This window comes from Pleurodeles waltl, chromosome 11 (assembly GCF_031143425.1).
Source record: "Pleurodeles waltl isolate 20211129_DDA chromosome 11, aPleWal1.hap1.20221129, whole genome shotgun sequence".
NCBI classification, from domain to species: domain Eukaryota; kingdom Metazoa; phylum Chordata; class Amphibia; order Caudata; family Salamandridae; genus Pleurodeles; species Pleurodeles waltl.
In genome coordinates, this window is record NC_090450.1 from 184,318,302 (window position 1) to 184,462,480 (window position 144,179).

At 46.8% G+C, this 144,179-nt stretch overlaps 1 long non-coding RNA gene across 1 annotated transcript; it reads right to left on the reverse strand.

Moving 5' to 3' along the window:
- Positions 1–18,531: 18,531 nt before the first annotated feature.
- LOC138266594 (uncharacterized) lies at positions 18,532–79,326 on the reverse strand. The gene is made up of 3 exons (XR_011199566.1): positions 79,258–79,326; positions 78,604–78,667; positions 18,532–20,181 (listed from the first exon to the last, which is right to left on the reverse strand). It is a non-coding gene; the product is annotated as an uncharacterized lncRNA (long non-coding RNA).
- Positions 79,327–144,179: the final 64,853 nt, after the last annotated feature.

Sequence of the window (144,179 nt, forward strand, 5' to 3'; positions counted from 1 at the left end):
AGGACTCTTTTCTAGTATCTATGAACGTTATCCTGTGTTGTTCAGTGGTTAAGCCAAATCCATCTAAGAGTGCATCTTTCAAAGCTTTGTAGTTGTTGGCATCACTCTCACTGACAGTAAGGAGTCTGTCCCTACCTTTGCCAGTGAAAGATAGCCACAAGATATCAGCCCATGGTCTTTGAGGGACCAACTGTACCATACAGGCTCTCTCAAGTGCAGAAAAACACTTGTTTATGTCATCCCCTCATTGTAAGGGGGGACAATCTTATGCGGGTTTCTTGAATCTGTTTCCCAAACAGGATGACTATGAAGAATACTGCTGCTGGCACCATGGGGATCTAACCCCAACTTCTGTCTTTCCCTCTCTACATCTAGGGACTCCCTAAGGCCAACTGCTGCTGTCTCAGCTTCAGTCTGGCCTCTTCCAACCTCAGCTTTCTGAGTTCCTTGTCTAGGGTATTATCCTCAGGGTGGGAGGCTTGGGAATTCTCTGACACAGAGGTAATGTGGGAATGGGTAGAAGTAGACCTATCTCTAACTACCTTAACTCTAGTTACCTGGTCTTTTGGAGTGAAAGGTGCCCTACTAGTGTGGGACCCCCTCCCACTACCAGCTTCACTAGATGGCCTGTTAGTTGAAAGGTCTTTGTAATTACCCTCCCCAGAGTCCTCAGGGACCTCCACTGGAACTACCTGGGTACCCGCCTCCTCTACCTCCTGATCCTGGGTTTGACCAGTCTGGTTCAGGTCACTTTCAAGGAGAAGGCTAAGAAGGAGATCTTTGGTAGGTGTCTTACCAATCCCTAAACTCCTTTCTATACAGATACCCCTCAAACCTTTAATGTTTAAATTGTCATAAGTTTTCTGCACAACTTTGGGAATGGCCTTTACTACAGACATAGTTGAAAGAAAGAGTTTAGGGAAGAGAGAAAAAGTTTAGAAAACTTTTTAAAGAAAAGAGAAAAACTTTTTCAAACTTTTCTGAAACTTTTTAGAACATTTTTAGAAGGAAAGTAAGACTGTTTAGGTTAACTGTGTATATTTCTAAGCATTTATAGTATGATTTTCTTATGAAGAGCACCAATGACAAAGTGGTCAAGCAGTTACAAGTACTTATCCCACCGCTGCCATCAATGTAGGAGGCTGGCCTGGCTTATAATGGGTACCAATGGTATTTACACCTTGTGCAAGGTCCAGTTATCCCTTATTAGTAGATTAGTAGTGTTCTAGCTGCTTAGGCTGATAGAGGTAGCTATAGCAGAGAAGCTTAGGCTGAACTAGGAGACCTGCAAAGCTCCTATTATACCACTTATATCATATAGGTACTATATCATAAGAAAGACAATACTCAGAGTCACTAAAAACAAAGGTACTTTATTTTAGTGACAATGTGCCAAAAATATTTCAGAGGATATACTCCCTTAGACAGTAAGTAAAATACACAAAAAATACACATAAACCAAAATCAGGTAAGTAAAACAGTTAGAAAGTTGTGCAAACACTGCAGAATACAATAGGATGCAATAGGCCTAGGGGCAACACAAACCATATACTAAGAAAGTGGAATGCAAACCACGAATGGACCCCTAGGCTAGTGTAGTATGTGGAGGGTCGCTGGGAGTGTAAGAAAATGCTAAGGCTGTCCAAGATACCCCACCCCTAGACCCTGGAAAGTAGGAGTAAAGTACTACTATTTCCTCAGAAACACACTAAAGTTGTGATAGAGGATTTTGCGAAGACCACAACAGACTGCGAAGCACTGAAGACGGATTACTGGACCTGAGGACCTGCAAAGGAAGGGGACCAAGTCCAAAAGTTGCGAAAGTGTCCAGGGGGACAGGAGCCCACTAAACCCACGATGAAGGTGCAAAATGTCTGCCTCTGGCTGGTAGAAGCTGAAGATTCTGCAACAACGAAAGATGCTAGAAACTTCTCCTTTGTGTAGAAGATGTCCCATGGAGTGCTGGAGGATGCAGAGTTGTCTCCTTGGCAAAATACTACAAACAAGCCTTGCTAGCTGCAAGAGTTGTGGTTAAAGCAAAAGGGTGTTGCCTGGGCCCAGGAAGGAGCAGGATGTCGCCACTTGGGAGAAGAGACTGAGAGGGCCCTCAGCAACATAGAGAGACCATGCACAAGAAGGTTACACCTGCATAAGTCCTTGAACATGGGTTCAAGAAGTCTGAACATGGCAGTCATCTCAACACTGCAATTAGAGGGGCCCACGAAGCTGGAGATCAACTCAGGGAGCTGAGCATCACAGGACAGAGTCCTGGCGGCCTAGGCTTGGCTGTGCATTAAGGATTTTGTGGAAATGTGCACAGAAGCCTTTGTAACTGCAGTTCATGCAGTGCACAGGATTACTGTCTGGAGAGGGGAGGTAAAGACTTACCTCCTCCAATTTTGGACAGTTGGACCACTGGACAGTCTGGGTCACTTGTGTCCACGACCTGTGTTCCAGGGGCCATGCTCGTCAGGATGAGACGGGGCCCAGAGTACCGGTGACGCTGAAGTTTGGTACCTGCTGGAGCAGGGGAATATTCCATCATCCCACGCGATATTGCTTCATGGCTTCTAGTGCAGGATGAAGGCAGGCAGCCCCCAAAGCATGCACCACCAGGAAACAATCGAGAAAGCCGGCAGGATTAGGCACTACAATGTCACTGGTAGTCTTCTTGCTACTTTGTTGCAGTTTTGCAGGTGTTCTGGAGCTGTCAGCAGTCGATCCTTGGCAGAAGTTGAAGAGAGATGTGCAGAGGAACTCTCGTGAATTCTTGCAGGTCATTATCTGAGGAAAAGCCCACAGGAGAGACCCTAAATAGCCCTCAGAGGAAGATTTGCCACCTAGTCAGGTAAGCACCTATCAGGATGGGTATCTGACGTCACCTGCTTGCACTGGCCGATCAGAGGCCTCCAGATTGCCCTCACACCTCTGGATCCAAGATGGCAGAGGTCTGGGACACACTGGAGGAGCTCTGGGCACCACCCCTGGGGTGGTGATGGACAGGGGAGTGGTCACTCCTTTTTCCTTTGTTCCGCTTCATGCCAGAGCAGGGACTGGGGGTTCCCTGAACTGGTGCAAACTGGCTTATGCAAGGAGGGCACCATTTGTGCCCTTCAAAGATTTCCAGAGGCTGGGAGAGGCTACCCCTCCCCAGCCTTTAACACCTATTTCCAAAGGGAGAGGGTGTAACACCCTCTCTCAGAGGAAATTCTTTGTTCTGCTTTCCTGGGACTGGGCTGCCAAGACCCTAGGAGGGCATAACCCTGTCTGTGGGGTGGCAGCAGCGGTAGCTGCAGAGGAAACCCCAGAGAGCTGATTTGGCAGTACCCGGGGTCCATAGTGGAGCCCCGGGGATGCATGGAATGGGCACCCCAATACCAGATTTGGCATGGGGGACAACTCCATGATCTTAGACTTGTTACATTGCCATATTTGGAGTTACCATTGTGAAGCTACATATAGGTATTGACCGATATGTAGTGTACATGTGTAATGGTGTCCCCACACTCACAAAGTCTGGGGAAATGGCCCTGAACTATATGGGGGCACCTTTGCTAGTGCAAGGGTGCCCTCACACTTAGTAACTTTGCACCTAGCCTTCAGCAAGTGAATGTTTCACATATAGGTGACTTATAAGTTACTTAAGTGCAGTGAAATTGGCTGTAAAATAATGTGTGCGTTATTTCACTCAGGGTGCAGTGGAAGTCCTTTGTAAAGGTTTGTCAGAGCTCCCTATGGGTGGCAAAATAAATGCTGCAGCCCATAGGGATCTCCTGGAACCTCAATCCCCTGGGTTCTTACGTACCATATACTAGGGAATTATAAGGGTGTTCTAGTGTGTTAATTTAAATTGGTAAATATTGGACACTAGCATATAATGCCAAATTGAAAGGCAGGGAGAGCATAAGCACTGAGGTTCTGGTTAGCAGAGCCTCAGTGACACTGTTAGTCACTGCACAGATATACACATTCAGGCCACAAACTATGAGCACTGGGGCCCTGGCTAGCAGGATCCGAGTGAGGCAGGCAAAAACAAATTTACATAAATGTAAAAATGGGGGTAACATGCCAGGCAAGATGGTAGTTTCCTACATAGAGGCACTGAAAAGAATGCCTGTGACAAGTCCAGTACTGTGAACCATTCTAGTCTCATGGAATTTGGATTAGAATCACTGCTGGATTCGGTACTACTGGACAATATTTGACCACAATATCATTCATTTTTCTCAAATCCTGAACTATGCAAAATGTCCCGCTTGGTTTTCACAAACCCATAATAGGTGAACTACATGGGCTGCTCAGCACTTCTTTCAAAACTCCTTGTTCAACAAAATCAGCAATTACAGAAGTAACTCCTTCAATTACTTCTGATGCCATGTGATTTTGAGGAGTTTGCAGAAAAACTGCATTAGATCCACTGTGATTTTGACTGGTTCTGCTCCTTTAATTAGACCAATATCTTTTCCAGACATATCCCAAACCTTTGAAATAACTGTGGCCCTCATTACAACATTGGCGGTAAAAGCTGCTTACCGCCGTGCAGAAGACCGCCAACACACCGCTGCGGCTGCGGAATATCCGCCACAGCTATTATGACCCACATTTCGGAATCCGCCAAAATTCATACACCCACACAAGTCCGCCACACCAAAGGTCAGTGATAAACTGGCGAAAACAAAACCTCCACCGTCACGCCAACAGATATACACCCACACTATCACGACCCATGAATCCACGCGGCGGTCTTTCAAACGCAGTATTCCATTGGTGGTACACACCGCCGCACTCAAAATACACACACATTTACAAAACACTACCACATTGGACAATTCCAAATACACACACGTGATACACATACACACACCACTCCCACACACCCAATACAATATTAAACACACACCCACATCACCCACAAACCCCTACGACCAAAAATTCCGAAAGAAGGCCAGAGAGAGACAGCACCGGCAAGAACAGCAGCATCCACAGGCACACAACACCATCACCCACAGAACTTCCACACACCTCACACAACATCCACTACATATCAGCACACTTATCACCACACACTCCACCCCACACATCACCTACACCACCCCATGGCACGGCAAAGACACCCCAGATTCTCGGAGGAGGAGCTCAGGGTCATGGTGGAGGAAATTGTCCAGGTAGAGCCACAGCTATTCGGATCACAGGTGCAGCACACCTCAATTGCAAGGAAGATGGAGCTATGGCGAAGAATTGTGGACAGGGTAAACGCAGTGGGACAGCACCCAAGAAATTGGGCGGACATCAGGAAGAGGTGGAACGACCTACGGGGGAAGGTGCGTTCCGTGGTCTCAAGACACCACCTGGCAGTTCAGAGGACTGGCAGCGGACCCCCACCTCCTCACCCACAACTAACAGCATGGGAGGAGCAGGTCTTGGAGATTCTGCATCCTGAGGTCCTCGCAGGAGTAGGTGGAGGAATGGACTCTGGTAAGTCAAATCTGAACTATTACGTCCCCCACCCTACCTGCATGCCAGCACCCCCCCACCCTCACCCTCACCCCCAGCACTCCAACTCCTCACATATGTCCCAACATCACAAACCACCCATCCCAACACCAAGCTCTGCATGCAACAACAAAGCATGGACACCCATCACCAAAGCATGCCCACTGCACATACCCATACAACCCCGTAAACCATCATCACACAAGGTCACACACAGGAATGCAAGCACTGGGGTACACGGTCACCCACCTATTGCACACCATGGCACACACAGATGTAATAACCATCCTTTTATACCCCTGCAGGACCCCTACCCAACGTCACCAGACAGGAGGGTCCACACATGTCCACACCACCAACAGAAGAGGCCCACAGTGATGACAGCAACTCTGTCCAACTGGATCTAGATGACCAGCCCGGCCCATCGGGGACCTCGGGACAGTTGGTTCCCCTGACACAGTCACAGGCCACTACAGAGCTTCCCCCCTCTGGAAACACCAGCACAGCACCCACCCACCGGGCCCATACCTCCATCCCCAGGACACGTCAATCAGCTGTGTGTCCACCACTACAGGGAAGCCAGGCTAACCCACCACCCCAACATCCACAGGGACCTGGGGGCAGTGGCAGTGGGCACATGGTCCAGGGGACGGAGGCCCAGGAACACAGGGGAACTGGGAGGGCTGCTGTGAGACAGGGGGCTGACAGGACAAGGGAACCCACTCTCCACGAGGCCCTCTCCTCCATCATGGGAGCCTACCACCACTCCCAGGAGACGATGGCAACAGTACTGGACAAGTTTCAGGAGACCCAGCGCCTGCAGGAGGAACAGTACATGGGCTTCAGGGAGGAACTCAGAACCATCAGCTCCACCCTGGGCACCATCGTAGGGGTGCTGAAGGAACTCATGAACACCAGGAGGGACACTGTGGTACTGCAAGGGGCCCCTGACACTAGCATGGACGATGAACTGCCCGCCACCTCCGCTGGCGCTAGTGGACAGGACGCCCCACCACAGGACCACCTCACCAGCACCCCATCCCCTGCAGAGGGAGAACCACCCCACAAACGGTCCCTGAGATCCAGGACAAAGACAGAGTACGATGCCAAGACCCCCGCCAAGAAATGAGACCATCCTGATTGTCATCCTACTGTCGCACTTTGTCACCCTGTCCATACTTAAACTGCCCCAGCTCCACTTCCTATGCCCATATGGGCAATGCACCCGTGAGACTAATAGACTGGACTCTGCCATGGACATTCCTCCGCCATCACCCCTCACCATTTTACTACCCCCTCCAATATTGAGCACTTAAATAAACACACTTAAAGCACAAAACAATCTTCAGTCTGTCTGTGATTTCAAAATAGTGTATTGGCAATTACAGTGACAAAATGCTCTTACAATTGTAATGTCAACATACCTAAGTCACAGAGCTCTAGTCCATGAGGAATCTAAGCAGATGTCACACAGTGGGACCCACATCTGTGAAATCGTAAGGGAAAGTGACAACTCAGTGCCAACACACTGGGTGAAAACGACAGACAGTAGAGAGGTAGTAGTGTTAAAGTACATGTAGTAGGCAGGTCTGTACTCTTACCTGTGTCTCACTGGAAATATTGCTGGATCACTGAGTCCCTGTTGTTCATGTCTTCTTCCTCTGCTTCCTCATCTTCACTGTCCACAGGATCCACAGCTGCCACAACACCACCATCTGGACCATCCTCCTGCAGAAAAGGCACCTGTCGTCGCAAAGCCAAGTTGTGAAGCATACAGCAGGCCACGATGATCTGGCACACCTTCTTTGGTGAGTAGAATAGGGATCCACCTGTCATATGGAGGCACCAGAACCTGGCCTTCAGGAGGCCAAAGGTCTGCTCGATCACCCTCCTAGTTCGCCCATGGGCCTCATTGTAGCGTTCCTCTGCCCTTGTCCTGGGATTCCTCACTGCGGTCAGTAGCCATGACAGGTTGGGGTAACTAAAGTCACCTGCAATTGCCAAGGGATAACTGTTAGACACGCACTAACCTGTAGGGATATCCCCAGACCCACACAACCATTCCCACTGTTTGCTTCCAGGTTCTCACCTAATAGCCACACACGGTGCCTCTGGAGTTGCCCCATCACATAAGGGATGCTGCTATTCCGCAGGATGTAGGCGTCATGCACTGAGCCAGGGAACATGGCATTCACATGGGAGATGTACTGGTCGGCCAAACATACCATCTGTACATTCATTGAATGATAACTTTTCCGGTTTCTGTACACCTGTTCACTCCTGCAGGGGGGGGGGACCAAGGCCACGTGTGTCCCATCAATGACACCTATGATGTTGGGGATATGTCCCAGGGCATAGAAATCACGTTTCACCGTAGGCAAATCCTCCACTGAGGGAAAACGATGTAGCTCTGCATGTGTTTCAGAAGGGCAGACAACACTCTGGACAACACGTTGGAAAACATAGGCTGGGACATCCCTGATGCTATGCCCACTGTTGTTTGAAATGACCCACTTGCAAGGAAATGGAGCACTAACAGCACCTGCACTTGAGGGGGGATTCCTGTGGGATGGCGGATTGCTGACATCAGGTCTGGCTCCAACTGGGTACACAGTTCCTGGATTGTGGCACGGTCAAGCCTGTGGGTGATAATCACATGTCGCTCCTCCATTGTTGACAGGTCCACCAACGGTCGGTACACCGGAGGATGCCTCCATCTCCCCACATGTCCCAGCGGATGGTGCCTATGAAGGACAACAGCGAGCACAGAGTCAAACAACTCAGAGGTACGTACCCACAGTTTACACAGAACACCATCCATACACAAAACGTGGCCTGTATGTGTGTTGAGTCTAGTCCAAGGTATGTGTGACGCAGTTGAAAATTAAGCCATGTGGGCCCCTGAAATGGCGGCTGCCTGACCTGTAAAGTGGGACAATGGGATGTGAGGTAACTGCGCTGGTGTTGTACACCATTGCGGTAGGCGGTCGAAGACCGCGGCGCAATGCTGCATTGGTTAGCATTGGACCCTATGGGTCCCAGGAGCCAATGACGATGTACGCCGGCGGTGACAGTCCGCACCGCCGTGGACGTGACCGCCATTTTCTATCTGTTCAATCACTCGATATCTGATCTTCGACAGGAGAGGACCTACACTGCAAGTGCTGCTGTGACCTCGGTCTGGAAGTGACAATGGCTCGAGTGTCTGGGAAAAGGGCCCCTGCCTTCACATCTCAGGAGTTGGAGAAACTCATGGATGGGGTCCTCCCCCAGTACACGCTACTCTATGGTCCTCCAGACAAACAGGTAAGTACACTGGGAGCATGCTGGATGGGCTATGCCTGTGTGGAGAGGGCTGGATGTAAGAAGGAAGGGTGGAGAGTGTGGCGTGCATGAATGCATGTGCCACATGGCAAGGGTGGGGATGGGGGCCAATCACTTTGACGGTGCAGTTGGTAATAACTTACTCTTCCCCCTGTACATTTCATGTAGGACAGCGCCCACCAGAAAAAAAATATTTGGCGTGCCATCGCCAAGGACTTCCGGACCCTGGGGGTCTACCACAGATGGAGCACCCACTGCCGGAAAAGATGGGAGGACATTCGCCGCTGGAGCAAGAAGACGGCGGAGGCTCAGCTGGGGATGGCCTCCCAACGTGGGAGGGGTGCCCGTCGCACCATGACCCCTCTGATGTTCAGGATCCTGGCGGTGCCTACCCGGAATTGGATGGCGCTTGAGGGCATCACAGCAGCCACAAGGGGGTGAGTACACTCTCATTCTGCTGACGTTGCACGCAGTGGAGGGGTCTGGGTGGGGGAGGTGGGCTGTGGGTTTCCCTAGGCCAGGGTGAGTTCCGTAGGCAAGGCCCCTCCGTAAGGCAGGCCATGTGGCACCCCACCCCACCTCTGTAGAGTGCCAAGTACACCTAGTCATGCCCCTGTGTCATCTATGTGTGCAGATGTCATCCATAGCCTTGTAGGGCATTTCCCAGAAATTGAACAGTGGAGCCCAAGAGCGCGGCATAGTGCAGGGGGCTTCTCTGTCTGTCGTGTCCGCCAACGGTAGCGGTAATGCATGCACTCAACATGTCTTTCTTCTGTCGTTCCCCCCCCTTTTTGTGGTCTCCCTGTTCTTGTGTGCATTAGCATCATCAGGCGGAGGAGCAGTGGCACCGGAGCACCAGGGGGCTGCATCCTACATGGCCATGGAGGGCCACACTACGGACTCTGACTTCACCAGTGGGACGGAGGGCGAGGGAAGCTCCACGGCGGGACAGGAGCTGAGACCAGTGACTCGAACTCGTCCTCTGATGGGAGCTCCCTTGTGATGGTGGCAACATCTATGCCACCCCCATTTACAGGTACAGCTGCCACCCCCCCTTCCAGCACCACGCTCCCAGCAGCCCCTCAGCCTTTGCCCCGTGCCCGCTCACCCAGGAGGGTGGGCATCACCTTCGCCCCAGGCACCTCAGGCCCTGCCCCAGTCACCCCTGCGGCCCTCAGTGAGGAGGCCATTGACCTCCTCAGGTCCCTCACTGTTGGGCAGTCTACAATTTTGAATGCCATCCAGGGTGTAGAGAGGCAGTTGCAACAAAAAAATGCATTCCTGGAGGGCATTCATTCTGGTCAGGCGGCCCTTCAGCGAGCTTTTCAGACTCTGGCCTCAGCACTGATGGCAGCCATTGTCCCTGTGTCTAGCCTCCCCCCTCCAACTTCCTCCACCCCAACCCAATCCCCTGTACCTCAGCCTATCCCAAGCACACCTACAGACCAGAATGCACACACCTCAACACACAAGGGAAGCTCAGGCAAACATAAGCACCACACATCCCACAGGCACTCACACAAGCATCACACACATGCAGACACACCAACATCCACTGCCTCCACTGTGTCCCCCCCTTCTTGTCTCCCTCCTCACTCCCAGTCTCGTCTACACTCACACCTGCATGCACTACCTCTACAGCCACTACGTCCCTCTCCAGCACACCCACCACCACACCCCGCTCATGTGCAGTCACCACCCCTACTACCATTCACACGTCCCCTGTGTCCTCTCCCAGTGTGTCTGAGATGCACCCTCCGAAGATACACAAACGCAGGCACACACCCACCCAACAGCCATCCACCTCACGACAGCCTCCAGTGCATGCACCTTCACCCAAAGTCAGCAAACGAACACCTCCTACAACCACCACCTCTTCCTCCACTCCCAAACCCCCTCCAGCTACCCGTCCCAGTGTGTCAAAAAAACTTTTCCTGTCCAACCTTGACCTCTTTCCCACAGCTCCCCCACCCCGTCTGTCTCCTAGGTCCCGAACTAGCACCTCAGCCACAACATCTCCGGGACCAGTGGTGCTTGTAGTCACCGGAATCTGGAGTGCACCAGCCGCCAGGGCATTCAGTGTGGCACGGAGCCACAGCACAGACAGTCCCCCACCTGTGAAGCATCAGAAGTTGGCCAGTGCCCGGCAGGAGAGGGGGAAGACTCCAGCCACCAAAGCCGCTCCCAGGGGTCCCGGTGGGAGTGTGGAGTCAGCTGTGACACCTTCCAAGGTGGGGATGGGCCACAAGAAACCAGGAAAGTCTGGGAAGGGCAGCACGGCCGAGAAGACCGCCATAATCCCCGCTGCCCAGGAGGCCACCTCCAGCACCAGCCCAGCTGCCCAGGACAGGACTGCCAGCACAAGCCCAGCTGCCCAGGACAGGACCGCCAGCAACAGCCCAGCTGCCCAGGACAGGACCGCCAGCAACAGCCCAGCTGCCCAGGACAGTACCGCCAGCACAAGCCCACCTGGCCAGGACAGGACTGCCAGCACAAGCCCACCTGCCCAGGACAGGACCGCCATCTCAAGCACCGCTGAACAGTGCACCGGCGTCACAAGCACCGCTGAACAGGGCACCGCCGTCTCAAGCACCGCTGAACAGGGCACCGCCATCTCAAGCACCGCTGAACAGGGCACCGCCATCTCCAGAACCGCTGAACAGGGCACCGCCGTCTCAAGCACCTGTGGTCCATGAGCGGCAAGGGCACTGAGGCAACTGAGTCCGTCACGGGGTGAATGATGCACTCTGAGCACCACGCCCCCTCCAGAACCAGTGGAGATTGTCATCCACTACCTCAGTCCTTGGCAGGATGAAGCACTCTGGGCACAAAGCCCCCTCCAGAACCAGTGGAGAAAAGCATCCACTACCTCTGTCCTTAGCAGGATGATGCACTCTGGGCACAAAGCCCCCCCCAGAACCAGTGGAGACTGTCATCCACTACCTCTGTCCTTAGCAGGATGAAGCACTCTGGGCACCATGCACCCTCCAGAACCAGTGGAGAAAAGCATCCACTACCTCTGTTCTTGGCAGGATGAGGCACTCTGGGCACCACGCCCGCTCCAGAACCAGTGGAGACTGTCATCCACTACCTCTGTCCTTGGCAGGATGAAGCACTCTGGGCACAAAGCCCCCTCCAGAACCAGTGGAGACTGTCATCCACTTGAGAGACTGTGGCTTTACACTCCCCAGGATTGAACAGTGGGCAAACCACCCACTGTAGAGACTTGTGAGACTGTGGCTTTGCACTCCCCAGGATTGAACAGTGGGCAACCCACCCACTGTAGAGACTTGGGAGACTGTGGCTTTGCACTCCCCAGGATTGAACAGTGGGCAAATTACCCACTGTAGAGACTTGTGAGACTGTGGCTTTGCACTCCCCAGGATTGAACAGTGGGCAAACCACCCACTGTAGAGACTTGAGAGACTGTTGCTTTGCACTCCCCAGGATTGAACAGTGGGCAAACCACCCACTGTAGAGACTTGTGAGACTGTGGCTTTGCACTCCCCAGGATTGAACAGTGGGCATGTGGCCCCCTCGTGGATTTGGCGTTGTGCACTCAAGCGGCTGAGGTGCCCCCCTTTCCCTCCTCCTGTGGTGCCTGTTTAGCTTCTCTTTGATGCCCCTGGAGTGTTCTCCTCGTCATGGTCGGGGATCTTGTGTGGGCCTCGCCCATACTGTGTGGTCCCAGTGTTTCACGGACTTTATTAGAGCACTACCTGGACTACTATGCTTGGTATATATTTTGTACATGGTGTGTATATATATGTTTCTGCTTACTTGCTTTTAATATATTACAAGGGTTACTCTCATTTTCTATTGTCTTTGCATTCTTCCAGGGGGTTTGGGGGGTGTAACTGTGATATATTGATATTCATTAGTTGTGGTGGGTGAGGGTGGGAGTGTTGCGTGTTGCGTGTCCCTGTTTTTTGCCTCTCCCCTCCCCTGTGTCGTAGGTGCAGTACTCACCCTGGTCTTCGCTGCCGGAGTTCGTGCTCCTGGTAGAGGAGCAGGAAGACTATTGCAGGTAGAATTTGGAGTTCCGGATCCACGGCGTCCTCGTTCCTCATGGGGTGTGTAGAGGTGAGCGTTTTTCCTTCGGGATTCCTTTTTCCACCGTGTTTGTCTCCGCGGTGAATCCACCCCGGAAAAGGTGGTGGATTGGTAGGTTGTGATACTGTGGGCGTTACTTTGTCCTCCGCCTGTCTATTGGCGGTGACCGCCGCGCTGTTTGTTTGTACCGCCGTGGCGGTCGGAGTGTGAAAGTGGCTGTCTTTGTTGGCGGTTTCCGCCACGGTCGTAATTGCAATTTTTTTACCGCCGGCCTGTTGGCGGTCTTACTGCCGCTTCAACACCAACCGACAGGGTTGTAATGACCACCTGTATCTCATAACTCAACAGGCAAGTCCAATACTGCAAATGCAGGACAAAGAGCAATCAATGGAAGCTCTTTATTAATCAAATTACAATTTAGAACTGGGTAACAGGATTCCTGATCATCACTATTTGTTTGGATGGCCATTCCGTCATTTGTACTGGTAATCAAATATCTTGTTTTGTACAACACATCTCTACCTAATAAACATACTGGACTTGAGTCACAGACTACACATCTGTGCATACCTTCAAAATTACCAGTTTTAACAGGAATAAGCTCAGTAATCAGATTTGTCAAGTGCTGATTTGCTACTTCTACAACCTGCACTGCTTTTCCAGAAAGTGGCACATTAGGAACTTCTGCAGAGCTACAGTAGAGTGTGTAGCTCCTGTGTCAACCAATAATAAAAAACATCATGTCCCATTACCATTCCATTTATATAAGAACCACTCTGATCCACCTCTAATGAAGTTGCAAACACACATCTGAACTTTCATTCACAATTTCATCACTCGATTCATCCTCAATGTTTAGCGGTTACTATGTAATGCATGTTGACTGTTTTGACTCAACTTTTGACCCATGTTCTGCTGATAAACCACTATCTGCTGCTGTGCCATTGGAGCTTGCGGTATTTGCATATGTTATTGTGGCATCATTTGCATCTACTATTGCATTTGCTGTTGGGGTACCTGAAAACGTGGCACCTGCACCGGCTGTTGGGGAATTTGCATTTACTGCGGAATTTGCATTTGATTATTCATAATCTGGACATTTAAATTAGGACTCCAATTTCTTGGTCATCTCAAATGTGGAAATTGATTATGTTAATTCATCTGACAACACCTTCCTGTACCATCATTGGACACTGCTGTTTCTAATGCCTGAAACCCCCCGCAAGTGAGACAAGGTAACATCTTTCTCATTGTCTGCATCTCACCTGAATTAACATTAGTATTCAAATCAACACTGTTAGAAATTGGGTCTTTGGCTGGCAGTCAGGTTACCCTCTGTCCAAGCAAGGACCCTCACTCTAGTCAGGGTAAGTCACACACAATCCAAATTATCCTATGCCCACCCTCTGGTAGCTTGGCACTAACTCAGGCGGCGTAACTTAGAAGGCAATGTGTAAAGTATTTGTGCAATAAATCATACAATAACACAATATATCACCACAAAAATTCACCACACAGTGTTTATAAAAATATATAATATTTATCTGGATATTTGCAGGCCAAAACGATAAAAGGTGCAATAAGAAAATGTAAAGATATCACTGGAAAGTGATATAAAGGCCCGTATTTATACTTTTTTTAGCGCTGCATTTGCACCGCTTTTTGGCACAAAACGGCGCAAACCTACAAAATACGATGGCATTTTGCAAGTTTGCGTTGTTTTTGCGTCAAAAAACGACGCAAATGCGGCGCAAAAAAAGTATAAATACGGGCCAAAGTGTCTTAAGTCTTTAAAAAGCAAACAAAGTCTCTTTCAAGCACAAAGTACCTGGTTGGGGTGAAAAATCTCCGCAGAGGAGAGATGCATGGAAAATGGTGTGTGCGTCGGTTTTGCTTCTTCACACACGGACTTGCGTCTTTGTTTTCCACGCGGGGAAGACATTGCGTTGATTTCTGGCATGCGGACGGGTCTCCTCTTTGGGTCGCGGGGTTTTCAGATGCCCGGGGTCTGTGCGTGGAATCCTGGGCTTGTTGACCAGCTCTGCGTCGTTCCGGTGGGCGATGCGGGGAAATTTCTCCCTCATGGCAGGCGCAGAGTCGATTTCCCCTCTGGAAGTCGGGTGGCGTTGTGCAGGTGGGCCATACGTCGAAGTTCTGGTAGCACCACAGGCGCTGCGTCGATCTTTTCCTCTCGAAGTTGAGCGGCGGGGTTCCGGTTCGCCGAGCGTTGAATTTTTCACTGCAGCACAAGCTGTGCATCCAATTTTTCGCTGCACAAAGATTCCAGTTGCAAGAAAGAAGTCTTTTTGGTCCTGAGACTTCAGGGAACAAGAGGCAAGCTCTATCCAAGCCCTTGGAGAGCACTTCTGCAGCAAAGTAAGAGAGCAGCAAGACAACAGGGCAACAGTAAGGCAGCAGTCTTCTATAGAAAGCAGTCAGTTGAGTCCTTTAGGCAGCCAGGCAGTTATTCTTGTCAGGGTGCAGGTTCTGGTTCAGGTTTCTTCTCCAGGAAGTGTCTGAGGTGGTAGGGCAGAGGCCCTGTTTTATACCCAAATGTGCCTTTGAAGTGGGGGAGACTTCAAAGAGTGGCTTAGAAGTGCACCAGGTCCCCTTTCAGTTCAATCCTGTCTGCCAGGGTCCCAGTAGGGGTTGTGGCAGTCCTTTGTGTGAGGGCAGGCCCTCCACCCTCCCAGCCCAGGAAGACCCATTCAAAATGCAGATGTGTGCAAGTGAGGCTGAGTACCCTGTGTTTGGGGTGTGTCTGAGTGAATGCACAAGGAGCTGTCAACTAAACCCAGCCAGACATGGATTGTAAGGCACAGAAAGATTTAAGTGCAGAGAAATGCTCACTTTCTAAAAGTGGCATTTCTACAATAGTAATATTAAATCCAACTTCACCAGTCAGCAGAATTTTGTATTACCATTCTGGCCATAGTAAATATGACCTTCCTACTCCTTTCAGATCAGCAGTTACCACTTCAGCAATGTATGAGGGCAGCCCCAATGTTAGCCTATGAAGGGAGCAGGCCTCACAGTAGTTTAAAAACGAATTTAGGAGTTTCACACTACCAGGACATGTAAACTACACAGGTACATGACCTGCCTATTACCCACACAGCACCCTGCTCTAGGGGTTATCTAGGGCACACATTAGAGGTGACTTATATGTAGAAGAATTTGAGTTTTAGGCTTGGCAAGTACTTTTAAATGCCAAGTCGAGGTGACAGTGAAACTGCACACACAGGCCTTGCAATGGCAGGCCTGAGACAAGGTATAGGGGCTAGTAAAGTGGGTGCCACAACCAGTGCTGCAGGCCCACTAGTAGCATTTAATCTACATGCCCTAGGCACATGTAGTGCACTCTACTAGGGACTTACAAGTAAATCAAATAGTCCAATTTGGTGTGATCCAAGGTTACCATGTTTAAAGGGAGAGAGCATATGCACTTTAGCACTGGTTAGCAGTGGTAAAGTGCGCAGAGTCTAAAAACCAGCAAAAACAGTGTCCAAAAAGTGGAGGCAGGCAAAAAGTTAGGGGTGACCACCCTAAGGCTGTCAGGTCTAACAAACACCGACAACACGATTTCCGTTTCCATTTCCAAAACCATCACGTCCTCTGTTTTTCGCCAGTGTCTGACTCTGAACGATTTGCGTGTGTCTCTGTTGTTGTGGAATTCCCTGCATCCCTCATTGCGCTGCACTAATCTGCATCACCATTGCCTTTTTTTTCAATCACTTCTGCTTCATTTGTATCTCGTCACTGCAATATGTAGCAAACTGCAATACTTCATCAACTGGTTTTGCTTGCCATCAAATCAAATCAATCTTAAGCATGTTACTGATTTCAGGTCTCTGTACCACTGTAGTGTTTGAATGCCTGCAATAATCTTTCATAATGTGCATGTATTGGCTTGTTTGTTTCCTGATTCGTCCTATCAATTCTCTGCCAATCAACATTTTGTAGGAGAAATTCTCATTTTAAAAAATGCAATCACTTTGTAATAGCTTTTCATTACTTCAGGGTGTGGTGCACCTGTAACTGGATCTTGTGGAGGTTCTCTTGTTGGCCAGTCAACACTCCTTTGCATTCAATCCATTAATCAGCTGGGGCTACTATTTCTAGCAAGGTATTTAAATCCTCCCACAGGTATTTTTTGTTGGTTTCATAAAACTGTCTGTCTGCTGGTACCAATCCACTGGCTTCTCTCTCAATCTCAGGTAATTATTTGTAATTGTCAAAATATCACTCCTGCTCCAAGGGACATGAACATAATTTCCTCCAGGAATTTCTCTCATAGTTAATATTTTTACCGGGCTATCAGCCTGCTGTGTATCAGTGGAGTTCACATTTGCAGACTTTCTTTTCTTCTGATCTCTTTTCTTTACCCATCTACTTCCTCATTTATCTAATGCTCCCGTTGTTTGAATACTTTGGGTTAATTCTCTAATTTGAATTTTCATTCCAAGTGATCTCATGTTCTCAATGTCTTTTGAATTGAATTCTAATCTGTAACTCCTTTTTAATAGGATTGAAGTTTATTATCTACTTCATATTTTTCTGCAAGTTCTGATAATTTCTGATGTGACAGTCCGGCTCTCTTTGTAACATATTTACACATGGAGCTTAATTCATCTTCATTATACAAGTCAATTCTAGTTAATTCAAGTGTTACCTCAATCATATCATTTAATTCTAATTTTAATCTTGCTAAATGTAGTGCTAAATGTAGTTCCCCTCCAGCAAATGTTTTCATTGCTGATGTTCCACTCTTTTTCTCCAACCATTCTGTTATCTGTTGAGCTGTCAAACCTTGTTAAGAAACATTAATATTTAAATTGGGCACACATTGTGGAGTAATACATGGAGTATTAGTTGTCAACAGAATTTAATTCAAATTTAAATTTGATTTCTCCAAATTTTGAGAAGTCCTGGAATAAGTTAAATTTGTTAGCGGACCAGTTCTGTCAAAAGTCTGATTCCTTAAAGTGATAACACTTGCAGTAGCATTTATGGAGGTACTCCATTTCTGCATTTCAATTAAAATGATTCTGTATAACGCTCTCATTGTTACTCTGAGCATACAACTGGACCAGTTGTAACAGGAGCTGTTAATGCTTCTGGATTTGATGGAACATTCTGATTTCTTGAGTAAATTACTCTAGAACTCTGACCTGTAATTACTGAGGAACTCAATTGCATTACTGTTACTTGAGTATACCTTGGCGTTATCTGAGCTTGATTAACAACTTGCACAGGCAGCATCGAATTAGGTGTGGACTCCACTTGAACCCTTTTTGGTTTCTCGAAATCTGTGGTGCACCTGGTACTGTAGTACTCAATGCAGAACTTACAATAGGACCTGTAGAATATAGAATAGGCTGAGCTACAGTTTGAATCAAAGAAGTTTGAGTAACTGTAAAAGCCGGAACATTAGTTGCAACGTGTACTTGACTCTGTGTTTCCACAAATGAAGATGATACACTTGGACTAATAGTAGTACCTGGACTTGCCTCTTGTGTTGCATATGGAGGGGGGCGATTTCTCAATAATTGTGCTGTAAATTCATCAACACATGAGTCACTATCATAAGTTAATGATTTCCTAGCTTCATCTGACTTCGACTCATTTTCTTCAGGCTCCTTATTCTTTTTCTTTGTCTTTGATCTAACACTGCTCACTCTCTCTTGTGTGATTGTAGGATATATTCCAATATGAGGTAAAGTTTCTGTCCTCCGGAATTTCTGCTCATTTTCCCATCTGGCTTCTTGCAAAGATTCCTCAGCTTTTCTAATTCATCTGTCAAATTTTAATTTCTCTTGTTGTCTGGCCACTATATTCAAAATAGCTAAAGATTAAAATTGTGCTGGTCTCAGAGGGGGTTTTAATTCATAAAGTACTCTTCTCAAATTTTCCAAAATTCTTATATTAAAACTTCCATAAGCAGGAAACACTAAGCTCTCTTCCTTCTCTGTAATTTTGTACCACTGTTTTAACCAAATACATGCTGAAGTACCTTTCTCTGCTAATGCTAAACATGAAGAATAAAACAGTTGGTTTAAGTTAAACCATTAACCTTTCGGTAGATATTAATAATCATCTTTTGTCATACAAATAATTATGATTAAAGAAACTACATTTTGATTAGCATTTATTTAATTCATGTCGAACTTCATTGCGGCTAACACCAGGGCAATCACTTTTCAGAGCACACGTTTATTTTTCAAAAACACGTTCTTCAGTTAGGCCTTTTAATACATGTTATATCACACTATATTTTAGTGATACATTTTTATTAATAATGTTAGCTCTCTAACACCACTAGCGCATCTGCATCCTAGGAAAATCAACAATCAACACCACCCTGTCCCACAATATATAGATTTTTATCATGTCCATTTCTTTCCAGGATGAATGGAAACTTGCAGAAATCAACTCTCTCCTCAAGAAGCCCACAGCCGACTCAATCAACTGAGCAACTTCTGACCCACCTCCGTGTTACGCTATCCAGCCAAAGTGAATGAGAAGGCCATTAACAAGCAAATTACAACCCATCTCAAACTTCATTTTCTAGACAACACACAATCAGGATTTGGAAAGAACCACAGCACTGAAACAGCACTCATCTTGGCCACAGACATTTAAAACATCCTGGACTGAGTTGAAACAGTGACCATATCCTGCTCACCCTCTCTGTAGCATTTGGCGCTGTCTTCCACAGCACCCTCATCAGACTCCCCAAGGTTGGCATATAAGGATCCCGTCTCAAATGGATATGATCTTGCCTCACAGAAAAAAAACAAATGGTGAAGCTGTCACACATCACATCAGAGACCATGAAACTCATATGTGGTGTCCCACAGGGATTGTCCCTCAGCCCCACTCTTTTCAACATTTACACAACACCGCTCGCTAACATCATCAGGCTACAAGACATCATGGTCATCTCCAACGTTGATGACACCCAACTCATCCTCTCCCTGATGGACAAGACAAACACCAGCAGAACCAAACATTAACAAAATTGGTTGGGTTCACAAAACTATCCAAGTACAAATTGTATGATTCACTCTTTTTATTTGAGATTAAGATCTTTTACTGTTAGACTGTATTCTCTTCTCATTAGTAATTACATTAATACCAAAACACAATTTTCACACCAATAACTGCAACAGAATGAAATCTATTCCAAATTAAGGCACAACGTTAAGACAAAAAGTATAGCCAAACACTACACAATTTTTGATGTGTTAACCCACTTGACAGTTTTCAGCCAATACGTGTTTTGCGATAGGACAAGCCGCTTCTTCAGGGCTGTAAAAAGAGATGGCATGCTTATTACATGTACTGGTATTTATAGTATTTAAAATAATAAACTGAATTGAAATGTACATATATATCCACTTCATCACAGACACTTAAGAGCATTAGACAGTGTTACAGCTACTTTTCACAAATATCATAAACCTATAAAACAGTGTATATTCTACAATTTCATAGGTCATGTTCCTACCATCAATTCCTATTATATAACTGAAGTAAAATGATATTGCAGTAAGCATGACTCTTTCATGTCAATCCCTCTATCTGGCCTATTTCAGTGCCACACTCACCTAATTGTTTATGTCAGTATTGTTTCATACAACAACTGTTTCCCAAAGAACAGCTGTTCTAGTCTACAATGTCGTTATGGTAGATGTTTGAAAACATTTGAAAAGGGTCACCCAGGTTCTCTGTATTAATACAGCAACAAAGATTCTAATTAATTACATCACTTTAATTGTAACTAAAATAGGATTACCATGATGTTTGCGATTCCAAAGCTTACCTCTTTGAAGACAAGATTCGTGAGCATGGATCAGAATAACTTCTTAGTATATTGTCATGATAAAAACAGAGGGACTCATTTACAAGCTCCTTGCGCTTCCGTAGCGTCATTTATTTTTTTATGCTACGGCAGCGAAAAAAGTCTCCCACACATCACCACATATACAAACTGGTGCAAGGGGTCCATTGCACCAGTTTGTTAAACCCTTGCTCCACATTATACCTGCACCAGCTATAATGTATGCAAGGCAGGTGTTCTCCTGCTTGGAAGCCCACAAGAATGACACAGTGAAATCTGTAAGATTTCACTGCATCGTTCTAGAGTAATTTTTTAACTCCTGCTCAAGGGCAGACTTTGAAGTGAAACTAGACTGTTTTAAATAGACCTCCCAAAGCTTTGCTGGAGTAGCGTCAACATTTTTTACGCTAGTCCGGAATAGGTCCACAACTGTGCCAAGTGCCATGGCGCACCATATTGTAAATGTAACGCTACCATGGTGCTGTTAGGAGGCACAGGGCAGCGCAAACAAACTGGTGCATCGTGATCCATACGCCAGTTTGTTGTAAATGAGGCCCAGAAAGTTTTGAATGGAATCGTCGGAGCAACTCAATCTACAATAACAGGAAAGGATGAACATGAAGAAAATATTTATCTAATGAACGAATACACCTAAGGCTTCTTTACAACGATAAGGCTATTAAATGGCGAATGATAACAGAGGTAAACGGTTCCTCCCTGTAGTGAGCAATTATACTCGCACTATTAGCACAGTAGGAACAGGATTACGTAAACATAAATAATACGACATATCTCCTCTAAATTTAAACACAACATAAAATGAGGAAAAGGATATTGACAGTTACACTGAGCACGACGAAATTTAATTTGAGGGTTTATAACAAGGTCTAACATGGGTAGTCTTGTTGGTGTAGCTGTCGTAGTGTTTGAGACAGATGGAAAAAGATACTCGCGTTCACTGCTCAGATTCCTATACCATTAAAAAAAAGCATTTCAGTAGACTTAGAGGAAATTACTCTTACTAAACTAACTATTTCACTGTTTGGGCAGGTATAGAACCTTTCCAAGAGACTCGAAAACTAACAGAAAAAGACCCACACTGGCGAGCTTGGTAAAGTGTTTACTATTCATTTGCATTTCCTTGCTTACAATAAGTAATCTCAAATTCCAAACCACGATAGTTATTACTATATTCCGTGATACACAACGAAGTTTCTAGTTAGTTATGTATACAAGTATGACATAAAATTTCTCTAAATGTTTCAGTTATGTGTGATTTCTTCCGGTTACTGACTAAAGTCACTTCTCACCTCCTATAGCTCAATACTTCTTAATATTAATTCCTGTTAAGTAACACTTGTTTCTAACATAACATGAAATAACAACTCAATCTCTATTTTTAAATCTGAAGAACTACTGCAACTAAACAGTGCTAAGGTGTTGGCCTGAACTTTGAAATCACTCAATAACAGTCTAAGACCCAAATTGTAGAAAGGGCAGAGAGGTCCTCTGCACACCAACAAGAATCTAAAGTCTAAAAAAATAAAGTGTGTCAGAGGTTCAGCTACCATAAGTTAGTCCAATGCAGGACAAGTTCATCTTACTGCCTTAAAACCCACCAGCAGAACCAACTTCACCAACTGCTTGACCATGATAGTAGACTGGATGTGAACCAACTGCCTGAAGCTGAACTCTGACAAGAGAGAAACACTGGTCTTTGCAAACAAAACTGTCCTGTGGGATTCCACCTGATGGCTGCTGGAGCTAGGCCCAAAACCCACACACCCAGGCCATGCAACAAATCTAGGGATCATCCTAGATAACAAGCACAGTGTTGCTCCTTGTAGTACTTACGCGCGTGGTCTCGCGCATGGCCTCGCGTCTAGAACCCCAATGGTGAAGGGGCTGCTAGGTGCTCGAGGGCAGCTTGAGCACTACGGCAACGGAAACGGTTGGGAGACGGAGCGGCTAGCGGCTTTGTCCTGGGGGCGCCTGGAGACTTTTTAAAAGATGAAAATAAAAGCATTTTAACCCTACCGTGCTCCTCATTTTCTTCTGCTTCGCATACATCATTGTGGCGACGAGGATGGGATCCGATCTTCAGGCATTGTGATCCCACGCATCAGCTAACAATCAGCTCTCAACGAAGTCGCCCTCAGCGCCATTTTTGGTGCCAGCAAGTTTGTGAGGGGATCTTTTCCTACACAAAAGACGGCTGGGGTTTCCTGTCAGAAACCGGTTTACTCCACCTCGTGGTTGGGGTTTCCTGCTCCGGTGTTACTTCAACCAATCATAGAAAACATCTTTTGTGTTTTCTGATGTGGAGAGGTTACACAAGTAATGGTGAGACTTTGCTAAAGAAGAGCTTTGTTCAACAGCCCATCCGCTGAACATTAAAGTTATTATTTAAAATTTAAAAAGGAAAAAGAACACACAAAGGAGGCAATAAGGACTGGTTGGATTATTTATTTACCTTCAACTAACAAAAAAAGATATAACAAAGGTCGTTACGATTTTGTTTTGTCTCCAGGAATATTGTTACTTATTGTTTTTGGGGGCACCATGCAATCCGTTCTGCCTCCACCACCATTTCTGGAGAGCCCTGGTGAACCACATATAGGGGGTCATTCAAACCCTGGCGGTCGGTGTTAAAGCCGCGTCAAAACCGCTAACAGGCTGGCGGTAAAAAAAATGGAATTCCGAACCTGGCGGAAACCGCCAACATGGACCGCCACTTCAACACACCGCCCGCCACGGCGGAACAAACAAACAGCGCGGCGGTCACCGCCAACAGACAGGTGGGAGACAATGTACCGCCCACCCTATCAGAACCCACCAAACCGCCACCTTTTCCGGGGCGGTAGCCCCGCCGATAAAAACACGGCGGAAACAGCCATTGCAAACGGAAAACGCTCACCTCCATACACCCCACGAGGAATCTGGACAGCATGGAACCCGAACTCCACATCCTCCCAGCGATTGTCTTTCTGCTCCTCTACCAGGAGCACGAACGCCGGAGCAGAAGACAACGGTGAGTACTGCACCTACGACACAGGGGAGGGGGGAGGCAAAAAATTACGGGGACACACATATGCGACACACCCACCCTCACCCTCACCCACTACAACACACACATCAATGCATAGCAAGACATCACTGTTACCCCCCCAAACCCCCCAGAATAATGTAAAGACAAAAGGAAATTATTATAAAAATTGGAATATATTGTATGACTGGCTTTAAAATATATCACACATCTAAAACTTTTATATACATAAATTGTCCAGTCCGATATTTGTATCAGGCAATGTTCGTGGACCACTGGGCCCAAATCACATGGGCAAAGCCCACACAGGATACCTGACTCCAACGGAGAGAACACTGCAGGGGCATCAGATAACAAAACTACAGGCACCTCAGGGGGAAGGGAAGGGGGGCACCTCAGCCAGATGAGTCCACGACGCCAGATCCACGAGGGGCATCCATGGCCACTGTTCCATCCTGGGGAGTGCAAAGCCACAGTCTCTCAAGTCTCTACAGTGGGTGGCTTGCCCACTGTTCCATCCTGGGGCGTGCAAAGCCACAGTCTCTCAAGTCTCTACAGTGGGTGGCTTGCCCACTGTTCCATCCTGGGTAGTGCAAAGCCACAGTCTCTCAAGTCAATATCAGTCTCCACTGGTACTGGAGGGGGACTAGTGCCTAGAGTGCTTCGTGCAGCCCTGCCCGACACAGATGCGAGCCTGCCCCTTCCGCCAATGGGCCAGCGGTGCTTGAGACGGCGGTGCCCAGCACAGCGGTGCTTGAGACGGCGGTGCCCAGTTCAGCGGTGCTTGAGACAGCGGTGCCCAGTTCAGCGGTGCTTGAGATGAAGGGCCCAGTTCAGCGGTGCTTGAGATGAAGGGCCCAGCGCAGCAGTGCTTGAGATGAAGGGCCCAGTTCCTGCGGTGCTTGAGACGGCGGTGCCCAGTTCAGCGGTGCTTGAGACGGCGGTGCCCAGTTCAGCGGTGCTTGAGATGAAGGGCCCAGTTCAGCGGTGCTTGAGATGAAGGGCCCAGTTCAGCGGTGCTTGAGACGGCGGTGCCCAGCACAGCGGTGTTTGAGACGCAGTGCCCAGTTCAGCGGTGCTTGAGACGGCGGTGCCCAGTTCAGCAGTGCTTGAGATGAAGGGCCCAGCGCAGCGGTGCTTGAGATGAAGGGCCCAGTTCAGCGGTGCTTGAGATGAAGGGCCCAGTTCAGCGGTGCTTGAGATGAAGGGCCCAGTTCAGCGGTGCTTGAGACGGCGGTGCCCAGCGCAGCGGTGCTTGAGACGGCGGTGCCCAGTTCAGCGGTGCTTGAGACGGCGGTGCCCAGTTCAGCGGTGCTTGAGACGGCGGTGCCCAGTTCAGCTGTGCTTGAGATGAAGGGCCCATTGCAGCGGTGCTTGAGATGAAGGGCCCAGTTCAGCTGTGCTTGAGATGAAGGGCCCAGCGCAGCGGTGCTTGAGACGGCGGTGCCCAGCGCAGCGGTGCTTGAGACGGCGGTGCCCAGTTCAGCGGTGCTTCGTATGACTGCCCAGTTCAGTGGATCCGCCCATGGCGTGGAGGTCATTCGCCACCTGACCTGTGGCTGGCTGCGCCTTCCTGCCCACCTGGAATGGGGCTGGTGGGGCCCTCCTGGGCTGCAGTACCGGGCCTGTTGGTGCCCTCCTGCCCACCTGGGATGGGGCATGCGGGGCCCTCCTGCACAGCTGGGCTGCTGGCGGTCTTGTGCTGCCCTTCCCAGCCTTCCCTGTTTGCCTGTGGCCCTTCCCCACCTTTGGCGGTGTGTCAGCTGGCACCACACTCCCTGCCGGAGCCATGGTAGTGATTTTGGTCCCAGGTGTTTTAGGCCTCTCGCGCCGGGCACTGACAATCTTCGCATGTTTTTGCGGGGGTGGGCTGGCCGTGCCTTGGCTCCCTACTGAACTGGCTGACCTTGAGGGTGGGGGACTCCACAGTCCATGGCAGACTGTCTTCTCAGGGCCCGCTTTTGTGGTGGCTGAGGTGCTGACTGGAGTCCTATTAGATGGACGGGGTGGGGGAGTTGTTGGAAAGAGGTAAAGTTTTGATAGGAAAATAAGTTTAGGAAGAGAGGGACGGGTAGGTGTAGTAGGAATGGGAGTGGAGAAAGAGGTTGTGGTTGTAGGAGTTTGAGGTCTGCTGTCTTTGGGTGCAGGTGCTTGGGCTGGAGGCTGTGGTGAGGTGGATGGCTGTTGGGTGGGTGGCTGCCTGCGTTTGTGTAGCTTGGAAGAGGGGGTGACAGACACACTGGGAGAGGACACAGGGGACGTGTGAATGGTAGTGGAGGGGTGACTGCACGTGTGCGGGGGGTTCTAGTGTGTGCTGGTGATGGATGTAGTGGCTGAAGATGTTGTGCATGCAGGTGTGAGTGGAGACGTGACAGGGAGGGAGGAGGGAGACGAGGAGGAGGGTGACACAGTGGAGGCAGTGGGTGTTGGTATGTCTGCATGTGGATGTTGCTTGTGTGAATGCTTGTGTGATGTGTGGTGCTTATGTCTGTCTGAGCTTCCCTTGGGTGTTGAGGTGTGTGCAGGCTGGTCTGATGGTGTGTCTGGGATAGGCAGAGGTACAGGGGATTGGGTATGGGTGGAGGAAGTTGGAAGGGGGAGGATAGAGACAGGGACAATTGCTGCCATCAGTGCTGAGGCCAGAGTGTTGAACGATCGCTGATGGGCAGCCTGACCAGAATGAATGCCCTCCAGGTATGCATTACTCTGGTGCACCTCCCTTTCTACACCCTGGATGGCATTCAAAAGGGTAGACTGCCCAACAATGAGCGTCCTCAGGAGGTCAATGACCTCCACACTGAGGGCAGCAGGGGTGACTGGGGCAGGGCCTGAGGTGCCTGGGGCGAAGGAGATGCCCACCTTCCTGGGTGAGCGGGCATGGGGCAAACGCTGAGGGGCTGCTGGGAGGGTGGTGCTGGTGCGCTGGGTGGCGGCTGTACCTGTTGGTGCGGGGGGCATGGCTGTTGCCGCCACCACAAGGGAGCTCCCTTCAGAGGACGAGTCGCTGTCACTGACATCCGCACGAGTCCCCGCTGTGGAGCTCCCCTCGCCCTCCGTCTCACTGGTGAATTCCGATTCTGTTGCATGGCCCGCCATGGCCATGTGAGATGCAGCTCCCTCGTGCTCCGATGCCACTTCTCCTCCGCCTGATGATGCTAATGCACAAATGAACAGGAAGACAACAAAAAAGGGGGGTGGGGAAAAATAAAGAAATGTTGAGTGCATGCATTGGCGACACCGTTGGCGGACAGGATAGACACAGAAGCCCCCTGCACTACGCTGCGCACTTGGGGTCGACTACGCAATCAGTGGGACATGGTCTACAAGCCTATGGGCGACCGCTGCTCACATACATGACACAGGGCAATGAATAGCTGTACTTGGCACCCTACAGAGGTGGGGGGCGGGGGCACAGGGCCATGCCTTACGGAGGGGCCTAGCCTACAGATATCGCCCTGGCCTAGGGATACCCACAGCCCTCCTCCCCCACCCAGACACCTCCACTGCGCGCAAAGTCACCCGGATTTGAGTGTACTCACCCCCTTGTGTCTGCTGTGATGTCCTCACGCGTCCATCCAAATCGGGGTAGGCCACTGCCAGGATCCGAGACATCAGGGTGGGTCAAAGAACGACTGGCACCCCTCCCACGTTGGGAGGCCATCCCCAGCTGAGCCTCTGCCGTCTTCCTGCTCCAGCGTCGGATGTCCTCCCATCTCTTCCGGCAGTGGGTGCCCCGTCTCTGGTGGACCCCCAGGGTCCGGACGTCCTTGGCGATGGCACGCCAAATATCGATTTTCTGGTGGGCGCTGACCTATGTGACATGTGCAGGGAGAGAAGAATAATCATCACCTTATGCATGCTCGATGTGAGTGGCCCCCCCATCCCCACCCTTGCCATGTGGCACATGCTCTCATCTGTCGTTTGATGCATGACTCAATCGCTCCCCTCACCACCATCTTTCATCCACCCCACTCAACACAGGCAGTGGCCACAAAGCATGGTCCCAGTGTACTTACCTGTTGGTCTGGAGGACCGTAGAGTAGCGCATACTGGGTGAGGACCCCATCCACGAGTTTCTCCAACTCCTGAGCAGTGAAGGCAGGGGCCCTTTCCCCAGTCGGATGAGCCATTGTTTCTTCCAGACCATGGTCACAGCAGCACTTGCAGTGTAGGTCCTCTCCTGTCGAAGATCAGGTATCGAGTGATTAAGCAGATAGAAAATGGCGGTCACGCCCGCGGCGGTGCGTACCGCGGCGGTGCGTACCGCGACCGCCGGCGCACATCATCATTGGCTCCTGAGACCCATAGGGTTCAATGTTAACCAATGCTGCTTTGCGCCGCGGTCTTCGACCGCCTACCGCCACAGTGTGCCACGCCAGCGCATTGACCTCACATCCCATTGTCGCACTTCACAGGTCAGGCAGCCGCCATTTCAAGGGCCCACATGCCTTATTTTCTACTGCGTCACACATACCTAGGCCTTGCATCGACACTCATACAAGCCATTCAATGCATTGGGAATCGTGTTATGTGCAAGCTGTGGTGACGTACCTGTGGGTTGATTGACTCTGTGCTTGCTGTTGTCCTTCATAGGCACCGTCCGCTGGGACATGCGAGGAGATGGAGAAATCTTCCCGTGTACAGACCGCTGGTGGACCTGTTGACAATGGAGGAAAGACATGTCATACTGACATACAGGCTTGACCGAGACACTATACAGGAACTGTGTGCCCAGCTGGAGCCAGACCTGATGTCACCAATCCGCCAACCCACAGGGATCCCCCCTCTAGTGCAGGTGCTGTCAGTACTCCATTTCCTAGCAAGTAGGTCATTTCAAACAACAGTGGCCATATCATCAGGGATGTCCCAGCCCATGTTTTCCAAGGTGTTGTCCAGAGTGTTGTCTGCCCTGCTCAAACACATGCAGAGCTACATCGTCTGCCCTGAGGTGGGGGATTTGGCTACAGTGAAGGCTGATTTCTATGCCCTTGGACATTTACCCAACATCATTGGTGCCATTGATGGGACACATGTTGCTTTGGTCCCCCCCAGCAGGAGTGAACAGGTGTTAATGCCAAGTTCCCTGGGTCAGTGCATGACGCCTACATCATGCGGAATAGCAGCATCCCTTATATGATGGGTCAACTCCAGAGGCACCGTGTGTGGCTATTAGGAGACTCTGGTTACCCCAACCTGTCATGGCTACTGACCCCAGTGAGGAATCCCAGGACAAGGGCAGAGGAACGGTACAATGAGGCCCATGGGAGAACTAGGAGGGTGATCGAGCGGACCTTCGGCCTCCTGAAGGCCAGGTTTAGGTGCCTCCATATGACTGGTGGATCCCTAATGTACTCACCAAAGAAGGTGTGCCAGATCATCGTGGCCTGCTGTATGCTTCACAACCTGGCTTTGCGACGCCAGGTGCCTTTTCTGCAGGAGGATGGTCCAGATGGTGGTGTTGTAGCAGCTGTGGAGCCTGTGGAGAGTGAAGAGGAGGAAGGTGAAGAGGACGACATAGAGAACAGGAACACAGTAATACAGCAGTATTTTCAATGACACACAGGTAAGAATCCACACCAGCATATTACATATACTTAACCCCTACTACCTCTCTACTGTCTGACCTTTTCCCCCAGTGTATGGTAACTGAGTTGTGACTTTCCCTTCCGATTTCAGAGATGTGGGCCCTACTGCGTGACATCTGCTTTAATTCCCCATGGACCACAGCTGTGTGACATTGGTATGTTGGCATCATAATGTGAATATGCCATTTGGCACGGTTATGTCTAATACATTTGTACAAAATCACAGCCAGACTCCAGATTGTTTTATGCAATAAGTGTGTTTATTACAGTGCTCAAAATTGGTGGGTGGTTGCAAATCGTTGAAGTGTGATGGTGGAGGATTGTCCATGGCAGAGTCCAGACTATCAGGATCACAGGTGCCTTGTCCAGATGCCTATGGAAAGTAGAGCAGGGGCAGTGTAAGGTTGGACAGGGTGTCAATGTGGGACAGTGGGATGACAATCAGGGAGGTATCCTTTCCTGGCTGGGGTCATGGCATCTTACTCTGTCTTCTTCCTGGATCTCAGGGCCCGCTTGCGGGGTGGTTCTCCTTCTGCAGGGGGTGGGGTTCTGGTGGCCTGTTGGTCTTGTGTCGGGGCCTCCTGTCCACTAGCGCCGGTGGAGGTGGTAGGCAGTTCTTGGTCCATGCTAGTGTCAGGGGCCCTTTGTGGTGCAACAGTGTCCCGCAATGTGGTGACTACCTGATTCAGAGCCACTACGATGGTGCCCATGGCGGAACTGATGTTTCTTAGTTCTTCCCTGAACCCCATATACTGTTGCTCCTGCAGAAGCTGGATCTCCTGAAACCTGGCCAGGACCGTCGCCATCGTCTCCTGGGAGTGGTGGTATGCTCCCATGATGGAGGAGAGGGCCTCGTGGAGAGTGGGTTCCCTGGGCCTGTCTCCCCACTGTCGCACATCAGCCCTCCCAGTTCCCCTGTTTCCCTGGGCCTCTGTCCCCTGGACCTTGTGCCCACTACCACTGCCCCCAGGTCCCTGTTGTTGTTGGGGTGGTTGGTTATCCTGGGTTCCCTGTAGTGGTGGACACACCGCTGATTGACGTGTCCTGGGGACAGAGATATGGGCCTGCTGTGTGGGTGCTGTGCTGGTGTTCCCAGAGGGGGGAAGGTCTGCTGTGGCCTGTGGCTGTCTGAGGGGAACCGACTGTCCAGAGGTCCCTGATGGGCCGGGCTGGTCATCTAGATCCAGGTCGACAGAGGTGCTGTCATCACTGTGGGCCTCTTCTGGGGGTGGAGTGGAAATTTGTGGACCCTCCTGCGCGGTGACGTGGCGTTCGGGTCCTGCAGGGGTATAAAAGTATGATTATTGCTTCTGTGTGTGCCATAGCGTGCAATGGGTGGGTGCCCTTGTACCCCTGTGCTTGCATTCCTGTGTGGGGGCTTTTGTGACGGTGGTTTGGCGGGGGGATGGGGATGTGCAGTGGGCATGCTTAGGTGATGGGTGTCCATGCTTTGTGGTCGCATGCAGGGCTTGCGGTTGGGATGGGTGGGTTGTGAGGGTGAGACATTTGCAAGGAGTAGGTGTGATGGGGTGGGGGTGAGGGTGGGGGTATGAGTTGGCATGCTGGTGGGGTGGGGGGGATGAAGTTGTTAAGATTTGACTTACCAGAGTCCATTCCTCCACCTACTCCTGCGAGGCCCTCAGGATGCAGGATCGCCAAGAACTGCTCCTCCCATGTTGTAAATTCTGGGGGAGGAGGTGGGGGTCCGCCGCCAGTCCGCTGCACCGCGATGTTGTGCCTGGATACCATGGAACGCACCTTCCCCCCTAGGTCGTTCTACCGCTTCCTGATGTCATCCCGATTTCTTGGGTGTTGTCCCACAGCGTTGACCCTGTCCACTATTCTGCTCTATAGCTCCATCTTCCTGGCAATGGTGGTGTGCTGCACCTGTGTCCCGAAGAGCTGTGGCTCTACCCGTACAATTTCCTCCACCATGACCCTGAGTTCAGCCTCAGAAAACCTGGGGTGTCTTTGCGGTGCCATGGGGTGGTTTGGGTGATGTGTGGGGTGGATTGTGTGGTGCTAAGTGTGGTGATGTGTATTGGTGTGTAGTTTGAAGTGCGTGGTAATATTGCTGGGTGACATTGAATTGCGCGTCAGGGTGCTCGGGTCTCTTATCTCTGTGCGTGTTCACGATTCTCTAGGAGTGGGGGTTTGTGGGTGTGTGTTTTATATTGTGTTGGGTGTGTGGGAGTGTTGTTTGTATGTGTATCAGGTGTGTGTATTTCGAATTATCCAATGTGGCTGTGTTTTGGAGATGTGTGTGAATTTTGAGCGCGGCGGTGTGTACTGCCAATGGAATACCGCGGTTGAAAGACCGCCGCGTGGATTCGTGTGTCGTGATAGTGTGGGCGTATTTCTGTTGGCGTGACGGTGGATGTCTGGTCATCGCCAGTTTCTCGCTGGCCTTTGGTGTGGCGGACTTTTGTGGATGTCTGTATTTTGGCGGTTTGCCATTTGTGGGTCAGAATGACCGTGGCGGTTTACCGCGGCCGCGGCGGTGTTATGGCGGTCTTCTGCACGGCGGTAAGCGCCTTTTACCGCCGAGGTTGGAATGACCACCATAGTCTGGAAGCAATGGTATGATGCCTTTGAGATGTATTTAGGGGCGATAGGAGCATCACAGTACAGACCAGAACGCAAAAAGTGTCTTCTTCTCCATTCCATTGGCTTCGAAGGGAGGGCTATTTTTAAGCACCTACCAGACTTACAATTGGACGATGGTGAAATGGATGAGTACCAAGTAGCTGTGAAAAAAATGAGCGTCATGTTTGATGCACCTCCCAGCTTAGTCGTTGCTAGGCATTAGTTTTTTAAGAGAGAACAACGCTCTGACGAAGATGTTGACACTTATTTTTCAGCGTTGCGTCTTCTGGCTGCGGAATGTCAGTTTGGAGAGCTGGGTGATCAACTCATTAGAGACCAATTCATTTGTCAAGGGACAGACAAGTCCATCCGACAGAAGTTGTTATCGTTGGACCATCCAACATTGATTGAAACTATAAGAATTGCAGAGTATTGAATCTTCGATCAAGTCCTCCAGAGAAATAGAACAGGCAAAGGATAAAAGGGTTAACGCTGTCATCAACAGAAAATATAAGAAAACAATATTCAAAGCAAATGGACAGAAGAACATTAAGTTTGCCAATTCTAATGTTTTAAAAAAAACAAAAGAATGTTTGTTTTAGATGTGGAAATGCGCCTCATCAAAAAGGGTTTAAGAGTTGTCCTGCATGGAGTATCCAATGTAGGAATTGTGGCAAAGTTGGGCATTTTGCTAAAATGTGTCAAGGTGGAAAGCGTGAATCTGTCATGACAGTGTTGGATGAGAATGATGAAGCAGTAGAGCACCTCATGGGAGAGGTTCAGGATATGGTTCTAGTTGTTGACAGTGGAGTGGTTAATTCTGGTGATCCAGATAACTGTGTGGATCCGTATGTGTGCATATGAGTTGGTGACAAGTCCTTGCATTTGCTGGTGGACTCAGGGGCTAGGATCACCATGATCACTTTAGACTTGTTCAAGCAGAATTGGGAACAGCGAGCTCTGGAACCACCGGACAGGGCTCCAGTGTCCTATGAAGGAAGGAAGATTGAGCTCCAAGGTTTTTTTGAGGATATTCTTGAGTTTAGGGGACGACGTATGCATGGGAAAGTCTATGTAGCAGCAAAAGGTTTGAACATTTTAGGTTGGTTCCATCAGGGTTTGTTTGGAATGGTGTTGCAATCAGGTACGTCAGAACAGGTTGCAGTGATTAGAGAAACAGATGTGGTTGAAAGCCTACTCAATGAGTTTCCTAAAGTCTTCTCATGTGAATTGGGAAAGCTGAAAGGTTTTAAACATAAGATAAAAGTGAAAATGAATGCCGCCCCAGTCAAACATAAGATTAGGTCTGTGCCTTTCAGTGTGAGAGAAGATCTGGAAAAAAGAATTAGAAAGTTTACAGAATAAGGGGATTATAGAACCCATTGAGTCCTCTTTGTGGCTTTCCCCATTGGTAGTAGCGAAGAAAAAAAATGGAGAGTTGAGAATTTGTGTGGACCTGAGAGCGCTCAACAAAGAGATATGGGTGGACTCACATCCCTTACCCAATATAACTGAAATGTTGTCTACCATTAAAGGCGCAAAGGTGTTTACGAAGTTAGACTTGGCCAGTGCGTATCATCAGGTGGAACTGGATCCGGACTCCAGGTATTTGACAGCATTTGTATCGCCTTTTGGCGTTTTCCAGTTTTGTCGTATGCCTTTTGGGTTGGCGTCTGCAGCCTCAGTGTTTCAAAGGATTATGTGTACACTGCTAAAAGGTATTTCCAATGTGCTGGTGTTTCATGACAATGTTCTAATTCACGCACCAGATCTACAGGTACATAACAAGATTCTCAGACAGGTGTTGCAAAAATTCAAGGATCATGGCATCGTTCTTAGAAGGGAAAAGTGCCAGTTCATGAAATCCTCTGTGGAATATTTGGGTCATGTGATTAGTCAGGAGGGAGTTAGCCCGAAACCTGGTTTGATTGATGCCATCAAGGCAGCACCCCCCCTACTGACAAAGCCGGGGTGAAAGCGTTTTTAGGCATGTGTGAGTTTTACTCTCGGTTCATACCGGAGTATGCTAGTCAGGTTAGAGTCTTGTCGAATTTGTTGAAGGAGAAGACCAGTTTTGAGTGGAGTGCTGAGTGTGAACGAGCGTTTGAGGATGTCAAAGTCATGTTAACACAAGCCAAAGTGCTAAAACCGTATGATCAACGGTTCCAATGTTGCCTAACGGTTGATGCCAGCAATATTGGATTGGGGGCTGTGTTGACTCAAATGGTTGAGACTGAGGAAAACACCATTGGTTTTGCGTAAAGAGTGTTAAGGACACCAGAGGTGCATTACTCCGTCATCGAAAAGGAGTTGTTGGCCTGTGTGTGGGCCATTGAAAAATTCAGAAGCTATATGTGGGGGAGACATTTTGTATTAAAAACAGATCATAAGCCTTTGGTTTCTATCTTAAAAGGGACAAACGATAAAACTGGTAAACTTAGGATTGCTAGGTTAGTAGCTAGGCTGATGCAATATGATTTTGAGGTCATGCATATTCCTGGTGGAAGGAATATAAGAGCAGACTATTTGTCGAGATTTCCCAGTCAGACTAGCCCGACGACTGATGAAATGGTGGATGATGAATGTTGTATGATTGCAACGGTTGAGGTTGACCATGTTTGTGTTTGATCTGAGACAGAGTGGAAGGAGAAGTTGACTGGAGACAATAACTTGTGTGCTGTAATGAGGTTCCTTGTTGAAGGCTGGCCATATGAGAGAGATTTGGAGATGGGGATTCAGCCATTTTGGAAAATTACAGATGAACTTACAATTGAGGAGGGCATTCTCTTGAGAAATGATAAACTCATTCCTCCAGAGGAATTGATGAGTTAATTGTGAAGAAGGCGCATGAAGGCCATTTGGGGGCCACTATGACCAAAAGACGTATATGTGATAGCTTTTGGTGGCCACGTATGGACAATGATATTGAGCAATTGGTAAGAAATTGTGCTGTATGTTACAATTCTGACAAGTGTTTGAAAACGGTGACACCTCCCCTTATGCCTATTGCGTGTCCTGGAGGTCCGTGGCGAAAATTGGGAGTGGATATGGTGGGACCCTTTCACTTGCTTAATTCCAGCATACGGTATGCATACGTAGTGGTAGATTATTTCTCGAAGTGGCCATTTGTCAAATTTGTACAGGAGCCTAATGCTAGATCTTTAGTGACTTTCTTAAGAGAAGTGTTCATGAATGAAAGCTTTCCGGAAGAAATCATTTTGGACAATGGGGTTCAGTTCGTGTCTGAGGAGGTTAAAGCATTTCTGAACCAAGGTTCAGTCAAACACCTGAGGTGTTCCCTCCATCAGTCTCAAACAAACGGTTAGGTGGAGAGATTCAACCGTGTGGTGGGGGACTGTATCAGGTGGGCATTTAAGAATGGGTGTGATGTGTTGGCGTCGGTTCAGGCTATGCTTTGGTTTTACAGAACAACTCCTCATTCTACCACAGGGTACCTCCCTTTGAAGCCCTGAAAGGGAGAAAGCCAAATACCCAAATCAAACCTGGGTGGAACAAATGCTAGTCGGAGATCGTGCTGACGTTATCAAGGCCAATGTGGAAAGCAAGCAGTCTACACAGAAGAGATACTTTGACAATAAGAAAGGGGTTAAAGAGTCACTTATTGCGGAAGGTGATTGGGTAGTGATAAAATTGCCAACATATGTTAAGAAAGGTGATGCCAAATTTTCCGAACCTGCTTGTGTTGAACGTGTTTTGGGCAATGCGGTGAGGGTTCAAGGCAACAAGTGGTGGAACAAATCCAAAGTAGTTAAACTGAAAGGGAACTGGGATTCTCAGGGGAACTGGGATTCTCAGGTTGTGACAAGGTGAGATTTGGTGTCAAAAATTGACCTGAGTAAAAGTGGAGACGATGGTCTCGTCTTGCGCAGGAGTGATAGAATACGCAAGTTACCTTGGAAATTGCGTCAATGAGGATATGGGTTAGTATTCTGGAAATTGTGTCAACAATAATGCTTATCTTTAGCGTTTTAGTTTCATTGTTTTTATTTTAGGGGGATGTTTGATAATATTTATTAATAATGTGTCAAAAAAACTAAAAAAACTAAAAAACTCAATGTAGTACTTACACGCGTGGTCTCGCGCATGGCCTCGCATCTAGAACCCCAATGGTGAAGGGGTTGCTAGGCGCTCGAGGGCAGTGCGAGCGCGACGGAGACGTCTGGGAGACGGAGCGGCTACCAGCTTTGTCCTGGGGGCACCCGGAGACTTTTTAAAAGATGAAAATAAAAGCATTTTAACCCTACCGTGCTCCTCATTTTCTTCTGCTTCGCCTACATCACTCCTCCTGGTTTCACATCCTACAAATGCTGCAAAAGATCTTTAAATGGTTGCCTCAGAACACCAGATGGACCATCAAGCAAACACTCAGCACCAGAAGGTTGGACTATGGTAACACTCTCTACGCCAGAATCTCCTAACAATTCCATCACAGACTCCAGACCATCCAAAATTCTTGACATCCCACTCTCCACCACAGCAACCGCACCTCAGGAAGCTTCACTGGTTCTCCATTCACAAGCGCAGCCAATTCAAAGTTCTCACTCACACATACACAACTCACATATACAAAGTTTTACTCAACACAGGACCAGAATACCTGAACAGCCGTGTAGGCTTTCACCAACTCACCAGACACCTATGCTCTGCCTCAGACTCACTCACACACACTCCCGCATCTCCAGAAGAAAAACTGGAGGGCGTTCATTCTCCTACATAGCATCCAAAACATGGAATGACCTCCTTGTGGTACGCTGAGGTATTTCTATCTTGTGTTGCTGTTGATTAAATATAGACTAGTATGTTAACTTGTTATGCTCTTAATGGTCTGCATCTCTGCATCAGTCTGCCTTGCAGCACCATGTAATGTGTACTAGTTTATTATGTAAAATGATGAGATGGTAAGATACTGGCAGTTGGTGCACCACAGACTGACCGGAGTATGCAGGATGGTACAGGACATCTTAATCTGGCATAAACTGTTGGATTTAATTGATGCCGACATCTCAAGTGTGGATCGTTACATAAATATTGACAACAAGGATGGCTGGACTAGAATCATCCTTTAGGTAGCCACAAGTGTTTGCTGGTGACTCCTGGGCCTGTCTTGACGTGTTCCTTGAAGGAGTCTACTATTAATACAGCTGGTGAATTATAAGATATTTATGAGAATTTGCGCGGAGTTGTGGAGTGTTGCATGCTATGTAACCTGGTGTCTTTGGAACAGTTCGGAGCAATTTCATACTTTGTTCTACCTGCCTGGACCTGTGTGGCAGTTGGAGTTTGCACACATGCTGTGTCCAGTAGAGAAGTCGTGTGACCAGGATGAGTAAACCTCCAACAGCGCTCCTGCATTCATGAGCGTCTGCTTGTCTCAGACAACATCTGCCATGTCACAAGCATTTTACATTCAACGGGTTGCAACCGCAGCCTTCACAAGTCTTCACGTGTGCCACCGCATCACGCAGTCTGTGGTACAAGGCCATATTTCACGCAAAATAGACCGCAAGGTGTACACGGTTACATCATTATGTTGGAGAAGCCATCTTAGGAAAAGTTTTTTTTTCCGTATTGTGACAACTGAAGTCTAGCAGTGATCGGTGATGGATAGACCGCTGTTTTACGGCAATTCACAGCATTCATTCATGAAACATAATACGGTGTGTGTCTTCAACAGTGATACACACCCCACTTGGAAGGTGATTCATTATGTTTTGTGCATCTGAAATATTTAACAAGAGCTTGTGGAGGCGTATTTCAGTGATGTACCCATCTTTAATGAAACTGGAATAGCATTTGGGTGACACACATAGGTGCTCATTCCAACATTGGCGGGAATATCAGCTTACCGCTGTCAGAAGACCACCAACATACCGCCGCGGTAAACCGCCACGGTCATTCTGACCCACAACAGGCAAACCGCCAAAATACAGACATCCACAAAAGTCGCCACACCAAAGGGCAGCAAGAAACTGGCAATGACCAAACCTCCATCATCACGCCAACAGAAATACGCCCACACTATCACGACACACGAATCCACGCAGCGGTCATTCAACCGCGGTATTCTATTGGCGGTACACACCGCTGCGCTCAAAATACACACACACTTACAAAATACAACCACATTGGACAAATTAAAATACACACACCTGATACACATACAAACACCACTCCCACACACCCAAGACAATATAAAACACACACCCACATCACCCTCAAACCCCCACTCCTCCAGAATCGGGACCACGCACAGAGAAATAGAGATCCGAGCACCCAGACGCGCATTTTACTTTCACCCAGCAATATTACCACGCACGTCACACAACACACCAATACACATCACCACACTTAGCACCACACAAACCACCCCATACATCACCCACACCACCCCATGGCACCGCAAAGACACCCCAGGTTTTCTGAGGATGAACTCAGGGTCATGGTGGAGGAAATCGCACGGGTAGAGCCACAGCTCTTCGGAACACAGGTGCAGCACACCTCCATTGCCAGGAAGATGGAGCTATGGAGCATAATAGTCGACAGGTAAATGCAGTGGGACAGCACCCAAGAAATAGGGACGACATCAGGAAGCGGTGGAACGACCTACGGGGGAAGGTTCGTTCAATGGTATCCAGGCACAACATCGCGGTGCAGCGGACTGGCGGCGGACCCCCACCTCCTCCCCCAGAATTTACAACATGGGAGGAGCAGGTCTTGGCAATCCTGCATCCTGAGGGCCTCGGCGGAGTATCTGGAGGAATGGACTCTGGTAAGTCTCACCTTCACTACTTCATCCCCCCCACCCCACCAGCATGCCAACTCATACCCCCACCCTCACCCTCACCCCATCACACCTACTCCTTGCAAATGTCTCACCATCACAACCCACCTATCCCAACCCTAAGCCCTGCATGCGACCACAAAGCATGGACACCCATCACCAAAGCATGCCCACTGCACATCCCCATCCCCCCGCCAAACCACCGTCACAAAAGCCCCCACACAGGAATGCCAGCACTGGGGTACACGGGCACCCACCCATTGCACGCTATGGCACACATAGATGCAATAACCATCCATTTATACCCCTGCAGGACCCGAACGCCACGTCACCGTGCAGGAGGGTCCACAAATGTCCACTCCACCCTCAGAAGAGGCCCACAGTGATGACAGCACCTCTGTCGACCTGGATCTAGATGACCAGCCCGGCCCATCGGGGACCTCTGGACAGTCGGTTCCCCTCAGACAGCCACAGCAGACCTTCCCCCCTCTGGGAACACCAGCACAGCACCCACCCAGCGGGCCCATACCTCTGTCCCCAGGACACGTCAATCAGCGGTGTGTCCACCACTACAGGGCACCCAGGTTAACCCACCACCCCAACAACAACAGCGACCTGGGGGCAGTGGTAGTGGGCACACGGTCCAGGGGACAGAGGCCCAGGGAAACAGGGGAACTGGGAGGGCTGCTGTGCGACAGGGGGGGGACAGGCCCAGGGAACCCACTCTCCACGAGGCCCTCTCCTCCATCATGGGAGCCTACCATCATTCCCAGGAGACGATGGCGACGGTCCTGGCCAGGTTTCAGGAGATCCAGCTCCTGCAGGAGGAACAGTATTTGGGGTTCAGGGAGGAACTACAAACCATCAGTTCCGCCATGGGCACCATGGTAGGGGCTCTGAATCAGGTAGTCGCCACATTGCGGGACACTGTGGCACCACAAAGGGCCCCTGACACTAGCATGGACCAAGAACTGCCTACCACCTCTGCTGGCGCTAGTGGACAGGAGGCCCCGCCACAGGACCAACAGGCCACCAGCACCCCACCCCCTGCAGAAGGAGAACCACCCCGCAAGCGGGCCCTGAGATCCAGGAAGAAGACAGAGTAAGATGCCAAGATCCCCGCCAGCAAAGGATACCTCCCTGATTGTCATCCCACTGACCCACATTGTCACCCTGTCCATCCTTAAACTGCCCCTGCTCCACTTCCCACAGCCATTTGGACAATGCACCTCTGCTAATACTAGTCTGGACTCTGCCATGGACAATCCTCCACCATCACCCCTCACCGATCTGCAACCACACACGAATATAGAGCACAGAAATAAACACAGTCATTGCACAAAACATTCTGGAGTCTGGCTGTGATTTATTACAAATGTATTAGAGATTACTGTGCCAAAATGCATATTTACATTGTGATGCCAACATACCACTGTCACACAGCTGTAGTTCATGGGGAAACAAAGCAGATGTCACGCAGTGGGGCCCACATCTCTGAAATCGGAAGGGAAAGTTACAACTCAGTTACCATACACTGGGGGAAAAGGACAGACAGTAGAGACGTAGTAGTGGTTAAGTATATGTAATATGCTGGTGTGGATTCTTACCTGTGTGTCACTGAAAATACTGCTGTATTACTGTGTTCCTGTTGTCTATGTCGTCCTCTTCGGCTTCCTCGTCTTCACTCTCCACAGGCTCCACAGCTGCTACAACACCACCATCTGGACCATCCTCCTGCAGAAAAGGCACCTGGAGTCGCAAAACCAGGCTGAGAAGCATACAGGAGGCCACGATGATCTGGCACACCTTCTTTGGTGAGTACAATAGGGATCCACCTGTCATATGGAGGCACCTGAACCTGGCCTTCAGGAGGCTGAAGGTCCGCTCGATCACCCTCCTTGTTCTCCCATGGGCCTCATTGTACCGTTCTTCTGCCCTTGTCCTGGGATTCCTCACTGGGGTCAGTAGCCATGACAGGTTGGGGTAACCCGAGTCACCAATTAGCCACACACGTTGCCTCTGGAGTTGACCCATCACGTAAGGGATGCTGCTATTCCGCATGATGTACTCATGCACTGAGCCAGGGAACTTAGCATTAACGTGGGAGATGTACTGGTCTGCCAAACACACCATCTGTACATTCATAGAATGATAACTCTTCCTGTTTCTGTACACTTGTTCACTCCTGCTGGGGGGTACTAAAGCCACATGGGTCCCATCAATGGCACCTATGATGTTGGGGATATGTCCAAGGGCATAGAAATCACCCTTCACTGTAGGCAAATCCCCCACCTCAGGGAAAACGATGTAGCTCCGCATGTGTTTCAGCAGGGCAGACAACACTCTGGACAACACCTTGGAAAACATAGGCTGGGACATCCCTGATGATATGGCCACTGTTGTTTGAAATGACCCACTTGCAAAGAAATGGAGTACTGACAGCACCTGCACTTAAGGGGGGATCCCTGTGGGTTGGCGGATTGGTGACATCAGGTCTGGCTCAAGCTGGGCACACAGTTCATGAATAGTGGCTCGGTCAAGCCTGTATGTCAGTATGACATGTCTTTCCTCCATAGTCGACAGGTCAACCAGCGGTCTGTACACGGAAAGATTCCTCCATCTCCTTGCATGTCCCAGCGAACGGTGTCTATGAAGGACAACAGCGAGCAGAGAGTCAATCAACCCACAGGTACGTAACCACAGCTAGCATAAAACACGATTCCCAATGCATTGAATGGCTTGTATGAGTGTTGATGCAAGGCCTAGGTATGTGTGACGCAGTAAAAGAGTAAGCCATGTGGGCCCTTGAAATGGCGGCTGCCTGACCTGTGAAGTGCGACAATGGGATGTGACGTAAATGCTCTGGCGTGGCACACCGTGGCGGTAGGCGGTCAAAGACCGCGGCGCTAAGCAGCATTGGTTAACATTGAACCCTATGGGTCTCATGAGCCAATGACGATGTGCGCCAGCGGTCGCGGTACGCACCGCCGCGGGCGTGACCGCCATTTTCTATCGGCTTAATCACTCGATACCTGATCTTCGACAGGAGAGGACCTACACTGCAAGTGCTGCTGTGACCTCGGTCTGGAAGAGACAATGGCTCATGCGACTGGGGAAAGGGCCCCTGCCTTCACTGCTCAGGAATTGGATAAACTCGTGGATGGGGTCATCCCCCAGTATGCGCTACTCTACGGTCCTCCAGACCAACAGGTAAGTACACTGGGGCCATGCTTAGTGGCCAATGCCTGTGTGTAGTGGGGTGGACGAAAGATGGTGGGGAGGGGAGCGATTGAGGCATGCATCAAGCGACGGATGAGAGCATGTGCCACATGGCAAGGGTAGGGATGGGGGGCCACTCACATTGAGGGTGCAGAAGGTGATGACTCTTTTTCTCCCCCTGTACATTTCACATAGGTCAGCGCCCACCAGAAGATTGATATTTGGCGTGCCATCGCCAAGGACGTCCGGACCCTGGGGGTCCACCAGAGACGGGGCACCCACTGCCGTAAGAGATGGGAGGACATCCGACGCTGGAGCAGGAAGACGGCGGAGGCTCAGCTGGGGATGGCCTCCCCTACGTGGGAGGGGTGCCAGTCGGACATTGACCCCCCTGATGTTCCGGATCCTGGCGGTGGCCAACCCCGATTTGGATGGGCGCGTGAGGACATCACAGCAGACACAAGGGGGTGAGTACACTCTTATTCTGGTGACTTTGCGCGCAGTGGAGGTGTCGGGGTGGGGGAGGGGGCTGTGGGTATCCCTAGGCCAGGGCGATTTCTGTAGGCTAGGCCCCTCCGTAAGGCATGGCCCTGTGCCCCCGCCCCCCACCTCTGTAGGGTGCCAAGTACAGCTATTCATGGCCCTGTGTCATCTATGTGTGCAGATGTCGTCTATGGGCTTGTAGGCCATGTCCCACGGATTGAGTAGTGAACCCCAAGTGTGCGGTGTAGTGCAGGGGGCTTCTGTGTCTGTCCTGTCCGCCAACGGTGTCGTCAATGCATGCACTCAACATGTCTTTATTTTCTCCCCCCCCCTTTTTTGTGGTTTTCCTGTTCATGTGTGCATTAGCTTCATCAGGCGGAGGAGAATTGGCATCGGAGCACGAGGGAGCTGCATCCCACATGGGCATGGAGGGCCATGCAACGGATTCCGATTTCACCAGTGGGACGGAGGGCGAGGGGAGCTCCACAGCGGGGACTCGGGCAGACATAAGTGACATGGACTCGTCCTCTGAAGGGAGCTCCCTTGTGGTGGCGGCAACATCTGTGCCCCCCGCAACAACAGGTACAGCCGCCACCCAGCGCACCAGCACCGCCCTCCTAGCAGCCCCTCAGCGTTTGCCCCGTGCCCGCTCACCCAGGAAGGTGGGCATCTCCTTCGCCCCAGGCACCTCAGGCCCTTCCCCAGTCACCTCTGCTGCCCTCAGTGAGGAGATCATTGACCTCCTGAGGACGCTCACTGTTGGGCAGTCTACCATATTGAATGCCATCCAGGGTGTCGAAAGAGAGGTGCACCAGAGTAATGCATACCTGGAGGGCATTCATTCTGGTCAGGCTGCCCTTCAGCAATCGTTCAGCACTCTGGCCTCAGCACTGATGGCAGCCATTGTCCCTGTCTCTAGCCTCCCCCCTCCAACTTCCTCCACCCAGACCCTATCACCTGTACCTCTGCCTATCCCAGACACACCATCAGACCAGCCTGCACCCACCTCAACACCCAAGGGAAGTTCAGGCAGACATAAGCACCACACATCACACAGGCATTTACCCAAGCAACATCCACATACAGACATACCAACACCCACTGCCTCCACTGTGTCCCCCTCCTCCTCGTCTCCATCCTCCCTCCCTGTCAAGTCTCCACTCACACCTGCATGCAGTACATCTTCAGCCACTACGTCCATCACCAGCACACACACCAGAACCCCCCGCACACATGCAGTCACCACCCCCACTGCCATTTACACGTCCCCTGTGTCCTCTCCCAGTGTGTCTGTGACCCCCTCTTCCAAGATACACAAACGCAGGCAGCCACCCACATAACAGCCATCCACATCACGACAGCCTCCAGCCCAAGCACCTGCACCCAAAGACACCAGACTTCAAACTCCTACAACCACATCCTCTTCCTCCACTCCCATACCCACTACACCTACCCCTCCCATTGCTCCTAAAAAGTTTTTCCTGTCCAAACTTAACATCTTTCCACCAACTCTCTCACCCCGTCCATGTCATAGGACTCCAGTCAGCACCTCAGCCACCAAAAAAACGGTCCCTGTCATGACAGTCTGCCATGGACTATGGAGTCCCCCACCCTCCAGGGCAGCCAGTTCAGTACGGAGTCAAGGCACGGGCAGCCCACCCCCGGAGAAACAATCAAAGATAGGCAGTGGCTGGGGCGAGAGGGTGAAGACACCAGGCACAAAAACCCTTACCATGGCTCCGGCAGGAGGTGTGGAGACAGCTGTCACACCGCCCAAGGTGGGGAAGGGCCACAGGCGATCAGGGAAGGCCGGGAAGGGCAGCACGCCCGACAAGACCGCCATCAGCCCGGCTGGCCAGGAGGGCCCCGCCAGCCCCATCCCAGGTGGGCAGGCCACCAACATGCCCGGCACTGCAGCCCAGGAGGGCCCCGCCAGCCCCATTCCAGGTGGGCAGGAGGCCACCAACATGGCCGGCACTGCAGCCCAGGAGGGCCCCGCCAGCCACAGGACAGATGGGCAGGAAGGCACCGCCAGCCACAGGACAGGTGGCAAATGAGCTCCATGCCATGGCCAGATTCGCTGAACTGGGCCCTTCATCTCAAGCACCCCTGAACTGGGCCCTTCATCTCAAGCACCGCTGAACTGGGCACCGCCGTCTCAAGCACCGCTGAACTGGACACCGCCGTCTCAAGCACTGCTGAACTGGGCCCTTCATCTCAAGCACCGCTGAACTGTGCACCGCCGTCTCAAGCACCGCTGAACTGGGCCCTTCATCTCAAGCACCGCTGAACTGGGCACCGCCGTCTCAAGCACCACTGAACTGGGCACCGCCGTCTCAAGCACCGCTGAACTGGGCCCTTCATCTCAAGCACCGCTGAACTGGGCACCGCCGTCTCAAGCACCGCTGAACTGGGCACCGCCATCTCAAGCACGCTGAACTGGGCCCTTCATCTCAAGCACCGCTGAACTGGGCACCGCCGTCTCAAGCACCGCTGAACTGGGCCCTTCATCTCAAGCACCACTGAACTGGGCACCGCCGTCTCAAGCACCGCTGGACTGGGCCCTTCATCTCAAGCACCGCTGAACTGGGCCCTTCATCTCAAGCACCGCTGAACTGGGCACCGCCGTCTCAAGCAGCGCTGAACTGGGCACCGCCGTCTCAAGCACCGCTGAACTGGGCCCTTCATCTCAAGCACCGCTGAACTGGGCACCGCCGTCTCAGCACCGCTGAACTGGACACCGCCGTCTCAAGCACCGCTGAACTGGGCACCGCCGTCTCAAGCACCGCTGAACTGGGCCCTTCATCTCAAGCACCGCTGAACTGGGCACTGCCGTCTCAAGCACCGCTGAACTGGGCCCTTCATCTCAAGCACCGCTGAACTGGGCACCGCCGTCTCAAGCACCGCTGAACTGGGCACCGCCGTCTCAAGCACCGCTGAACTGGGCCCTTCATCTCAAGCACCGCTGAACTGGGCACCGCCGTCTCAAGCACCGCTGAACTGGGCACCGCCGTCTCAAGCACCGCTGAACTGGGCACCGCCGTCTCAAGCACCGCTGAACCATGAGCGCCAGGGGCTGGCCCGCATCTTAGTCGGGCAGTGCTGCACGAAGCAGTCTGGCCACCAGGCCCCACCCCGAACCAGTGGAGACTGTTATCCACTTGTGAGACTGTGGCTTTGCACTCCCCAGGATGTAACAGTGGGCAACCCACCCACTGTAGAGACTTGAGAGACTGTGGCTCTGCACTCCCCAGGATTGAACAGTGGGCAACCCACCCACTGTCCGGACTTGAGAGACTGTGGCTCTGCACTCCCCAGGATTGAACAGTGGCCATGGAGGCCCCTCGTGGATCTGGCATCGTGGACTCATCTGGCTGAGGTGCCCCCCCTTCCCTTCCCCCTGAGGTGCCTGTAGGTTTGCTATCTGATGCCCCTGCAGTGTTCTCTCCATTGGAGTCAGGTATCTTGTGTGTTCTTTGCCCATGTGATTTGGGCCCAGTGGTCCACGGACAATACTTGCTACAATGCTCGGACTTGTACATTTATGTATATAACAGTTTATGATGTAGATTTATATTTTTGAGCCAGTAATACAATATATTCCTATGTTTAGAATCTTTTCCTTTTGTGTTTGCATTCTTCCGGGGGGTTTGGGGGCTGTCACTCTGATGTGTTGATACACATTGATATGTGTGTTGTAGTGGGTGAGGGTGAGGGTGGGTGTGTCGCGTATGTGTGTACCCATATTATTTTCTCCACCCCCCTCCCCTGTGTCGTAGGTGCAGTACTCACCGTTGTCTTCTGCGCCGGCGTTCGTGCTCCTGGTAGAGGAGTAGGAACACAATCGCTGGGAGTATGTGGAGTTCGGGTTCCATGCTGTCCTTATTCCTCGTGGGCTGTATGGAGGTGAGCGTTTTCCCTTCGAAATGGCTGTTTCCGCTGTGTTTTTATCGGCGGGGCTACCGCCCCGGAAAAGGTGGCGGATTGGTAGGTTGTGATACAGTGGGCGGTACATTGTCTCACGCCTGTCTGTTGGCGGTGACCGCCGCGCTGTTTGTTTGTGCCGCAGTGGCGGGCGGTGTGGTAATGTGGCGGTCTCTGTTGGCGGTTTCCGCCAGGGTCGGAATTCCTTTTTTTTCCCCGCCAGCCTATTTGTGGTTTGGCCGCAGGTTTAACACCGACCGCCAGGGTTGGAATGACCACCATAGTATTTATTGAGGTATTTAAGCACTCAAGTTTGGTTGGAGAATTTCTTGTTTTTCTTCTCTTGACTTTGTTCCGGTATATTGAGGGTAAGATGTTAAGTCATGACTGCACAACAGTTTTTCGCTCAACCACAACCAATTTTTACAATCTGCATGAAAGTTAGTAGTTAAATGGCGCACATTGTACGGGAATTATGAGAACTACCTTTAGGCCATTGATGCCAGAAGGTTTTATCCAGAGAGAAAGAAAGCGATTTTGTTGATTTGCCTGGGCTCTGCAGTTCAAGAAATTTTTATAATTTGCCTGAAATTGAGTCACCTGAGAATGATGATACACCATGGGAGGACTTTGTGTAGCTGTTGCATGTTTAGATAAATAATTCAATGAACACCCAAATGTTGTTATTGAAAGGTTTAATGTTTTTCACTTAAGCAAAATATTGATGAAAGGTTTGATGAATTGATAGCTAGTATGACGATTTTAGTGGCAGCTTGGGACTTTGGAAGCAGCATAGATACAAATCTTAATGATCAGCTAGACTTGGGATGTTTCAACAAGAAAATACAAGCAATACGTTTATATACATGTAATCCCTCTTTATTTGAGTTAGTTAGCATTGCTAAAGTGGTAGAAAGATCTACATTTTCATTAAAAGTGCTCTTAACAAACAAAGATGAAACAAGTGTAGCAACAGTACGTGTGAACACGAAAAAAGAGAGAAGCTTGGTGTTTGTAGGTATCGAATCTCATGACTACAAGGATAAAAGCAAAATACTTTATTTCTATCACTGTGGGTCACAATCTCATTTAGGAAATTACCCCATTTGTCCTGTCGCTAAACGTAAGTGTCTAAAATGTGAACAAATGGCAATTTTTCTAAAGTATGCAAATACATGGAAAATGAGGGTGTTGGGAGTAGCAAGAAGGAGGGTGCACATGTATCTATTATATAGATAGATGAAAAAGACATGCTGGATGAATGGCAGTGTAAGTTTAAAGAGGTTGTTCACACCATTACATCCAATAACGGTTATAAGAAGAAGGAACTATTTTGTGTTATAGACATTGGTACCAAACAGGTGACGGTAATGGCCGATTCAGGATCTCCCATTAGAATTTTAGATCTAACCACTTTTGAGGAGATCTTGAAAGATAAACAATTATTTGAGTGCGATATTTCACCTAAAGCTTTTAGTGGTTTTGAAATCCAAATGTCAGGATGGTTCAGGGATACTTTAAAACTTAAGAGGAGGACATTTCTCGCCAAAATTTATGTTGATGTGAGAGGTAAGAATGTGTTTGGATGGATGGATCAAGCCAAGTTGGGAATAATTTTAAAGCTGGGATCCTCTGAACTGATACAATTGGACCATGATTGGATGGAGGAAGATTCTCAAGATTTGGAATCTTATAATGTTAGACCTTCATTATTGAACATTAACACTTGTAATGTGAAGAACATTGAGGTTTTACAGACAGATTATGACAAGGTGGTCAAGGATGAAATTGGGTGTGTGGAAGGATTTTTATATGTTATACCATTGAAAGAGAATGCAAAACTGGTTATTCATAAGCTCTGGAATGTGCCTTTGAGTGTCCGTAGGAATTTGAAAGTACTACCAGGTAGGATGTGTGAGGATAACATCATTGTTCCAGTGGAATGTTCTGAATGGGTATCAAGTATTGCTCTTGCACAAAACAAATCAGAAATCAGGTAGTGTGCTGATCTTCACTCTTTGAACAAGTACGTCATAGTGGAGTGTATTTTTAGTACCATTGACTTACAGGCGGCGTCCCATCAGATTAGACGTAACAGAGAAATCACAACATTTAATGACATTCATTACACATTTTAGGAGTCTGAGATTGCCATTTGGATTAGTGTTGGCTAAGAATAATAAATGGATTGCTTGAAGGAATGGTTGGTGTGATGACCTATCAAGATAATGGGGGTCATTACGACCCTGGCGGCCGGCGGTATGTTGGCGGTAACACCGCCAACAGGCTGGCGGTGTTCCGCCAGCAATTATGACCGTGGCGGAATTGCCACGGCCACACCACCGGCCCCTCCATTTTCCCGCCAGGATTCCGCCTGGCGGTCATAATCCCCAGGGCAGCGGTGCAAGCACCGCTGCCCTGGGGATTATGAGTCCCCGACCGCCGGCCTGTCCATGGCGGTACACACCGCCATGGAAAGGTCGGCGGTAAGGGGACTTGGGGTGCCCCTGGGGGCCCCTGCACTGCCCATGCACTTGGCATGGGCAGTACAGGGGCCCCCATGCATAGTCCCGTCGCGCAATTCGGGCAGTGAAATGTGCGACGGGTGCTACTGCACCCGCTGCACATCAGCATTTCCGCCGGCTCTATTACGAGCCGGCTGCAAAGTTGATGTGACATTTCCGCTGGGCCAGCGGACGGTAACACTGTTACCGTCCGCTGGCCCAGCGGAAATGTCATAATAGGGAGACAGAAATACCGCCGGCAATGGCGGTATTCTGTCTCCCGCGGCCTCTGCGGTCTTTTGAAAAGACCGCCGAGGTCGTAATGACCCCAATATTCCTAATTTTGCAGATAATATGAGTCATCATGGTTTAATTTTGTGCAAAGTGTTAACTTTTCTCCAGGAATGTGGTATGACCATACTCAAGGATAAGTGGAAGTATCATGTGAGTGAAACTGAGCATTTAGGTCACTGAAGTTGTGCAAAAGGCATTGAACCCAAAGAAGACTTGCAAGGAGCAATCAAAGAGGCCCCCACACCTAAGGACAAGGACAGTTTATGTTCCTTTTTAGGACTCAGTGAATACTGTGCCAGGTTAGATTGTGGGTTCAGTGCAATAGCTGAACCTTTATAGATGTTACTAAGGTAGAAAGAGAAATTTTGCTGGTCAGAGGAACAAACCAGGGCATTTGAAGAAGTAAAAAAGGTGATTTTGAAATGTGATACTTTGAAACTGTTTATTCAAGGGAAAACATGTGAAGTTGCAGTAGATGCAAGTGCATGTGCTCTAGGTGCTGTATTAAGTCAGAGATTAATAAAAAAGAGAGAACCATTTCTTTTATATCTCTCATTCAAAATGGTGCTGACTTGAAATATAGCACCATAGAAAGGGAAACTTTAGCCTGTGTTTCAGTTATAAATTAATTCAAGACATAGTTATGAGGTAAACATTTAACATTTTGATCATAAACCATTAGTCTATCTTAAGAGTGATAAGGGAGTTGGTAAGCCATTTTCGAGATTAGTTAGATTAATAACTTCATTACAGGAGTTTGACTTTGAAATTTTATATGTGCCCAGTAGCTTAGATGTTCAAGCTGACTGTTTGTCATGTCTACCGGCGCACTGTAGTGACATAGGTGAAGAAAGTTTGTCAGATGAATTTGTGTTAACAGCTGTTGATGCAGGTGAGAAGTGTTGTGCTGCAGTATCTCCAGATGAGTGGCACAATGAATGCCTGAAGGACAGTCAGTACCAAAAGCTTCTTAAACATATTTGTTGTAGTAATTTTAGAAACATCAGGAATGTTTTGGTGATATCAAGGATTTTTTTCCATGTGCTGCCTGAGATGAGTGTTGAATCTGGAATCATTGTCAGGGGAAATTTGTTTCTGCCACCTGAAGCTCTGAGGAAGAGAATGATAAATATTGCTCATGAGGGGAATCTAGGTCTAAGATCCACAAACAAAAGTTTGCTTAATCACTATTGGTGGCCAGGCGTAGACACTATGGTGGAGAGTTATATACAATCTTGTCATGAATGTTTATTGGCTTTTAAAAGTTGGCATTTTAGGAAAACATCATTAGTTAATGTTGAGATGCCTGAACAACTGTGAAACAAACTAGCTTTTAGGACCCTTCAATTGCTTACCAGTTGAGTGGAGGAATTTTATTCTCCTGATTGACTATTTTTCAAAATGGATGCATTTTAAACCTGTGAGTGAAATCACAAATAATGTGACAATTGAATATCTGCATGGTATATTTGTTTATGGAAAGGGTACCTAAAATTTAGTCTCAGACAATGGTACACAACTGGTATCAACAGAAATGTGTGAGTTTCTAAAAGGAAATGGAAGTTGCACTTTATTCGCCAAACTCAAATGGACTTGTAGAATGGATAACAGAATAATTAAAGAAGGAATTCAAATGGTCAGCTCTGCTAATATGAATGTATGTAAATATTTAAAGTACAAGATTAGTTGTTATAATAATGTACCCCGTTCAACAACTGGAGCAACGCCGTTTGAACTTTTGAGGATGAGAGTAAAGTTTTCAAAAGCATTTCCACCATTGGTGGCTTCATACAAAAATGAAATAGTTGAGTGTATTTCAGAGGTTAGAAACGCTGTTTAGAAAGTTCAGTCTAAAAGAAAAGTATTTTATCACACAAAAAACATTGTTAAAATAAAGAACAAACAAAGCTGGAGATTGGGTACTGATAGATTAGCATAGTTCCTAAAGGCATTTCCAAATTTCAGAAACCTCTTCTTTCTGAAAGAATAGAAAATAATTCTGTTTTCTTAAGAAACAGGGGCTGGTGGAATTTTAAAAAAGTAATTTTCAACACAGCATCTCAGGCACCATTTTGTGTTGTGGGTCAGATAGCAAAGGTATTGGAACAAGTCAGTTGTGTAGTAATGGCACAATAGCGTTACAGAAGTAGCGTTGTGAGCAGCAGATGAAAAGCGCCACAACAAAGTTGCAGGAGAACTCTTGTGAGCAGAGGAATAGCACTAACCATTGCAAAAACAACAAATGATGGATGGAATGCAGAACAAATCAAACATTCACCCCCAGTCACAGATCCGGGTTTAATACATCTGTTTTTTTGCTTGCCATGCCATTCCAGTTTGGACCCAGCCATGTGCAAATCAGTCTTGACCCTGTTCCCCATGGTAACAGTCCAGCCTGAACTGCGAAGCCAGGTCTTCCCTGGACCAGAAAAAAAGCATCCTTGGACCGATTTCAGGGTATCACCCTTCATCAGCCAGGGTAGCTTGAATCTGGTGGCATAGCAAGCACAGAACCCACATCTGGGCATACCCTTCCCACTTGGGGCGACTAAAGCAAAAACAACAAATGATGGACGGAATGCAGAACATATCAAACATTCACCCCCAGTCACAGATCTGGGTTTAATCCATCAGTTTTTTAGCTTCCCACGCCTTTCCAGCTTGGCTGGCTTGGCAGTTCAGGCTGGACTGTTCCCTTGAGGAACAGGGTCAAGACTGATTTGCATTTAGCTGGGTCCAAACTGGGGTGACATGTTGAGCAAAAGAACATTGGATTACTCCCAGATCTGTGACTGGGGTGAGTGTTTGCATTGTTCAGCACTCCGTCCATCATCCTTTTATGTTGCTATAGCACCAACCATTTTAGAAATGTGACAAAGAGTAAACGTTTTATGCAAAGCAGCTTGTTCAAGGTTGAAGAGTCAGATTGATGGAAGACCTTCATATAAACAAGGTAGGGACACAGTAAAAGAGAACATCGGTGTCAGATCTGGTAGGAGAAGTGTGTTATCAGACAAATTTAAGGGTTTTACAATGTGAAGGAGAAATATGTATATATATATATATTCCATTTTGTTTTTGTGGTGAGGGGAGATGTGGTAGGCTAAGGTATTTGTATGTTGTATTAGCTGTGATTAAATATGGACTGGTATGTCAATGTGTTATGCTCTTACTGTTCTGTATCTCTGCATCAGTCTGCCTCGCAGTGCCACTTAATGTGTAATGGTTTAGTATGTAGAATAATGAGATGGTAAGATGCAGTGCACTGGCTGTTGGTATCCGGCAGAATGAGAAAAAACTGGATTTCGCTCATTCTCTTACATCGCACCCAAGGCATAGAGCAACCTCCCTCAAAACATCAGAGCCTCCTCCTCACTTTTTGAGTTCTGCAAGAAGCAGAAGACCTGGCTCCTCTTATAAGCTCTTTGAGACCACACACCTGCACTGTACAAATCAAAGTAACATAGGATGACACTTTAACTTCTGCTGTTTCAATTTAGCAACTAATGTTTGCCCAGGATATTTATCTAGATGCAGTATATACTTTATGTAAATACAGTGGATATCAATTTACATATACACTTATTTAGGATTTTTCAATAGAGTTCCATGTTGCCTTTCCATAACTCCAGAGTGCTGAATAGTAGGAGATATGTCCAACTTTGCAGGCTAAATCTCACTGACAAGACCTCAGTAGACTGAAACTGATCTAGGGTTGCCTGTGTTCCCATCTGAAAGAAGGTGTGGCTTGCCAATTCAAGCTAGATTGAACCTGTAGAAACAATACCAAGTCAGGTTTTTATTATCTACAGTGGCACACTGATTGAAAAACAATGGATTGGCATACAGTCTAAGCAATTGCCAGTGACCGAGATTAATTTAGGTGTACCTTCCATCTCTTTGTTGCAATAGAAACCCTGTGTGTGACAGTTATGCCCAGATGTTGGTTTCACGCTCACAGTGCTATAGGACTCAAGCTACACCTTATGGATAAATGCTAAGTAGACCAAAGCCATTCTGGGGTTGCGTGTGTTTACACCTAAAGGTGACCTGAATTAGCAGCTTGGGCAGGACCAATCAGATAGGAGAAATATCAAGACAGATTTATGAGTTGGAAGAGTTTAGTTTTCAAGGGGTTCTTGAATGTCCTGTGAATAGGTTTAGCGCTTGAGCTGGAGCCGAGGTTGATCCAGGGTCTTGGTTCTTGGATGGTGTTAGATCCGGATCCTCATTTCATCCTCTTGGAGATCGCTCGTTGATCAGTGGGTAGAAAATGAACATAGTTCTCTGGATAAAATATGGTGAGGTGTCAGCTTCTGGAATAATGCAGAATCCTTACCTTGATACACTTGTTGGACAATTTAGAGGATAGTGACTGTCTTCCTAACACTCACTGGAAACCCATCATTTAAAATTGGTTTGTTTTGGCCTTTTGTGGAAGTTAAGGAGTGTACTGGCTGCTTAGTTCTTACATTTGTGAAAACTGCCATTGGGTTTCATAGGGAGGCCACAATAGATGATTTTAAGGTGTATGAGGCATGCAATGCTGATTACTTTGCTTTGTTTCACCAGCCTAATTATAGCAGCTCACACTTTTTATGGTAGATTGAATTTGTTTCAATAAATGCATTGAAAATGTATGTCACATCTTTTGTGTCTCATCTTGGCATGCTTGAGTAATCATATGAAAGGGGTAAAGTCTGTTTCTACTGGTTCCCAGGGGAATCAGAATGTCATGTTCAGGTAGCTGTAACCACCTTCTACCCCCTGTAGGCTTAGGGGTCCAGGTGAGGCAGCCTGGAATTATGCTAAAGGTGTCGATGGACTCAGTCCCTCACTCGGAGTCTCTTAAGTCCTAAACAAGCAGTCTCATAAATATTATAAGAATCTCATAACAGCTTACCTGGCAAATTATTCAAACACATTTACTTTTCTGAGGTTATGGGGCTTGGTCTTCTTCCATGTCTTTCTCCCATATGTTAATGACTAATTTAGGATATCATCTATTTTTTTAGAAAAAAGGCTGCTGCAATCACGGTTAGTAGCAGCAAATATCCCATTGCACATTAGTCATGCTTTTCAGACTGCAATACCACTTTCAGCATACAGATGTTCACTTGAAGCATAGTGAAACAACTAACACAAAAGACAAATAGAACTCTGGGGCCGTGATTTAGTAAGACTTTGCACTGGCATTAGCATAACAGAAAGCAATGAGAAGTAGTGCAAAGTTGTGCATATTATTTAAAATACAGTGTCAGATGTGTTTTGCTCTGGAAAGGTGAACCTTTCACACCATAAAAAAGCCACTTTGTGTCAAGATGGCATCACTTGTGGGATCAGCGCAAAAACACAATAGTTTTGGTTCAACACTTGTTCTACTAAGATAGCCAAACTGGGCTTTACATCAAAAACACTTACGTGAAGCAAATACAAAGAAGATGAAATGTTTTCATTTTCAAAAAACATTGCATTGCAAGTGTGCGCCAATTCACATCACACACTCAATGGATTGTAACATTCCAAGTTGTACTGAATGCACATGCCTCCAGAACAAACTCTATCCTTGACAGCACACCCTCACATCTGCACCATGTTGGAAGGCACAGAGCTCAAGGCTTCCTTTTTGAGCACCAGTGCTGAAGATGATATCAGAAGCAGGTAAATCTTCATGGAAATGATGCTATGCTGCATTTCCCTATTCCTCAACACAGCAAATTAGTATGCTAGTCAATGCTGCATGACAAGTTAGTAAATTTGGGCATTTGTGTCTTCTCATGACAGGGTCATACTAGAGCATACAAGTTGTAATTTTGTACCAAACTGTGACTCTTTTGACAAAGTGCAGCTCGTTTAAGATCTGTGTGCCTGATTACAACTTTGGAAGATGGTGTTAATCCGTCCCAAATGTGACGGATATACCACCTACCATATTACAAGTCCATTATATCCTATGGAACTCGTAATACAGTAGGTGGTATATCCGTCACATTTGGGACGGATTAACACCGTCCTCCAAAGTTGTAATCAGGCCCTGTATATTTGACAGAAACCTGTGGTCAGAATAGGAGAGATTTTGACACAGGTCCAACACAGTAGATGGGCATAGGCATTAGATATATTTATGGCTTAGTGACTATAGTAATTCAGAATGTTTAATTGATTTCACATAATTATTATTGAATACAGATTTAAGTACTGTTGCATGTAACACAGCAAGCTGTGGTGATCCCACGCTGAGTCAGCTGTTGAAACCTATTGAAATTATTTTACCTGTCCTATGTAATAGTACTAATGGTTTAGAAGTCTATGTTTCTTAAAGTGGATTCCTTTCCATTCTGATGGTTATGGGATTGTCTGGACAAATCTTTAGGGTTGCTACCATTGGTCCATGTCCTGTTTGAAGAACCCACATTCCAATTATTTTTTGAGGGGTCGACATATCAACAAATTCCATTGTTGCCCATAGCTAAATTATTCGACTGTACAGAACATGTCATGTTTATAAGTTCTTTGCTGTTCAGAAACCTATTTTTAGTCAACATCTGTTTTTGTAAAGATTTCTTGTGTACTTATTTTCACAGATCACCTACATTGTGCTGTTCATTTTTAGAGCACCTATTGGACATTTACCAATGTGATCCACTAAATAAATCATTAAATTGAACATATAATCTGTGTGTAAGTTGTTTTTATGTTGACAAGAAAGCATGCGCTTTAAAACTCTCCCAGAGAGAGCTATTTGTTTATGATTTAACCTTCTACAAAAGAGGATTTTAAATCACAATTCCTCAAACACCAAACTTGACTTTCCTACCTGTTTCTAATCAAAGTGACTTATGTAATGTAATAAATTAACCCAACATTATCCTACAAGACAGGTAGGCCTCACAGTAGTGAAAAACTAATTTAGCAGTTTTTCACTACCAGGACATTCCAAATATAAGTATGTGTCCAACTACAGAAATTACAGAAATAAAATGCACACTTTCCATGGTGTGTTTAGGGCCTACCCTAGAGGTGACCTTTAAGGATTAAAATGGAAGCTTTCCACCTGGCAAAAGGTTTATTTTGCAAAGCTGAAATGGCAGTTTACAACTGCACACACTGGGCTACAACAGCAAGTCTGAAACATGCTTAAAAGGCCACTTAAGTGGGTTGAACAGTAGGTCCTGCAAGCTCACCAGAAGTATTTAATTTACAGGCCCTGGGTACATGCATTGCTACTTTTCTAGGGACTTACATATGAATTAAATGTGCAATTTGAGGTTTAAGCCACCTTTACCATGTTTTAAGGAGAGACCAAAAGCACTTTTGTACTGGTTAACAGAGGTAAAGTGCTCAGAGTTATAAAGGCCAACAAAAATGTGTTCAGAAAAAAGAAGGCTTAAGGCAAAATATTTGTGAATGACCTTGCAGAGAGTACCACGCGCGACAGAGATAAATATTCACTGTTAGAAATGGGGTCTTTGGTTGGCAGTCAGGTTACCCTCTTTCCAAACGAGGACCCTCACCCTAGTCAGGGTAAAGGAGAATCAGCCTCAGCTAACCCCCGCTCGCCCCCTTGGTAGCTTGGCACGAGCAGGCAGGCTTAACTTCTGAGTCTAGGTTTAAAGTATTTGAACCAACACACACAGTAATTTAGTGTAAACACTACAAAATGACACAACACTGGTTTAGAAAAATAAGAAACATTTATCTAAACAAAACAAAACCAAAATGACAAAAATCCAACATACCCAAGTGAAGTTATTAATTTTAAAAGCAAAAGAGTCTTCAATCATTTTGTAAACAGAAAAAATACTGTTAGCATTGAAAAGTACCTGGGTAGCGTCAAAATAACATGCACGGGTGAGTGTGCATTGAAAAAGGTTAGCTATGCGTCGATTTCTCACCTGCAAGCAACACAGTGCGTTGTTTCTCCTTCTCGGTCGGGTCGGCATGTGTCCTTTTACCTCTCCGCAGGAGAGCGATGCGTAGATCTGGGCAGCACTCGGGTCCAGGCAGGCGTTGTGTCATTTTTCCACATCCAGCAAGGTTTGCGGCAAAAATCCTGTAGCACAGTATCAGCAAAACCGCGCTGTGTGGCTTGCGATGTTACCAGCCTCCGTTAGCATTGTGGCGCGTCGTTTCTCCAGGCACGTGCGTCGATCTTCCAGCCGCGCTGCAGGTGAAGCATTGATTTCAGACACAAAGCCGGAAGCACGTTGTTTCTTTAGCCACCTCTCGGAGGTTGCTTTGGAAATTTCCCCGCACGGCGGTCTGTGCGTGGATTTTCAATCTTGGTCTTCCAGCTTCACCTGTCAATGGCCCAGGAACTGGATAGGGCACCACTTGGCAGGGCAGGAATCTTGGCAGAGAGTCCATGTGCTGGCTGGGGAAGTATTTGATGGCCCGGAGACTTTAACAACAGGAGGCAAGCTCAGGACAAGCCCGTGGAGATTTCTTCACAAGCAGGAATGCACAACAAAGTCCGGTCTTTGTCCCCTTTTACCAGCTAGAAGCAGAAACTGCAGGATAGCTCCATAAAGCACATACACAGGCAGAGCAACACTTCTCCTCAGCTCTTCTCCATGCAGAGGTTCCTCTTGATTTCCTGAAGTGATCTAAAGTCTGTGGTTTTGGGTGCTCTTCTTATACCCATTTTGGCCTTTGAAGTAGACCTACTTCAAAGGAAAGTCTCTCTTGTTTTTGAAATCCTGCTTGCCCAGGCCAGGCCCCAGACACACACCAGGGAGTTGGTGACTGCATTGTGTGAGGGCAGGCACAGCCTTTTCAGGTGTAAGTGACCACTCCTCCCCTCCCTCTTAGCACAGATGGCTCATCAGGATATGCAGGCTACACCCCAGCTCCCTTTGTGTCACTGTCTAGAAAGAGGTGTAACCAGCCCAACTGTCAAACTGACCGAGACAGGGAATCCACAATCAGACAGAGTCACAGAATGGTTTAAGCAAGCACTTTCTAAAAGTGGCATTTTCAAACACACAATCTCAAAACCAACTGTACTAAAAGATGTATTTTTACATTGTGAACTCAGAGACCCCAAACTTCACATGCCTATCTAATCCCAAAGGGAATCTAATCTTTAATCATTTTTAAAGTCAGCCCTCATGTTAACCTGTGAGAGAGATAGGCCTTGCAATAGTAAAAAATGAATTTGGCAGTATTTAATTGTCAGGACACATAAAACACATTAGTGGATGTCATACCTTAAACATACACTGCACCCTGCCTATGGGGCTAACTTGGGCCTACATGGGTTAGGCAGAATAATTTCACCTTTCAAAAAGTGGCATTTTCAGAATAGTAACTTAAAATCTGACTTTACCAATAAAGGGAATATTAAATTACAATTATTTTGGGTTGAAACAGATGTTCTCTCTCTGCCTCCAAACTGAACATCTCACTTATTAAGTGTAATAAGGTGAGAGACAACCATAGAACAGTAAAAAGTTACATTAGACGTTTTACACTGCTAGGCCACGTAAAACTTAACCACACATGTCCTACTTTTTACATAGCATCCATCCTGTCCTATGAACCTTTAGGGCCTAGCTTAGGGGTGACCTACATGTTATAAAAACAAAATGTATGCTCGTCAAAAGGTTTATTTTTCAGGTCAAAATGGAAGTTTACAACTGCACTAAAGGCTGGAGTGGAAGGCCCGAGGCATGTTTTATAGTGTTAATTTAGTGAGTAGAACAATAAATGCTACAGCCTCCTATCAAAATTTGATTTTAAGGCCCTATGTCAAAGTAGTACCATTTAGTAGGGATGCATAAGTACAATAGATGTATCAATCAGGTATTGACCAATTGTACCCCGTTCAAGGAAGACAGCACTATACCTCTGGTTCACAGGTGTAAAGTGCCCAGAGTCCTAAAGCTAACAAATATGAGTTTAGCAAAACAAAACATGTGAAGTGAAGGCAAACTGTCTGGAGAAATGCCACACCAAGGATGTCAGATCTAAAAGAAGCACACACCCATTAGAAACTACCTTACATGGCTTTGCTAAGCACATTTACAGGAGAGCCAGTTAACAGGGACACTTTGCAGTAAATACAATACAAAGCCGTCATGGTCTCAGTCAAAACTGGAGTCCAGCTACATTAAGTTCATCACCCATCATGCCTATGTGAGGTGCTCTATCTGAAGATGATAATTTTAGTCTTCTCCTAAAGCAATTCTACAGCATCACAAAAGCAAGGTTGGCAAAGAAATCACTGGTGTGCCATTTTTTCGACCTTCCAACTGAAAAATAGTGTGCAGGAGGTGACGTGCACTTTGTGGCAGAAGAAGATGACCAACAGTGTGAAAACTGGCCAGAATTCAATGATTCAATGGCACCCATTTGAACATGGAAGGACCTTTACGGGGCTGGCAGTTTTGAGACCAACAGCCTCGTGGTGGGAGTCAGACAGCCACACTCCAGGCGGTCCATCCGCCACATTACAACCCTGGAGGTCAGACCACCAGGGGACCGCCATCCCCACCACGAACAGGGCACCTGAAGGGCTGACAGTGATTGGATTCGTGGTCAGCCACAGCAGCGCTGAGTTCAGCACCGCCATGCTGACCAAAAGTCTTTTTTACACCAGCCTTTTCATGGTGGTTTAACTGCCATGAAAAGGCTGGCAGAAAAGAAGTGCTGGGGGTCATGGGGGCCTGCCTTGCTAATGACCATGACCTGGGCAGTGCAGGGCCTCCCCTGCTCAATACCTTCAGAATTTTTTGCAGACACTACCCATTCAGAGGGTGCTCCTTGTGCTGCGGTATTGGGAATCTTAAAGGGAGCCAAGACCAATACCATATCACTGTTCCCACCAGGCTGACCAGTGGGAACATCATAATAAGACTGGGGGTTAAGCTGCTGGGTTGACAGCGGTCTCATCCCGGTGAGTTGGGCTGTCAGCTCATCCGACCTCCAAACTTGTAATGAGGGCAAAAAATAAAAGTAATAAAAAAGTAAATAAAATCAGAAGTGGAAAACTTTGTAAAATTGAAAAATAAAAACATAAAAAATAAAAAAAGAATGGAAAATAAAGAACAAAAACACATAAAAATAGTATCCACTATTTCTTATCCAGGTGACTTGTTGACACCTGTTCGGTATAAGTCAATAAGGACGCTCAACGAAGGACCACACGCCAATTATGAACACAATTTAGGTTTACTAGAATTTCAGGTAAATGTATGCATTTGGCACATCAACGTGGTAGAATAAAAACAGCAATAAAGAGCATCTATTTATATTTGAGTGCACTACAAAGAGCATCTATGTATGTATGAGCAAAGAGTTCATTGACAGATATAAGCTTTGATTAACTGTATACCAAAATGCGTATTTCAATTACTGCAGCAAGCTCACACTACGATGTTCAGGAAGCAAAATATAAACGAGCTGAATACTTCAGATAAGCTTTGATTAACTGCATACCAAAATGCGTGTTTCAATTACTGCAGCAAACTCGTACTACGATGTTCAGGAAGCAAAATATAAACAAGCTGAATACTTCAGATTATAAACACAGTGCAAGCATAATAGTCAATCATAATAATAGAGCAGAGAAACAAAGGCCGTTCATCCCTGGGTGGAACTTAACTTAGTCCACGAAATGCTGGGAAGCCCTCTACCGCCCGCTTGGACCTCTCTCCCCCTCAAGCATCACGGTCTCTGAACAGCAAACGGGGAGGCAGCGCTGTGGGCCTGGCAATGGCAGCTTTCACAACCCCATCTGCAAGCTTCAAATCCCTCACCCGCACTTCAGTGCTTAAATAACTTGAAGCTTGGATTCTATCCCTTTCTGGCATTTTCTAGCTATGTTATCAGCACTTGTCTCTTGGCTGCTCTGCCGTTCCCTAGCCATTGTTTTCATTCCATCTTTTCCCTGTACTCTTGTTCTCAAGGTTGAGACGGAGTCTCCTACACAACCTGTTTCTTACACATGCAGCTGAATAATTTTATCTATGGAATGTTGGGAAACAAGCTTGAAAACAACATTGTGAACTTTTCCACGTTGTTAGGGTTTCAGCAGGCATCACGCTCATCTACACTGCTCAAGCTAATTAACCCTTCACGTCACAATGTCTTCCGCACCTTTCCCTATACTGATCACACTATTTTACACATGGGGTTGGACAACAGTGGCCAGGCCCTGCACCTAACTCCTCCGCTGATAAAGGCTGAAAGCTGTCCACAGTGGGGTTTGGCCAGCTGTGGCAGATTGGGTGCAGGGCCTGCTTGCATTCAATTCCCTGAGGCCAACCCTGTGCTGCATTAAGCCATAGGCTGCGCTCAGTGGGAGATGTGCATGAATATGATAAAATATACAGAAATTCACAGACAAAGGTTAAAATGACATAGTTAGGTATGTAATGATATCCTACTTTGCATTAAAAATTAAAAATATAGAATTCAACTGAAATAATCAAAGGATAAAGCTGTGTTGTGGTTAGGTAAGGTAAAATGATTTTGCATATAGTTAAAAAACCCTACATATTAAATAAAAAAATATTGAAGTGACATTATATTTAGAAGTTGTAATAATATAAAAAATGATGTTTAAAAACAAAAAAGATTGAAATTCACCATAGTTTATAATTTACTGAGCTAACTATAACCTTGGCCATGCCCTACGTACAACCCCACATATTACATCACTCATGACGTGTTAAGTTAAATCATCAATGATAAAACTAATGGTATCTCAAATAACATCATTGGTGACATATACAATTGTGACATCCTTAAGGGAGCTGAGTCCTATACTGTAGCACAGAAGGGGCCGACCAGCACCTTTGGAATGTGAACTGTCTGCAAAGCAGACAGTTCGCATTCCAACAGTGCTAGGCAGGGTGCCCCCCCCAACTGCCCAGGTAATGGTCATGGGCAGTGAAGGGGCCCCTCTGTCAACCCCGACACTGGCTTTCCACCACCCTTTTCATGTTGGGGTACCCCCCATGAAAAGGTTGGTGGAAAGTAGGTTGGTAATCAGCCAGGTGGCGTTGATTTCAGTGCCACCATGGCTGTTCACAAGTCTGATCACCGTCATCCCATTGGGCTCTATGATCCTGTCGGGGACGTGGTCGTAAGGCGGGGACAGTGGTCTTAAGGCGGGTCCACTCACCAAAGCTGTAATAGGGCAGTCTGACCACCTGGAGTGTGGTGGTCGGACCGTCAAAGCAAGTGTGTCAGTTCTTGGACCATTGCACTCATAATGAGATCCTAAGTGATTTGCTCAGAATCACAGGATGTTGAGCCAATGCCGAGACTCAAATAAGGATCCCCATCTCTAAGGTCGGCAGCTTTGTCCCTTAAGCCACATCCTCTTCCATGACTTGAAGTAATTCAACAAGCTAAACCTATGGACAATTTTCTATTCACCTTAATGGGATTATCCTCTAAAACAATTTCACATGACCCACAATTTTAAGTTAAGAGATTGACAGGTAAACATTTGCCACTGTAAGGACACATTCTATTAGGCCATACAGAGGGCACACTGTAGTTTAGTAAATTACACTTCACATATTCGTGGGATACTCATAATGACACACAATTTTGAAGCCATGCTTACAACACCTCTACGAGATAAACCACCTCTAAGTTGGACTCCCCTACATTCAACATTACTGAATCTGTAGAAATTACATCACCATCCTCAAAGATTGCCTTGGTGCCACCCAGACCTAGGTGTTTAAGTTCTATCTGATAGCTCAACATTTTGGAGGAAGAATTCATACTGATCACCATTAATAGCCAAACACAATATGCATAGCAATGCCCCTCAGCAATAAACAATGAAGTCTTTACTTCAAAACTGGGCAACTGTTCTATATGCAAACTATTCTACATCAGCGCCATTCTCAGTTTCACAATGCACATCCCAAATGATATGCAAATTTCCTGGCACCGACTCATCAAGTGTAATGACATGAAATATTTTTTTCATGGAACAGACCTTCAAAGCAACCTTACACCACCCAGGTGTTATGTGAACTCAATGAGTGTTGTAAAGCACATAAAAGAGAATGGAGACCAAGGTGGTCATTATGACCCTGGCGGTATTACAACCGCAGTGCCAAAATGACGGGAGCACCGCCAGCAGGCTGGCTGTGCCTCCCGGCGTATTTTGACTGCGGCAGTAGCACCGCGGTCGCATCGCCGGGGCCGGTGGTTTACCGCCACAATGGCCCCGGCGGATGTAATCCGCCAGGGCAGCGCTGCTTGCAGCGCTGTCCAGGGGATTACGAGTCCCCGACCGCCAGCCTTTTTCTGGCGGTCTGAACCGCCAGGAAAAGGCTGGCAGTACGGGGAGTTGTGGGGCCCCCTGACAGGGCCTCATGCGGCTTTTCACTGTGTGCTGTGCACACAGTGAAAAGCGCGACTGGTGCAACTGCACCCGTCTTACGGCCGCAATACCGCCGGCTCCATTTGGAGCTGGCTCCCATGTTGCGGCCCACATCCCCGCTGGGCCGGCGGGCGGAAACTTGTTTTCCACCCGCAGGCCCAGCGGGGATGTCCAAATGGGCACCGCGGGAGTGCGGCCGCATTGGCGCCCGCACGGCGGTTACAGCTTGGCGGGCGGCTAACTTTGGAGGAGGTGTTAATCCATCTCAAAAGTGACGGTAAAGTGACGGATATACCACCAGCTGTATTACGAGTCCATTATATCCTATGGAACTCGTAATACGGCTGGTGGTATATCCGTCACATTTGGGACGTATTACCACCTCCTCCAAAGTTGTAATCAGGCCCTTAGGCAGTTATGCCTATTCTAGAGAAAACATTTTGAATGATAGACAATAAAATTAGACAGTTTGTTTGCTTACAAATAGCTTCTTTATTATCAGAAGCCATGTAGTTTCACAACGCATAATCATTCATTTATCCATTCATACATTCAGAGATAATCACTGCCCACATATGGCATAAATAAATTTAACTTGTGTTTAGCACACAACTTAAATTAAAACCTAGACTTTTAGCACAAATGGGCATTTATCTTGGAAAGACCTCTGACAGAATATTGGAACCAATAATATTGTCACCAAAACATTGTGTCAAAAACATTGATTACAATGATATTGTTTTCCTTAACTTATAGAAATATAAAAAAAAAACGAAATATTGTTATACACTACTTCTGTTAAAAACATACAAGAATATTGTTTTTTTTTAATGTATATTTTAAAATAGTAAGGGGGTCATTCTGACCCTGGCGGTAAAAACCGCCAGGGCCAACGACCGCGGGAGCACCGCCAACAGGCTGGCGGTGCTCCCATGGGCATTCTGACTGCGGCGGTACAGCCGCAGTCAGAAACGGAAAACCCCGCTGCCCTGGGGAATCTCAAGCTGCGCCGCCATGGGGATTCCGACCCCCTTACCGCCATCCGCGGTTTTGGCCGCCGGGAAGAGAATGGCGGTATGGAGTGTCGTGGGGCCCCTGGGGGCCCCTGCAGTGCCCATGCCAATGGCATGGGCACTGCAGGGGCCCCCGTAACAGGGCCCCACAAAGATTTTCAGTGTCTGCCATGCAGACACTGAAAATCGCGACGGGTGCAACTGCACCCGTCGCACCCCTTCCACTCCGCCGGCTCCATTCGGAGCCGGCATCCTCATGGAAGGGTGTTTCCCGCTGGGCTGGTGGGCGGCCTTCTGGCGGTCGCCCGCCAGCCCAGCGGGAATCCCAGAATACCCGCGGTGGTCTTTTGACACCGGGCACCGGCCAGGGTCAGAATGAGGCCCTAAGTCTTAAATATTTTTATATATATCATTAATGTGTTGTAAATAAAGTATATGTAACTGAAATTAAAAACTATATAAAATATCTACTTGTATAAACAAACATGCGTGTACTGGTATGCATATATATATATATATCTATATATATATATATATATATATATATATATATATATATATATATATAGATATATGTATGTATACATATGTCTAAACACATGATATACATATATCTCTGTTCCTCTACCCAAAGACAGAATTCCTTAAAGGAAGAAAAACTGCTGTGGCTACAATTGTCTTGGGTCATAATTAATCTGCTTTATTTAATCTGACAACAAAATAATCACTGAGGCAATTTTGGAAATCATTTACTGCCCCTGAACAAGGAAACAACGATTTCCGAAACGCGTTGGATGAATATTTTGTTGCCAGATTAAATAAAGGAGACTAATTATAACCAAAGATGATTCTGGCCGCTGCAGTTTTAATTCCTTAATGGAATTCTGTCTTTGGGTAGAGGAACAGTGATTTATGCATAGGGTTGGCGACCCCGCCAAGGTCTGCCGTGCTCGGGTTCGGACTGAAGGAAGTTTGTGTGGAATAGATATATATATATTCCAACAACATTTATTACTGGAGTCCCAAATACTGAAAACGCAGCGGTTTGGACGGGGCTCAGGCAGCCCCTAATAAATCCACTCCAGTATCTCAAAGCATTTGAGAAAAGATACATCCAGACACTTCTTTGTTGAGCAAAATGCATTTTTTTCAATACACTGCTTTCCTCTAGTGCCTTTTGACAAACAGCTTCTTACAGGTCACTTGAGCCAAGCAATGCCCACTGGGAAATAGACTATACATAAACATAAAAGGACCACTGACCCTGTCAGTTGCGGGAATCCTACTGAAGCTATATCTAGAGTGCAATCTATGTTGTCTTATGAGGACACCCCCCTGAAGCATCTTTTTTTCTTTTTTTCTGTTCTTTTTATCTTGCGGCAAACTTTTTATGTATGTGGCCTTGTCTGACCACATCTGGTATTTATACCTGCATCGTGATGCCAGTAAAATATAAAGAAAAAACAAACTTGTTTGTTTGCTATTGAAAACTGGAAGTCTTTGGTCGCTCGCTCCTAAAGGTATGGTAATCACCAAAATTAATCTGGTGGAGGGATCCACCATTTGTGGGTGTAACATGCCCTGTAGGTCTTGTACAGGAGCCACATGAACCTGACGCATGATTTGAAGTTGGAGACAGAGTGATGCAGTTACTCAACATATTGCCTCTCAATATATTGTTGACTGTTGTAGGCATGCTCATATTAGTCCCCTTAATTCTTGACAATAGGTTATCCTGGATTATGTGTGCTTTGTTCTTGTTGACTGATGTCAACAATGTTTGTCATCAACAACGCCATCATCGCAGACAAGGTCGTTGTAAATAATGCAGACGTGGACTACGCCATCATAGAAGTGGTTAGGTAGACTAGGTCATTGTAGATAAGGCAGCTATCATAGACAACCATTATAGACGAGGCTGTCACAGACAAACATCATAGATAAGGCTGTTATAGGTGACTGTCCTAGAGGAACCTGTCATAGGGGTCTGCTGTAGATGAGGCCATCATCGACGACTGTCATAGACAAACATCGTAGATGAGGCTGTCAGAGATGACCATCACAGATGAGGCTGTCATAGACAACCATCATGGATAAGAGAGTTGCAGACGACCATCGTAGACAAATGTCACAGATGAGGCTGTCATAGATGAGGTCGTCATTGACCATGGTCGATGATGACGATGGTCGTAGACGAACATCGTAGATGAGGCTGTCATAAATGACCTTATAGATGAGGCTGTCATTGATGACCATCACAGATGAGGCTGTCTTTCTACGATCATCATAGATGACCTTCGTAGATGAACATCATAGATGAGGCTGTCATAGACAACCATTATAAATGAGGCTGTCATAGACAACCATTATAAATGAGGCTGCGTAGATGATCATCTTAGATGACGTCGTTGTAGATGACCGTTGTAGATGAACATCGTAGATGAGGCTGTCATCAATGACCATCATTGATGAGGCTGTCTTCGCCAACGACTGCTGTAGATGATCATTGCCGATGACCACCATAGATGACCACCGTACACGACCCGCAACAGAGACCACCGTAGACAACCACCATAGAGGACCATTGTCGACGACCACTGTAGATGACTGTCATTGAAGACCACCGTTGACGACCATCGTCAACGACCACCATAGAAGACCATTGTTGACGCCAATCCTAGACGACCGTCATCAGCGACTATAATAGACGACCATCATCAATGAGTATGAGAGACGACCGTCCCAGACGACTACCATAAGGAATTCGCATTGTCCTCATCATAAGTGACAGATTTACAGTTCTGTAGTCCCAAATATAGCCTCATCTCTCAGAACTTGCAAACTTTTGAGGAAAAGGCTAGACATATTTTGTAGTCCTTTACCATGTTTTCTGCTACTGTAACATATTAGTGCCAGTGTTGGAGAAATGAAACACATAATATAATCTTGGATGATCCAAAAAGAGGCAATAGCTGAAGACTGAGCAGAGCTAAGGGAGACTCCCTTCACACTACGTGTGGTAGAACATTTGGGGGTCTCAGCCTCTGTTGGGAGTATTCTAGAGGGTGATGTCGCATGATTGGTTATAGTTCAAGTTTGGTCCTATTTTAAAAAAGGACAAAGGCTATTAAACTGACTTTTCATTGCCATTATAACCCATGATAGTAATACATGTACTGTTTTACTAGGGTATTGTGGAACTCCCACTTTGACGACGGGAAATGATTCAAGCATGTGAATCTATGAAAGATCCAAAACTGGAAAAATAAACACACATCATACGTGCAGCTAGGGCTTCATCTTTAGGCAACAATGTATGGCAACACAATGAAATTGATTATACCAAATTTTATAAATATAAAGTAACATTATTTGTAAAAACAAATATTTTACATTTTATCAAATTTTTTATATCTGGTGAACTACTATAAAACACATATATATGTATAAAAAACCATTAACAAATCAATTGCAAAACAATTAAAAGTAAAATATAAACAAATCATTATATTAATGGATATAACTAAACAATATTAGGACAAGTCTAACCTTAATGAATATACTATTCCCACTCCACCCTGTACAACATTAGGGAAAGTGTTGGACTGTCCCACTCCGATCTGTGCAACAGTAGGGAATGCATTGGACTTCAGAGGAGTTACATTTACTATTCCCACTACAATATGTGCAACAGTAGGGAAAGCATTGGACTTTGTAAGATCTAGGTTTATTATTCCCACTCCAGTCTGTGAAACAGTAGGGAAAGAGTTGGACTTCAGAGGGGTTAAGTTTACTCTTCTCACTCCAGTCTGTGCAACACTAAGGAAAGCATTGGACTTAGGAGGGGAAAAATGACTCTTTCCACTCCAGTCTGTGCACCAGTAGGGAAAGGAAAGCATTGGACCTCAGAGGGGCAAGTCTTACTATTTCCACTCCAGTCTCTTCAACAGTAGGAAAAGCATTGAAACTTCAGAGGGGTAAAATTTGCTATTCCCAGTCCCGTCTGTGTAACAGTAGAGAAAGCATTGGGCTTCAGAGAGGTTAAATATACTACTGGCACTTCAGTTTGTGCAGCAGTAGGGAAAGTACTTCTCTTTAAACACAAAACATACCTAAATGACCCAATTGACATGAATATTAACAATTTAACATTTATCAGTAAAAGAATAGCTTCCCACACAATATTCCCACTCATCTAGCAATCCACACTTGAAATATGACTAAAATAAATATGATTAAAATAAATAAGTACAGCACAATTACATTAATTATCAATTAGAAAATTATTAATAAATTGATAATGAAAGTATTAATTAACTTCCTATCCTATGCCCCTAAAAATCCACTATAAAACATCAAAACTATATTTTTTTCTAAAATATACATAATTGCTTATCAATTAAATATGTATTATTGAATTAATAATTAATTAATAATTAAGTATTACTTAATCACTGTGCATCCAACATCCTGCGCCTAATTTATAACTACAAAATATAATTTTTACCTAATTTACATCATTAATAATAAATTAAATAAGAAAAATACATAATTTTCAAATACTAATATTTATTATTTAATTAACTTCCCACTCTATACCCCTGCAAACCCACAAACTCGCACCTAACATATAACTAAAAAATATAATTATTACACAATTTACAGAATTAATAATCAATTAAATAATTAAAAACAAATCAATAAGTGTTAATTAATTATTACCTAAATAACTTACTACCTTATACCGCTACAAAGTCAGAAACTCACTGTGATACTGTAAATTAATATTAGCAATTGAATAAAAAATTATAAATAACTTAAACTTACAAACTATATTTAAAAATATTAACCGCTATACAAACAATAATAACAAAATTAAACTAGGAACTAAAATTTATAATGATAATCAAAAAACTATATTTTGACAAATAAATTATTGAAAAAAATATTAACAACAAAGATATTATTGAAAATTACATTCTTGGTAACAATATTTCTTCATCACAATATCTGTGTATCACAATCATTTTTTCCAATATTTCTGCAACTCTATATTTAAAACTCAATGATTTGTCTGAGCACCAACTTAGAAAAAGACAAAAATAATGTATTTGCCGATACATTGAGGATTTTGTGCGGTAGTGCAAAGCTGCGTCCAGGCTGTTGACTGTACACCACAGTCTCATTTTTAATTCTTAATTTGAAAATTATCTTTTTTTTATTGGCTTGCATCCTATGTCATTAATTTCCTGACAAGGACGGTTGGTTTCACTGCATGATTGTTTGTTCTGCCCAGTTTTGCATAGTTTATTTTTTAAATATTATCCACAATAAATGGTGACAGGTCATAAACTTTCTTTTCTAGTAACTTGTCCTTTTTACTGTGTATTTACATTGCCATTTAAGTTGGGTTTTTCCTTTAGAAAATGACCAGTTTTTGTGTGATATTTTTGCCATACCTGTTTTGCTGGCTTTAGAGTTCTGAGCTCTTTCCCTATGCTAATCAGGAGTAAAGGGCCTGTGCTTCCCCTTTTAACATGATTAAATTTGTGTATTCCTTTTCAGCACATTTAATGTGCATAAAAGTCCCTAGTATATTGTACTTGTCAGCTTTAGAGTGAACTTCCCTCAGACTTTTACTTTCCTCCTTCACATTTTTGTTGATCTTGCGCATCCTACCAGTGCTAAAATGGATGTGCTCCCTCCTCAAAATGTGGTAACATTGGCTCACCCCCGATTGGCACATTTAATTTATTGAGAAGTCCATAGGAAAGAGATACTACGTGTACCCAGGGACTGTAAATTAAATGCTGCTAGTGGGTATACAGCAATGATTGTGCCACCCACCTAAGTAGCCTTTTTAAACATGTCTCAGTCCTGCCATTGCAGCCTTTGTGCGCAGTTTAAACTGCCATTTCGAGCTGACAAAATCTACCTTTTGCCAGGCCCAAATCTTCCTTTTTGATACATATGAGGCACCCCTAAGGAGGGCCGTGGACAGCCCAGAGGGCAGGGTGAAATGTATTTAAAAAGTAGGACATGTGCTTTTAAGTTTTACATGTCCTGGGAGTGAAAAACTCTTACATTTGTTTCTGACTACGGCAAGGCCTACCTCTCCCACAGGATAATATTGGAGTTACCTTATTACAATTTTAAAAGTATAATTTGCCAAATCCAAATATCTAATCAGTTCATATTTGGTGTCTCTGGAATCCTAATCTAAAAACCTAATTTATGATGAAGTCAGATTTTAAAAGACAGCTTTGAAAATGCCACTTTTAGAAAGTTGCCATTTCCTACCTTAGCCATTTAGGCCCATATTTATACTTTTTTTAGTGCCGCATTTGCGTCATTTTTTGATGCAAAAGCAGTGCAAACTTACAAAATAGTATTGTATTTTGTAAGTTTGCGTCGCTTTTGTGTCAAAAAGCGGCACAAATGCGGCGCTAAAAAAGTATAAATATGGGCCTTTGTGCCTACAGCCTGTCGCTGGGCATTTGACATGATGTAGCTGACAGTTGGGCGTTCTGTATTTCTCCTTGACAGCCTCACACAATAGTGCGCTTAGTTGTGCCTGGATGGACCATCACTGGCAGGCTAGGAGGGAGGAGCTGGGCACAGTCCCACTTACACCTGAATAAGTTTTGTCTTGCCTCCACATATAGGGCTGCATATCCCCTGTAGTTAGTCTGATGACAGGATAGAGAAGACATGATGCCTGGGGACTTCAAAGGGAAACCTCTAGAAGTTTCTCCCCTACTGCAAAGGCATAAATGGGTATAAATACTGGACCTCAGACACCACTTCAATACACTTCTAGATTTGTCGATACTCTGCTAAGAAGGAGGACTGTTGAGCTGCTGAAGGACTGCCACCCTGCAAGACTGCTGCTCTGCTGGACTACAACCTTGGTGTACAGCTGCCTTGCTTTGTGAACCTGCTCCCCTCTTGCCTTGGAAGAAGGACCAGACCAGCATCTTTTGAACCTGGACCCCAGGGGACTCCAAGGGCTAGTTGGTTGGCCTCCTGACATAGGCTGTAGGAACAGAGACCTGCAGCAACTTTGTTCCTGCACCTGGGCTCTGTCATCTGGGAGTCTACCCTGCTAAGTGGTGCCACCCAAGTCCTGGACCCTTGGAAGTGGGCTAAGCTGCTCTACCAGCTTCTGCGAATGCACCAGACCTGATGCATCTCCTCTGCTGCATGGCACAACCCAAAGCAGATCCAACAGATTGCAGCCGCCGGGTAGATAGGAGCCATTGCAAGGACCCCCATTGCATCACAGCCCATTGACACACTAGAAACTCCACAATATGGCATATACTTGGCACAAGCCCTGCATCCCTCGTCAGCGACAGTTTTAATGATGATGCTAGACTCTGCATCGCAGTCTTACTGCTCCTTGAAACCAACACATTGCCCCGACGACTGCGAAATACTTCCTCAATGCCGGACTTTCGATTGCAAGCCTTTTTGATGGGATTCTCGATGATGATGCAGCAGGACCTTACAGCATCTAGAACTGACACATTGCTTTGGCTGCACTGCAGATTTTTGATGTGGATCCTCACAACGCTTCTCAAACCTGGATTTAAGATGCTCTGTATAGTGGGTCTAAGTGGGTCCCTGTAGAGAGCCCGCTCTCCATCATGGTCAGCCTAAATTTATTCCTTTGTCCTGGTCCAGCATGACTGGATGTACACAGTGTAAGCTTTATGCCTTTTGGTGTTAGTTTGACTAAGGGCCTCATCTGAGGCTAGTCGAAAAGCAGACTGCCAAACTCGTGGGGAGGCTGCTGCCGCCATGCTTGCGGCGCCCCCCCTATCGTATTACAATGTTTCTGCTGGCTTTACCAGTGGGAACATTGTATTACGACATTCCCTCTGGGCTCACCAACAGGAACAGTGCTACAATATTAGTCTTGGTCCTATAAGGGAGCCAAGGCCAATAAAATATCACACCACCAACCTCGGTAGGTGCACTGTCTGCAAAGCAGACTGTGCGGCTCCCAAGGTTGCTGGGCAGGGGAATCCTGCCCTGCATGTGCCATGGGCAGTGCAGGGCCCCCCCTGTGGACCCCTGTACTGGCTTTCCACCAGCCTTTTCGTGACGGGACTCCGCCATGAAAAGGCTGGTGAAAAGTTGAGTTGTAATCAGCATGGTGGTCCTGAGTGCAGCACCACTGTAGCTGACCACAACTCAAACCACTATCAGCCCATTGGGAAGCATGATCCTGGCGTGGATGGTGGTCCCAATGCCGAGGTCGTAATGTGGTGGTCAGACCACCTGGATTGAGGTGGTGTAACCATCACTGCAAGGCTGGCTGTCTCATGACGGCCAACCTCTTAATAAGCCACTAAAATACTTTAAATTGTATATTTTGCTTGTACTGATTGGGTTTCTGTCATTTTTATTTTGTTTTATTTAATAAAAAGTACTCTATTTTTCCAATTCTGTTGCAGGATCCTTTTGTGGTGTGTTTTCATTGTGTTACTGTTTGGAGTGTTACATAAATACTTTACAAATTGCCTCTGAGTTAAGCCTGCCTGCTCTGTGCAAAGCTACCTGAGGTTTGAGCCCAGGTTAATTTACTGTTTGCTAATGACTTCACCCTGATAAGAATTGTGGTGGCTTCTTCCCCTGAACCAGTAACCCAGTTTCTTACACTGGTGTTCAGTGGTGAAATTTGGACTTGCGTACATGCAGTGCTATACAGTATGTTTGACTTATTCTACGTCCCCACATACATAATTCAAGACCAATTTGATTTTTTTTAAATTCTCCTTGATTGGCTTCTTTTTGTTTTTCCAAATCTACTCTCATTCCTACTACTGAACTGTCTAAATCTATACCTACAGCAATTGCGTTTGAGCAGATCAACTTGCATAGGTACACAGTGGCTGAGGTTAAACATTTCTGACAGGACAGAGGACTACAGATGAAGAACAGCACCAGAAGGTTGGAGCCTCAGATCACTCTAAGGGCCTCCATAGAGAACCACCAGTTGTTGACAGTCACAAAGAATCATGATGATGAGGTTGATGTGGAAGAGCTGAACCTTACAGTGATACAAGAAGAGTCGAGCAAGGTTGGTGGCAACATAGCTTTAGTCTCAAAAGGTGACAAGGTCTAGATCCCCAAATTCCTGGTACCCATTTAGACATTGGCAAATGATTTTCAAATTTGGAAGTTTGATGAGGAGGCAGACTTCCGGGTCAGCACCAAAAAGTAAACAAGCATTTACAATGCAATGGGTCTCGCGTTTGCTCATGTTACAGCTATTAGTGTTGTAAACTCCTAACTGGACTTTTCTTACCAAATAAACTGAAAATGAAAAGTAATACCATTTCACATAAGAGAGCCGATTTAAAGCTCCACACCATGAGAAAAAAAAACAATCGCAATTGCGCTGAGTAAAACCCTGAATTCGCAAAGGAATGCTAAGATAAACAATAGAATTAGACTGGTAGTCCTGAAAAGCACCCGATTACAGCCCAGCAAGATCACGCTGTCTATGAAATAAAAAGAAAAAGTAGTCCAGAAACCACACGAAAACATGGAGACTTGTATGTTTTCAGTAGTTGGTTGGTCCTGTAGAGGAGGGCTAAGTACCAGAAAAGGCATCACGCATGCATGCCTTTCACTAATGAAATCAAGCAAATTTTAAAAGGCAAGCCCACGAACCAACAAAGGTGATGGGTGTGACATGGGCGTGGTTAAAAGCCCATCATAAAGAGATTACACCAGGGGCCAGAGAGCTTGTGTGCTCAACCCTAATGATGGGGACACCCTGCAAAATGTGATGAAGGGCCCCTGAGTCTCCCATATGTCACAGATATTAAGTGAACTAGTAGTGATTGGCTCGACTGAGGCTCAACTCTCCTTGTTAATTTGCTGGCTCACCCACTTTACTGTACATATGGGATGCTCCTGATTTGTAGTGTGAAAGGCTCTCTGTTATAACAAGTAGCTCTGACCAGAGCATGCATTTTGAAGTCCATAAATGAAGTTCACTTAAAAAACCAGGACCATTTGGAATTTAAGTATGGGTAAATAAATGTACATCTCTGTTTGAAAAAGAAGACACTTTCAATACATAATACAAATTACATGTTATTACTTATAAAAGTGCCACTGTTTTCATGCAGAAGCACAACATCCCTTTGTTTTTAGTGCTCTGGACCCCGCAAATTTGTAGCCATGTGGATTTATGCAGAGGCAATAACCAACTTGTGAAGGGGCAATGGAGACCCATGTAGAGGAGTCCGGCTCTGCAGACAATTACAGTATCAAGATACCTCTTGTGATTAATGTTCCTGCTAGGGAGAGAGATAGGTGTTTTGTCTAGGGGCAGCTTTGACTCACCATAAAGTAGCGTAGAGGGTTAATATGCCTGCTGAAAAGAACAGAAATATATTTTATGTGAATAGCTGAGTGGGTTAGTACTAGCACTTTAAAACAAATGAATGTAAGTGAAAGTGGGGCTATGGAGAGATGAGGGGCACATTTGCCAGGTGGTTGTGAGTGAATCCGAGGAGGTGGGGTGAGGGAGCCAGAAAAGAGTATTGCACAGTGCGCCACCAGGGCTAAAGTCAGCCCTGATCAGAAGTCCAAAACTGCATGGGTTGGCCTCAGAGGGGAAACGGATAAGAGTATCTGGAAGAGTGGCAGCATACACACAGATTTTAAGGGTTCAGTCAGGCAGAATAATAGCACCTGCTGGGTGTCTAGTCAGGTGGTGCTGCTGCAATGAAGGAGAGCTTTGGGATGACGGCTGCACACTGACACTGACAGTGATTGTGGCTGTAGCGCGGCTCTCTTGCGCCATCTCTTAAGTTTGCCAGACCAGGCGCCCAGGACACAGGCCCCTCCCCATCAAAACTCAACACCACAACCTCAGACACTACCCACCCATATATAAAGCTAGGTTTGGAAGTCCGTCTTAAACAGCACATGCAAAGAAATGCCGATGGCTTTGCGGCCCCATTTTGGTAGGAGCAGGTAATATTATAAGGTGGACTGGTCTTTGCATCCCCGCCACTCTGCTTAAGCCGCATTTGCAGGAGCACAAGAAGAGGTGACCCAGGCGCAACTCTGCACAAAGTTCAAAATACATGTCTCCAAAGTGCGAGGCTGTAAGACTCACCCCTTCCATTCACTTGACTAAATAATCACTGTTTAATTACTTTTCTATTTATCGTTCCTATTAAGGAATGAACAATTGACAATTTACGAGGACAAGAGCAGGACAGACACCGGGGCTGTGCAGTCAGCCTGTGGCAACGAGACTCCAGGAGAAAATGTTTATTTTAATCGAAGACCGGAAAAAAAGCAAGTTCTAAAATTCACATAAAAGGTCGTGCTTCCCAGAGCACCTGAAGCAGAACTCTGTGAATGCAACACTTATGATCTCACAGGGTCTGCAATGTGACGTCAGGAGGCCACAGTACATGCAGAGGAGAGGCTCCACTGCAAAACAGAAAAAAGCAGAAAACAGCGCTATCGCGCTGCTAGAGTTTAAACGTAACAAATATCTATCAGCAAAAAATGCAATTATGAACATAAAGAAGTGAAATTAATCGTGTAACAAGATTGATGGGATGCGAAGCGCTGGACTTCTGCTAGCGAGATCGCGCTACGAAAATAGAGGAAAAAGTAGTCCACAAACCTGAAGATAACAGCGAGCCTCGCATGTTTTCTGTACTTGGTCGCTGCGCTCGAGGAGGGCTTGCCACCGGAAAAGGCATGCCGTATGCGTGCCTTCGACTAATGAAAGCAAGCAGATTTAATTAGGGAAGCCCACGAACCAATAAAAAGCACTGACGTGAAGTTGACAGGGCTCCGAGCCCTTTTATAAATACAAAAGAGTCTCCCTGCTATACGCATGCGCGAGCGCATGCAAAGCAGGCTCGACCCTAAAAAGACATCTGAGGGACTCCCAAAAGGTTGGTCAGGAGTCCCACCAGAAGAAATAGGGGGGGAGAAAAAGTTAAAAGTAATACGTTTTCACAAAGACCCCTAAATAATTCCTAAGGGAAAAAGTGTAACCAATTCCAGTCTGAGCCCAACAAAAAGGGATTCTTTGACAAGCAAACAAAGGGGTTTGTCGCAAGATGTACTGAGCATGGCATAATGGCTGTCTCATAACAGTTAAATTTGAAGGGCCTTGTCACACCTAGGTCTTGTGCCCTTTGCTTGATGGGTATTACTTGCTGGCCTCATGCCTTTACTTCTACTGTGCAGCCCTTTGTTCCGAAAGCTCTATGACTCCCTCCTCCCATTTAGGCCTGAACAATTGAACCTCCTGTTGTGTAGCTATACAAGTTCCATCTTGTTTGTACCTGAGAATGTCACATGTTCTGTTGGGATAGGTCTGTTTCAACTATTTAACCATTAGGATGTACAACCATGCACTTGGGTTCCATTGTACCTGTTATTGTCAATTGCCTCTTGCACCTGCTGCGTGTTTAGGCATGCCCATTTTTTATGTAACATGATTTTTCCAAGGTTCCTTCACATGTGACAAGTGCTCTTCAGGAATGCTCTTGGCTACCTGTATCTGGACCTGCACGAGTCTCGTCAAGTCCTGTGCAAGCAGCTTCCCCACACTCACCTTCTGAATCTCCTGGATCCCCTGTGCTCCTGTTCAGCACAAGCTTCATCCCTGCACCCATCTCCCAAGTAGTCCGGACCGCCCTTGCTCCACTTCTGCACCATCTGGCAGGTCTTCCGGAAACCTCCCGACGTCCCAATCTTTCATGTCATTTCCTATGACTCTGAGATCCTGACTCCTGAGAACCCTCTGAGCCTCCCCTCCATGAGCTCCGATTATGTCTTGTGTTTAACTTCCAACAACAACCCACCTGCTGTCTTCGAACTCCTGTAAAGTACTTAGCAGGTTAAGTACCTGATTTGTGTGCACAAATCAGGTTACTGTGCACTAAACTCTAGTAGCCCTTGCAGGGCTGTCTATTGCCCCTTGCTTCTGTCATTGGATATCTTCGCTAAATTTTGTTTTTCCCAACTGTTACCCTGGACATGAGACTGTCTCCTGAACCAGCTTGTATCTTCAATTCTTGAACTAAATGTTATTGTGTTTTCTGGCTTACCTTGCGAGTGTTAACGACTCTAATCTGGAACTGAGAAATATTCAGACTTCTAGTGTATATTTGGGGTGCCCATCTCTCTAATCTGTTTCAGTGGTAACCATGTATTAACACAAACCAAAAAACAAAGAGGGGCAGAAATATTAGGGGAGATTTGGACATGAAAATGTCCTGGTCCTGTGTATAGAACCCCCGTCTAACATGTAAATCAAAAAATATACACAGTTCCACTCAAGGAAATGGAATCCTATATATCCACGGTCCCTGGGAATTTAACAATTTGGAACAGGAGCCCTCACTCACCTTTCGGTGACAAGCTTCATCATAGGGCTTTGCTCCACGTCAGGCTGGCACTGCAATGCCTGACGGGTCCCACAGGGGGCTCTTTGCCGAAGATCTTTTTTTTTTTTAAAGTGAGTATTAGCTGGTCAATGTATATAGGATGTAGGATTGGTAACCAAAAAATAGAAAAAGATGCTGCTAAAAATGACTAGAGGTAAAAAGTATTTTATTAAAATATCTAACCTGTGTCCTGATTAAAAACAAGTATAGAGAGGAGAAGTAAGGTAAGGTCTCATCTCCCCTACAAAAGAGAAATATCACCAACTATCATCAAATCTCTCAATCACAGAGTGTGGTGTGTATGGGAATAGGATTCCCTATAATAATATACAATCAGAGTCAACATGTTTCTCGTTATTTAGTCTGTACGATCTATTGCGATTCTTCAGGACCTATTAACCTACCTAATCCTAAAATCAAATATTACCCTTAATAGGGAGATCTTCAAAGAGTAGGAACCTGGAATATAGGAAATAAACAATGAATCATGATATGGTACGATGCATTCAATGATGTGAAATGTGTGAATACAGTCAACTAAAACAAACGTGACTTTACCCCTTCGTGATGTGCAAGAAGAGGACAGTGAACACAATAAACAAGACAGTAAACGGCAAAAATAGCCGTACTCACCCTCCTCATACTAGTGGATGGGCCCAATCAGGTAAGGTATCAAGCTAGCGTGGTCCCATATAATCTGTACATACATAGAGGAATAAAAAGGAAGACATAGTTAAAAAGAAATATCAACATCATCAGTAATAAATAGTAACATAGGTGCATATTGTGTTACTGGATACCATTTTCCAATATACTGTTATGTACTCTCCCCAGAATTATCTGAGCAGAAGTACTGGTTATAAACATACCACTATCTAATGTATTGCAAAAAAACAAATCGTAGGTCAATTGATAAAGAGAGTAATAAGTGAGAACACAGTGGGCAACCTGACCACAGTATCTCAACTTAAGACAAAACTGGTTATTAATTAATGAGCTACAAGAAAATGTAGCCCATTCGTTCGAAACTGATCACCATTTAGATAAGAGTCAGAAACACAGACCGAGTGTTATGGTCCGACACAATCTGTAGCGAAACTGCTGGGAAATGTATAACCACCTGGGCAGCATCACACACAACAACACAGGCTGTGTGGGGAAAATGTACTCCCACGTTTAGACGAGCGCATCTGTCACAGTGCTCAATATCTAAGAAAAAGATCATAGGATCGGGAAGTGAGTGTGCCAACGGAACGGAAAAGGGGCGCGCGCGCAGAAACAACTTACTCAGAGACTTCACACGACTGGCGGCTCAACCTGCCCCGGCTTGATCCTCGCGGAAGACGTGGATCAGCCGATGGGTGGCAACTTTAAAGGCCAGTAGAAATAGAAGATGGCCCATATTTGTCTATCGTGTAAGAGAAAAGACATCGAAAAAGGACAAACTCACCAAGAAACAGTAGGGACCATATTGGAAAGGGAAAAATAACTCAGATATCAAAAGAAAATGTTAGTGAGAGGTGATCTCTTTAGTAATAGTGCAGACATAATTCATCAGTGAATATCTATATACTAAAGGTAAACAAAAGTCAGCAAAGAAATATTTTTCAAATATGAAATGTAGATGCCTGGAATCTAAAATCAAAAGAAGAGTCAAATAAGTGTTTTGACATAATAGAGGAAGTAAAATTACAGTGGCGTGAAATTAAATCACACTATCCAAACCAGATTAACTGAAAATGAAGTCGGTCCAGGGAATGTCATCATTAAGACCAATGATATCTGTCCTTAATCTATATACCCAGCGTTGTTCTTTCTCAAACAGGCAGGTCGTGACATTTCTTTGGTCCCTAATGGTCTCCAAGATGACCCAACTAAGGTCATTAGGGGTGTGATGCTGTTCAATGTAGTGTTTGGTCAGTTTCGTTGAAGATCGCTGGCAACGGATGGTACTGCAGTGTTCAATAATCCGTGTTTTGACAATCCTGGTGGTGAGGCCTATGTACCGCAAATTGCAGGGGCAGGTGATCATGTAAATACAGTTTTTCATGGACAGTTAGTGTGTATCAACAACTGCCATCTCTTAGATTCGCCCAAATCTATTTCATGAGTGCTAGTGGTCTGGTTAACCAGAACTAGGTCATGGCTGGGGGTCAATGGACACCACCCTTGTGATGGATGTAATATATGCTCACTGACCACTAGCACTCGTTCTCAGTTAAGAGGCTCAGAAGTTGGGTTACATTTTTTTTAGTAGAAGGAAGGATGGAGCATAAACTGTGTCTTTATTTTTGTCGTGTCCAGCAATCTATCTCTGATCTTCCTGCCAAGACTGAGAAGATCCAGAGAGTTGGTTCCTTGACCATAGACATGGTCTCTAACAGACCTGAGTGCCCTATTAATTTAGATACTAGTCAGTCAGACCCTCCTTATGACCTGGAGCTCTTTTATGTGAATTCGAACTCACATAAAATTCCTCAACCCATAATGTTGTCAATAAATTATTTTTCTCCAACAGAAACTGAGGCTATCCATGCTCATAGATTCTGGTGACACAGGGAATTTTCTAGATGTGACCTTAGACCATTCAGTGTCCATTCTCGTGATCATCAGGAGTGAGCCAGAGCAAGGTAGAACACTAGACAGTTCAGAACTTTTCTCTGGGCTGATTGTATCCTAACCTACTATAGTGTTGTTGATTTGTGAAAAAGGGCACACCGAGACTTTGATGTTTGCTCTTATAAATGTACCTACCTTTGGGTCTATTTTAGGAATTCCTTGGCTTCAATTGAACAACCCTGTTATTGACTGGGCTCTTCATCTTGTCACGTTTGAATCAGAGTATTGTCAAAATCACTGCCTTGATAATATGCGCAGAGAAGTGTCTATATTGGCACAAATGGAACTTACTTTTGACTACTTGCACCTTAGCTCAGGAAGTAACCCGAATGCTCCAGACCACAAAGGTAAGCAACCAAATGCATCACTCCCTCCCCATAAAGAATCACACAAGCAAACAGATACTGCATCTAATACCATTCCATCTGTTAATCAGATTTCTGTTCCTCTGGAGCTTGAGACAGAACCTATAGTATCAGTCTAAGAGTGTTAACCTGAACAGGAAAGAGATTTCATTCCTTAGACAGATAGACCTAGTTCAGCCTTATCTCATAGAAACTAGGGCATCAGAAATATCTGTTGACAGAGTTCCTACATCACATATCTATGCAATAGAACACCAGCCCCCTAGTTCTCAGGTATTGAAAAAGATATATCTGGTGAAGTAAGACTCCCTTAGTAAGAATATTTCAAAGACAAATTTTTCCCACGTAGACATTTCTGAACATAGTGAAAGTAATAGGGGCCAAAGATCCTCTGAAGGTAGAGTGAGGCAAAATAAAAGTACAAGAGAAGTTAAGCTTGTACCCCCACAGCTCCCTCACAGTGGCACTGCCCTGTCCGTTTCTACAAAAGAATCAAAAACAGAAAACAGGAACAGTTACCCTGATGTTTCAATGATCTGACTTAAACAATCCCAGAGACTTTAAAAGAGAGGCAGCTGTGATTTGAAAGGCCTATGTTGTCCAGAGAGGTGCGTGATTGTGCTCCGATTAACCTGGCACATTCTCAGGACAGAACCATGTGCTCCACCCTTTTAAAGTATTTGAATGTCCTGTCTGCATCTCCTTTTCATGGGCAGGCCCTCAGTTTGAAGCTTATTACAGACATTCCTGGTTCCATTAATAATACTATTGTTTTGTTAATAATTGATCATTGTTAGACTTTTCATCCTTGGCGTGGTCTCCGTTAACCTTTTGACTCTGTTCCCCAGGTTGTTGATGTGTGCTGTACTCTGATTTTGCTGTTTTTGTTACTCTGGGCACTTTACCACTGCTAACCAGTGCGCAAGTGCTCCTTTAAAAAATGTGTAGGTGATTGGTTTATCCATGATTGGCATATTTGATTTACTAGTAAGTCCCTAGTAAAGTGCACTAGAGGTGCCAGGGCCTGTAAATCAAATGCTATTAGTGGGCCTGCAGCACTGGTTGTGCCACCCACATAAGTAGCTCTGTAATCATGACTCAGACCTGCCATTGCAGTGTCTGTGTGTGCAGTTTTACCTGTAAATTCGACTTGGCAAGTGTACCCACTTGCCACGCCTAAACCTTCCCTTTTCTTACATGTCAGACACCCCTAAGGTAGGCCCTAGGTAGCCCCAAGGGCAGGGTGCAGTGTATGGTTAAGGTAGGACATATAGGGGGTCATTACGACCTTGGCGGGCGGCATCAGCCACCCGCCAAGATCAGACCGCCGGGCGGCCTCCAATGCGGCCGCACTCCCGCTGTGGCCATTTGGAGATCCCCTCTGGGCCAGCGGGCGGAAACCTGGTTTCCGCCCGCCGGCCCAGCAGGGATCTCGGCCGCAACACAGGAGCCGGCTCCAAATGGAGCCGGCGGTGTTGCGGCTGTGCGACAGGTGCAGTTGCATCCATCGCGCTTTTCACTGTCTGCTATGCAGACAGTGAAAATCTCCATGGGGCCCTGTCAGGGGGCCCCGCGACACCCCTTTCTGCCAGCCTTTTCCTGCCGGTGGAAACCACCAGGAAAAGGCTGGCGGGAGGGGGACTCGTAATCCGCTGGGCAGCGCTGCTAGCAGCGCTGCCCAGGCGGATTATCATCGCCGGGGCAAATGTGGCAGAATACCCCCAGCCCCAGCGGTGCGGCCGCTTCCGCCGCGGTCGTAATAGGCCAGGAAGCACCGCCAGCCTGTTGGCAGTGTTTCCATCATTTTATCCCTGGTGGTCTCGTACCGCCAGGGTCCAAATGACCCCCATAGTAATGTGTTTTATATGTCCTGACAGTGAAATATTGCTAAATTCGTTTTTCACTGTTGCAAGGCCTGTCCCTCTCATAGGTTAACATGAGGGCTACCTTTAAATCTGATTAAAGTGTAGATTCTCTTTGGGAGCGGATGGACACATGGAGTTTGGGGTCTCTGAGCTCACAATTTAAAAATACATCTTTTAGTAAAGTTGATTTTAAGATTGTGTGCTTGAAAATGCCACTTTTAGAAAGTGAGCAATTTTCTTGCTTATACCATTTCTGTGACTCTGCCTGTTTGTGGATTCCCTGTATGGGTCAGTTTGACAGTTGGGCTGGTTGCACCTCACACTAGACAGTGACACAAAGGGAGCTGGGGTGTCGCCTGCTTATCCTGATGAGCCATCTGTGCTAGGAGGGAGGGGAGGAGTGGTCACTCGCACCTGAAAGGGCTGTGCCTGCCCTCACACAATGCAGTCTCCAAACCCCTGGTGAGTGTCTGGGGCCTGGCCTGGGCAAGGCAGGATTTCACATTCCAAAGAGACTTTACTTTGAAGTAGGCCGTGCTGGGTTATTTTTGACGCGCACCAGATACATTTTCACTCTAGCAGCGCTAGTGTGTTTTTAAAACTACTTAAAGACTCTTTTTGATTTTTAATTGATAACTTGACTAGTGTATGGTGGATTTTTGTCGTTTTGGTCTTGTTTTGTTTAGATAAATATTTCCTATTGTTCTAAACCTGTGTTGTGTGATTTTGTACTGTTTTCATTAAGTTACTGTGTGTGTTGATACAAATACTTTACACCTATCACTCTGAAGTTAAGCCTACTGCTCTGCCAAGCTACCAAGCGGGTAAGCAGGGGTTAGCTGAGGGTGATTCTCTTTTACCCTGACTAGAGTGAGGGTCCTTGCTTGAACAGGGGGTAACCTGACTGTCAACCAAAGATCCCATTTCTAACATTGGTGATCAGCGGTTGGGATTTGGACTTGTATTTGTACTTGACATACAGTGATTAAGTGTACACTACTGTTGTGATCTCAGACCACTACATGACCACTTGTTTGGTGATCTTTTGATTTTTCTCTTTGGTACTGTTTTTATTCTACTCCATTTTTTTTATCGCTGATCCCTTGATTTTGGTAACTTGTTTTTCTGCCTTTGGAACTTTGCACTTGTTTTTTAATCTTCATCATGTCCCAAACTGGAGATGCATCAGTTGGAGCTGACTTTGACCTTGAGAAATTGGAGGGTTATACCAAGGCTCAGTTGAAGCAGTTCTGTAAAAGTTTTGACTGTCCCATTAAGAGCTCATCCAGGAAGGAGGAGCTGCAAAAGGCACTGAGGGCCTGAGTGACAGCCAAGAGCACTGAATGGCACACAGAGGATGAGGGAGATGAGGAGGAAGAGGAAGAGTGTTCAGTACACAATGGTATTGTTGGTGGCCTGTTTTGTCCAGGGGGAAGGTCTCCAGGACAGGTAGCAGTGTCTCATCCAAGGGTCTGACACCTGAAGAGTTGCAGGACAGACAGGCAGAAAGGGAGTACCAATTGGAACAGAGAAGGCTAGCTCTTGAGGAGAGGAAGATACAGATGGCTCATGAGCTTAGCTTGAAAGAGATGGATCATAGAAGCCAGTCCAGTAGAGATGGGGGCAGCAACCCTACAGTGCAGCCTGAGAGGAGGGTGCACATTCCTTAAGACCTTGTGAAAGATTACAAGAGGGAGGATGACATATACTTGTGGTTCAAGGGGTAAGAGTCTTCTCTCCACATGAATCTGGTCCCTGAAGCTCATTGGGGGGGTGACGCTGTGGAAGCACTTTGAGGCAGAGGGGAGAGATACACTGACAGCCTTAGGGGATGCTCAGAATCTCACCTACTCTAAAATGAAGGATGCCTTGCTTACAAGGTATGGTCTTACCCCTGAGCAGTACAAGGATAAGTTTAGGTCCTATAAGAAGGAATCCCAAACATGGTTGGAATGTGTTGATTCTTATTGCAGGTCACTGGATGGTTGGGTGAAGGGCAGTAAGGTAACTACGTATGAGGTGCTTTACAATCTGATTGCTTGGGAGCACTTGTACAGTTTATGTTTTCCAGAGCTGCGCCAGCACCTGATTGACAGCAAGCTGACTGACCCCAGGAAGCTTGCGCAGGAAGCGGACCGCTGGGAGAGCACCAGGGTCCAGAAGAGGTATGGGGGAGACCACGCCAAGGGTGGGCAGGGTCCCTCTCAGAAGAAAGGGGGGGGGGTAAGGGCAAACAGGGGGAGTTCTCTAAAGGGCCCCAAACTGATTCCCAGGGTAAGGATTCCCAACCCCCCAGTGAAAAGAAGCCATGGTTCTCCAAAGGGAAGCCAGTGACAGGTGGTCCCACACTTAAGTGCTATGCATGTGACCAGGTGGGTCATGTGAGGGGGGACCCCAAATGCCCCAAAAGTACACCGGCACCCACTGGTGTGACGTCCCAGGGTTTGGCCAGTGTAGTGCTTGGGGAGGAGTTGGTTTCAGGTGGGTGGGAACCAGCTGAGATGACCCTTGTCTCACTAGGGGACAGTGAGATGGTCCAGAGAACCCTAGTGCCTGAAAACACTAAGAAGTACAGGCAGTGGGTGACCATTAATGGACAGAGGGTGGAGGCTCTGAGAGACACAGGAGCCAGTGTGACTACAGTGAGAAGTCAGCTGGTGTCTGAAGAGCAGATTGATCCCCGGGTACTTCACCAAGTAGTTGCAGTGGACAACTCAGAGCGCCTGTGCAGAGTGGCGCAGGTTCCCTTTGAATGGGGGGGGGGGGGTCTCAGGTTCCTAGAAGGTAGCTGTGAGTCCAACCATGCCTGTTGATTGTTTGCTAGACAATGACCTGGAGGATTCCCCTTGGAAGGAGGTGGAACACAGGTCTCACTTGGAGATGTTGGGTCTGCCTGGGTGGGTATGCGTATCCACCCGGTCAATGGCAGCCCGTCAGGGTAATCAAGAGCCCCTGGAGCCTGAAACAGTGGCCCAGGGGACCGCCAAGAAGAGGAAGGGCAGGGGGCGCGGGAAACCGGCCCCAGAAGTTCCCACGGTCCGGGAGGAGGTGGAGCCTGAGGGAGACGCCCCGGAGCCTATAGGGAAACAGGTGGCTGAACTGGGGGAGGTCCCTGAGCTGTCGCAGTGGCAGCAGGAAGGGGGGCCCACCAGGGAAGCATTCTGTGCAGCACAGAAGACATGCCCTACTTTGGACGGTTTGCAGCAGCAGGCTGCAGACCAGGCGGCTGGCAAGGAGCAGGATCACACCTGATTTATTGGGAGGATGACCTCCTGTATAGCGAGCCTAAGGTTCCTAAGCCTGGGTCAGCCCGTGTGCTGGTGGTACCCCAGTGCTTCAGGGCCTTCCTACTGGGGTTGGCTCATGATGTGCCTTTAGCTGGACATTTGTGGCAGGACAAGACCTTTGAGAGGCTTGTCACCCACTTTTACTGGCCCCTAATGTGCAGGCACTCAGATGCACATTGCAGGTCTTGTCAGACTTGTCAGGCAAGTGGCAAGAGTGGGAGGAAATGTAAAGCTCCCCTCCAGCCTTTGCCTGTTGTCAGTACTCCCTTTGAGAGGGTAGGCATTGACATTGTGGGGCCTCTGGATCCCAAGACAGCCATGGGCAATAGGTTTATCCTGATCCTGGTGGACCACGCCACCCGGTACCCAGAAGCCATTCAGTTGAGATCAATCACTTCCCCCGTGGTGGGTCGTGCATTGATGGGGGTTTTTACCCGCATGGGGTTCCCCAAGGAAGTGTTATCTGATAGGGGTACCAACTTCATATCCACGTATATGAAGTCTCTGTGGAAGGAGTGTGGGGTAACCTACAAGTTCACCACCCCTTATCACCCCCAAAGTAATGGTCTGGTTGAGAGATTCAACCGCACCTTAAAAGGCATGATCATGGGCCTGTCAGAGCCCTTGAGGCTGGAGTGGGACATCCTCTTACCATGCCTTCTGTTCGCCTACAGGGAGGTGCCTCAAAAAGGACTTGGGTTTAGCCCCTTTGAGCTGATGTATGGCCACCCTGTGAGGGGACCTTTGAGTCTGGTTAAGGAAGCTTTGGAGAAAGCTCCTAGTAAACCCCCCCAGGATGTATTCAGTTACATGCTGGCTTTGAGAAACCAGACTGCCCGCTTCAGGGGTCTCGCTCAGGAGAACCTGGAAGCAAGCCAGGAGGATATGAAATGGTGGTATAACCAGAATGCCACTCTGGTTGAGTTTCAACCTGGTCAGAAAGTGTGGGCGATGGTGCCAGTGGAGCCTAGGGCACTCTAGGATAAGTGGACTGGGCCATTTGAGGTGGTGGAGCGCAAGAGCGAAGTCACCTACCTGGTGGACTTGCGATCTCCAAGGAACCCTTTAAGGGTCCTGCATGTCAACCGCCTCAAACCTCACTTTGAGCGGACTGAACTGTCCATGCTCCTTGCGACAGATGATGGGGTAGAGGAGGAGAGTGAGCCTCTTCCTGACCTCCTGTCTGCAGGAGAAAAAGATGGGTCAGTTGAGGGAGTGATCCTCTCTCCCTCCTTGACTGAGGAGCAGCAAGGTGACTGTCGCCACGTGTTGGGACAGTTTTCCTCACTGTTTTCCCTGATCCCAGGAGTCATACACTTGTGCACACATGATGTGGACACTGGGGACAGTACACCTATTAAACAGAAGGTTTACAGGGTGACTGACAGGGTCATGGCATGCATTAAGGATGAGGTATCCAAAATGCTCACCCTAGGCGTTATTGAGCACTCCAGCAGTCCTTGGGCCAGCCCAGTGGTATTGGTCCCAAAGGCTGCTGCACCTGGTGCCACTCCAGAACTCAGGTTCTGTGTGGACTACCAGGGACTCAATGCGGTCACCAAGACTGACGCACACCCCATCCCCCGAGCTGATGAGCTCATTGACCGGTTGGGAGCTGCCAAGTACCTCAGTACGTTTGATTTAACATCTGGGTACTGGCAGATTGCCTTAACTGAGGGGTCCAAGGAGAGGTCAGCATTCTCTACACCAGATGGACACTTTCAATTTAAAGTGATGCCATTTGGGATGAAGAATGCCCCTGCCACCTTTCAGAGGTTGGTCAACCAGGTGTTGGCAGGACTGGATGAGTTCAGTGCCGCCTACCTGGATGATATTGCTGTGTTTAGTTCCACATGGGAGGAACACCTGCAACATCTCTGGAGAGTGTTAGAGACCCTGCAGAAGGCAGGCCTCACTATTAAGGCGAGCAAGTGCCAAATAGGGCAGGGTTCTGTGGTGTACTTAGGACACCAGGTGGGGAGTGGCCAGGTGGCACCCCTACAGCCTAAGATTGACATGATTCTGGCTTGGGAGCCTCCCAAGACCCAGACTGAAGTGAGAGCCTTTTTAGGTCTCACAGGATATTACAGGAGGTTTGTTAAGGGATATGGTACCATTGTTACCCCCTTAACTGAGTTGACTTCTAAGAAGCAACCCAGGAAAGTGATCTGGACAGAGGCTTGCCAGAACGCTTTTGATGCCCTGAAGGCTGCCATGTGCACAGCACCTGTGCTGAAGGCACCTGACTACTCCAAGGAGTTTGTTGTGCAAACAGAGGCCTCAGAGCATGGTACTGGAGCAGCACTCTCACAGCTTAATGAAGAGGGCCTAGATCAACCCGTAGCCTTCATTAGCAGGAGGTTACTACCCAGGGAACGTAGGTGGAGTGCCATAGAACGTGAAGCATTTGCTGTGGTCTGGGCACTGAAGAAGCTAAGACCCTACTTGTTTGGGACTCATTTCCGAGTTCAGACCGACCATAGGCCCCTCAGATGGTTAATGCAGACGAGGGGTGAGAATCCAAAACTGTTGAGGTGGTCCATTTCCCTACAGGGGATGGACTTTACGGTGGAACACCGTCCTGGTACAGAACACACCAATGCTGATGGTCTGTCCAGGTTCTTCCGCCTTAGTGATGAGAACTCCCATGAGGTTGGGTAGTTGCTCCCCACTTTCAGCTGGGGGGGGACACGTGTTAGACTTTTCATCCTTGGCGTGGTCTCCCTTAACTTTTTGCCTCTGTTCCCCAGGTTGTTGATGTGTGCTGTACTCTGATTTTGCTGTTTTTGTTACTCTGGGCACTTTACCACTGCTAACCAGTGGTAAAGTGCAAGTGCTCCTTTACAAAATGTGTAGGTGATTGGTTTGTCCATGATTGGCATATTTGATTTACTAGTAAGTCCCTAGTAAAGTGCACTAGAGGTGCCAGGGCCTGTAAATCAAATGCTATTAGTGGGCCTGCAGCACTGGTTGTGCCACCCACATAAGTAGCTCTGCAATCATGACTCAGACCTGCCATTGCAGTGTCTGTGTGTGCAGTTTTACCTGTAAATTCGACTTGGCAAGTGTACCCACTTGCTAGGCCTAAACCTTCCATTTTCTTACATGTCAGACACCCCTAAGGTAGGCCCTAGGTAGCCCCAAGGGCAGGGTGCAGTGTATGGTTAAGGTAGGACATATAGAGGGTCATTCTGACCCTGGCGGCCGGTGGCCGCCAGGGCCACCGACCACGGGAGCACCGCCGACAGGCTGGCGGTGCTCCAATGAGCATTCTGACCGCGGCGGTTCAGCCGCGGTCAGAAGCGGAAAGTCAGCGGTCTCCCGCTGACTTTCCGCTGCTCATTGGAATCCTCCATGGCTGCGGAGCGCGCTCCGCAGCCATGAGGATTCTGACCCCCCCTACCGCCATCCAGTTCATGGCGGGAAAGCCGCCATGAACAGGATGGCGGTAGGGGGGGTCGCGGGCCCCTGGGGGCCCCTGCCGTGCCCATGCCAATGGCATGGGCACGGCAGGGGCCCCCGTAAGAGGGCCCCAAAATGTATTTCACTGTCTGCCTTGCAGACAGTGAAATACGCGACGGGTGCAGTAGCACCCGTCGCACCTTCCCACTCCGCCGGCTCGATTACGAGCCGGCATCCTCGTGGGAAGGTCGTTTTCCCCTGGGCTGGCGGGCGGTTTAACTGGAACCGCCCGCCAGCCCAGGGGAAAACTCGTAATACCCGCCGCGGTCTTTTGACCGCGGCGCGGTAATTTGGAGGGCGGGATCCTGGCGGGCGGCCTCCGCCGCCCGCCAGGGTCATAATGAGGCCCATAGTAATGTGTTTCATATGTCCAGACAGTGAAATATTGCTAAATTTGTTTCTCACTGTTGCAAGGCCTGTCCCTCTCATAGGTTAACATGGGGGCTACCTTTAAATTTGATTAAAGTGTAGATTCCCTTTGGAGCGGATGGACATGTGGAGTTTGGGGTCTCTGAGCTCACAATTTAAAAATACATATTTTAGTAAAGTTGATTTTAAGATTGTGCGCTTGAAAATGCCACTTTTAGAAAGTGAGCATTTTCTTGCTTATACCATTTCTGTGACTCTGCCTGTTTGTGGATTCCCTGTCGGGGTCAGTTTGACAGTTGGGCTGGTTGCACCTCACACTAGACAGTGGCACAAAGGGAGCTGGGTTGTAGCCTGCATATCCTGATGAGCCATCTGTGCTAGGAGGGAGGGGAGGAGTGGTCACTCGCACCTGAAAGGGCTGTGCCTGCCCTCACACAATGCAGTCTCCAACCCCCTGGTGAGTGTCTGGGGCCTGGCCTGGGCAAGGCAGGATTTCACATTCCAAAGAGACTTTACTTTGAAGTAGGCCTACTTCAAAGGAGAAACTGGGTATAAGAAGGCCACCCTAAACCACAGACTTTAGAAACACTTCTGGAACCAAGAGGAACCTCTGCCTGGAGAAGAGCTGAATAGCTGAGGAAGAAGAACTGCCCTGCCTGTGACTGTGCTTTGTCGAGCTATCCTGCTGTTGCTGCTTCTGCCAGAGTAAGAGGGCAAAGACTGGACTTTGTGTGCCTTCCATCTTGAGAAGAAATCTCCAAGGGCTTGATCTAGAGCTTGCCTCCAGTTGTTTGATGTCTCAGGGACAGCAAAGACTTCTCTCTGCGAGCACCTGGAGTCTCTGGAGAGACTCCTACTCTGCCCTGTGGTGCCCATCCAGTTCCTGGGACCCTGAAAGGAGAAGCTGGCAGTCTAAAGACAAGAAAAACCACGCACAGAGCGCCGTGCGGGGAAAAGATTGACGCGAATCCGATCTGTGGCTGAGAAAAAACGACGCGGCCCCGGCTCCGCAGCTGAGAAACGATGCTCACAGGAAACGCGACCGAAGAATCGACGCACGTAGCAGGAGAAACTACGCACAGCATCGCTGACGGAGGCTGGGAGATCACAACCTGCGCTGCGGGATTTTCGGATCATCGTGCGGCTGGATTTTCGACTCACGTACCGCCGTGCAGAGTTATTTTTTATGCACACCCGCCCATGCGGGGTTATCTTTGACGCGCACCAGGTACATTTTCACTCTAGCAGCGCTAGTGTGTTTTTAAAACTACTTAAAGACTCTTTTTGATTTTTAATTGATAACTTGCCTTGTGTATGGTGGATTTTTGTCGTTTTGGTCTTGTTTTGTTTAGATAAATATTTCCTATTTTTCTAAACCTGTGTTGTGTCATTTTGTAGTGTTTTCATTAAGTTACTGTGTGTGTTGGTACAAATACTTTACACCTAGCACTCTGAAGTTAAGCCTACTGCTCTGCCAAGCTACCAAGGGGGTAAGCAGGGGTTAGCTGAGGGTGATTTTCTTTTACCCTGACTAGAGTGAGGGTCCTTGCTTGAACAGGGGGTAACCTGACTGTCAACCAAAGACCCCATTTCTAACAATCATTCTTCCAAGATGGCACTTTCTATTGCTTTTAAAGAAATTCCTAGGGCCAGAACCCTTGCTACATTGTTTATTCATTATATTGTACAGCTACACAGACTACCTTTGATCATAGTTCAATAAGGGGCTCATGGTTTTTTTAAAAGATTCTGGCGTAGTCTTTGCACTCTGTTGAACATTGAGGTCCGACTCCTGGCCGCCTGTCCCTCATATGCTGATGGGCAGACAGAGTGGGTAAATCAGGTTTTAGAGCACACATTACGATGTCTTGTGACCAGTGCTCCTGATAGTTGGGAATCCTCAGTGACAGTAGCTGAGTATGCTTATAATATTGCTCCACAGTCGGTTACAGGGGTTTCTCCTTTCAGCTGTGCAGCAGGTAAAATCCCTGAAAACTTTGCAGCTAATTTAGAAAATGTACCTGCAATACAAGAATTTGTAGGAATCTCTCTGAGTCTCCACAAGAGGTATTATGTTGTTGTTAGTGTCACTTGTTATAGTGCTCATATCTCCCAGGAGGGGAACCTCAGCACTCCCAATGAATAGGGAGGGTCACAGAGTTAGAATAACATAATCTTGATTTTTTTCCTCATGGAAAGATGGTCGGTACTGGTATGACTTTCGAGAGGCAGTTTGTTCCAAAATAATGGGGCCTGTAACGAGAAGGCTCTGCAACATGATGACTTAGGAAGACAACTCAGAATTTGAGATTCATAGAATTTTAGATTCACAACAGCAAGGAGAACTTGTTTTATTTCATTGCTTGGAAAGGAAGTGGTTCAGAGAGAAATTTGTTGGAACCAGCTTGTAGTGTCCATGCTCTTAGACTGGTTTGTTCTTTTCATGCAGGATACCCTGACAAGGCATACCTTGTGGAAAATCTTTTTTGGGAGGAATTGTCATGACACAATCTTGTACCCTATGCTCGGTGGATATTACTTGCCTGCCTCATGTCATTCCATCCTCTCTGTCGCCCTTCCATCTTGAAATCTCCATGACTCTCACCTCTAGTTAGGCCTGAAACGTTGACCCTCCTGTTGTGTTACCATGCAAGTTCCATCTAGTTTGCACCTGCAAATGACACATGCCCTGTTGGGATAGTTCCATTTCTACTAATAACCATTAGAATATACCATCATGCACTCGGGTTCTGTTGTACTTGTTACTGTCAATTGCCACTTGCACAGCCGGCTTGTTAAAGCATGCCAGTTTGTATGTAACACATGTTTTTTTCCCAGGTTGCTTTGGAAGCCTCCACGTGCACCATGTGCTCTTCTGGAACACTCTTGGCTTCCAGTATAAATATCCCTTTCGAACCTACATCAGATCTTTTCCCGTACCTTATTCTGGACCCACATGAGTCTCCTTCAAGTCGTGTGAAAGCAGCTTCCCCGCACTTACCTCAAGAGTCTGCATGATCTGCTATGCTCCTGTTAAGCTCATGTTTCATCCCTGCACTCTTCTACTGAGTCAACCACACTGCCTTCACTCCACTTATGCACTGTTAGGCAAGTCTTCCAGAAATCACCAGACGTACCATTGTTTCAAGTCCTTTCTGATGACTCTGAGATCTTGCCATGGTCCATGGTGGAGCCCCCAGGGTGCATGGAATTGTGCCGTGGCGGTAGGCGGTCATGAACCGCCATGCAATTCCTCATTGGTTAATATTGGGTCCTATGGGGTACAGTGGCCAATGGTGATCTACGCCGGCTGTGATGGTATGCACCACCGCTGACGTGACCGCCATTTCCTATCTGATTCCTCACTTGTTTCCTGACCTTCCATAGGAGAGGACCTACACTGCATGTGCTGTTGTGACCTGTGTCTAGAACCTACCATGGCCTGTGTGACCGGGGAAAGGGCCCCAGCCTTCACTTCTTAGGAGTTGGAGCGACTGGTGGATGGGGTCTTACCCCAGTATGGGCTGCTATATGGGCCTCCAGACCAACAGGTGAGTACACTATGGACATGATGCATTTGGCATGTGTGCATGGAGTTGTGTGTGAAGGCCTCGTGTAAGGGGGGTGGGTGGATGTCCTCTTGGAGGTGTACATTTTGTGGGCCGGGCTATGTGTGTGCCAGTGGTGATGCAAACGGGTATGGCGGGCCATTTGTGTGACAGGCTGGACAGTCTGTCTAATGGTGTACTCCTGTCTGTATTGCCTCTGCAGGTCAGCGCCCATCAAAAGAAGGGAATATTGCGTGCCATCATCAAGGAGGTGTGGACCATGGGGGTCTATGGCAGGCACAGCACCCACTGTTGGAAACAGTGGGAGGACCTGAGACTCTGGGCATGGAGGACCACGCAGGCCCAGTTGGGGATGGCCTCCCAACGAGGAAGGGGTGCCCATCAGTCCCTGACACCCCTGATGGCCAGCATACTTGCGGTGGCCTACCCTGAGCTGGATGGGCGCTTGAGGGCATAACGGCAGCCACAAGGGGGTGAGTACAGTGACTTTCATTACAACTTATGGCTGGCGGGTGGTTTCCGGGTGGCCCCTATGCCAGGCCAGACATAGCAGTGCAGGTCCTCTGGAGGCTAACCGTTTGAATGTGAAATACTGCTTACCTAGCTTGTTAGTATTCACTTCTGGGCAGGGCTGCGTGGGTCCCAGGTGTGCTGCAGTTGGTGATATGTGCCCCACCTCATTCCTTGGTTACTAACCATTTCACTGGTAGTGCCACGCATAGTGAGTAGGCCTGTTCCCTGCATGTGAGGGTGCCGGGTACTCCAACGGTGTTGTTGGTGCAGTCATTGACCCTGTGTATCCTTTATCTCTCTCCCCCTCCTTTCTTGTTTTGTCATCCTGTCCTTATGTGCATTAGCATCATCTGGCGGAGGAGCAGAGGCACTGACAACAGAGTGAGCTGCATCCCACAGGACCATGGAGGCAGAGTCTACTGACGCTGAGGGTACCATTGGGACGGAGGGAGAGGGGAGCACCACAGTGGAGACTGGAGGGGACAACACAGACTCCAATACCTCCTCCAATGGTAGCTCCCTGGTGGTGGCGGACACTTCTGTGACCACCCCAGCTGCAGGTACAACTGCCACCCCCGTACCAGCACCACCCTCCCAGTAGCCTCTCAGTGAGTTTCCTGTGCCCGCTCACCCAGGAGGTGGGCATCTCCTTTGCCCCAGGCACCTCAGGCCCTGCCCCAGTCAGCCCTGATGCCCTGTGTGAGGAGGCTATTGACCTCCTGAGATCCATCTCTGTAGTGCAATCAACCATTGTGAATGCCATCCAGGGGCTGGCAGCCCAGATGCAGCAATCAAATGCATTCCTGGAGGGCATTCACTGTGGATTGGCAGCCCAAAAAAGATTGATTCAGGCTCTGGCCTCCTCTCTGATTGCAGCCATTGTCCCTGTTTCAACGGTCCCCCCTCCAACTTCCACTTCCCAGTCCCATTCTCCTCAACCTCAAAAACAAAAACACCATTCAGATGCAGACACAACAACATCCACTGTCTCCACTGTCTCCCCCTCCACCTCCCACCCAGTTACATCTAAACTCACACCTGCATGCACTACATCAACATCCACTATCAGCATCATCACCATACCAAGCAGAAGACACACCTCACTGGCAGACACCTCCACAACATCCATGTAGGCGTCCCCTGTGTCCTCTCCCACCGTGTCTGTCCCTCCTTCCAAAAGGACACAAACACAAGCACTCAGACACCCAACAGCCATCCACCGGACAATAGAATACAGCCCATGCACCTGCACCAAAATCCAGCAGACATACATCTCCAACTACCTCTCCCTCATCCTCCACTCCCATTGCTCCTCCCTCTTCCCTCCCCAACAAACCTAAAAAGCTTTTCCTTTCCACAATTGACCTGTTCCCTACCCCTGCCCCCCATCCTGCACGTATGGGCAGGGTAGCAGGGATCCAACCCAGCAGCTCAGCCAAACAGTCCACGGGCCCAGTGGTAGCACCACCTACTCATGGTGGTAGGGATTCCAGACCGACAATACTTAAGGGGAAGGAAACTGCACCAGCTGCGAAGAAGGGGAAGGAGCCTGCACCAGCTGCGACGAATGGTAAGGAGTCTGCACTGGCTGCGAAGTAGGTTAAGGAGCCTGTACCAGCTGCAAGGAAGGGGAAGGAGTCTGCACCAGCTGGAAAGAAGGGGAAGGAGCCTCCACCAGCTGTGAAGAAGGGGAAGGAGCCTGCACCAGCTGGAAAGAAGGGGAAGGAGCCTGCACCAGCAGGCAGAGGGGGGGAAAGAGCCCATCCACCCCTGCCAGGAAGGGTAAGGGATCCCCAACCCATGGCCAGGAGGAGAGGAGGCAATCTACGCCAGCGGAAGCTGTCAGCCAAACATCGCCACCACCACCAGCTGTCACAGGGCCCCCACCACCAGCTGTGGTTTTGCAGCCATCAGAGTGTGCAGGGGCTGCTCCGGAGCCTCTCCCAACCACCACCACCACAGTGCAGCCATCAGAGAGTGCAGGTGCTGACCAAGAGCCTCCCCCTGCCACCACCACAGTGCAGCCATCACAGAGTGCAGGGGATGAGCAGGAGCCTCTCCCAACCACCCAAACAGTACAGCCATCAGAGGGTGTAGGGGCTGACCAGGAGCCTCCTCCAACCACCACCACAGTGCAGCCATCACAGCCGGTGGACGCCATGTAGTCCAACCTCAAGGGGCTGCTGTGCAGCCTGCCCCCTCCAGAACCAGTGGGAAAGACACCCACTTGAGAGACTGTGGCCTTGACCTCCCGTGGACAAAGCACAGGGTATGTTGCCCCCTCCAGAACCAGTGGGAAAGACACCCACTCGAGAGACTGTGGCCTTGCACTCCTCAGGACAAAGCACAGGGCATGTTGCCCCTTCCAGAACCAGTGTGCTTGTTCCTGTATCTGGCTGAGGTGCACCCCTCTCCCTGAGTGCCTGCCTATTTGACAGCTGATACCCTTGCAGTGTTCTATCCGGATTGTTGCAGGATTCAAGTGGGGCCTTGGAGTGTGCCCTGTGGCCATGTGGGCCCTTTGAACAATGGACTGGGCAGTGTCCCTTTTTTATACAAGTGTACATATCTGTTTCATGGCCAAATCGGATTGTTGATTTTCTTGTTGGACTGATTACAATAACTTTGTTAATTCCTGTTGTCCTTGCATTATTCTGTAGATTTTCGGGTTCACTTTGTTTTTGTTATGTATCTGGTTGTGTGTATGGGTTGTGTATGTTGGGCATGTGTAGTGCGTGTGTGTGTCGCTCTTGTTTTCCTCACACCGTCCCTTGTGTGCTATGTGGCTGTACTCACCGTCATCATCTTCACCAGTGTTGGTGTTTCAGGTGGAACACAACGTAGAAGATCACCGGGAAGACTTGCAGTTCGGGTTCCATGGTAGCGTGGTTCTTCCCTGTGTCTCCAATGGTGAGCCCTTTGACTTTTGTGTTCTGTTTCCGCCTGGCTTTTGATGGTGTTGGTACCACCCCGGAAAAGGTGGCAGATTTGTGTGTCTTTATATGGTGGGTGGTACTTTGTGTTCTGCCTGGCTGTAGGTCGCTACCACTGTGGTGACTGTTGTTTCTCCCCGGCGGTCGGTGTGGTACATTGACTGTCTATCGTAGATATCATCGCCATGGTCATATTTTGGCAGTAATCACTGCCAGCCTGTTGGCGGTATTACCGCCACTTTATCACCCACGCCAGGCTCGTAATGAGGGCCATAGTAATGAAAATTACTTTACGTTAATAAAAACATAGAAGTTCACTGAAAAAAACAAAGGTTACAGGGACATTATAGTTAGGAAAATTTAATAAAAGAAAACCATAGAAATTCACTTAAAAAAAACAAAGGTTACAGGGACGTTATAGTTAGGTTCTGAATTTACCCATGCAAACCCTTAGATATTCACCAATTGTAGTTAGATTAATTTCAAGTAACTATAACTCCTGCCCTAAGGTAACTATAACTTACGCCCTCACCATGCACTGCTAATTACCCCAGATATTACAGCACTCATGACATCTTTTATAACATCATTGATAATATCATTTTAACATATATATATATATATATATATATATATATATATAAATATACATACCGATTCACACTGGTAAACTTAGACCAAAAGTCTAAGGCCCTCATTCTGACCTTGGCGGGCAGCGGAGGCCGCCCGCCAAAGTCCCGGCGTCAGGTTACCGTTCCGCGGTCGAAAGACCGCGGCGGTAATTCTGACTTTCCCGCTGGGCTGGCGGGCGGTCGCCTTCAGACCGCCCGCCAGCCCAGCGGGAAAGAGGCTTCCACGATGAAGCCGGCTCGGAATCGAGCCGGCGGAGTGGAAGCTGTGCGACGGGTGCAGTTGCACCCGTCGCGTATTTCACTGTCTGCGCAGCAGACAGTGAAATACATGTAGGGGCCCTCTTACGGGGGCCCCTGCAATGCCCATGCCAGTGGCATGGGCACTGCAGGGGCCCCCAGGGGCCCCGCGACCCCCCCTACCGCCTTCCGGATCCCGGCGGTCGGACCGCCGGGATCTGGATGGCGGTAGGGGGGGTCGGAATCCCCGCGGCGGTGCAGCAAGCTGCGCCGCCGTGGAGGATTCAATGGGGCGGCGGTACACTGGCGGGAGCCCGCCAGTGGTGCCGGTCCGACCGCGGCTTTACCGCCGCGGTCGGAATCCCCATTGGAGCACCGCCGGCCTGTCGGCGGTGCTCCCGCGGTCCTCCGCCCTGGCGGTCTTTGACCGCCAGGGTCAGAATGAGGGCCTAAGTGTTCAACTTTTGGTATTCGAAAGGTAAGTTATAAATAGATTCTTTGTGTCCGCATTCGGGGTGGAATTATCTAATCATAAGGTGGAATCTCTGCACTCGTGTGGAACCTTTGCTTTCAGGACAGAGACTGAGCACTCAGGCAGAACACAAAAAAGTCTATCTGCACAACCAAATTAGCACAAAATACATCACTGAAAATATGAAATAGATACATATAGGCACTGGGCAGTTACAAATGCCTATTGGGTAGGGTATGTATTCCAGTGGTAAATGTACTGGCACAAGCACATACCACCTCACGAGTGTTGAAAAACATCACAAGTTCAAAAACATGTCTTTTACAGTTGCACTTTTAAGCCTCAGTCATGGGTCATGTAGTGTCTTCCTCAAACAGATGAAGTGTGAATGTAATTGTCGAGACGGGACCACTCACCTGAAAAGCAGGATGTCTGCAGGGGCGATGGTATGCTGCCCACCTCTTGGCAATTCCTGGTGGACACAGAAACCCCAGCAGGTGTCCAAAAAGGAAAGGGCGAGTTTAAGAGAAAGAGAAAAATCACAGCCACGTCTTGCCGGTCTAGCCAGGCACCCTGAATCTTCGTGGGAGCAGGTCATTGTTGACAGAGTGATAGTAGAGTTAGTGGACTCAACTTCCTTGAAACTAAATCTCTCTTTTGTCGTAGTTTGGACTCTTGCTTTGAGCAAGACTGCTGGTCTCAGGATGACAGTACTTTCGTTCGTAGGTGACTAGGTCTCTTCCTACAACTATTTGTAACTGTTGTCCAAACCTTCCGGCTTACTAGCAGTACCTCACCGAAAACACAATAGTAAAAGGTGATTTGTAGCAGTCGCTTACGCATGGATTCAAAATACAATATCTCAGGGTTGTCGTGGTTAAACGGAAATTACCCTTTTCTCACAGATTTATAATGTCTCATACAAACAAAGGCAATGACACAGATGCAGTAAAGTTATAATAGTTTTTATTCAACATAACTGTAATTTGTGATAAGTTGCATGAACTGCAATGATTAGGATAATGAATATACCAAGCAACAGTATAGTATAGACCCCCACCATTATGCAATATAAGATAAAAATATATGTATATTTAAAAGATGGAATAAGCCCTAATACCCTAAGGAGAGTAGGTCTAACCTTCTACCTAAAAAGGAGGAGCTGGGTTCGTTAAACCTAATCTGCCAAAACCGTGTCCATGAGAGGACCCCCCAACCCTCGTTACCTTGGAATGAGGTCTCTATCTCAGACTCCGCAGGGACACAAAGACTGGATCAGTGTCAAGATGACTGCAGCATCGGTATCAGCGATGGTGGCGATGCCCTCTGGTCGGAATCCCTCTGATTATCTGTCTAAAAGTGTGTTGTATTTATACAGATCTACAAGGTCCCCTGACATAAGTGTTGTTCATAACAATAGATAACAGGCATGCTTGGGACGGCAATTAATATCAACAATCCCTCGAAAGTATAGAGAGGGAAAATCACTATGTGTGAATGCCTACTGTATGTTTGTCTTTCGTGCTTGATCTTGACGCCTTGGCGCAGTGACACTGATAATGGAACCCATAACAAGTGGCCTAACTATAAACAAAGCCGCCATTTTAAAGGAAATAAATAATTAAATGGACTAAGCCAGAGCAAGCTAAGTAGGTTAAAAGTCACTGGGTGACGGGGGCACGAGTTTACAAGCCTATGGCTAAGCTAACTCCTGTTAACCCGTTAAAACAAACTAGGATTCACTACACCCTCCCCATTGCCGTAACAGGTATGATGAAGGTAAAGAAAACCCAATCGCTAAAAAGCTGCTACTGAACTAAAAAGTTAAAAAACTTAACGAATGCTGTGTTATAAAATTCGTTTCTTAAAAAACATTTCAGAGACTTTAATATCAACCATGACAAGTATAGCAAACTTACAGTATAATTGCCTTTTTTATTAGAATCGGGAACTGGCAAGCTAATTCATCAAATTATGTGCTATATGCAGGATCTTGAAGAATGTCATCGAAGTCACCATTCAAGGATCTAAAAAATGAGTCAACATCGTCTGAAGTGAAATTGAGAGCTGGGCGGACAAACGGATCCACAGAGCAGAAGTGAGCCATATTCATCGGTGCATCGACACTCGCTGCAGCGTTCTCATCCATGTTGGTTTGTATAACAGAAGGCTCATAGGTGGCCTCGCGGAGCAACCTCAGTCTCAAGGGGCATGACCGTGTATGAACCCTCATCGGGGACATCAGCAGTTCGTGGTCCACAGGAGATGTCAGTGCAACAGCAAGACAGACCATAGGCAGATGTTCAAAGAGACACCATATGCAGCGGAACACCGGTTGTACACACCATAGTAGAGGCCGAAATGACAATGACCAGTCAAACTCTAGTTCCACCAGCAAAGGTGTACCGAAGATCCGAACCATGCGTTCACGGCACAGCAGGGTTGACGGGAGCGGCTCCATTGCTCTGTGTCGCTGGAAAGAATCAACCACTGCGAATCAGAAAATATAGCAGTAGTAGTCCGCCAATTAAAGCCAAAATAATTGGAAAGCCACCAAACACACTGGAAAAGAGTGAATGGATGGCTGATGGGATGACTCCGAAGACAGTCTGGAAGATGGACACGAAACCAGACCCGACAGCCTTAAAGAAATGAACAATCCCAGTGGTGCTTGAAGCATTGAATATTCTCGATACCAACTCTCCAAAGTGTATGGGGAAATCGGTATTTAAAAGGGATTGTATCTCGGCTGATGATCTCGCAACCTGGAGAGCATACGTCTCTTTTGCGGATGTCAAGGCGACCTGTTTTTGAAACAATAGCGCCTTCAGTCTACTCAATTTGTCATAGTTCACATTAATAGTATCAATGTGGGGCCACATTTCAGATACTTGTATCTCTCGTGTGGGGGGAAACAAAACATGGCCACAACACGTAACGACCTTCGTGACTGAGATTGCGTAGGCAATTCCAGGTCGCAAGCCGCAACAGCTGTCATCGCTCAGAAGAACATAACTCCCATTAGAAAGAACATGAAACACTGAACGAATCAAGGGGACGGGAGTACCCTTCAGAAAACAGGCCAAATTTGCGACCCCCGCATTGCAAAGACCGTGAAGAGACACCTGTTTGCATATCATGGAATGACGAACAGTAGTCTCACATTCACCCCCGCTAAGAAAGACCTCTTGTTCGCCGTTCAGACATCGATACTCAAAGGGCAACACCCACTCTTCCTTAATAAAGCTATCTCCTAGCCGTTCATATCGTCCCACTGCAAGATGTTTCAGGCAGTTCGAGAAACGAAACGTTGAAAACGGTAAATTAATAATGCCGTGTAAGAGCCAGATAGTTGAAGGACTCTCTGCTACCATGAAGGGCAACTTATCTAATTTTTCTACTTGAAGCAAGGTGAAACGAGCCTCTCTTTTAGCCTTTGTCACTTGTTCCCCGGAAAAATTAAAAGCAGCAAATAGTTCACTCCCATTAAGGTATTTCCATGGAATGTGGCCACTTTTCAGTGTCTGCAATGCCCAACTCAGCTGCATGATGGAACGCAGCTGTGTTTGCCCATGATATAACCGAGACAAATCAGTCTGAGTGATATCAATTGCGGATGACACTATATTCGACAGGGAATAAATCCTGTTGGAAAGTGTGTTTATGCCATTGTCGACAACAGCTAATATATTTTCCAAATTCTCTTTATCAAGTTGCCGTAAACGTGCAGCAGCCTCAATTTGAGAAAGTTTCCAAATTTCATTATACATGGCATATAAAAACCGTTTCGAGCGTTGCTTTCTAGGACCTAATAGGAAATCTTGTAGGTCTATACTGTCAGAAATAGTATTCAGGTGTTGTTTCACCCGCTGTTAAGGTGTTCGTTTGTACCCATTGTTGGCACAGCTTGCCCACACTGTGAGTTGTAATTATACCAGCATGCTGACCTGACAAAAAGCGAGGGTCTGGTCTATGAATGGAAAAATCCCTGAAGAGTTCAAAAAACGCCTTTGACACTCATCAGTATCGGTGGGCCATACCAACCATCCCCCGGGACTGGAAAGTGAAGAATTATAGTCACCACCCTTAACCAATGCATCTAGCCTATCCTCAGAAACATTTAGAAAGTGTTGCCAATCTTTAAATTTTGTCGGTGTAGGGATAATGGGCGTGTTTAGATCCTTTATTTTGGCTAATCCTAGACATGATGTCTGCTCAACAGTGTCATTTAAAAAAATCATTTGCACAGGAATTAAGCAAGCTCGAAACAAAGCCTCCCTACCCTGTATCTGCCAATCCTGCATCCCCCATACAGTCTTCAAATCGATAGTGTTCTTCCAATATTCATAACCCTCAATTGAAAGTCGGGAAACAAAGGGATCCGAATAAATCAATTTTGTATCTGTTAGCAACAATTTTCTAATGTGTGTCTTAGGCAATTTAAAATAATAAGATTCAGCTTTTGTTGTATCATGCCCAGAAAAGTATGTGAATTTGTCACTGTAATACTTTGGACTCCCCACCCGTGGTGTTGAACAATGTTCCCATTGTGTGTAGTTAAAAAGAGGCCTATATCTTGTTGCCCGGTGCAGGTAGTGATGTCCCCAATTATTATAGCAGAACATTTCACCATAAATCATTGTAAAATCATATACATCATCACTACCAAAAGCGGAGTAGTCCTTCATTTCATTTAGCATGGAATCCACTGTTTGGACATCCCAATCATCAGAGACAACATTAGGTGTAATAACATCAGACATAGAAATTTTGAACACGTATGGTATTTGAATTATCTCTGTAGGCCCGTATATATCGAACGGAACTTTGTCCCAAACAATCCCATCAGAAATGGGAACTGCTGTAATATTGACAGGGGACAAATCACGTCGGACCTTATGCGATGAGTGATGTGGTGTTAAAATTACATCAACGGGCTCCACTGAGGAGCGATCAGCAATATAGTGACCATTAATTAATAAAAAGAAAACAATCACAAAACCAATCCATAAAAACAATGCAATAAATGTCAAACAGAACCAGAGATAGTTCCATGGATATATCAAATAGTTCTTATTAAGCCATTGATAGAACTTGCTACCTCTGGAAAGTTTGTTAGTCACAGTTGAGGATGAATCTGAAGAAAAATCATCAATGTCCACAAAATAGCCAGAGGAAGTCTCTGCAAACACAGGACTCATCGAATTCCCATCCACTGTTCGTGGATGTTCATGATAGATGATGTTACCAGTCGTGGAAGTGTTCGTGTAAAATACAGCCAAATCCTGTAGCGGTGTGTTCTCCGAAGTTGTTACAGGAACCAACAAAAGTTCATTTTCCGCCCTCCCCATGGTCGAGGAAGTGTCTGGAACAGCAGCTGACATAGTTGCATAGTCAGTAGTAGCGATGGTCATCCTACTATGTAGAGGGATGTCCTGTTGGGTAGTGAGAGGGGATCGGGAACCACCCAAGGGACCTCCTGGTCTACTGTGAAGAATCGGCCACATGGTGTAATTTGATGTCATCAATGGAGATGAATCTGTTTGATTTGGACCCAGATAATGGCGGAAGGATGACAGTCCTGGAGCCTTTTATCCCCAAGACCGGTACAGGTGCTCTGTATGCTGGACCAAATTCTTTTTTCACAGCGATCTTCTCACGAACCAGATCCCCAACGCTAGGAATCCAGCCAGTCGAAGTTTTCGCCAAATCCCTTATTCCCAAAGAGGCAGCGCTTGCAGATGATTTATCATCACAGAATTGTTGAAGCTCTTGTAAAACAGCGAGACGTTCTTTTATGTCAAATGGTGTTTCTGCTGCCACCATACCAGGGGCATCAAGATCGGGAACATACATAGTTGTCCCAAAGAGAACCTCATATGGAGACTTTCCCCTCAAGGACCGTCTTTGCAGATTATTCAGTGCTCTCTGGACCCCATATAGGTGATGTAACCAACTACGGCCAGAACCTAATACTCGAGCTGTTAAGGACTGCTTTAGATCACGATTCCGCCTCTCCACGACCGAATTTCCCTCGGGATGGTATGGTGAGGAGTAATGGAGTTCAACACCCATCGTCCTCATGGTGTCCCTGAAAGCCTTAAAGGCAAATGCAGGGCCCTGGTCCGAATGGAATGCTGCAACCGCATATGTACCGATAAAGATCAGCAAATCTTTAATAACAGTCCAGGCGTCAGCCGACGCTGTGGCCATACCCACAGGAATCTAGAACAGGAATCTACAGCCACTAAAATGTATTTGTATGCACCATCAGGTTGCAAAGGACCACAATGGTCCAGGTACACACAATGGAGTGGTTTGTCTGACACTAAGAGATATGTCTGCGGAGGGCGTCTGATAGTCGAGCCCTTAATCTGCTGACAAATGTCACAGCAAAGGACATAGGGCCTGATTACAACTTTGGAGGACGGTGTTAAACCGTCCCAAAAGTGACGGATATACCACCTACCGTATTACGAGTTCCATAGGATATAATGGACTCGTAATACGGTAGGTGGTATATCCGCCACTTTTGGGACGGTTTAACACCGTCCTCCAAAGTTGTAATCAGGCCCATACTGTTTAGTCCGTCTGCATAGACCAGGCCACCAGTACCGTTGTTGTAGAATGGTGATAGTGGCCTGTATACCAGCATGTGCAGAAGCGACACCCTCATGTGCAGCTGTAATTAATTCCAATCTCTGATCTTCATTTGGGATCACTCGATCACCAACATCTGGAATTGTTGCAAAAGCAACATTCTGTGCACTGATATGATATGTATAGTTCGCAGGGTATCCTTTCGGAAGGGGCTTGCCTGCATCCGAGGCTTTAACGGCAAGCAGTATTTCATTATCCAACCTCGTCCGAGAACGAGTCACTGCAGCCACAGAAGCCGTAGCTACTGAAGCTTTGGCTGCTTCGTCAGCCAATGTATTACCGGCAACATGTATTCCTACACGTTGGTGCCCCAATGTATGAACTACATGGACACATGGCAGCTTATCCTTAAGATCAGCCACCCTTCCCCACAATATTTTGTGTTTAATGGTGTTCCCTTTACAATCTCTAAACCCGTTCAGTATCCAATGATTGAGGTAATCATTGTATGACTGGACGCAGTAATACGAATCACAGACGATCAAAGTCTGCGTTCCTGGCTCTGAATGTTCGAGCGCTAGAAGAAGAGCCTTAAGCTCGGCCAACTGGGCTGTACAGTCCCCTAAGGTCTGAGTGTATGTGTTATGAGGACGAAAAACTCCGTCTTCCATTACCTCGCACACGGCTGCGCAAGCTGCCGAGTATTGATGTTTAGTACCCACAGCCGGTTGTGCCGATCCGTCAGTGTAAATGATGGTATCATAACTGTCTATTGGCAATATGTGTAAGGGAGCGGGGTACTCCTGTTCATACTGGAGAAATTCTTGTGTCTGAAGTCTGGGATCAAACACATAATCAACATCAGTGGCGGTCAGAGATGTTGCCCATTGAATCCAGCGTGGATGCAACGCCTTAGCGTTAGGAACGCTCGCTTTAGTGACAGCCTCTAAGGCCGGAACCGGGGAGACAACAACAATGCGTTTCCCCTGGGCAAGCGGTCTCTCCTTTATGACGGCAATCTGAACTGCCGTCAGAATTTTTTCAGTAGGAGCAAAACGTTTTTCTGCATTGGAGTACAAATGTGATTTGTATGCTATTGGCACCGTGTCACCCTCATTAAAGGTGACATAGGTAAATCCAAGGGCACCAGCTATTATTCTGATGACCAAGTTTGTTTTATTGTCCCGTGTCTACAAGTGTCTAGCTTCTAGCATGTCTCTTTGTATGTCCCTTAGGATGTGTGTATTTTCAATTGTCCATTGCCTGCCAGAATAATTGGGCTTAATTAAGTTATATAGTGGTTTTACGCGTTCAGCATAATCTGGAATATATGTTCTGCCAAAATTAAAGAAACCCAGTAATGACTGCAATTTTTTAAGCGTGTTCGGAGGCTGTAGCTGAGCACACTTCTCTAGGAAGTGCGGGGCCAGGCTCTTCCCCTCGTTTGATAGTTCATATCCTAGGAATAATACACTAGGAAATGCTATCTTACTTTTCTTAAAATTAAATTTATATCCGAAGGTGGCAAATCCCAAAATTATCCGATTGACCCTGGCAAGATGAATGTCAAGGGTGTCATCAGTGAGATAGATATCATCCACATATGATAATGCCTCGGAATCAAGCCCCTGTAATATTGATGTGACACGGGCCGAAAACAGTCCTGGGCTGTTTTATAGCCTTGTGGTAAACGACAAAAGCGTTTCTGAGAACCATAGGAAAATGCACTGAGGTCTCTACTTTCATGTGCTAAATTCTGGCAGAAAAAACCATTAGATATATCCAATGTAGTTTTGTATTTTTTACGCACTATATTATTTATCAGCGCTGTGCTGTGTGAATTTTGTATAGCATAAGTGCGTGCATGACTATTCAAGTGCCTATATTCAACCACTATTCTATATGAATGATCAGGTTTCACAACGGGAAATAGCGGATTATTCATTGCCGATGTACAGGGCTCAATTACTCCCTGGTATTCAAGTTGTGACAGTATCTCCGTCACCGGAGCTTTTGCTTCATGTTTAACAGGGTATTGTGGTTGCGGGTGTGGCGTAGACCGAACAGGAATAACATGGCAAGGAGAGTCCTTGTCCCATCCTACGTGATTACGGTATAATGCAGGTGCCTGCGCCAAAGCCCATTCATCAGCTAATGCTCGTTTGTCTGTCTCCGGAACAAGATCGGAGAAAGAAGGCAAAATTACATCTTCCCCATGTGGGAGCATGCGGACATGTTCAGGTGGCCAGTCTCTCTCGGCCAACAGGATATCACTAGTAAGATCATCCCAGAATATTACACTAATAATGCGTTCCACGTCTCCCTCTATCTGAATTGTTAAATCAAAAACCCGATCGGGTGGAAGTACGCGGCCATCCGCCGTTTCAACTGCGATGTAATCGCTAGTTGCTGTCGCATCCAGATGATCTTTCAGATCCTGGCGACATATCGTGACCTCTGCCTCGCTGTCCAACAGAGTCACTGCCCACTTCTTGTTCCTCAACAGTGTTCTCAATACTACTGGCATTTTTAATGGTCAGTGCAGCCACTTTTTTCTTTTTAAATTGTGGCTTTTGTTGAGGAGTCTTTTCTTCTTTTTTAACAGTAGACTGTGGCGAGTCTTTCTTTTCTTTCACGTATTCCGGACGTCGATCTTGACGGCCCCCTCTCTCGCTACGTCTATCCGGTGCGTCCTGAAAGGAACGAGAAGGACGTGAATCAGTATATCTGTCTGGAGTTCTAATGTTATCCCTATTTCTGAGATTATATCTCCTTTCGGAGTACTCCGGATGAGGAGAATCGGCTCTTTTAGTTCTCCTATCCTTGAAATCTTTTTGTTTTTCCCAGCGCTTTTTAGAGCCCTCTTGTGCTTGCTTTGTACCTTCCTTATGGGTGGTACTTGGTATGTCCAATTTCTTCGGTTTGGCTCCCAGCCCATCCCGTCCTATACTAGTATAGGTATCAGAGATTATTTTGGGTAGCTGTCTCTCTTGTTCCTGGTGTGGAGTTTCCCGGAGACGCTGACGTATCGCCAGTGCTACTGCTTCCCCTTTAATATTACTCAATATTATCGAGGAGACGGCGTCAAAATTACGCATCAATTTCATCCCCAGATCTAGGGCTGGTGCAGCCCCATGCTCGTTTTGTATTTGTTTCAATACTTCCGGCAAATTGGCCAGTGTAGGGGTACCATGCGTGGTAGTATAAATGGCAGCGAAGACTGTACCCCAAGTGGCACATTCATCTACTGAGGGAACCATCCCGAATGGCAAGCACATAGTGAGCAATCTATGTTTCTCCTGTGGCCCCGTATGGGGGAACACAGCTTCCAGCTGATTTGTTTTCTGAGCAATCCAGAACGGTATTCTTTCTCGATCCGAGGGCACTTTTCCCATAATGGTATGCACCGTTTGTGGATTATTCCCAGTAGCCAATTGATAACCACCAGCTACTGGCGGTGCTGGACGCGCTGGTGTAGTGTTCAATGTTCGCATTACGAACTGGACTAATCGTCTATATAATGCCACTAATTCATTATATAATATCCTTAAATCTACAAGCGGCATAGTTTGAATGCCTGGATGAGGTGTATATGTTGCAAACATAGGCCACGTCGGCCCTTCATTACTTAAAGGACCTAGCCTCACCCGCCGCAGTATATGTGGTAGGGCGCCTTCAAACCAGTTTTGATGCTCCTGATATGTGAGCGATATTTCATGATACTGGTATGCTTCGTACCTTACGGGTACGTCCGCAACGTCATAAGTGTGAAATGTGTGCGTTCGTTGGTCAGCCTCAGGAAAGGCAACCCAACAATAAAATGTTTCCGTTTGGTATGCTTCAGTTGCTTCTATAATCAAAGTAACTTCCCCGCCCTCTTCTGTAAGGCCATGCGCTAATAAATGTTGTGTAAGTGCATGTCTAGCATTTGCAGGAATGTCTATGGTATTAGCCATAGTTGTTTTTTTAGAGAAACGGAACACCAAAATAGGGGAAGTTTTTTCCTTTTGTGAGTTCGAGCTCGAACAACCTACAGCCTAAGCAGGTGTTACCTGTTTTGCTGAGGAGGATTATCCCAAAGACCACGGACGTGTCCGTATAATGGTACTGAGGGTACCTGTTGTCTGTGAGACAGTGATAGTCAGGGTATCCGTAAATTAGTGCCTAAACACCATCGTTGGTGGCGCCATGTCGTAGTTTGGACTCTTGCTTTGAGCAAGACTGCTGGTCTCAGGATGACAGTACTTTCGTTCGTAGGTGACTAGGTCTCTTCCTACAACTATTTGTAACTGTTGTCCAAACCTTACCGGCTTACTAGCAGTACCTCACCGAAAACACAATAGTAAAAGGTGATTTGTAGCAGTCGCTTACGCATGGACTCAAAATACAATATCTCAGGGTTGTCGTGGTTAAACGGAAATTACCCTTTTCTCACAGATTTATAATGTCTCATACAAACAAAGGCAATGACACAGATGCAGTAAAGTTATAATAGTTTTTATTCAACATAACTGCAATTTGTGATAAGTTGCATGAACTGCAATGATTAGGATAATGAATATACCAAGCAACAGTATAGTAAAGAGGAGAGTCATTGTTATAAAGACCCCCACCATTATGCAATATAAGATAAAAATATATGTATATTTAAAAGATGGAATAAGCCCTAATACCCTAAGGAGAGTAGGTCTAACCTTCTCCCTAAAAAGGAGGAGCTGGGTTTGTTAAACCTAATCTGCCAAAACCGTGTCGATGAGAGGAGCCCCCAACCCTTGTTACCTTGGAATGAGGTCTCTATCTCAGACTCCGCAGGGACACAAAGACTGGATCAGTGTCAAGATGACTGCAGCATCGGTATCAGCGATGGTGGCGATGCCCTCTGGTCGGAATCCCTCTGATTATCTGTCTAAAAGTGTGTTGTATTTATACAGATCTACAAGGTCCCCTGACATAAGTGTTATTCATAACAATAGATAACAGGCATGCTTGGGACGGCAATTAATATCAACAATCCCTCGAAAGTATAGAGAGGGAAAATCCCTAAGTGTGAATGCCTACTGTATGTTTGTCTTTCGTGCTTGATCTTGACGCCTTGGCGCAGTGACACTGATAATGGAACCCATAACAAGTGGCCTAACTATAAACAAGGCTGCCATTTTAAAGGAAATAAATAATTAAATGGACTAAGCCAGAGCAAGCTAAGTAGGTTAAAAGTCACTGGGTGACGGGGGCACGAGTTTACAAGCCTATGGCTAAGCTAACTCCTGTTAACCCATTAAAACAAACTAGGATTCACTATACTTTCTGATATGGGCATGGAAGCGGTAGAAGAACACCGGGATGCTCCAGCACTTTTCTTGAATAATAATAACTGTTGGCACAATTACTAACACTGCATTACCAAAAACCCAAAGTACCATAACAATAAGTACTGCAACACTAGGGCTGGCTTCACAGAGATTCACTGTTGCAGACTACAATTAGAACTGTGATTGCACTTATCATGCACAAGAAAGACAAACAAGGGCATTAATTATATCACATATAACTTTTCTGCATGCATAGGGTTAAACTAAAAGGAACAAAAACAATCCAAGAAATACAAATGTCCACTCTGGGTTTAAACAGTTAGGGTGGCACAGTTTGGTTTGGCTTCGCTGTGTGTGTGAAAAACCCTTCATAAGCAAATTCCTCAAACCTGAAACACAGGCATGAATGGCACAATTTAAAGGTATGCTATTAGAGAAAGAAAGGTCATGTAAATGCTCTTCTAAAATTGCACTGTCACTTTTTGTAGTACTTGAGCTCAAGCAGATTTCCTGAAGCACATTGAGGCAAGTAACTACAATAATAATGTAGAATGTTCAGAAATGCATTTGTCTCTTCACGATAAGCACTCTGCCAAAATACGAGGTCTGAAATACACCAGCTGTTCTAGGAAAGAGTGGCGCTCAAAGAACAAACTCCCTGGAGAATGATAGTCACTTAGCTGCAGTCTTTTCCGGAGTGCTGGAGGAATGCCTGGTGTCAGCTGGTACAGGAACGAAGGAAAGAATTGCCTCAAAAGTCTTGAATATGAGGATGACAGCAGGGGCTGGACTGCAAAATCAGATGCTGAGATCAGGAAGCAAAACAAAGTCAAGCAGGGAGGCATGCTTCACTCTGCTATTTATAGCCAATCAGGAAAGCAGTTGAGTTTCCGCATGGGGATGAGTCACCACACCCAATTCAAAGCACATGTCTATACCACACCTAATTAGAAGCACATATTTACACCTGCTCACAAGCATTGGTAAAACAAGCATTGATAAAACCAATTGTGTAACACAGCACATTATGTTTACTTAGTAACATGAAGGTTTAACCAAGAACAGAGATATGATTTGACTCTGATCCCTGGGGATGCTGACAGATAACGGAGGAGGCACCTTGGGGATTCCTGACAGTAATATTCCTATTTAAATCTATGAACAAACATCAGATTCCTAAGTTTCTCCCAAACACAACAGAGGTACCTGTGTCAGTGCTTACCATCCCCCACACAGCTCCAGCTGGAAGTCATCAGCCAGTCTCAGCCTGGCTGTATTCATAAATTCAGAGCTGCCACAACTAAACCTTTTCGGATCTTGCAACAAGTCACTGAGCGTGTTTGTTCATTTGTCCCTTGTCATGTGACAAAATGATGTGAGGAGAAGGAGGAGAGCAGAGTGGGTCTACAGACAAAGGATTATCTCTATGTCATTTCCAACCAAGATGTCAGCTCCATATTCCTTTTTCCCCCGATATCAAACCTGGTGATTCTTTCTGGGTGGGAGCAGGATCTTGACTTTTTTCACCCGCTGTTCCCAACCAATCCCAGCCTAAGTCAAGATCCTACCAGCTCTCCATTCCTTTGCTACTGGTTCATTCAAGAGGGTGTCCAGTGACATTGTGGGCAGTTTTCAAACAAGCCAATCCCGATGCTTGGATCAGGTTCTGAGCTGCATAAATAGGAGAGTGCACATGTACATACATACGCCACATACACTGGCAGGAAGGCAACGGGTTGGAAAGGATTTCTGCATCTTTTCCCGCATCCCACATATGGTTGGTACAATTTATTGTACTCATGTGGCACTTCAGCCACCTCGCAAGAATGCACACATCTTCCTCAACAGATACCACTGACACTCCATCAACTTGCAGGGTGTGTTTGGTGTCAGTGGCTGCTTTGCATATGTGTATTCATTTTTCCCAGGTAGTACACAAAACAGCTACATATTCCACAGGTCACCTCTTGCCCGGCAGCTAGCAGTGGGAGAATTTGGCAACATGTGGCTTTTTGGTAAGTATGCAAGCAACAGACAAGTTTGTATAGTTGTTTACATGCACATCCATAAATTTTTTACATTTCTTGTGACATGTACATGATGCCAACAGACACTGCATGTATCATTTTATATATCAGTAACTTTACAAATTCAACAAGGACATGCACCAAATTCTGTACATTTTCTTCCTCAGGTGATGCTGCATATGCACTCTCCCCTCATCTCCTCACACCACACAGACATGCAATCACTGTACCTCAGTGTAGGTACAATAGGGCACAAATACAGACACAAGCTATCATAGAGCATACTTTTGGAATACTAAAGTCGGGATTCAGATGTCTTGACCTACATGGGGTGTGCTGCTATACTCCCCTGAAGTTGTGTGCAATATATTAGTAGCCTGTTCTGTCTTACAAAACATTGCAGTATATCAGTGCTTACACATACCTCTGAACCCTCACCTAGGTCTGAATCCAGAGAACAGGGCCATTGTAGTATAATAAGGGCAGGGTATACTGGCATGTGACCAGCTTGTTGACGTGTTTTTCTCTTGAGCAACTAGTTGTGATGCAGCTTTTATGTGGTTTCACACTCTGTTGTCAATCATGATTGGTGGGCATTTAACATTCTGTCCATAATTTCCATCCTGAGACTAATCTGTAAGACATACATATAGTTTGTCAACCACAGATGCTTCCAAGAGTCCAAAGTTAGGCACTGCTACAGTTTTGTTCCCATGTCAATGATTAGTGTTTACAAAATTGCTAAGGACTCCAATGTCTAAGGGGAGTACATCTCACTACACTTGTGAGGTGTTCCTGGACAATGGACATCTGAACATTTGTCAGCACCATGTTTAACAAGGATTGATGCCTATGCATAGAGTCAGTGAGGTCTGGCACTGTGTAACAATGAAACCTACAGGTATATGTGAAATAAAAAAAATTACAATTAGATGTCAACCTTACATTTTTGAGATATCCATACTTCAAACAAGCACACCTTCCCCATTGATTATATGAGGCTTGCTTTGTAGCACATTGTACTTTGGACAATGGCCCTTACACACATGTGGCATGGGAGTGTCAGGCATTGTTTGAAACTTAATGATCCACTCACTGTACATTATATAAACCACACTTTTAAAAAGTTGCAATACTATGAACTGTTAATTACAAAAGCAATTTGATGTCAGTGTATGAGACACAGTAGTTGTGATGCTGACATAGGGCCTGATTCACAAAATCAACCTTACACTTTTGTGTCACTCTATGATTGTTTGTTATTTACCTAGAGAGTTACAACTAGTATCATTTCAATTGTGGAGTCTCCGCTCATACAAAGATAGGTATTTTTCTGTGCAGAGACTCTGTACTCTTAAAGATACTCGTTGTACATTCTGTTGTGAATAGCAAACAATGTTAAACTTCCATAAAAACTGTAAGTTTACTATTGTGATTCAGCCCGTTAGTGAATCTATGGTTGTAAAAATCTAGAGTGACTCTGCTACAGCTTTTTTACACATTGTCTCATGATGGATTCCTTGATGAAATACTAAAATACTACATACTCCTTCTATCTCCATGTTTCTTATGCGATGTGCTCATACATTACTGATGGCACACTGATAAGTGTCTGTGTTGAGTTGTGAATAGGATTAGTAACATGTAAGATATGTTTGTTGAAGATCAGAAAAACTCTTGTAATTCTGTGTGCTTCTACTCAGGTTGCAGTGTACTGATATGTTTATTATATGTGCAAAAGTACCTGTGTACTGTATGGCAACTTCCATGCTCAGAAGCAAAACTCTTCATGTATCCAATCTCAAATCTAATATTGAGTGCACCACCCACACAAGTCTAAAGAAAATATAGGCCCTCATTACAACCCTGGTGGTCGGTGATAAAGCGGCGGTAATACGGCCAACAGGCCAGCGGTAAAAAAAAATGGGATCATGACCACAGCGGGAACCGGCAACACAGACAGCCACTTTAACACACCCACCGCCACGGCGGTACCAACAAACACCGCAGCGGTAACTGGCAACAGACAGGTGGAAGACAATGTACTGCCCACTCTATTACAAGGCACCAATCTGCAAGCTTTTCTGGGGCGGTACCAATGACATCAAAAGCACAGCGGAAACAGTACTCTGAGGGGGAACCACTCACCTTTCGAAACTCAATTTAGAACTAGGACACCATGGAGCCCGAACTACAGGTTCTGCCCATGCTGGTGTATCTCCTAATACACCAGGATAATCAAAGAAGGCGGCGGCGACGACCACGGTGAGTACTGCACCTAGCACACAGCGGAGGGGGGGAGGAAAAAGAGTGACACACACACACGCAACACCCAACACCTCCACCCCTACACCCAACATCATATACACAAACACATGCAACAACATTACTTTTACACCCCGTAACACCCTGGAAGAATGCAAGGACAAAAGGAATTGATTTTAATCAGTGATATTTACAAATATGCAGATAAAGTTAACGATTGTAAACAACAGTATATACAAATATTTACAATATGTACAGAAGGCCGTACACTGTCCTTTGCAAATGTCCGTGGCCCAGTGGGCCAAAAAAACATGGGTGAAGCCCACACTTGACTCCTGCCTCAAAACGGAGAGAACACTGCAGGGGCATCAGGTTGAAAACACACAGGCACCTCAGGGGGAAGGGGATGGGCCATGTGGGATGCAGCTCCCTCCATCGCCAGTGCCTCTGCTCCTCCACCAGATTATGCTAATGCACACAAGGACAGGGAGACAAAACAAAAAGGGGGGGAGAGACAGAGGATACACTTGTTCAATGCCAGCAACACTACTACCGTTGGCGGACACAACACACAGGGAGCAGCCCTATGTACTAGGCCATGCCCAACCAGTCACTAAGATAGTCACCAGACCATGGGGTACAATGCCTAACTCCAGCATCTGCACATCTGACACCCACAGGAACCTGCCCAGTAGTAGTTGGCCACTTGTACATTTGGGGTAGGAGTGCTTCAGAGCCTGCACTCAAGGGACCTACCCTGCCATGATCGCCCTGGCTTAGGGGCACCCATCGTCCCAATCCCCCACCCTGCTACCTCCTAAAGCGCGCAAAGTCAGCTTTCAGAATCTGTACTCACTCCCTTGCGGCTGCTGTGATGCCCTCAAGCGCCCATCCAGCTCCGGATAGGACACTGTCAGGATGTGGAACATCAGGTGGGTCATGGTGTGACGGGCCCCCTTTCCATGTTGGGCCTTCACTGTTTTCTTGTTCCAGCGGCGCAGGTCCTCCCATCTCTTGCGGCAGAGGGTGCTCCGCCTGTGATAGACCCCCAGGGTCCGCACCTCCTTGGCGATGGCAAGCCAAATACTGTTTTTCTGGTGGGCGCTGACCTAGAGGGAAAAGACAGCGGAAAAATAAATTACTCACCCGTCCGGACCATCATACTCATTGCCCACCAGTTCCCACCCATGCCCTGAAGCACATACACTGACCACCTCTCAGTCAGCACTCAGGCCAGGATGCCTTAGCACCCCCCAACATGTGGCTTACATCCACACCACTGCAAACATGCATTGACCACACATCATGCTCACAGTGTACTCACTTGTTTGTCTGTTGGACCATAGAGTAACGTGTACTGGGGTAGGACCCCATCCACCAGTTTCTCCAACTCCTCCGTAGTGAAGGCAGGGGCCCTTTCCCCAGACACTCTAGCCATTGTCGCTTCCAGACTCAGGTCACAGCAGCACATGCAGTGTAAGTCCTCTCCTGTTAATGGTCAGGTAGTAAGTGAGTGAATAGCTAGAAAACGGTGGTGATGTCTGCAGCGGTGCGTACCGTCACCGCTGGCGAACATCGCCATTGGCTCCTGGGACCCATAGGGCTCAATAATAGCCAATGCGAAGTCGCGCGGCGGTCATCGACCGCCTACTGTGACGCAGCACAACGCCAGCGCATTTACCTAATTTCCCCTTGTCCCTCCTCACAGGTCAGGCAGTCGCTATTTCAGGAGGGCACATGGCATGGCACCTAGCTGTGTTACAGCAGACATTGGCACATCAACTGAGTCTCGACTTCACACACTGCTTCTGTGACGTAAATTCAACAACCATTGTGCCGTCTATGTGGAAATATAATGTTCTGCTCACCGATCTCCGCTGAGGTAGATGGTGAGATGGCGGCATCCTCAAGTGTACAGACCCCTGGTGGACCTGTCGACAATGGAGGACAGACACATTATCATCACATATAGACTTGATTGTGCAACAATCCAAGAACTGTGTGCCCAATTGGAGCCAGTCCTGATGTCAGCTATCCGCCAGCCCACAGGAATCACCCCTCTAGTGCAGGTTCTGTCAGTGCTCCATTTCCTGGCAAGTGGTTCCTTTAAAACTACAATGGCCATGGCATCACAAATTTCTCAGCCAATGTTCTCCAACGTGTTAACCAGAGTGTTGTCTGCCCTGCTGCAGCACATGCACAGCTACATCGTGTTCCCCAGGTGGATGATTTGGCCACAGTGAAAGCTGACTTTTATGCCCTGGGACATATCCCCATCATTGGTGTCATTGTAGCATTTGTCCCCCCCCCCCCAAAGAAATGAACAGGTTTACAGGAATAGAAAAAGCTATCACTGGATGAATGTGCAAATGGTGTGTTTGGCGGACCAGTACATCTCCCATGTGAATGCCAAATATCCTGGCTCTGTGCATGACGCTTATATCTTGAGGAATATCAGCATCCCTTATGTGATGGGGCAACTCCAGAGGCACCTGGTGCGGCTAATAAGTGAGCCCAAGGTCCCCACCCCGTATATGTTGGTGTCTGGGTATGGGATTGTCCCAAAGGGTTAGTGTGTGTCTAACAGTTGTCCCTCAATATTTACAGGTGACTCTGGTTACTCCAACCTCTCATGGCTACTGACCCCAGTGAGGAATCCCAGGACAAGGGCAGATGAACGTTACAATGAGGCACATGGGCGTACAAGGAGGATTACTGAGAGAACCTTTGGCCTCCTGAAGGCTAGGTTCAGATGCCTCCATCTGACAGGTGGATCCCTGTACTACTCACCCAAGAAGGTGTGCCAGATCATCGTGGCATGCTGTATGTTGCACAACCTGGCCTTGAGACACCAGGTGTCTTTTCTGCAGGAGGACAAGCCTGGAGATGGTCTTGTGGCAGCGGTGGAGCCTGTGGACAGTGAGGAAGAGGAAGAAGATCAAGAAGATGTGGACAACAGAACAAACATTATACAGCAGTACTTCCAGTGACACACAGGTTAGAGACTGTAAATCAATTTTACATTACAGTAATCTTTTGGACATTGTACATGGCAGGATCTTACCCTCTGTCTATGGGCAACAACTGTTCCCTTTGGATTCTCTATTTTCAGATCTGTGTACCCCATTCTGGCTACTGCTATATGTACTGCTGCCCACCAAAGGTCATCCTGTAGTATATTTCACTGAACATAGACGTTGCAATGCGTTGATAAAGTTGTAATACATTTTTCTAATCATTACACTGACTCCAGTATGGCTCATGTTTCAAGGGTGTTTATTTTTGTGGAAATAAGTATGGGGTTAAGTGCAAGGGGCTGGGGTGATGGTGGAGGAATGTCCAGTTAGAGTCCAGTCTATTGGTATCACAGGTACATTGTCCAAGGGAGCAAAGGAAGGGGAGCAATGGCAGTTCAACATGGACAAGGTGACATAGTGGGACAGAAGGGTGAGAATCAGGAGAGCCTTATTTCCTGGCAGGGGTCTTGGCAATGTTCTCTGTCTTCTGCCTGGATCAAAGGGACCGTTTACGGGGTAGTTCTCCTTCTGCAGAGGGTGGGGTGCTAGTGGCCTGTTGGTCCTGTGGCGCTGCCTCCTGTCCCCTAGCGCCGGCAGAGGTGGAAGGCTGTTCCTCGGTTTGGCTAGTGTCAGGGGCCCTTTTTTGTGCCACTGTGTCCCTCATGGTCCTGCCCATGTCAGCCAGCACCCCTGCAATGGGGGCCAGGATGGTTTAAATTTTAGTTAGGTCCTCCCTGATCCCCAGGCACTGTCTCTTCTGCAGCCGCTGAGTCTCCTGTAACTTGGCTAGTACCTGGCCCATGGTCTCCTAGGAATGGTGATACGCTCCCATGATGTTTGAGAGTGCCTTGTGGAGAGTCGGTTCCCTAAGCCTGTCCTCTCCCTGTCGCACAACAGTCCTCCCAGCTTCCCTGTTATCCTGTGCCTCTGTCCCCTGAACCGTGTGCCCACTGCCACTGACCCCAGGTCCCTGATCGTCCTGCGTTTGTGGGGTTGCCTAGGTCCCTGTAGTGGTGGACACACTGATGATTGACGTGTCCTGGGAACAGAGGTATGGGCCCTCTGGGTGGGTGCTGTGCTGATGTTTCCTGAGGGGGAAGGCTCTGTGGTGCTTTGGGACTGTGGCAGGGGAACCGACTGTCCAGAGGTCCCTGATGGGCCAGGTTGGTCATCGTGATCCAGGCGTGCAGAGCTGCTGTCATCACTGTGGGCCTCTTATGGGGGGGGGGGCTGGATGTAGATGGCATCTCCTCTCCGGTGACTTTGGGTAGGGGTCCTGTTGGGATGCAAATGCATTGTTAATGTATCTGCTTGTGTCATCTTGTGCATGGGTGTGTTTCCCTGTATGAATGTACTTTCCCTGACGGCTTGCCCTCGTGTGAGTGGTGATTTTGTGGGCTGGGTGAGTCTCTCTATTGGGCATGCCTGGGTGATGGGTGCCCATGCAGGTCTGTGATGGGGGTACATGCATTGTTGTTGCATGCAGGATTTGGTATTGGGATGGATGGGTTGTGATAGTGGGATATATGTGAGTTGGTGGAGTGGTGGGAGTGAGGGTAAGGGTGGGGTTATGTGATGGCATGCAGGTAGGGTGGGGATATAGTTATAGAGATTTGCCTTACCAGAGTCCAGTCCTCCTGCTACTCCTGCAAAGCCCTCAGGATGCATGATCGCCAAGACTTGCTCCTCCCATGTTGTTAGTTGTGGGGGAGGAGGTGAGGATCCAGCGCCAGTCCTCTGTACAGCAATCTGTTGTCTTGAAACCACGGAACGCACCTTTCCCCGTAGGTCATTCCACCTCTTCCTGATGTCATCCCTTGTTCTGGAGTGCTGTCCCACAGCGTTGATCCTGTCCACGATTCTCCGCCATAGCTCCATCTTCCTAGCAGTGGACTTCTGCTGCACCTGTGAAACCTGGGGTGTCTTTGGGGTGCCATGGATGTGGTGTGAGTGATATGTGTGAGGATGTGTGAGGTGATGTGTGGGGTGATGTGTTGGGGTGTATACTGTGATGTGCGTGGATAGTGTATGGGTGATGGTGTTCTGTGCCACTGATTGAGTGGGTGCTCTTTGCTTGTCCCCCCGTACTTTCTTTTTTTTCATTGTAAGGGGTTGTGGGTAATGTGGGTGGGTGTTTTATAGTGGTGTGGTTGTGGTGTGAGTATGTGTGTCAGGTGTGTGTAGTTAGAATTGTCCAATGTGGTGTGGTTTTGTAAGTGTGTGTGCATTTTGAGAGCGGCAGTGTGTACCGCCAATGGTTTACCGTGGTTGAAAGACCTCTGTGTTGATTCGTGGGTCGTGATACTGTGGGCATATTCCTGTTGGCGTAACGGTGTGGGTTTTGCTATTGCCAGTTTATCACTGACCTTTGGTGTGGCGGACTTGTGTGGGTATCTGTATTGTGGCAGAAATCTCTGGTGGGTCATAATACCCGTGGCGGATTACCGCCGCGTTCACGGTATGATGGCGGCCACCGGCATGGCAGTAGGCGGCATTTACTGCCAGGGTTGTAATTAGGGCCATAATGTCATATGTGGCTGTGTCTTGGATACTTTCAGGTAGCATGTCACATATTTTCAAAACGAGTTGAAGGCTCTGTTTGTGTATACTAAATGATGAAATGACACATTCTCACTAAGCTTAAGATACATTTCATCCTGTACCACACATTTATTCTTGCTGCTGGAACATGACCACTGCATTCCAATATTTTGGCAGATCTGGGTTTGCTCTCCTTTACTCACCTGCAGAATGACAGAGGATCTTGGTTGAAGGTGAGGATGGTTCAGAATGACATTAAAATGGCTTCCTGCAACTTCATGTAATACATTTCCTGATTTTTGTTTCCTGTGTGTCATTTTTCTTGTGAAACTTTATTGTCTGGCTCAAGTGCGGAGTCTCCAGCCTGAGTGTGCAGTCTCCGCCCGAGTGCGTAAACTCTGCAAATGGAGTAGAGACTTTGCAGTCGGGCTGGAATCCAAAGATATTATACAGGAAATTGCAAACAGGAAACAAACAGCAAGACGTTCATAACAGGAAGTTGCGGGCAGCCATTTTGTATTAATTCTGAGCCATCCTGAACTCCAAGCAGATCCTCTGCCATCCTGCTGCTCTGTGTATGTAACTTGTACCTAACATGGCTGAGGGACCATTTCAGTGAAACTAACTGAACATTCTAACTGAGGGGGTGCTTGATGAGTACCCTAAGCTTATAGGGACCCAGAGAAGCAACTGATTATTGCAGCGCACAACAGAGTCAGGCAAGACATTGTAATAAATTGCAGTACAGTGGGCATTCAACATCAGCAGGCTGAATGTGCTGCAAGCACTTAGGGGACCTGCGGCGCTGGGCCAGAATCAATCAAAAGGACTTATTGGGCATGTCCTCCCACCCTTACTTACAGAAGCCCTGCCTCAGCTCACTGTTCAGGAGAGTCCTGAAAAAAGCCTGTCCGACCCTCCATGCTCAGTGGGAGGAGTATGAGCAGCAGGGACTGGTAAGTGCATGAAGTGCATTATGCACCTGGTAGCATGATCCGATTGGTGACCGAGATGCTACATTATGTTTTTGTCACGCCACCCTCCTCCCAGCTGACACACCCTCCCTCCTCCCCTCTTATGCCGGCTGCAGCACGGCGAGGACAGCGACCTCCGACCCTGCTTTGAGCAGGTAGGTTGCTTCCATCGCACTTCGCTGCCGCCAGCTGCCACCAGTTTCTGCCAGACTTAGCCAGTATTTTCCTTTGTTTTTAGCTCCCTGGTAGCCGCTGCGTCCCCATGGCAATGCCCCCTCCCTCTTCGAATCCTTGCCTTCTGCCTCGGTTTCCCTGCTGGCTCGCCCCCCTTCCCTGCCATTGGATCACGCCACCTTCCTCCCAGGTGACACACCCTCCCTCCTCCTCTCTTATGCCGGCCGCAGCACGGTGAGGACAGCGACCTCCGACCCTGCTTTGAGCAGGTATGTCGCTTCCATCGCGCTTCGCTGCCGCCAGCTGCCACCAGTTCCTGCCAGACTTAGCCAGTATTTTCCTTTGTTTTCTGCTCCCTCGTAGCCGCTGCGTCCCAGCGGCTCCGCCCCCCTCCCTCCTCGAATCCTTGCTTTCCCCCTCGGTTTCCCTGCTGGTCCGCCCCCCCCGCCCTGCCATTGGATCACGCCATGCTCCTCCCAGCTGACACAATCTCCCTCCTCCCCTCCGTCCACAAACATGCAATTGAACACTGGGACTTACTGAGCACCCACTCACCGGACGTCGCTTTCCTCACCGAAACATGGATGATCCCTGCCTCGGAACCAGACATAGCAATAGCCATACCAGATAATTACAAAATCACCAGAAGAAACCGCAACAACACACCAGAAGGAGGAATCGCCATAGTCCATAAAAACACCATAAGAATCTCCACCAACTCCGACGACATCATCAAGTCCGCCGAGCACCTCCACTTCACCATCTACGTAAATGCCAACAACACACTCAGAGGAACACTGGTCTACAGACCTCCCGGTCCAAGACCACAGTTCTGCTATGATATCACCGACACCATCAGCTCCCAAGCCCTCACCTCAACGGACTACATCCTCCTAGGCAACCTGAACTTCCACCTAGAAAATAACAACGATACCAACACCACGAACCTAATCGACAACCTCGACAACCTCGGCCTCAAGCAACTTGTCACTTCACCGACCCACTCCGCAGGCCACACACTCGATCCCATATTCTCAAACAGCAACCACGTCGCCTTCAGCCACACCACCAAACTCTACTGGACAGATCACCGATGCATCCATTTCTCCTACCAGAAACCAGTCACTCACAACCGCTGCACACAACCGCCCGACACAACTAGAGCAAAATTTCCACGGACCAACTGATCTCCACCCTCGCCCAGACCCCCCCCGGGACCTCAGACCCCAACACAGCCGCCACCAACCTACACTACTGGATTGAAGACTGCGCCAACAGCCTCGCACTGCTCAAAAAACACCCTAACACCCAGCACAGAATCAAGGCCAGCTGGTTCACCCCAGATTTAAAGGAATCCAAACAACAATATCGCAGAATGGAAAAAAGCTGGTGCCGTGACTCCACCACCTCTAATCGCATCGCCTTCTAGGAGGCCCTACGCAGACATCACCAACTGATATGCACCGCCAAATGGACCCACTTCAAAAACCGCATCGACACCAACGCTCACAACAGCAAAGAACTCTTCGGCATCATCAAAGAGCTATCCACCCCCAGGGCCTGCTCCAACGAACCCCCGCCATCACAGGAGCTCTGCAACCCACTCGCATCTCACTTCCATCGCAAGATAGAAGAAATCCACAACAGCTTCGACTCCCAGTACCACTAGCTAACTGCAAAGACCCCCAAACCCTACACGCCAAGCAACACTGACCTCCTCCACACCTGGACCCCGGTCAACACAGAAGACACCGCAAACACCATGGCCACCATCCACTCCGGATCACCATCGGACCCCTGCCCACACCACATCTTCAAGAAAGTCAAGACCATCATCACCCCCCATCTCTGCCACACCATCAACAGTTCCTTCGAATCAGCCACCTTCCCAGACAGATGGAAGCATGCAGAAATCAACGCTTTGCTAAAGAAACCCAAGGCAGACCCTGACGAACCCAAGAACTACCGACCTATCTCCCTCCTCCCCTTCCCAGCCAAGGTCATCGAAAAAATCGTGAACAATCAACTATCCCTGTAAATGGAAGACAACAAAGCACTCAACACTTCCCAATCCGGATTCCGCAAAAACCACAGCACCGAGACTGCTCTCATTGCTGCAACAGACGACATCAGGACCATGCTCGACAAAGGAGAAACAGCAGCAATCCTCCTCCTGGACCTCTCCGCAGCTTTCGACACGGTATGCCACCACACTCTCCGCACTTGCCTCCACAACGCTGGAATCCGCGACAAAGCCCTGGACTGGATCTCGTCATTTCTCACAGACAGGACCCAAAGAGTCTGCTTCCTGCCGTTCCTATCAGAAGCCTCCAACATCACCTGTGGGGTCCCTCAAGGATCTTCGCTCAGCCCCACACTCTTCTTGGAAACATTGCATGAACACATAACATCAACATAGTCTCCTACGCTGACGACACTCAGCTCATCATCTCCCTCATGAAAGATCCCACTACCGCAAAGGTCAACCTCCACAACGGACTACATGCCATCGCCAGCTGGATTGAATCAAGCCACCTCAGGTTAAACACAAACAAGACAGAATTAATCATCTTCGGCACCAACCCCTCAGCCTGGAACGACTCCTGGTGGCCCACCTCCCTAGGACCCTCACCCTCACCCACCTCTAACAGACGCAACTTGGGCTTCATCCTGGATTCCAAACTCAGCATGACTCAGCAGGTCAATGCCATCTCCTCTTCCTGCTACAACACCCTCTGCCTGCTCTGCAGAATTTTCAAATGGATTCCCATCGATACCAGGAAAACCGTCACCCACACCTTGGTCAGTAGCCGATTGGATTACGGAAACGCCCTATATGCAAGAATAACAAACAAACTCCAAACAAAACTGCAAAGAATCCAGAACGCATCCGCCCGCCTCATTCTGGACATCCCACACTGCGATCACATCTCACCCCACCTCAGAGACCTACACTGGCTACCAGTATCAAAGAGGATCACCTTCTAAATCCTCATCCACGCACACAAGGCCCTCCACAACACAGGACCCGCCTACCTTAACGATAGACTCACCTTTCACACCCCCACCCGCAACCATCGCTCAGCCAACCCCGCCCTCGCCTACGTTCCTCGCATCTGCCGCACAACCGCCGGAGGAAGATCATTCTCTCACCTTGCCGCAAAGACCTGGAACTCCCTACCACTCCACCTCGCCTGACCCAAGACCTTCTATCTTTCAGGAAACACCTCAAGACTTGGCTTTTCGACCAGTAGCTCCCCCCACCTAGCACCTTGAGACCTTACCAGGTGAGTAGTGCGCTTTATAAATCCCATGATTGATTGATTGATTGAAGGGCCTTATAACTCTTGTGTCCAATGGTGAAGGAATGGCTTGTCTGGCTGACCCTCCATGCTCAGCTGGAGGAGTATGAGCAGCAGGGACATGGTAAGTGCATAAAGTGCATTATGTGTCTGGTAGTATGATATGAATGCTGAAAGAGAGATTACATGTTTTTGTTGCCTTTCACCTAAGGGTCTTACAACTGTTGTATCCAATGGTGAAGGAATGGCTTGCTCAATGTCTAATGTTGGTATGTGTGGGGTGTGGGTGTTGGATGCTGTATCATACATGCTTTTTGTGTGTATTTATTTCTAGTTTGAATATTATATTTTTTAAATATGAAATAAAGGCTGACTTTGTGATATTTGTCTCCCTCAAAATGATTCAAAATTATCAAAGAGGGATGACATATACACATCTTCTTTGCAGTGGCACGTATGTTATTTCTAATATCTAGGTTGCTGTATAAACTATGCACATGTGGTTACCAGTGTACAGCACATGCTAAGCAGTCTTTACATGATAAATGAGCATTTACCATAAAGAATGACTGATGTTGTCAAGGGATGTTCCAATATTTTGAATCATATCATTTCAAAGGTCAAATCCAAGGCATTGTTTGTAGACCTACACCCAATTTTGCAGGTATGCAGTTTTCAGTATGCTACATAACAGATGATATTTGATAGTAATTGTAAGACTGTTGACACTACACATTACAGGATAATCCTGGCTCCACTTTAAGGTGTGGATATATCCATCAGACTGTGTTCCATCTCTACTTGCAAACTTACATTGGAAAATAACCATGTTTCAGTGTCTGGAAATTCTCATTACACCAGTGCTAAAGGTGAGGGTTAGCAAATACCGAAGAGAATACTGAACACATTTGAGAAATATGCTATTGTGTGAGTAATTTAAGGACCATACAGTGATTATACACATCTTCTTAGTGAGTACAAAGTCAGCATTGCTTCATGTTTTTGTAAGCTTTGTTATGAATTGTACACCAACTATATAATTGTTTGCCTTTTATTTCAATGGCCCTGGCTGGCCAACAAACATACAGACAGGGCCAAGGGCAGGCTAGTGGAACCTGAGTTCATTGGTGGGTAAGTCCTCTCAACAGCACCTGTGAGGAGGAGGAGGGAAAGCAAGAACAAGGCAGGGTAGTGTCCACACCCAGACCGATTCAACACCACCAACATCCTTAGCCTGGGTGAGGCTATGGACATTGAAGGAGGGCATTGAGAGGGACACCACCAGCCAGGGGTGTGAAGAATTTTTGTCTCCCACTGGCCCAGAAGACCTTGAATATTTGAAGTGATGTCTCTGGGGCAGGCCGTATCACCATCTGTGCTTGTCTTGATCCCTCTTAACTCCTGAGGCCTCCAATACATCAGGCCTTCAACAGCAACCCCTGTCACTACTCAACATCCATGTGCCTGCCCAGAACAGCTGAGTGAGGCATCTGCCCTCGACACCCCCAGTCCTTATGTTCAACCCAAACCCCTCCTTGTACTGTTACTCCTGTGGCTGTAGCCCAGGAAATGGTGTTGGCATCTGAGGTTGAGCAGAATGTGTCCTCCCGGATCTTACGTGAGACCCGAGATAAACTATATAGTTTGGAGAGGCACATTCCAGTGATATAACCAACCTCACTGCCTCCATCACTTCCTTGGGTGCAGCCATATTGTGTATGTTGGCCCACCGACTACCCAAACCACTGTTGTTGTGTGTCCCAGTTAGCCTTCCCTCTCTATTTCCACTCCAACCCCTCCTACTCCTCATGTTGCCCGCTCCCATGGGGGTGTCTGGTCCTGCCTCAGCCAGCCAAGAAGGGTCCACAGGAGCAAAGGACTTGATCATTACGGTCAAGGACAGTGAGCATGGCCTGTGACTGGACATTGTTTGGACTGCTGACTTTTCTTATCCCTTGTATATAGAATGGTTCCCCTGAAGCTTCCTGACTTGGTATATTTATTCAGCCCGCAATCCTCCAAGTGCTCCTGCCCAATCCACTATAAGATTTTATTAGATTTCCTTTCTCACTTTCCAATAGACAGTTTTTGATTTAATTTATTTATTACATTACATACATTTTTCGGACTCAACATCCCTTTCTTGTGTTTTTCATTACATTTGTTGGATTCAAACTATGGAAATCTATATCAGTTGGTGTTTAGTTATGCTTTCAATATAATACCTTGGTACACAGATGGTCCTACAAATATACATGTCTTACTCACACACATTTTTCGACACACATATGGCCTAGTACCAGAGTAGTGAATTTACCATCATTAACTATTACTCAATTGAATAGAAATGTTGCCAAGCTACAAAGGGGTGAGCAGGGGTTATTTTAGCTGTGTGACTCCCTTACCCTGACTAGAGTGAGAGTCCCTACATGGACAGGGTGCAAACCACTGCCAATTAGAGACCCCATTTCAAATAGGTTCCATTCAGGGTTTATTTTGGGGGGATTTTCAGTTTGAAATACAGGTTTTCCAACACACCTGAAAAGATAGCCCAATTTGATTCCAGTTTTCTCTAGATCTACTGATTCTCCACGTCGCTCAGAGCAACTCCCCGTGTAACACTGCAGATGGATCCCCAGATTTGCGCAGGAGTATGAACTTCATGTTCCCAATATATTGTGAAATGCTACCAAATATCTTCCTCTATTAATAAAATAGTTTATTCACAATAAAACATTTTTCTAACCATTTTTTTCAATAAAACTGCAATTACAAAGCAACAGTCTAGTCTTTTTTTATTCCCAACCCCCCATTCTCCTGTAGCTCTGCTACAATTGAAATGTACTTTGCAACATTCTGTTTGAGCAGTAGGTCACAAGTTCATAACAGTTTTTCAAAACACCATAATCCCTTGTAAATAAATAGCCGGTCTACTTGATTTTTTTCAAATTATCATATATCCCAGACACCAAGGGGCATATTTATAAAAAAAGTGCCACTATTCTTGCACCCCCTAACACTCCCCTAACGCCACCATGTGTGCACCATATTTAATATATGCCATACCATGACGGTAGTTAAGGAACTAGCATCAGACTTGTTGACACTAGTTCGAAACTTTGCAAGATTAGAGTCAAACATGTTGATACTAATCCTGCAAAGCACCCAAAGGTCCATTGTAACCAGTGGGAGGCCCTTTTAATGCCTGCTCAGAGCCGGTGTTAAAAGTGCCGAACAAAATGATACCAAGAATTCTCTTAGATTTATTTGCACCATTTCTTTGCATACATTATGCCTAGCGCAGGCATATTTTAGCACAAAGGGTTACAAAGTGGTGTAATGCATGCATTGCACCACTTAGTAAATATGGTGCAGCATTTTAGGCCATTTAAAGCCACATTAGCATAAAAAATGACACTAATGTGTTGTTAGAATACTGATAGGCCCTCTTAAATGGGGCCCAGCAGTTTTTATACTTTACTTAAAACCCAATCTAACATCAATTTTCTTTTCTCACAAAATCACTACCTATCTTCATACAGAAATCTGTTTATAACAACCAGTAAAAATTGCCCTTTCAAATTCTAACTGCTAGCCTCCATTTTCTTCTGCATTTCATTTCAAAACTACATCAATGACGTACAGCATTGTCTTGACAGCTAGTCCACCTTCCATTCTTTACATGAGACTGTACTTGAAAATGTCTGGATTTGAGAGTCTGTGTGGAAGTGTCAGTCTGGGTGTTGTAGTGGGTGTGAAAATGTCTCTGCATGTGTGACAGTGAGTCTGACAATGTCTGTCTGGATGTACGAGTGGATGTGAGAGTGTCTGGGTGTGACAGTGGGTCTGACAATGTCTGTCTGGGTGTAGGAGTAGATGTGACAGTGTTTCTCTGGTTGTGAGAGTCTCTCTGGGTGTGTGAGTGGATGTGAGAGTGTCTGGGTGTGAGAGTGTCTCTCTGGATGAGAAAGTGGGCTTGAGGGTGTCTGAGTGTGAGGGTGGGTGGTAGAGTGTCTGGCTGGATGTGAGAGTGGGTGTGAGAGTGTCTCCCTGGGTGTGAGAGTGGGTGTGAGAAGTTGTGTCTGGGTGTGAGAGTGGGTGTGAAAGCATCTATATATACGTTTTTTGATATTTTGTGAAATCTGCGGACTCAACTGCAGGTTTACACCAGGGGCCCCACTGGGCCCCACAGATGAATCAGTGGATTTTGGCAAACAACACAAACATTGTTTAAAACTATTTCAACCCAATAATTAATCTTTTATGACAATCAAGTAAACCCCCATGGGGTGAACAAACCTCTACCTTGACCTCTTTACCTCCATTGCAGCCACATTTCATCCCCAGAGTATCCATGTGCCTAGTTATCCATAATTTTTGCCCTTTAATGCCTCTAAAATCTACTGAATGGATTTACACCAAATAACAAAAGTGCTCTTTCTGGACTAGAAGCTAGCTTTTACCTATTTTGGTGTAATTCCATTCAGCGGTCCTGGTTGTAGCCGTGTTCAAAAATGTGAAAAATCTCTCTGATGTTGAATGGGGAAAAAGTGTTTTGAGATCCCCTGTTTCTCAGCCCCCACTTCACAGATCACCCCGGAACATTCAACACAGCAGCTGAACCAAGTAAAATATTAGTTTTGAAAATTTCAGGAAGATTCATCAAACGGCACCAAAGTTACTAGCAAAACAAAAAATGCCCTGTCTATGGAAAAAATGGTCTTAACATAACTACCATCTTGTGACCACCTGTAGATAATATATATATATATATATATACATATATTCACTGAAAAAAACAAAGGTTACAGGGCGTTTTAGTTAGGTACTGAACTGACTCATACAAATCCATACAAATTCAGCAGATATAGTCAGAGTTCTTTCAAGTGATTAAGATGTGTGCCCTAAGGTAACTAAAACTAGCGTCTTGAGGCATTTGATGGGTGTCTGAGGGACCCCTTGAGTGTTTAGAAAAGCCTCAAACTGTTGTTCTCCACATGTGTATGTGTGTAGTCAGAACCTCTTTGTGGTGCTCAGCACTGACCTCAGTGTAGTGTCGCAAAGGAGAAAAAAATAAAATAAAGACAGGCAGACACTCATTCACACACTAATGCAGACATTCACAGACCCACTCAGACACTCACGCACCCACTCACAAACCAACTCAGACACTGAAACACCCACTCAGAGTCCCACTCAGATACATACACCCAACAGACCCGCACAGGCACTCACACACCCACTCACAGACCCACTCAGCAAATCATGCTCCTCTTGAAAGTCCCACTCAGACACTCCTGCACCCACTCACAGACCCACTCAGACAAACGTGAACTTAGATCCCACTCACACACCCACTCAGATTCTCACATTTCCATTCACAGACCCACACAGTCACTTGCACACCCACTCAGAGTCCCACACAGACACACACACACTTACTCACAGACCCACACAGATGCTCACATGCCCACTCTCCGACCTACTCAGACACTCACACAGCCACTCAGACAAATGCAAACTCACATAGAACCCACTCACACTCACTCACATACCCACTCACATACTCATACAGACACTCATATACCCACTCACACACCCACTCATAGATACATGCAGACTCTTGCACACTCATTCAGAAACCCACACATCAACTTATACACCCATTCACAGACCCAGTCAGTGACTCGTTCACCCACTCACAGACCCACTCAGAGACTCACACACTGAGTCACAGACACACTCAATCACTCAGAGACCCAGTTGAACACTCACACACCCACTCAGGCACTCATGCACCCACTCAAATACTCATGCACCCACTCAGAGTCCCACCCAGACACCCACACACCCACTCACAGACTGACACAGACACACACACATCTACTCCGTGCCTCATGCATGTAATGAAACACCCATTCAGACACACAGTCACAGACTGACTGAGATTCTCACACACTCACAGACCCAACCAGACTCTCACACTCCTACTCACAGACTCACTCAGATACTCACCCACCAACTCACACACCCACTCAGACACTCACACACCCACCCACAGACCCATACACATACTCATGCATCCACTCACAGACATACTCAGACCCTCGCTCACCCACTCACAGACCCACACAGACACTCTTACACCCATTCACACACCCACTCAGACACTCACACACCCAGTCACTGACCCAGACACTTACACCCCCACTCACAGACCCACTCTTATGATTCAATACTTATAAAATTTTCTACATCCACTCCAAGCAATTATATGATTGGAACCAAAAACAGGTTCATAACATCCAACATATTTACGGAAAGGCGTTAAAGAAATAGTAGTGTATTTGCCATTAGACTTTAAACAGAATATTGAAACTGTAGGGGTAGACAAAGACATAATAGAGCCACTTAAATTAGTGGACAAATAGAAAAAGTGGATCAATCCAGATCAGAATAAATTTATGAGAACTACAGCATCCAACCCTTCCATTCTGAATAAGTAATCAGTGAGGCTATTGAGCTCTTTCAAATGAAACAAGCAACAGGAGTTCCCATGAGTGTGTGGGAAATATGTTTAGAGGCTCGCTGTTTTCCGAAGTTGTTTCCCACTGGAGCAGGCGGTCGGTATGATGACTGCCCCATACAAATACCAGAAGCGAAATACCAATCAAAATAATTGTATTCAGAAGATCCAATATTTCACCAGTGTATTCCATACATGTTTCATCTTCTGTTTCAGAGTGACTTGTCTGGACGTCTGGACTTTCATATGCAGAAAATCACATTCTAAAGACGGGAGTTAATCTTCAAAATCTCTCTGCAAGTTTTGCGTTTCCAAACACATAGATGTGGGAAGTACAACCATTGTAAATAGAGATCCAAAGGAAAATTTACACAAGATGTCGATTTGGATTTCCACAGCTCGTAATTTTCCAAATAAGAGCGAACAGCTTTTTGTCTTCAGTCAGACATACAGCGACACAGGAATCACTGAAGAACACATAAATCCTAAGAAGAACAGGGGCTTCCAAATATATTGATGACTATAACCCTGTGATTCTGAAAATTTGGAATGGTGATATGAACATACAATGTGTTGCAGACAACTATATTGCTGTGGCATGGTATTTGACTTCATACTTTACAAAATCAGAAAAGACAGAGATGAATCAGATGTGGGGGCAGATTTCTGCAGTTAAGACACTTACCAAGAAATACGGAGCGCGGTCTCTCGATATGAAGAGGCATCCCTATGGGAAGTCTGCTTTATGGGGAAATATGCCAGGGCTCGGTGCTATGGTGAGGGAGACAGAGCCAGGCGAACGCTGGCAAACATGCTGCGCAAACCCTGGGCTAGTGGATATGTCACCGAAATAGATGGGCTGGAGGGTGAGCGGGTGGCAGGAACAGAGGGCGTCATGAAGGTTTTGACTAGATATTTTATGGATTTGTACTCAGCACCCGCCGAGCTGAACTCTGAAGCGGCGCAGGCCTATTTTTCAGAGATTAGTTTGCTTGGTTTGAAGACGCACATAGAGCTTATTTTGATGAGCCCTTCTCGGTGGAGGAGGTTAAGGCGGTAATTAGTAGATTGCCTGGTGAAAAATACCCGGGATTAGATGGCTTGACTCCTGCTTTTTATAAAGAGTGCTCCAATATTTTGGCCCCCTACCTGCTGGAGGTCTATGCTGAGGCGATGGAGACCGGGGTTCTTCCTGCTTCCCTTCGGGAGGCGCTGATCGTCACGATTCTTAAGCCTGGAAAGGATCCCCATAGCTGTGACTCATACCGCCGCTCTCTATTATTAATGTGGACAATAAAATCTTTGCTAAGTTGATAGCAGCGAGGCTGTAGCTGTTGATGCCGCGATTGGTGCTCCCAGACCAGTCTGGGTTTGTACCGGGGCGGTGGACGATGCATAATCTGCGCACATTCTTTGCTTTGCTGGGTGGCCTTGCGATGGAGGAGGAAGCTGCTGCTGTGTTTTTAGACGCCACAAAGGCGTTTGATTCTTTGGCCTGGCCCTATTTATTTGCACTGCTGGGCAGGGTGGGCATGAGTGCGCGATTTGTGAAGCTGATTTGCTTGTTGTATATGGACCCTTTCGCTCGACTGCGGATGAATGGTAGCATTTCTGACCCCTTCCCAATCGCAATGGAGCTATTGGCGGCCTTTTTGCGTCAGCACAATAACAGTAGGGGGCTGCCGTTCCGACAGCGACCTATACTAATTTCGATGTATGCTGACGATGGTGCGTTGTATGTGCGCGAGCCGATCAAGAACCTTGATGTCCTGCTTAATGAGGTCGTCCGATTTGGCGCCTTCTCTGGCATAATGAGAAACTGGTCTAAATCTGGTTGTGCTGCCCCTCACTGCTGGAACCGCAAGCTTCTCGTCACGATATCCCATCGAATGGGCGGGAGGCCAGGTCAGATAATCGGGAGTCTGGCTGAGTTGTGACGTAGAAACCCTTTGGCTTGCCAACTATGGCAGGTTGGTAGCTTGGCTAGAGGACAGGATTGAGGTGTGGCGCTCGCTGCCGCTGTCGCTTATTGGGCACATTGGCATCGCCAAAATGGTCGTGCTGCCAAAATTCCGGTATCTCTTTGTTAACCTTCCGTTGGCGCTTACTGTTGTTTTTTTGCAGGGGCTCCGTTCGGTTCTGGTGCGGTTGGTCTGGGCGGGTGAGCAGCCCAGGACTGCTTGGGAGAAGCTGACGCTGCTGTTCGAGTTGGGGGATCTTGCTGCCCCCGAACTGTAGCTTTATTAATATTGTGCGCAGGCCCAGTTTGCGCACTACTGGATCCACCCCATGAAGTACTTACCTCATCTTGCGCCTGAGAGTGATGCGGTGTGGCCGGATAGGTTGCCGAGGGTACTTGGGTGCTTGTCTCGGCCCCGGTCTTGGGGGGTGGACACAGTTGCGTGCACTTCCGGAGCTTGAGTGGCTTTACTACGCTGGTCGGGGACGTGTGAGCCCTTTGTTCCTGCAATGCCGGTGTTAGATATTGCTGATGAGAGGATGTCCCAGGATGTACGGATGCAAGACTTCCTTGTTGGCTCCGGGCTGTCATCGTTGGGAGATTGGTTCGAGGGGGAGCGATTGATTTCTCCAGAGGAGGCGCTTAGCGCTGGAGATGACAATGCATTGCATTGGTTATATGTGTTGCGTGTTTATGCAATGCTCCGTGCATGATTTGCTGGCCTCCCAGTGATGCCAAAGACATGCCAGGCGCTGGAGATGCTGTGGCACGTTCAGTCGCCGCGTAGACTCATTACCAAGTTATATGGGTGCTTCCAGGAACAGCAGAGTGATGTAGTCATGGCTGCTAAGGCAAAGTGGGATCTGGATGTTCGGGAGGATATTTCTGAGGCAATGTGGAGAAGCTGCTGTGCGCACATGAGAGCGATGTTGCCGAACTATCGACTGCGGCTTATTCACTTTAAATTTCTACATTGTGTATATTACCTCCCTCGTAGTTTGTATGCCATGGGGCTGCGTGCAGATGCACAATGTGAAAGGTGCTGCGCGCCGGATGCCGATTTCATGCATTTGGCGTGGAATTGCGGACTGGCTTGGATCTTCCTCTCTCCCCTGTGTTGGAGCTGCTTGGACTGATGGATGAGGTGCCGCCGGAGTGGCGACGACTGGTGGGAATGCTGCTATTGTTGGCTAAAAGAAGAGTGGCGATGTGCTGGTGGAGGGGCAGGGCCCTGCGTGGGGCTGATTGGCTGCATGATGCAGTGTTTTGTCAGGAGCAATTAATGACTTTTTGGGAACTGGCCCCTGAGTTCTCTCGCCCCAGGGATATCTGGGCACCGCTATGCTCCTTTTTGGAGTCTCATAACTGAAACGTGATGCGCTTTTTTTCTTTTGAGTGGTCATGCACATGGAGGATGGGCTTGTCGTTACCCGTTAGCGCCATGTGTGTTGTCAGGTTAGATGATTCTGCTGCATGTGGCCGCCCTGCCAACCCCCATCATTATCTTGTTGATGTTGTTGTTGTGTTTTTTGCCCTGGGAGAGTGACAGCGTTCAGATTCTATCCTTGTGGTGTGCTTTAATGCTATTTCCTCTGTTCAGTGCACAAGGTGAATCTGATGATTTGGGTGCGTTGGGAATCTCTTTTTGATGTATCTAATTCTTGGCTGACTTCAATAGTGAATGTATGTACACTGATGGATTATCTCTGTCTGTATTTGCTCCGCTCTTGAGGCTGTCGTTGACTGTTTTAAAATTTGCATAAATAAATAAATAAATTTTTAAAAAATTAAAAAAAGACACTTACCAAGAAATTGTACTCTTTCAGCTTTAAAATGCTTTCCCATAGGCAAATGGGATCTTATGAAGCCTGCGACAGGTTGACTTCAGCAAGTATTTCTCACAATTAAAGGGCATTGTTTGGGTAAGTCTAGGCCTAGCTAGTACACAAAATAGAGTGTTAAGGTCTTTCTAAAAAAAATCATTACCTAGCAGAGTTTGACCCACAAAGTACAGACATTGTGAAATCAAATATGTTGGATTTGGGTCCGAGAAGGAGTCTACATCTAGAATACAAGTGCCTTTATGGAATTCTTCAGCACTACAGATATAGAAGCAATGTAGGTAAAAACATAGGAGAAGGGAAATACGCAGTACTTGGATGTGACAGTTATTCAGTCAAACACACATAAATCTAATTAACCACTGAAAACTTAGGGGCATATTTACACTCTTTTTGCACCGGATTTGCATCATTTTTTTCACGCAAATCCGGCGCAAACTGAACTCCATATTTATACATTGGCGCGGTACCAAAGTTATGGAGTTTGAGACATTTTTTGGACGTGAAAACCTACCTTGCGCTAATGGCATGCAAGGTAGGCGTTCCCGTGCAAACAATGACTTTAAGGCATGTGAGCCTTATTTATTCTCCAGCGTCATTTTGATGAACAGGAGGAGGCGGGCCTTAACAAATGGCACCCAGACGGATTTGCACCGTTTTTAAATGCCTGGGTCAGGGCAGGCGTTAAGGGACCTGTGGGCTCATTTCCATGGTCTCCGACCATGGAAGCAGTCCACAGGTGCCCTTCCCTACCCCTAGGGACACCCCCTTGCCACCCTCGCCCACCCCTGGAGGACACCCATGGATGGGGGACCCAACTACGGTAAGTAGAGGTAAGTAATTTTTATATTTTTTAGGTGGCATACATGCCACTGTGCCCAATGGCCATGCCTAGGGGACAGAAGTCCCCTGGGCATTGCCATTGGGCAGGGGGGCATGACTCCCGTCTTTGCTAAGACAGGAGTCATTTCCATGGGGGATGTGTGTCAAAAAATAACGCTAGTCAGGTTAGAGTCATTTTTTTTTACTCTAACCTGATTTGCACCATTCTTTGACGCACAACCCCCAGTCTTCCCCACGCCTCCGCTGCCCGGTTAGAGTAATTTATTTTGACGCTAACCAGGCCGCAGCACCGGTTACCATCATTCCTTAAATATGACGCCCGGCTGGTGCGTTGGAATGGCGGCAGCCGGTGTTAAACTTTTTGACGCAAACCTGCGCTGTTGTAGGTTTGCGTCAAAAAGTATAAATATGGGCCTTAGTTGCCAAAGAAAAGTCTATTCTTCAACTGTTCAAGCCTTGGTATAGTGAATTGGAAATACTTAGAGACTACGACTGCTATGAAGATTCTTTCAATGCTGTTTTCACAAGCTATTTACAAATGTCAAATGATGAGATGCAACAAGAAGACACAATTACTGCAGAGGTAGCTCTCAAAGCAGCCAAAGTTCCAGACCACTGAGCCAGGATTCTCTTGGACAACCTATTATTAAAAATGAAGCTCCTATAGCTATGAATGAAGTGGAAACTGTAATAGAGCAAGTGAGACAGGAATCTGTAGATCTAGAATAGTTAGTTGAATAACTCATCAACAAACAGAAAGACATATCTATTGAAGTAAAAGACAAAATAGAATGTGGATTTCTACTTATATATCAGTGGCCAACCTGGTACCAGGGAAATCTTTTTAATTAAAGTTCTCTCCAGTTGACTACACAAGACTACAGAATCAAACTCATCACACCTACTGGATTAGCTGCACATAATATCAAAAGAATAACTTCACATAGACTACTTATGCTAATAGTTGAACACTACAATAACCTGGAATACCAAACGTTATCTGGTAAAGTTTGTCATGAGGTAGCAAGAGCTTTGAAGAAATGTAAGCTTTTAATTATTGATGAGGTCAGCATGGTTTCAAACAATGTTTTTTTTATTCACTTGAGAATGCAACAGATTTTAAAAACTGAATATGACATCTTGTTTGGAGGAAAGCACCCTGTAAAAGGACTGCCTATTTTCCACACCCTTTTAAATCAAGAAACTAGGAACTCTTTGGAAAGTACTGACAATGTAAACATTTGGCAGTGTTTCAAATACAAGGAGCTCATCAGAAATATGCATCAAGCCTCTGACTTGGAATGTGGAAACATTGTAAAGGCCATTAGAGTATTGGCTCTGACAGAAGAGGGCAAACATACCTTCGAAAGTTGACTTATTACAAAACTGATTTCCTATAACAACTCAGCAGCAGAGCTAATGTTTAATTTCTGTAAAGAAGGGACATCCTTAGTTTCTGTAATGCCTACACTTCAAGAGTGTGCTGATTTTAATGAACAAATATGAAAACTAGAAAAATAAGAGGGGGGAAGAGGTCAAGGTGAGAAAGGAAAAGCTTCTTAGGATCAGTGGGGTGGGCTGTGGGTGGAGGTATGTAAGTGGAGTTAAAGGGAGTGGTTGTAGGAGGAGGAGGTGTGATCGACTTGGATGCAGGTGCAGGTGCATGGACAGTGTGCATGTGTGAGGTAGATGGCTGTTAGTGGTCTGAGTTCAAGTGTTTGTGTGCCCTTAGAGGGGGCAGACAGGGCGTGGGAGGACAAACTGGACGTGTGGATTGATATTGTGGTGGTGTCTGCCAGTGAGGTGGGTGTGCTGCATGAGGTAGTGATGGTGGTGGTGGTAACTGTACATGTGGTGTATGGGGTGCATGTATGCTGTTGTGGTGACTGTGGGGAAGGATGTGCAGGTGGCAGGATCTGAGACTATTGATGCTGTGCATGCAGATGTGAGTGCTGATGTGACTGTGAGGGAGAAGGAGGGGAGGGGGAGACAGTAGAGGCAGTGGCTGATGTTTTGCGTGCATCTGTGTTTTGGCTGTGTGTGTGCTTGTGGACTGAAGTGGTCTGCCTTTGCTTGTCAGTGCAAGTCTTGTCTGTTGTTTTGGGTGCATGCTTGTCAGAATGTGTGCCTGGGATGGGTTTGGGGAGAGGGGACTGGGACTGGAAAGAGGTAGTTGGAGGGGGACGGAAGAAACAGGGACACTGGGTGCCATCAGAGAGGAGGTCAGAGCCTGAAATGATCTCTGTAGGGCCGCCAAGCCACAGAGAATGCTCTCCAGGAAGGCATTGCATTGCTCCATCTGAGATGGCATTCACTATGGTTGGCTGCCCTACAGAGATGGATCTCAGGAGGTCAATAGCTTCCTTACTGAGGGCAGCAGGACCAACTGGGGCAGGGCCTGAGGCGCCTGGAGCAAAGGAGCCACCCACCCCCCTGGGTGAGTGGGCACAGGCAACTCGGTGGGGGGCTACTGGGCGGACAGTGCTGGTAAGGGGGGTGGCGGTAGATGAAGTAGCTGGACTGGTCCCAGAGGGGTTGGCCACCACCAGGGAGCTCCCATCGGAGGAGGAATAAGAGTCAGTTGTATCAGCTCCTGTCTTCCCTGTAGTGCTCCCCTCTCCCTTCATCCCACTGGTCCCCCTGGTGTCAGTGGACTCTGCCTCCTGGGTCCCGTGGGCTGCAGTTCCCTCACTCACTGATGCCCCTGCTCCTTCACCAGATGATGCTAATGCACATATATACAGGATGACAAAAGGAGAGAGGGGAGAAAGAAAGGAAGCACAGGGTTAATCTCAGCACCAACATCACAGATGGAATACACATCACAATTACTCACTGAGACAGGCGTGTTCAATCTTTGATCTTTGCTAAGCCTAGACAACTTGTTTGTTGTACTGTCTCATTTAAAAATATCAGTTGTACTGGTATCAGGCATGCTCTAAGTAAAGCTTCCTTCCCCATCATTATTTTCCAATGTCTAGTTCCCCACAGACTTTTTAAGTCAATCGACTTCAGCCAATATTTATAGCCTTCTATAGTCAACCGGGAAACAAAGGAATCCGAAAATATAAATTTCGTATTTGTCAATAATATGCGTATGTTTTCAGTAGGTGGCAATTTAAAATAATATGACTCTGCATTTTTAACATCATGCCCAGAGAAATATGTAAACTTTTCAGAATATGTTTTGGAACTCCCTTGTGGTGGAGTCCGACAATGTTCCCTTTGTGAATAATTAAAAACAGTTTGGGGGATGCTTGCTCTGTGTATGAAATAGTTCCCATAATAATTATAGCACAAACATATCACCATCATTTTCTTTAGATTGATAAACATCTCAATTTTCAAAAACAGTACAATACTGCAATTCAGTCATCACTGAATCAACTTTTTTCACATCCCAATCATCAGAAACAATGCCTGGTATTATTATATCATTCATGGAAAGTTTGAACACATATGGTATTTGTATAACAGCCCATGTGATCGTATATACCAAAAGTTACTTTATCCCAAACAATCCCATCAGGAATTGGTATTGCAGAAATGTTCATAAAGGACAAGTCTCTTCGGACTTTATGTGATGAAAAATGTGGTTTTAAGACCTCATCCACCAGTTCAAATGTTGATTTTTCAGGAAGAAAATGTCCATGTATTAACAAAAAGAAAGTTATGACAAAACCAATCCAAAGAAGAAAAGGTATTACAGTCAAGGAAAGCCATTGATAGTTCCATGGAAGAACAAAGTTTGTTATTTTAAGCCAGATCATTAGCTTATGTGTTTTTGACAGTTTAGGTGTTGAAGAGGCGAATGAGTCTGAGATGTCGTTGTTGATATCAGCAAAATATCCAGAAGCAGTTTTTGCAAAGACTGGAGCTGTGTTCGTTGGAGGAGTTGGTGTCTCTCGCAGTGGCAATGAATGAATCGCACCATCCGTTTGTGTTGAAGCTGTATCAAAGCGATCAACTATTTCTGTATTATTTGATGTTAGTGGAACCAATGCAAGATCATTTTCACCCTCCCCAAACTCGGAGAGGTGTCATTGTTGCTGCTTACAACTTGTAGAGGAACATCCTGACCAGTAGTGAGAGGGATTCGGGAACTACTGGGTGTTCCTCATGGTCTGCTGTGCAGGATCGGCCACATGGTGTAGTTTGACATTGTCGATGGAGGAGACAAAACGATTTTCTTTGGCACCTGCCATCGGTGGTAGAATTACAGTTCTGGTACCGTGGATTCCCAAGACTGGGACTGGAGCTCGATAAGAAGGACCAAATTCCTTTTGCACGGCAACCATTTCATGTACTAGATCCCCGACTCTAGGAATCCAGCCGGTTGGCGTTACAGGTACATCCATGATTCCTGTGGAGGCAGCACTGATAGAAGAATTGTCATCACAGAACTGTTGCAGATCCTGTAAAATAGTGACACGTTCATTTATGTCAAAGGGTGTTTCTGCCGCCTCCACGCCAGGACCATCAAGATCCGGAACATACATTTGAGTTCCGAAAAGGCACTTTGTGAAGTACGACCCCCCCAGGGACCTTCTAGGCAGATTGTTAAGTGCTCTCTCGACTCCATACAGGCGATTAAGCCAGCTACGACCCATACCTAGGACTCTGGCTGTTAAGGATTGCTTTAAATCACAGTTTAATCGCTCCATGACAGTATTTACCTTGGGATGAAATGGAGACGAGTACTGGAGTTGGACCCCCAACGAAGCCATGGCGTCCCTAAATGCCCTTGAGGCGAAAGCGGGGTCCTGGTCCGAGTGGAAAGCCGCATCTGCATATATACCAATAAAGACTCATAAATCTTTAATAACAGTCCAATCGTCAGTCGAGCATTGTGGCCACACCAATGGAAATCTGGCGCAAGAATCAACAGCAACTAGAATATACTTGTATGCACTGTCCTGTGTTAAGGGACCGCAATGGTCCAAGTACACACATTGTAAAGGTTTATTTGAAATCAATAAGGGTGTCTGCGGCGGGGGTTTAGCAGTTGAAACTTTATTTGTTGGCAGACGTCACAACAAAGGACATACTGCTTGGCCTCCTTGTAGAGACCTGGCCACCAATAGCGGGCCTGTAAGATTGATATTGTAGCCGCCACACCAGCATGGGCAGATGCTACCTCTTCATGCAACTGCTTTAATCAATTGTGGTCTTATATCTCCGTCGGGAATATCTCGCACCCCTACGCCTGGTATCTTATCTTCAGCGTTCAGGGAGCCTCCCATTCTGCAGGAACATCTGTCAGGAAATGCTTTTGGATAGGGCATACCATCAGCCATAGCTTTCACGGCAGCCTATTTGTTTGCATCTGGTTTCGAACTCAAGCGAGTTACTGCAGCAACAGCAGCCACAGCCACTGCTGACTTTGCGGCTTCATCAGCCAATGTATTCCCAGCAATGTGTAATCCTATGCGCTGGTGTCTAAGTGTATGTACAACTTGGACATTTGGTAGCATTTCCTTCAGACCCACTACTTTCCCCCACAGAAGTCTGTGTTTAATGTTGTTGCCTTTAGAATCTCTGAACCCATTCTGACGCCAGTATTGCAGGTATTCATTGAAGGACTGGACACAATAGTACGAATCACAAACAATCAGTGTATACTGTCCAGGATCCGTATGTTCCAGTGCCATCACCAGAGCTTTTAGCTCTGCTAATTGTGCTGTGCAATCCCCTAGGACTTGCGTAAATGTATAGAGTGGACAGAATTTGCTGTCCTCCATAGAGCCTCCAACGACTGTGCAAGCAGCAGAGTATTGATGCTTTGTGCCAGTTGCAGTTTGTGCTGAGCCATTGGAGTACATGACTCTGTGCTATTGTTCAATAGGGAATGTGTTTGCTGGAAGTGAGTATTCTAGTTCATATTGCAAAACTTCTGGAGTTTGTAATTTTGGGTCAAAGATGTAGTCTACATCAGTAGCTGTCAAAGACGTGGCCCGTTGTGTCCAACGTGGATGTAATACTTTAGCGTTCGGACGCTCGCTTTTGTAACAGCGTCAAGGACTGAAATCAGAGAAACGACAATAATGAGTAAGCCCTGGGCTTGAGGTCTTTCTTTAATGACAGCCATCTAAACAGTAGTGAGAATTTTCTCAGTGGGAGCAAAGCATTTTTCAGCAAAGTGAGTACAAATATGATTTGTAAGCTATCAGGACGGTCTCACCTTCATTAAAAGTTACATAAGTGAAATCAATGGCCCCAGCAATTACTCTGATGACCAAGTGTGTTTTGTTGTCCCTCGTGTGTAAATGTTGTGCTGCAAGCATGTCTATCTGCAGTTCCCTAAGTATTGGTGTGTGTTCGACTGTCCAGAATTTCCTTGAAAAGTCAGGACGCATTAAGTTGTATAAAGGTTTTATGCGTGAAGCATAATCTGGAATTTAATTTCTGCCGAAATTTAGAAAACCCAATAGAGATTGGAGTTTTTTGATCGTGTTTGGAGGTTGTAATTGTGCGCATTTTTCTAAGAATTGTGGAGCTAGGCATTTCCTTCACTTGATAGCTCATATCCCAGGACCAGAACACTAAAGAAGGCAATTTTTGTTTTTTTGAAGTTGAATTTGTAACCAAATTCAGCAAATCCAACAACAATGCAGGCTACCCGTCTTAATGTTGTAGTAATTCATCATCCCTAAGATAAATATCATCTACACAGGACAATGCTTCAGGGTCAATCTTGTGCAGAATTGCAGTGACACGAACTGCGAACAGTCCTGGGCTGTTCTTATACCCCTGAGGTAAACAACATAGTGCACTGAAACTTGTTAAGTCTCTGCTCTCATGTGCTATATTCTGGCAGAAAAGAATATTGGAAATATCCAGTGTGGTTTTGTATTTTTTAGGCACTATGTTGTTCATCAGTGCTGTGCTATGTGAGTTTTGTATAGCATATGTGCGTGTATGACCGTTTAAATGTCTATAGTCTAAGACTATTCTGGATGAATGGTCCGGTTTGGCTACTGGATAAAAGGATTATTCATTGGGGAGACACAGGGTTCAATTACGCCCTGGTACTCTAGTTGTGTGAGTATTTCTTTCACGGGGGCTTTTGCTTCATGTTGTATTGGGTACTGAGGTTGAGGTTAATTTTTAATGGGAATTACATGGTAGGGGGATTCTTTATCCCATCCTACATGATTACAATATAACGCAGGTGCCTATGCCAAAGCCCAATCAATGGCATAGGATTCAGTGAGTTCCTCCGGAACAAGGGGCGGGAAGGAAGGTTTAATAACATCTTCTCCATATCGGCAGGTATGGACAAATTCAGGTGGCCAATCTTGTTTGGCCAAGACATCACATATGTGTGCTATGTGATCCCAAAAGATTGCGTCTATTATGAGCTCCTTCTAACTGTATAGTTACTTTATACACCCTATCAGGCGTGGAGACACGCATGTCCGCAGTTTCTACTTGTAGAAAGTCATCAGTTGCTTTCACCTCCAGATGCTCTAGAAGACTCCGGCAAACTATTGTGACCTCTGCCGCACTGTCTAGCAGTGCTAGTGCCCACTTCCTGCTCATCAATAGGACCCTCTTCTTGAGTGGCATGTCATACTGCGAATGCTGCCACCTTTTTCTTTTTAAATTGGGGTGTTTGTTGGGGAGATTTCTCTTCCTTTTTAATCGAAACCTTAGATGAGCGTTGTGATTCCTGTCTTGGTTTCACGTACTTTGTTCTTTGCTCTGATCGCCCACCTCTCTCACTTTGTTTTTCCGATGAGTCCTGAAAGGAACGAGATTGGCGTCTATTAGTATATTGATATCTATCATGCGTTTTTATATTATCTCTACTTCTGAGATTACATCCATTCTGTGGGGTCTCCGTATGCAGAGATTCTCCCCTCTCTTTTTTAGGAGTTTGTTGTTTTTTATCCCAGCATTTGTTATTACCCTCAGGAACTTGCTTGGGAAAATATTTATTAGATTTGCCATTAAATTGTGGTTTAGTTGGTCTGGCCCCTAGACTATCTCGACCAATGCTAGAATAGGTCTCTGCGATAATCTTAGGCAGCTCATGTTCCTGATGAGGAATGTCAGGGAGCCACATGCGCACTGCTAGTGCGACTACTTCCCCTTTAAGATTACTTAAAATAATTGAGGATACTGTGACAAAATTACCCATCAATTGCATCCCCAAGTCCAGGGCCGTGGCAGCCCTGTATTCATCTTGAATTTGCTTCAACACTTCCGGTAAATTGGCAGGTGTAGGTGTACTGTGTGCGGTTGTGCAAATACCTTGCCCCAGGTATTTCAGTTATCCACTGTAGGGACCATCCCAAATGGCAAGCACATCGTTAGAATTCTATGTTTATCCTGATGTCCCGTGTGAGGTAATACTGCTTCCAGCGCATTTATTTTTTGTACTAACCAAAGCGGAGTTTCCTCTTGTTTGGCGGGTACTTTACCCATGATCTAATGGACAGTCGCAGGGTTTATACCTGGTGTGACTGCATGTGGTTGTGCTGGAGCAGCACGTGCTGGGTTTG